Source organism: Parasteatoda tepidariorum, chromosome 3 (assembly GCF_982258835.1).
Source record: "Parasteatoda tepidariorum strain Cologne lab strain chromosome 3, Ptep-v5.0, whole genome shotgun sequence".
Taxonomy (NCBI): domain Eukaryota; kingdom Metazoa; phylum Arthropoda; class Arachnida; order Araneae; family Theridiidae; genus Parasteatoda; species Parasteatoda tepidariorum.
The window spans coordinates 11165495-11300341 of NC_141757.1; the positions used below are offsets into that span (position 1 = coordinate 11165495).

The following is a 134847-nucleotide window of genomic DNA, read 5'->3' on the forward strand; positions in this document are numbered from 1 at the left end:
AATCACCTATAACGGGGAAAATACAGGGAATTAGATTTTTTCTTTACAAACTGGGAAAATGCAGGGAGTTTTGTTTCTTATTTAGGAGGGGTTTAGGGAGTTCAACTGTTTTTCCAACAATTAAGACCAATAAATATAGTTAGCCCAATATAGCTCACACAAGAGCACAGTAATTGTTGTTTCCTCTTAATATATTGTGTATAATATGTACAGGGAATTTTCTTTTCCAGATTTGAGTGGCAACCCTGTTAAAGATGTTTTTAAAAAGTGCTTAATTTTCTCTTTTTGAAAATGAGATTTTTTTTCTTCTTTACCGTGTCTGATTTTTGCTGCATATTATACAAAAAGCGAGTTTTCACATTGTTCTATTCAACGTTTTCTCGATTCATTCAGCCAAAATCCATTTCGGCGTACCGTCGGTCCATAACGTATTATTGCGCCAATCATATTACATGTTTGATGAAATACTTGGGATTGACTACTGTGTTGAGTTCGGTGTTCTTGCTCTCATATGTGCAACTCTGCTGGATTTTGCAAGATACTCTCAATTTCTGGCTTCATTTTCCACCCTCTGATATCGAACCGAAGAATCTCTCTATCTTTTTGTGGTGGCTAATATAATCAAGGAATAAGCTCTTCGTCAGAAACTTAAAATGAAATTTTTTTTCTTTACTATGTCGATTTTCGCTACGTATTGTGCAAAAGCGTGGTTTTCACATTGTTCTATTCAGCGTTTTCACAATCCATTTCGGCATGCGGTCTGTCTATAGTGTATAAAAGTGCCAATCACTTTGCATGTTTGATGAAATGCTTGAGTGTCCGCATGTGCGTGTACTGAACTGGGTTCGGTGAGATTATTGCACTCTCATGTGCAACTCTGCATTTTACAAGATATTCTCAATTTCAGGCTTCATTTTCCACCCTCTGAAATCGAACCAAAAAATCTCTCGATCATTATTTAATAGCTGGTGTAATCAGAAAAAAGAGTTCTTTGTCAGAAACTAGTTATTTTATCATAATCATGTAAAGTCTTTGAAAATTATTTTGCATTTTGTTAATGTGTATAGCGCTGAAAAATATTTTTGACTGCTTAAAAAGTACTTTAAATGTGCTTATTTTTTGTTGAGAGATTTGGTTACGCACCCTGCTTAAAATATCACCAATTTTTGAAAGATTTGAGTTTTAAATTATCTGTTGAAGAAGAAAGAGAATGGTTGTAATAAAATGTATTTTAAGGCGTAAAGGAAAAATATTTTTCTGTGTTTGTTTTAAAAAAAAGTGTCATCACTTTGTAAAGTAAGATGTGTAGAGGAATCGTTTCAGATTGAAAAGGTTCAGAAATGTTATCATTAGAAAACTTCTTTTTCATATCAAAAATAACATTAAATTTAAAAATGTATACACTTTAACCATGAAGTCTATATGAAAGAACCATAATTTATGATGGAATTATTTTTTGAAAATAAAAGTGTGCAATACATATAGTGGCTTTGAGATTCAATAAAATGTATGTTAGGAAAATAGTTGATTACTGTCGAAACAGCTGCTTGGAACTATTATATATAACCCAAAACATTTCCTGGCGCTTTTTGTTTTTATTCAAACAATATTTAAATTCCCTGAAACAAAAATGGTTGTCATTAATTTGCCACTAAAGGGCACATTTCAACTTTTAAGAACTGATACGTGAAAGCAATTTTTTTAAAAAAATAGCACATATGAAAGTAATGATTGAATCGGCAAAAATACTGAAATGCATATATTGTTATCAGATATTAGTAGTTATGTAAATACTTTTCACTACATAACCAATTTGAAATGAGTTGATTTAGTTCAACTTATGTCATTAATTCGAGATGTTGCCATAATTTACGAAACACATTTCTAAAAATTTAAACGAAAACAGCTTAAAAACTGTTTACAACTCAAATGCAATTACTTGGTGCTCAGAGTCTGAATTATTGTGGAGAGAGTCACATCGAAGTAGGGTCACTAATGTGGGAAAAGTAGTTATCAACCATGTTAACCTTCATTCATGAAAAGGTACCCCAACATAAAATCGAGTAAACATGTCATATATACTAGTGAATTGGTATAGTATTTTTGTAGTGGTAGATACACTACAGTACTCCCCCACCAGAATTTTGTCCGTGATAGATTTCAATGATCGGGAATAACACTACATGATTCATTGCTGCTTTATGAGAAACCGGGACAGCTGTATTAAGATCACCGTACTTTTGAGTGTTGATCGTGAAAACTGTATTAAATTCATGGCCATGGTCGCTCTTGTGTTGCCATTAGCAATTGAGAGTATACAGGCCGACACTGTGTGATTGAGACTGAATAGCAACAGAGCAAGGAGGTGGATTATGTAGCAGTCACAAGTAGCGAATCAACTGTTTAATGGGGATCATCCTTCGAAATAGGCGTGTACGAATCGAAATGGGAGTTTCTGTCAAGGTAGGCGGGTTAACATCACGTCCGGGTCACCAATGTGGGAAGAGTCACATCGAAGTAGGATCACCAATGTGAGGAAAGTAGTTATCGACCATGTCAACTTTCGTCTATGAAAAGGTAACATCTCTTATATATACTAGTGAATTGGTATAGTACTTTTGTAGTGGTAGATACACTACAATTATTGCCAATACAACTAAAAGTCTAGGAAAAAGAAAATAAACCTGTCGAACCAAAGGAATATCGATGCCCCCAGCCTACTCTATTCTACGCACATTACCCTAATCCAAAACCTTGGAAAACCACCTTCGGTATAAAAACCTTAAATCGAGGTTGACTTAGGTTTTTCAAGTGTAAAAAATCATTCAACAATGCTAGTCTCAAGGTGAAAATGGTTTCTCTTCGCAAAGTCTTGTATGCTCAGCTAAAAACCACCTTATTATGAAATTTTAATGAACAATGCTATTTGATCTTATCGCTAGTGTGACGTCACACTATCGCTAGTGTGACGTCAAAGAAAATTCCGACACAAGGTTGCCGTAAGGTTACATGCTTTCTGGGTTAGTTTTAAACATTTTTCAGGTGTGGTCGCGATTTATACAATCAAAAGTTTGTTACATTAGAACTGAATGCACATTATGCGGGCAATGTTAAATGTGTTTATTTTTCATAATTCTTCATCGCGAAGTTGATTTATTCTTTGTAGAAATATTTTTCCTTCTTCCATATTTAGAGAGAGACTAATTTTAAGGGCCCCATGGTTCCAAACATTTTGCAGAACACCTTTTCATACATGACGGTTGACATGGTCGATAACTATTCACTCCCCAAATTGGTGACCCGGACGTGATGTGAATATGTCTACCTTGACAGAAACTCCCACTTCGATTGGAACACGCCTGCTTCGATGGATTGTCCGCATTGAACAGTTGACTGCGACATTATCCACCTCCTCGCGCTGTTGCTACTTGGTCTCGATCACACACAACGTCGGCCTGCATACACTCGACTTCTAAAGGCAACACAGGAGTGACCACTATCGTGAACTTAATACAGCTCTCACGATCAGCAAAAAATACGGTAATCTTAATACAGCTCTCCCGGCTTCTCACAAAAGCAGCAATGAATCAACTAGTGGCATCCGTTCGTCGAATTCTATCACAGATAAAAATTCTGGTGGGGTGCACTGTATCTACCACTGTAGTGTATCTACCACTATACAGAAATACTATTCAAATTCACTGGTATATAGGACATGTTCACTCGATTCTATGTTGGGGTACCTTTTCATAGATGACTGTTGACATGGTCGATAACTACCCACTCCCCACACCTGCCATGCTTGCGCAAGTAAGTCTCAACCCCCCCCCCTGGTGTTGATTTCAAATAAATATGTAACATTGCATCTTGGCAGTCAAAGAGCTGGTGGCCAAGCACTGCATCATTCGAAAATCACGTTTTAATTCAAATTTATAAAAGTGAGTAAAAGAAATCTTTTGTGTTCAAAACTTTTCGAAAAAATATTTTTTTTTTCTTCAAATTCAACTATTATTTTAAATTTGAAAGTTTTAGTATAAATTTTTTTGTAATTTTTATTTAGCTTTTTTAGAAAAAAATTTAAATTAGAAGGATTTTAATGTCATACGTAAGTATTCCGCATATCCCTCCCTCCCCTTGTCTGCGCAAAAAAAAAAAAAAAAGAAGGAAAACCGCAAAATCCCTCCTCCCGTAATATTTAAACTGCCCCTTTGTTCCCGGACACCCAAACGCCACTACACACCACTCTACTTTATTTCGAATTAAATAAGAATTATGAACCACTTCACCAAAAACACACATCAGTTTATTCTTCTTTATTTGAAATCCCCTTTTTTCTGCGAAATATTTATTACAAAATTTTAATACGCAAAATTAAATCAGATAGTAAAACTTCACTCAAATAAATATTTTTAATTAATATTTGTCTTGAAATGTCTAAAATTTCTAATTCTTAAAAATGAACAATAAAACTACATTGTTTAGTTAAAAGAAATTTAATTAAAAATTTAAACAACGACACGCAAGAAATTCGCCTATTCCGCCAGCATTCTATTTACGATCTGATCTGAACTTGAAAACCATTTTCCCTATTATGGGGAATTATTTTTACCTTGGCGAAAATTTCTCCTCCTTTCAGTCAACTACAGTTGGCAACCGCATGCTAAGAGTTCATTTTTCGACTCCTTGGCGATGAGTAAACTATCGCCTTTAAGTAAACAATGTTACCCACTAGAGAGCATGGTGCCTGTGTATTAACTGTACTTCGATAGAACTCAAATATTTAAAATAATCGTTGGTTTTGAGCTGTTTAAATCCTGGTTCATATAATTTTTATTAAAATGTGTATATATCTCCTTGCCAAAAATAAATGCTTTTAGTAGGTGATATGTTTAGTTTTATAAACATCTTGAATATTTTGAAATTATGGGCTGTTCAGTTGGCAAACTTGACAGCCGAAAATTCAACGATCCCAATTTAATTGGAGCAAAGGACATGAAGATTCAGACTGTACTTCAACTCAAAGCTATAAAGGACACCAAGTCTATAAAAGACGGCAAAACAATGCCAAAAAGTACTCGAAATCGCAGGCATAGACACGACTCTTGTCCTAGAAAAAAAGTCGACGTTTGTAAAAAATCTCCTAGAATAAGAACTGAGAAAGCTCCGAAACCAACTTATGACTCTAAAATTACTGCAAAATATGACATAAAAGCTGTCATAGGCAAAGGCAGTTTCAGCCGTGTCCTGCGAGTAGAACATAGGCAAACAAAACAGCCTTATGCCTTAAAAATTATTGAAGCTCCCGGTGGTCGAGAAGCATTCGAAGCTGAATTATCCGTCCTCAGGCGTTTGAATCATTCGAATGTCATTAAATTAATTGAAGTGTTCGAATCTGACCACAAGGTGTATATGGTGATGGAGTTAGCGACTGGTGGTAGTCTATTAGACCGCTTAGAAGCCAGAGGTTACCTAGCTGAAGAAGATTCTCGTGAAGTTTTGAGGATGGTTCTTAGTGGGGTTAAGTATTTACATGGTCTAGGGATCACTCATAGAGATCTCAAACCTGATAATTTGTTGTATTATCATCCCGGTAAAGAATCTAAAATCATGATTACGGATTTTAGTTTCGCTAGTACGCGTAGGGCGACTGGAAATCCCTACATGCATACTGTTTGTGGAACTCCTCAGTATATTGCACCAGAAATTGTGGCACGGAAGCCGTACACAAGTGCTGTTGATATCTGGGCTGTGGGAGTCATAACTTATATTGTACTTTGTGGTGTTTTTCCATTTGATGCAGAGCATGATGCGCAAATATTCAAACTGATACTTCGAGGCCAGATTGACATGTCCTCCTCTGTAAGTATGATTTGAATTAATTGTTATTATTTAAGAATATATATATTTTTTAATTTATTTGGGAATTTTTCTGTGTATCGAAATGATTACCAAGTTTTGTCGACTTCCAAGCATTGGAAACTACTAAAAAACATCATAGAAAGGCAGTGGCAGAGTTTTAATGCATGTTCAAAGGGTTTAACAGTTATCTCTTTATACCTATATATATATATATATATATATATATATATATATATATATATATATATATATATATCAGGGGTCTGCCCAGACATTTTGTGAAAGGTCCTGTTTTTGTAAAATTGTGAAAAAACTACTCATAATTTGTGAATATAAATTAAGCGTTAAGTCACATTCTTTCTACCAGGGTCCTCCTTTTGTGAATTTGTGCAAATAGAGTCCTGTTATTGTTAAAACCTTTTCAAGAAGTTTTTAAACTGTAAATAGATACAAGATTATGCTCAAGAATTGTTGCTACTAAATTAAAGATGCAAGATACAATTATTTGGTATTAAGCCTATACTGCTCAACGCAGAATATTCATTTCAGACGAATAACGGAAACAAAATCACTCACATTTTTAATAATTTCAATTGACATATTTTAAGTAACATAACTTAGTTATATATCACTTTTAATGTGTTACGTATTAAATAATGTAATATTTTATTTTAAAAACTGCCAGAAATTTATTTACATTTATATAATATTCTATTAATTTTATAAATAAATATAAATTGTTCAATTATTTATTCACAAAAAATCGAAATTATCATTTAATATCAAGAAGAATGTGCACACGGTGTTTGTTAAAGTAGATATAAATTTTCTTAGAATACTGCATTTCAAATTTAAACTTAGGGAAACTTGAAAAACTTAGTTCATTTCGAAACGTCTTTCTTTTTTTTTTTCCTCCCGGGATGGGTTTATTTGATTAACAAAACAGTAATGAAGATAAACAAATGTGTGAAGGGTTCGGTTAAATGATAAATTATTTTGTGAAGGGTTCGTTTTTATGGATAGATGTTTTGTGAAAGGTCCGTTAACGGACCCAAATTTCTTCTAAACAGATCACTGTGTGTGTATATATATATATATATATATATATATATATATATATATATATATATATATATATATATATATATGTATGTATTTAAATTACAAAAAATTTATAATGAGAACTTTTTAACATCTCTAACCTACTTACCATACAATATTTCCAATATTTCCATGAAGTAATGTTTAATTTTGGAGGAGGTTTTTGCTCCCAAACCCTCCCCAAAACTACGCCACTGCAGAAAGAAGTCAACTCATAAGGTATAACTTGAAGCTCCCCTGATGAGACAAAACAATTTTTTTTCTTTCAAATATTTGCAAGTTGACACCTTGGCAATGGTAATAGGCGCCGACAAATATGACACTACTAAAATATCTGAATTTTCGCCTAAAACAAATGTGAACAGTTTTAAGTTTTTATATAAATCAATTTAGCTAATAATATCTTATATAACTTTATTTAATTTGTCCCAAACAATAAGAACAGTTTAGAAGTTTTTTTTAATAAATTTTACCTGTAACACCTCAAATAATTTCCTTTAAGTTATGCTGGAAATAATAGTAACAATTCTACTTTTTCAAAAGATAAATTCTCACCGAAGTCAAGCATCACTGGCTGCGGTCACTGTGCCGGTGGGTAACCACTTGGATTAGTCTGCTTAGGGACCGAGGATGTGCGGTATGGGTCCTCGTTAAACTGTTCTACCGTAAAGTGCTCGACTTCGCTTGCAGATTGTTGGGCTACCAAAGCGGGGGTGCCATCCCCTTTGCAGAGGATCAAAATTGTGATGGCATGTCTTCGGATCATCCTCAGGGATGCTTCCCAGACCGTCACCCATAGCCCATTGTGCAGCTGTAGTGCGACGTAAATGAACTACAACTACAACAAATGAAAGACAAATTCTAATATGTCTTTGAGCCATGCATGCAAAACTACTTGCATACGCTTGTTGTCTCTCTTATTCGTGTATTTAAATATTAAATAAAATTTAGTGAATATATTATTATGTAATCAATTATAGCGACTGTGTGTTGGTGGTTGCCTTTTTGTCACCTTCACTTTGACAGCTTATGACATTGTAATATGTAATGTCAAAAAATATAGGCATTTAGCAATATATCATGATATTTTTCAGACTCATTTATATTGTTAGTACATTGATTGGAAAGATTTATATATTGTGATCTGTGGCAGAATAATCAAGTCTTGACAACTTCTGGGTAGCAGCCCGCAAAAAACTTTAAAAAAAAAAGCATGACAGAAAAAGAGTCCAACTTGGAAGGTATAACTCTTATCCACCACTGGGCACAAACATCTACGTGTTTTCGTTTTTAAATGTACAATTTTAAAATCTATTTAGCACTTTGCTGATTGTAGTTGGCGCGCCAGATTATGATACAGAAATACCTCCCATCGGTTCATATTTTTGCTACCCAAGTGACTTAAAGCAGCAGTTATTTTGCATTCAATAATTATTGCTTGCCGGGATAGCCTGGTCGGTAGGGCGCTGGGCCCATATTCAAGAGGTCGTGGGTTCGATCCTCGACCGGCCGAAGACTCCCCGTGTAGTAAATGGTGACTGATGCACGTTAAATCTGTCGAGTCTCAAAGTCCTCCATGTTCCCACAACAAATCAATACCTCTGGGGGTACTGATCCAGGAGTTTCCGTGTCTTCTGGATTGGTTCAAAATTACAAGGCTACAGAGTTGAACGTAAGTAGTCGTAAACCCATGAAATTGGGTCGGCTGTTCAACGACGGTTATAAAATAAAAATAAAATAAAATAATTATTGCTTAGTTAACAATATTGATATGCTATAAACAATGATCACCATATTTGTCTATTTGATAATTATAGTTATTGATAATGATCACGATATTGTCATTTTTGATATATTTATTTTGATTTTGATGTCATATTCAAAGATTACATTTTGCTTAATATAAATTTCATTAAAGCTTAGACTGCTCTTAACATGTTATCAGTTATAAAGGCGTCCGCTTTTTCTAGTTCTCAACAAAAACATTGGTCCCTATGACCAATGAGTGCCAGATTTTAATTGTATTATTATTAGATTGCTTAATATTTCCATTATCAATTAGTATTTATCTTATCAATACTCACAATAATGTTGATTTTTTTTTCATAATTGTCATTGAACAGCATATATAATTATACTTAACAATATATTGCTTTATTTTTCTAAATTAATTTGTATTATTGTTAAGATTGGTTAATATTTCCATTATCAAATGATATTTATCAATACTCACCATAATGTTGATTTTTTTTCATAACCGCCGTGGCACAGCATATATAATTATACTTAACAATATATTGCAATATTTTTTTAAATAATTTTTATTGTTCTTAGATTGATTAATATTTCCACTATCAAATAATATTTATAAATATTCACAATGTTGATTTTTTTTTATATGACCATCATTGAACAGCATACATAATTGTACTTAACAATATATTGCTATATTTTTCTAAATTAATTTATATTATTATTAGATTGTTTAATATTTCCATTATCAAATAACACGTATATATGTAATTATAATTGTCATTGAACAGCCGACCCAATTTTTGGGGGTTTACGGCTGCTAATGTTCAACGTTGTAATTTTGATCCCAATCCTGAAGACAAGAGAACTCCTGGATCAAGTATCGGGAGAAATTTGCCTTCGTTGAAGACTTTTTCAATGGAACTAACCCACATTTGCGTTACAATGGAGAGGAAAACCATGAAAACCTCCTACAATTAGCCTGAGGACAAAGGGACTCTAACCCATGATCTGTCTACCACTGAGGATATTGTATGTCAGCACAGTGGTCAGTGAAACCCAGCTGCCGAATTTGTATTGTCCAGGCATGGCTAGAATTTGGACCCGGTTAATCACATTGGAAGGTGAACGCTCTATCCCTTGAGCCATCTTTAATAATTTTTGAGTTTTCTGCTCCTTCTATGCCCTTTTTGTAAAAACAAGCCACCATCCCTTAAAAACACTGCTTTTTTATTCATATCCCATTTTGAAAAGAAATAATTCCTACTTTATATAATAATTGCTCACTGGAAAAATCTGTGTTTATAGGTTTAATTCTAAATACTATTAGTAATATTTACTTTATTCGGATTATTCTCAACTCGTTAAATTTTTATAAGTATCTCTCTTTTTTTTTGGGGGGGGGGAGGAGTATTAGTAAATTTTTAATGATTTTAAAGAGAGAAAATTATTGAGAAGTATACACATAAAATTACGTAAGAGGTTAATTTAAAAAATTTTGAGGATTAAATTCAGTTATAAGATAATATTGCACATTTTGATAAATTTTTTTCAGTGGAAAGTGAGTTACATATTTTCTAGCTTTTAAATTTTCCTTATTTCCTCATCTTTTTTTATATAAGTAAATCAGTTTATTAATTTTTTAATTGAAATTATATTATAAACAACGATTGTAGATACAGTGAAACTTCTCCTAAAGGCCACCTCTACTTAAGGGCCACCTCTATTAAGGGCCAATATTTTGAGGAACGAAAATTTTCCCCATAGACATAATGTTAATTTTCCTCCCATTAGAGGGCCTTATTTTCCTGACTACCTCCAATAAAGGCCATTTTTCCCCCCATCCCATGAGTCCCCCGTGCCATATTTATCAAACCAAGAAACGCTAATAGAAGTAAATAAACTGATATCCCAATCCAAGGCATTAATAAATGATGCGAATTTGACTAATTTGTTTTATAGAGTTAAGGAATCATTAGAAACTAAAATTGTTTGCGAAAAAATTGTAAAAAGTGAACAAACTTCAATTAAAAAATTTTTTAAACAGGTATAAAAACTTAAAATGTTAATAAACAGTTTTTTTCTACATAAATTTTGATTTCCTCATTTTATTTTTTGGTCACCCCATTTAAGGGCCACCCCCCATAAGGGCCAATTTTCAATGGAACGACAGGTGGCCCTTACCGAGAGGTTTCACTGTATTTCTATTCTCAATAAATGTAATCAGGGTTGGCAAGATTTTGCCGCAGGTGGAAAAAACCATGGTAAATACCGGTAAAAACCGTCCTGGCAAAAACAGATTTTTGCCAGGCAAATTGGCAAAAAGTGGCAAAAACCTATATTTTTCAAGATGAGAGGACAAAAACACATTTTTGATACAAAATTATTCCTAAAATTGAAATATATACTATGAATATAAATAATTACAAAAAAATTAACAAAATTATTATTCCATAATTAAATGATAATGTAATAATATATCATTTTGGTAGTTTAAAACATTATAGATTGGAAAATTTGTGATTATTCTCTTTTTTCCAGTGAAATGAACTAATTTTAAATTAATATAACTATAATTTAAAGCATAAAATATCTATCAACATGTGTAGTTAATTATTGTACAAATAATTTTTTATAATAAATAATATTATACAAATAATAATATTTATTTATTTGTAAAAAAACATTTATTTTAGGATTCTGAAATGAAAAGAGATCAAAAACTTTCAATCTTTTAAAAATTATTACCCTTATATTAATTATGAATACGTTAAAAATAATTTTTTCATGTAATGTATCAAAATTATTTTTCCTTATGATTGATTTAAATTTGTTTCAAGTATTTTGTAATAATATTTAATCAGCAATTTAGATAATTTGGTTTTTGCCTCTGTCCTGGCAAAAACCCCTTTTTGCCGGCAAAAACTCCAACCCTCAATGTAATGGCTAACCATTTATTTCAATTCAAGTGTATAACTAATTATTATTTAATGTCACAACATTTGCCCTGTCTTTCATTACACATAGTAATTAACGTGTGATTATAATTTTGGTATGTCATGTCCAGGCCGAATTTACTACCGTTTATCGGTACCTTCACAAATTCAACTTTAGTATAAACGGTAGTTTCACAAATTCACATTTAGGAAAAACTGTAGTTTCACAAAATACTTTTTCTTAAAATTTTATTTTTGTATCCCTTAAGAAACGATAAATCCATATTTTGACCATATTTTTGTGTTGATTTTTTAATATGATTTTTAATTTTTCACAAATTATGTCTAAATTTTCACAAAATAGGTACCTCTCAGAAAAACCTAGACAGACCCTTGGTCATTGATAATGATCTTCATATTATTCTATTCGGTAATTATGGAGATCAATAATCATCGGGATATTTTCTTATTAAAGATGTACTGTTATCCTTAACAGTTACACTATTTCATATCGATATTTGATATCAGTTATGCCATCGATCGAAATCATTGCTGTTCCACTGATCTGAGGCCACTAAATACCCCTTGAACCACTATGAAACAGGGTTGCAAAAAACCTACCTACGCAGTAAAACCCACCGGTTTCTACTGGGTAAAACAAACTCTGAAAAACCCAGTAAAACCCGCCCTAAAGCGGGTTTTACTGAAATTAATTTCTTTTTTATCCTCTGTTATATTAAAGAACTATTCTATTGAAATATATATGTAGTCTAGCCTTTAAAAAATGAACCTATGGTGAAAAAACTGTGTTTGGAGATTGGAGAGTCACCTTGCTGACTAGATTTGACTGTATAGCCATTGATAAGTTAGAGCCTTTAATTCGCTTTCTATGCAAAAAATTTAAAAAAATATCCTCAAATATTTTTTACGATTAAAATGTAAATAAAAAGTAATCCTGTATTAAAATAAGTTTCAAATGGGTGATGTATGTGAGTACATATAACATTTTGTATCGTGAAATCAGAAGAAGCTTTTTTCAGACTTTTGCACCAATTTATTTGTATTAATTAATAATTACACTTTAATTACCTATATATTAAGTCAATTCATAAAATTAAACTTAATTATTAATATTAATAAAAGCTTTTTTAAAATAAGGTACTTTTTTCCCTGCCCTCCCTTCTGAAAAAAAACCCCAATAAAACATAAAAAGCTCAGCAAAACCCGGAAAAACCCACCTGGTTTGGGTTTTTTCGGAAAAACCTGGGTCTTTTGCATCCTCCTGCAAAGGAAATATACGTTCCAATTCCTGTCCGATGAGAAAAGTCTTGGTTTCATATATCACGCAGTGAACAGATTAATAAGGATATATTTAAAGGAGAAAAAAAAATGGTGAAACAGATTAAAAATAGATGTCGTAAAAGGAGAAATATATATACATATACAGTATATGTACTCCCGATTATCCGGGTTAATCACCGGGACAGGTCGCACGGACAATCGAAAAACACGGATAATCCGAAAACTCCTTTTGTGAAAGAAAAATTCTATATCATTACAAAAAATATAAAAATTACTGACATTTGCATGTATAACATCAAACTAGGAATTTTTCTTTTTTAAAAAATGTGTAATGCATCTTCGCCATATATCGATACACATATTTTACGAACCGCAGTAGTGTCACCGTAATCAAATCCTCCCATATAATCTAATAAAGTTTCCACAGAGCAGCAGAATGAGAAATAGTATTTCAATCATTTACTACATCTTCTGCATCAGTTACTATCATCACTATTTGATTTAACAACATAACGATGTCTTCATCAGTCAAATACTGGAAGCCAGGCTCACATGCATCACTTTGAAACCTATCTTCTAAATTTTCTTCATCAAGAATTTCGAAACCTTAGATTTCTTTTGCTTGTTCGAGAATACTGTTATCATATTTTTCTTGAACATCTGAAGAGGATTGTTCATCAAGCGGTATGATCTTTATCCAAGATCGTGATAGATAACGTGGACGGTTTTAACTTTGACCATGCTGCTGATATTACATATACTGCAATCCAATAACGAATATTGCTTCCAAAAATTTGGTAGTGTTATAACTTCATGAATCAAATTTTTTTAATCTTGAAAATGTTTCTCTTTATATTTTCTGTGTGACTCCGGAATGAGCACGGATAAGCCGCAAACCGGATAATCCGCGCACGGATAATCGAGAGTGTACTGTATATAAATGCTTTGAGAGCCATTAAGAGAGTAAATTCATAGTGTGACCGGTGTTTATTGAAAAGGATACAGGAACAATAATAGAATTTTATGAAAGTAAGGGCCGTAGGGCCAAAAGTGAGAACATAAGATGCTGGTGGATAGATAGAGAAGAGATAATTCACATTGGAAAGGCTGTTTCTATATCTTTCTGGACACTATATTTAAATAAATAAGGCTACGGAGTTGAAAATCAGTAATCGTAAACCCAAAATTGGGTCGACTGTTCAACCACGGATATAAAATATATTTAAATAGAGCCATCATGGCGTAGGACAGGGATGGCGAACCAATGGCACGCGTGCCATTTATGGCACCCGACGCAATATTTCGGGCACGCCACCGATCACATTTGTTATTACACAAATGGTATTACACTATGAAGCATATGTAACAATTAAATTAAAATTTATACAAAAAACACACAAAATAATATAAAATTATTAAGAAAAAAATTAACAATTAATGATAAAAAACCAATTAATAACCATAAAAAACAAGTTAAACTATAACTAGCAAAAAAAATTAACAGTCCTGCTTAAACTAATGTCTTACAACCTAATATAAGTTATTTGTCATCTAATCTGCAACAACAGAAATCACACTGATGTTACTTTAAGTTGAATTACGCGTATAACTGAGACATTGCAAACTAATTTTTTTTTTCAATTTAAATAAAGAGTTTTGAGTTGATAGTATTGTTATTTTCCCAATAATCACGAAGTCAAAATTATTTGATGGCACGTCTATGACCTCATCAAACAATTTTTTAGAAAAAAATGGCACGTTGGTGTATAAAGGTTTGCCACCCCTGGCGTAGGGGATAAAGCGTTCGTCTTCCAATGAGGTGAACCGGGGTTCGATCCCGGCGATGGCTGGTCGATACGAATTCTGCATCCGGCTTGCACCGACCACAGTGCTGATGTGAAATATCCTCAGTGGTAGACGGATCATGAGATAGAGTTCTCATTGCTGTCAGGCTAACCGTGGGAGATCCTCGTGGTCTTCCTCTCCATGTGACGCGAATGCGGGTTAGTTCCATCAGAAAGTCCTCCAGGAAGGCAAAATTTCTCCCGATACTTGATCCCGGAGTTCCCTTGTCTTCCGGATTGGGTTCAAAATTACAAGGTTACGGAGTTGAACATGAGTAGGCGTAAACCCAAAAATTGGGTCGGCTGTCCAACGACGGTTATAAAATAAAATAAAATATATTTGAATATTAATAGGTCTTAGTAACGTGGGACTAATCAATTTCCCAAGCTACTAAAGACACAACATCACATTTTCTGAGATAATTAGATCAACATAATTACTTTCTTTGTGGGAGAGGTTTTAAATGATTGTGCCTTTCATGCAAGCTCTATTTATGGTTTATATTTGATATATGTTCTTTTAGCATTGCATCATCCTTATGTAATTTTTCCCATTGCTGACTTAGTTATTGTTGATTGCAGTGACGTTGTATCAAAATTTAAATGTGTTGTAATATAATATGCAAATAAGTCCAAACATTCTATTACGTTTAGAATTCAACAGGTCAGGATTCGGTTTTTGGCATTAAAAACTGGTTTTGATATGACGCGTCAAAAACCTTGGACATGTTTCATTTTTGACATTGGTGACATTTTATAAGATACTAAATCATGCACAATACTTGCATCGTTTACTACTTTAATTATAATTTATATTTTGCCGAAATTATTTAAACTATTAATTGGTTTTTCTATTGCTAATCTTAATACTTTAAGACCCATATTATAACTATCCAGTTATAGGTAATAACTGTGAATTGTTAATTATCAATATAAATATTAATTTCGATTCTTTTATGTTATAATATAGGGAGTTTTTTTTAGATTAAGTAAGATTTAAAGTGTTCGCCAATAATTGTCTGATCTCAACGTATAATTTTTTTTATTGATTCCCAATATTTGTTGTTATTATATTCAGGGGAGTTAAATATGTCTGACTGCTCAAACAAAGTTTGGGAGGAAATTCAGACAGTCATAGGGAAATTTAATAAAATAATAGTCAAAAAGATTTTGAATTGTAAGGTATACAATTTTTTGCATCATTTTAAAGATTGTAATTTTATGTAGCAAAATACAGAAATTGGGCAAAACCTGTCGAATAGTTCCTGAATTTCAAAAAAGTCAGATACTTAAAATTTGATTTCTCAGGGACTATTTGACCGATTTTGCTCAAATCTTGTATTTTGCCATGCCAAATTATGTTCTTTAAAATGATGCAAGAAATTGTATACCTTATTATTCAAAATCTTTTCGTCCATTATTAAATAAATTAATAAAAAATGATAAATATTTCATCATCAATAATGGCTCGACAGCCAAGGGTGGGTCTTGGCCTTCTCAAGAATTTTTTTCCAGGCTAACCTTTTTCCTGCCAGTGTTTTCCAGTTTTTAAGACCAAAAGGACTTTTTCTAGTTCCATCTATTCATCTCAAATTTGATCTGCCTCTTTTTCATGTGCCAACTGGTCAGGCATTGAAAACTCTTTTTGTGGTAAGGTCTTCGTCCATTCTGATAACATGGCCTGCTCAATTTATTCTTTGTCGTTCAATAAAGTTAATAATGTCAGGTTCATTTTATGAGTGATAAAGCTCTAAATTTGATTTTATAAGCCACACACCATTTTTTTTATATTCCTCCAAAAATACTTCTCAAGACCTTTGTGTGCAAAAATTTCGATAATCTTTTTTAATTCACAGCAAATTTTTTTTTTTGTATACTAATGTTTAGGAGTGTAGACGATTGGACGCAAGGTATTCTTTTCAAAATGGTTCTTTTGTCCAGCTAGATATCTTTAAAATTTGTTCCGGTTCTGAATTTTATTCCAACTAAACAAAAGGTTGAGAGCAATGTTCCTGACAATTTTTTGTTTTATTAAATGTCAATTAAACTAGTTGAGTGTAATATTTATAAATAAAATTAAAAAGAATGCTTATCTATAGACACGATCAATTAAAATTATAATTACTTTTTATGAAAGATGTGTTAGCTTTTATTTCCTGAAAATTCGTTATTTATTTCAGACGATTGTAACTTGACTTTTTAAAAAAGAATATTTAAAAGAATTTTTTACTTCTAAAAATATATTGATAAATTTTAATATTTTTTTTAAGAACATATAACTGTAGGACTCTATAATTAATTTAAAAACATTTTAATGATAATACAGTCGGACTTCTATTTAACGAAGTCGCTAAATTCCGATAAAAAGTTCGTTAAATAGAAAATTACCATTTGAAATACTTAAACAGCACAAAATAAGCTTTAAATTCCACGAGACACAATTAAATTAGCAATTGATACACCTTTATCTCGTAAGTTATTATTTACTATCGAATTGTTTTCACATTTTATCACATGAAGGTTTGGTGATTTCTTCATTTCCGTCTTCCTCACAATTTATTGCTGCACTGTTTTTATTTTTCACACTGTCCCAAAATATCCGATTCAGTTAATGCTTCTGTGGTTGCTGCTTCAGAATCAATAAAAAGAAAATCATTAATTTCGTGCTTTCTCTCTTAGCTGTACCCATATTTTTTCAAGTTCTTCTAAAGGAATGTCATCCTCGTGACACACTGCTCACTGACTGAGAATCTAGCTTTAACAAAACTGTTACGAATAGTACGATCTGTAACATCATAGTTCCATGCTTTAGAAATATCTGCTATGATTTCTTGTAAATTGATTTCTGGCACAGATTCCTGTACTGGAATTCTGTGAAATAACAAATTTTTTGATTCTTCGAGATTACAAAAATAAATAAATGTTAAAAAAAAAGCTTTTTTTTATCGGAATGCAGGATAGAAAGAAAGGAATGCTGCTGAGAATGTATGAATTATTATTCATTGAGAGAGGGGGGGGGACTGAGTTCGGAAATATGATTCTCATTAAATTGAAATTTGACATGGCAGTTTACATCCTGCTCGTGATAGCCTGCCGCCGCTTTGTCTGGAAGAGGGCGTTGGTTTATTATTGACAGAATCCAGCTATCCTTCTCTCTAGACTAAACTTTTATCCTGCTTCCGCCAACTGTATATGTGCAACATCAACTATTATTTTGTAAATAAATAGCCGCCCTTATGACAGTCTGCGTATTTAAATACCTTGAATGCTAAATATCATGAGCTGCGGAAATATTTTTCACTATTCTGCAAATTTTAATTGGCCATTCGACATTCATTTTCTCTTATTTTATTTTTAAAGAAAACACACCACAATATAAAGAACTTTTAAAAATTAAATCGCAATTTCATCCATCTCATTAAATATTTAAATTAAAACTAGGATATTATTTTTTTTTCCAGAAGTTTTTACTCGGCCCACTGGAAATTATATCTTCGAGCGAATTAATTTATTTATTTTATATTTACTTATCTATTAGTTCATTTTTTGTTGACTAGAATAGAAGTAAAGGATTCTGATAATGGCCCATTGTGGCCAGGGATAACCTGGTTGGTAAGGCACTGGGCTCATTTCCAAGAGGTCGTGGGTTCGATCCCAGCCTGCAGAAGAGACTACTAATGCACGTAGTAAGAGGTCGCTAATGCACATTAAATCTGTCGAGTCACAAAGTCCTCCATGTTCCTATAACAAATTATACATTTGGGGGTACTGATCCGGGAGTTTCCATCTCTTCTGGATTGGTTCAAAATTACGAGGCTGCGGAGTTGGACATTAGTAGTCGTAAACAAACCCAAAATTGGGTCGGCTGTTCAACGACGATTATAAAATGAAATAAAAAATAGCCCATTGTGTGCCGGGGACATTATAAGGCCTCTCAATAACGTGACTAACGATCTGTTTCTGGCAATGTTGTCGGCGTTGCGCACAGGCCGCCTTTACTTCCGAGATAAGCTGGTACTAATTGATCTGAATCTGTATGTGTATCAAGCCGCCACTGTGGGGTCTAGTCCCAATTCTTCTCAGTAATTCAATGCTTTCCTCATTTACTAGAATAATTATATATAAAATTGTTAAGTCAGAAATATATTGGTGAAAAATTGCATATACTGAATTTTTTTTTTTTATATTGAAGTAAATTACCCCTTAATGATTCGGTCAAATTAGGAATTTTATTCAACAACAGACTGATAATTGTCTCTCTCCCAAAAATATAATTTTGCTGCCCCTCTCTCTGATCGTCGTCTACCTCAAAAATTGGGCTATTGAGACTGTATTTTAATATCGTCTGACCTCAAAAAATGGACTATTGCGACTCTATTTTAATATCGTCTACCTCAAGAATTGGACTATTGAGACTGTATTTTAATATCGTCTGACCTCAAAAATTGAACTATTGAGACTGTATTTTAATATCGCCTCCCTCAAAAATTTTACTATTGAGACTGTATTTTAATATCGCCTCCCTGAAAAATAGGAGCCCAGCCACGCTCATGCGCAAAATTTCGAAGCAATTTTGTAAAGAATTATCGATTTAGAATAAAATGTACCATGACTAAGTACCCGGTTTTATCCAATCGGATTTTTACCTATTTCCAAGAAATAATTTATTTACATTCCAATGCCTAGTTATTTGTTTATCATATTTATGCAGTTTTTATTTTTAGAGCTTCTTTATCTTTAGAAAAATTAAAGAAACTTATGGGGGTTGTTTCGGGGAAAATAAATCTGTTTAAACTCATTGGGGTTCTTCTGGAAAAAGAAAAGGGATTTAGTTTTATCCAACTTTCTTTCAAAGGGATTAGCGAAATTTTCAGAAATTGCCTAACGTTTAAGAGGAGGTGAGAGAGCCTTCTGTCTCCCCCGGAACCATGTCAAAATAGAACATTGACTGGACTACTACAGATGGGAGGGGCTGCAAAGAATGATAAGATTCAGGAACATCCTGTGTCTGGCAGGGAAGAAAAATAAAGGGTGGGTGTGCATCTTGAGGGTGGGCATCTTGAGTGTGACCTTTGGTTCTTTTACTCTACCATGTGGTTTCCCTCCCCCCACCCCTTTTCTGCAGCACTCCATATTGAAAACCCTACCCTTCATTTACGAGAAAATTTCCCGCTGAAAATATTAAATTTAGCATAGAAATACGAATTAATTTTTGATTTATTGATTGGATTTTACACACAGTAATTTGAAAGGTTTGGAACAAAGAGCAAACCTTAAATATGCTGATCAGTGCAGACGATATTTTAAGTTATGATATCGGATACAAAAACGTAGTTTTTCTGAGTATTTTCTTCATGCGGTTTTTGTATTTATAGAATAATTTGTCTCTAGAAAAATATGTCCAAGCCGCTTAATGTTATATTTGTGTTTTGTGTATTTTATTACATTTTTATAATTACGTAAGCCATTTTTGCGCGCTATAACGAAACTTTTTTTTTTTTTCAAAAATATTTCTTCGGAAAGAAATTTTTAATACATTGCTACTTTATTTAATAATATTCGAAATTCTTTTGGAATAACAAATCTTACCGTTATTTTAAACTGCTTAATTTCAAATATTGAGACCACTTACTGAAATATAAATAAAATTTCACGAGACCACAAAGCCTTCTTCCACAACTTATACTTCAGTTCTGCTTATTATTCTCGGCCTAGAAATAAATTATGAAAATAGTAATAAAAATCAATGTTTATAGATATTGTAAAAGTCCAAAATCTGGTAATTTTTATCCTTTCCTTAACTCCCTCATTCGTTCAGTTCGATCGTTTTCACTATTCTTTCTTTGTGTCTTCTGTAAATCACAATAGGCGACAGTACGACTCCGGCTTTAATTCAAGACGTTGGTTGGGATCTCGAACGATAATTGAAATTCTGCAATTTGGACATTTATTCTTCGGTCTTTTTGATCTTCGGGGCCGTATATATAGTACGAAGCACCCAAAAGGGCGGAGGTATTTGTAATTGGTTTATTTTTGCAAGCAAAAAATAAAAGGGGGGGGAGTGAATGTAAGCATTGCTCACGTTGACGCTTTTTTTTCTTCAAATTTTATTTATTTCTGTTATCATAGAGCGTAACGTTTTTAAAAAGTGCTTAGAGGTGCTTATTTTCGCTATTGGTATTTTAAAAGCCCTTAAAGATGCTTTTTTCACTGGGAGTTTTTAAAAAGTGCTTAATTTTAACTTTTTGAAATTGAGAATTTTTTTTTTTGCCACGTCGATTTTCGATGCGTACTATGCAAATGCGTGGTTTTCACATTGTTCTATTCAACTTTTTCACAATTCATTCATCTACAATCCATCTTGGCGTACCGTCGGTCCGTAACGTGTGATAGCTCCAATCATGTTACATGTTCGATGTGAGATTCTTGCACTCTCATGGGCAACTCTGCTCTCACAATTACCCCTGTTGATACAAAACTCAATCGACATAAGTGATTATTATGTAGATAGGGTTTGTTCCATTTTTTTTTTTTTTTCCTTTCAACGCCAAATTAAGTTTGACTGTATAAAGGTTTTAAATTAAATGAATAATTTTAAACCCTTAAAATTAAATAAAGGGAAATTTACTTGCTTACAGTTATAAATTCGACATCAAAACATTAATTGTCAATCACAATTCAAGAGAACCAATTTATCACCAAAAAAAATAAAATAAAATAAAAAAAATAACTGGGCAAATTTACAACTGTTTGAAAATTTAAAGATAGAACAATGAACATTAAACAGCTATGAATATAAACTATTGAAAATTTATTTTGGATTATTTAGAGCAGAGTTGGGGTTTTGGATGTCCTAAACTGGTTTGGGACAGGACACATGGGTTTTAATGTTTTAAAGTGACCGAAATCTTGAAATTTGGTAAAAGGTAAAAATTCTATAGGTGTAACCATTGCACACATGATATTTACATATATTAATTACAATTTGATACTTTTTATAGAATTTTCTTTAACTTATTGAAGGAAAATAATATAATAGGAAAAGATTTATAACTTTTGAAGCTCCACAATTCGTTGAACAACAAAAGTGAATATCTTATCCCTTAAATATGAATAAATATGCTTTTAATATTGATAAATTAAGTTTTTACATAAGGATAAATAATGCAATATTACAAATAATTATAAACGTTTTTAATAAAAGAAGAACTTGTCTTCATTCTGTTTCTAGTTCAAAAATTAACCTTTTTATTTTTACAATATTTTTTTTAAAATTGTGACATAATTTGAATAAAAGAGTTTTGGACAAAGGGGTTTTGGCCAGGACGGTTTAAACCATGAATTAATCCGTTCTGTCCTGAACCTTGCCAACTCTACTTTAAATCGATTTCTTTTTTTAAAAAAATGCTCTTCCCTTCCAGCTATGCCAACATTTTGCAAGAGGCCAGTCTGTTTTTTTTTTTTTTTTAAATTCGATACTGTGGGCACTTTATTCTCTTCTCTTATCGTTGGGCGGTGTTATTTTAAAAGTCAGGCTTCCAAAAGCTGCTTTGTGTACCGAAAAAATAAGATAAGATGTTGCCTTTCAATCCGCGCATTTAGGGATTCCCCCTCCTCCTCACCATAGCTGCTGTTCCGTTTCAGTTTCTTCCCAAGTGGGCTCTTCAACGCTTACTTTACATTTCACGTTTTTTTTTTCTTTCTACTGTAAAAATAATTTTTAGTTGAAGTAGGCAGGTGCATAGAAGTTACTGTCACGTGTGTACAGGAGGCGTGATCTTTATTGGCTGCGTCCAAGGGATCACAGGAAAAAAAATCCTCCCACATCCACAAAGAAAAGCACTGGAAAATATGACATCGAAAAAAAAACAAAAAAAAAACACGCTGTTAACCCCTGTGTCAGAAATTTTTCGAGCTATCTGCGACAAAACACTCTAACACTAATATTATTCTGCAAGATACTTTTAATAATAACAATGTTACTAATTTAAAGTAACAAAAAAGTTGTGTTTACAAAAAAAACTATAAAATATATTTTTTATTGAACGTGTAAAAAATTTTTATTCTGATATTATGGGTGATATTCTTGCATTCTGTTTGGAGGAAACGCATAAATTATTTCCTTCTTTGCATTTTGTAAATAATCTTCACAGTAAAAAAAAAAAATTTAAAAATTTTGAAATTCGTAATTGCCGAAAAAGAGATCAATGAAGAAATCACGAGAATCGGGCTCTTCAAATGCGTGCTTCGTTTCGAGATTAGGTTGTTGTAATAAATAATATCGTATAAAAAATATCGGATTTAAAAACTGTGCAGAAATCAATAGCAATAGCTGCCAAAAATTCGATAGAATTTTTAGTAAAAAAATAAATACTCAAATGCACGATTCGAATTTTTCATATTGTTTGGAATATATCGGAATATTTAAAAAAAAAAAAAAGAAAGAAAAGCGTATAAATCAATATCAATAACTGCTGGAAATAAAGATTTAAATATTACCTGTAAATTTCTGTAGAAAAGAAAAGTAAAAATGTTTGCCTTTTAACGGAAAAATCTTTCTGCAAGAACTTTGTAACGTTCTTCTGCGACAATGTCGTTGCTATTCTACCACGGAGCTGTTAACTATGGTACAAATTTAACGTCTGGACCTTGGAGCCCGAATTTAATAAAATTAAATAATCACTCGAACATAATTAGTTATTTAAAATTAAGAATGTATTATTTTGAAGTTGAGAAAAATTTAATGTAAATTGTGATTTTGAACCGATACTTTTATTTATTTAATACCTTAATTTCATGTTTTCTGACAATTATTTTTATAACTGTCGTTGAACAGTCTGTTAAAAGTACTAGATTTTAATTTATTTGAAAGCTGTAAGTTAGAGTTTGTATCATCGGTTGCCATGGTGATATTATAGGAAGAAAAAAAAATTTGGTAAAATAAAGTGTTGTGTTTCTTGTTTTTTTGTCAAAATAATTTGATTTTAGTAAAGTAGTAGTTTTCAGTAGAGAACGACAGAATATTGCACTTTCTGGTAGTGTCTCTTAACACAGTAGACCGAATTTTCAGTTTACGTCTACCAATGTTCAAATACTTAGCCTTGTAATTTTGAACACAATTCAGAAGACAATGGAACTCCTATATCAAGTATTGGGAGAAATTTGCCTTCATGGTGGACCGTTTGATGAAAGTAACCCGCAATCTCGTTACATAGAGTGGAAAACCACGAAAACCTTTCACAGTTAGTCTGACGGCAAGGGGAGTCTAACCAACACCTACTTAATGGTCTAACCCATGATCCGTCTACCACTGAGGATAATTTACGTCTGCGCTGTGGCCGGTACTAGCCGGATTTGGAGTTAGACTCAACCAGTCAGGATTCAAACCCAAGCTCGCTAGCTTAAATTACGCATAAAATCATTAACAAATCATTTATTATTTTAAAAAGTGAATTTTCTAATAAGGGATAGAAAGTAGTGTAATTCAATACCAAGTCTAAATGATTTATCAGAACTGTCATATATTAATTAAGGTGGGTATTTCCACAAATCTAGGAGAATCTTAATAATTTTCCTTTAAGACACAGTCATCTCGCAATAATTTGATTTCTGCCAGCTCAACTTATCATAAGTTTTTAATATTACTTTTTTTTGTCTATGAATATTATTGTCACTCAGTTAACGGTTACTCTAACAACCATTCATCAGAAAAATAAATAAATTGTAATTTTTTTTCTCCATTTTTTAAAAGTGAAATAGATATAGGAATAAAAGATGAGAATCTCCGTGGATCTTTGCTTCAACATTAGCTTTCAATGTAGTAACTCAATTTTATGAATTTTAGTCTTAAATTCAAATAAAACATGTTACTTAGCATGTCGCAAAATTTACGTTTCTATTTATTTTATGATTTTTAAAACTCTTAGAAAAAAAAATTATAATTTTCTTTTTCCAAATTAAATTTATATTTATAATTAAAACATTTCCCTAGTTCCCTATTTTTTTAATTAAATTTGTTATAATATTTTGTTTAAAAGAATTTAAAATTAAAGTACCGTAATTCACACCCTTTTCTTCTAATATTTAAATAGCCCATGATTGTATTTCTGTCTACTCTGATCAAGCTCCAAGTCATGCATCATAGCAAATTTTTGTATCGTTGTTTCTTGGGGGGAGGAAAAAAAAAACTCTGAAATTATTTTCTGACTAAGAAAAATGTAAAACAAATTTGATCATATAAAATAATATCTTAAATGTTAAAAACTCTCTATAATATTCCATAATATATAGGCTCTTATAATATCTATACTCTATAATATCTTAATGTTTAAAATGCTGTATTATTGATTTTTGAATAAAAAATTCTTATCTTATTAAAAAAAAATTTCTTAAGGTAATTATTTTTCTTAAATAAAATAAAATCTTAAATGTTAAAAACTCTCTATAATATTTTATAATATCTATACTCTATAATATCTCAATGTTAAAAATGCTGTGTTATTAATTTTTGAATAAAAATTTTTTATTCTCTCGCTACAAAATAAAACAATCTTTTTTTCTTTAAAAAATTCTTATCTTATTAAAAAATATTTTTCTTACAATAATTATCTCTCTTAAATAAAAGACGTTAATTTCATTATGTTTAGGCCTATCTTTAGCGTCAAGAAACAAATTATTAATGTGTCTTCTAGTTCGAGTATTGTATGTAATTGCAATAAAGTTTTCAAAAAAAGGAGAGTGTCGATAAGCGCGAAATCCTAGAAAAGAAAAAAAAAAGAAAAGAACCTTAGAAAAGAAGAAGAAAGAAACTTTGTTCTTTACCAATCGCATCCTCCCATCTCTGGAGCAAATAAATCCTTCTCCTCAATCATCGCGTATCGTATTTCCCAGGACACGCCCTACTTCTCTTCATTGTATACTTAAAAAAAAGAGGATTTTTATTTGGCGTATTTATCGCCCAATATCTTGCTGTAGTGGCGCCAATAAGTCCCTGTGTTAGGGAAAAGTTGCAAAAAAAAATTCTTGAGCGGGACTTCCGTACGTATGCAGCGTTGAATAAATTCGCTAAGTTCTTTTCTATAGAGATGAAAATATCCTATTAACAACTTAATATTACGGATAAATTTCAGCTTTTGTTTTTTACAAAATTTGAAGCGAAAGTCTATTATAGCAACAACCTTTAAAGTTTTGCTTCAAAATTAGATTATTTCATGTTTACATTTTTCATATATTTATTGTTATTTATTTACAGACATTAGGGAATTCAAGATTTTCGAATATTCTTTTTATAAATAAAGTTTGAGGAATGAGGCTCGAAGTTTGAGGAATGACAAGATTGATTAGAAGTCCGCTTTTACGTCAATTTTGCAAGTATCCGTCAAATTTTTAGGATTAAAAATTCAAAAATTGAGCGTATATAACAACTTTAAAATTACTAACCTTCCGCTATTACGGCTTATTTTTTATTTATTTATTTATTTTTTTGAAGAGAACAATACTTTTCTGCTGGTTAAGTTGCACTGTTCTGCTGTTTAAACTGCAATGGCACTTGGCTCGAAGCAGAATGTCAAGTATAAATTAATTTAAAACCAATTTTATTTCTAATATAATTACCTAAATAATATTTAATATGATGCTGAAATTCCATAAAAATAATTTAACATACTTCAATCAAAAACCTATACCCATAGCTGCCAACTCTACTAGTTTTTGCTAGTTACTCTTGGTCTAATCGAAATTCTCCTGGTTTTTGTACTTTTTAGAAAATTCCCTAAAATTGAGTAATTTTCCTAAAAAAATTCCTGTTGAAATAGAATATTTGTACAGATTATTTCTTGCTTGCTTGACTATTAAAATAAATATTACTAATATATTATGAAGCGAACCTCATATATACAAATCAGTTCCAAACTTTTTTTGTTCTAAGAATGTTCAATTTACTTTTTATTCAGAACTCTATTTAAATTATTTAAAAATATTCTTTTAACTATCTTTGACGAAATTGAATGCTTTTAATATTCGAAATTATGAGTAAACATAATCCATAACATTTCAAGCATGTTTAATGTCAATCATAACTGGAAAATATTGCAGTTTTCCTATTTTGATGACCATAAAAATTCCTAATATTCCCTATGTGTAAAATATTTAGTATATTATGCAAACAGGGATCTGTCCAGTCCAAATTTACTACCGTTTAGCGGTACCTTCACAAATTCAACTTTAGGTAAAACGGTTGTTTCACAAAGTACTTTTTCTTAAATTTTTATTTTTGTATCCCGTGAGAAATGATAAATCCATATTTTTGGGTTGATTTTTTAATATAATTTTTAATTTTCACAAATTATGTCTAAATTTTCACAAAATAGGTACCTTATTTCGTAAAAACTACTGGATTTTTTCCTATCTATGTTCAGGGTATCTGAAGAAAAAACATCATTTCTAGAAACATCATATCTTTTAACTTCTGTGATTTCAGAATTTTTATTATTATTTTTTTAATTTATCAATTTTAAATTCTAGCTGAAGCAAGCCAGTCATTGGCGAATTTTTTTCAATTCCGAAATGAGAACAGAAAAATCAGGAATATTTCTTTCCTTCCCGAGGAACAAGAAAAGTATCTTTAGAATATAATTCTGCAGAGAAAAAAAAAATTTATTTGCTTTTGTATTTTTTCAGCTATTTTATTGCTTCAACTCTTTTTTTTTACTCTGTTTTTTAAATTTAAAATCTATAAATATGAAGATGCTGAGTATAACAGTTTTGGTTATACCTATCATTTCAATTAATGTTATCAAGGGGGCCGGCAGAATAATATAAATGGGGGTGCAACCCTCTGACAAACTACCCTCCCCTCCCCTCCCCCCGAAAAAAAATTAAAATATTCTGCTATTACATTTTGTTTTCTTATTACATATACTTTCATCTGTTCATTTTTTCAAGATACATTTCTTCATTGTTAGCAAGATATTTAAAAAAAAGTACGAATTTCTTCTACTTGCAAATTTTGCCCAGAGGCGATCGCGCTGGCGGCATAGCTACTGACTTTGAAACACAAATAACTACAAACAGTAGTTTCGTATACTAACGTGTTTGTGCACGCTTAACATTATTTATTGTGTTGATGAAGTTTTACAGTTGCGAGAAGTCAGCTTGTGTTATACACTTTTGTTAAACTGAATAACTAATAGAAAATATAATATTATTTACATTTTATTAAATGAAATTTAAAAATATAGCTTAGATATCTGCCAAGTTTGTGAATGCTCAGTGTGCATAAGAAAAGAATCAAAAATGAGTCAGAATTCATTGAAAAAGTTAAAAACAGATTTGGACAGCAAACAAGACGATTACAATTCTTGTTTGATTAAACAATTGTTATGTATCAATAATTACTTAATTATTTGTTTTTCCATAAAAATATGTTTAATAAAAAAATTTTATAACAAAATTTTTCTGTATCTCTTTAATTGTTTTTTAAAAAAAACCAGGGGGGTGCAAGTGCACCCCGCTGCCGGCGCCCTTGAATGTTATTATAATTTTTTGTTTAATTTTATGGTTGCGTTTGTGTCGGAGAAAATAGTAACTTCGTTGAGTCATGAAAAATTCTTGGAATTCGTCATGGATTTGAAAATCTAAAATGTAGCAGATACCCTGTTGAGTAGGGACTCATTTTACCTCTTCTTTTTTTTTTTTTTTTTTTTTTTTGTATATTTTGGAAAAAAGGAAGAAGAAAAAAAAATATTAGATTGAGTTGTTGCCAATGTAAACGGATTTGTTGACGTCCTTCGCCTTATCTCAGAAGCTTTCTATGTTGCTGAAACATAAAACCAGACTACTTAAGAATTTTTTTTCTTTTTTCCCCGTCGTCTCCAACCGAACCGATAGTAATGGACTGTTATGAAAATTAAAGAGCCTTTTTTTTTCTTTTTTTTTATTTTATTTTTTCCTCGCGATTAATCGCCTCTTCCGAAAGAATGAGTTCTCTTTATTACAATCACTCAAAAAATAAATCTTAAACTACTTAGACGATTATTGTTTCGTTGTAAAGCAGCAAGTAAAATGTACAAATGTTAGCTTTTTTTTTTTTCTTTTAAGAAGGAAAAAAATATTCTGTAACTAATGGCATTTTCCAAATATAGAGTATAGAGTAGAAATTGAAGCATTTTTTTAAAAATCTTCTTTCCCTCATATATTTTTAGTTGCTTTCTTCACCGCAGCAAAAGTTTTCTTCCACGGCTTATTTTAATAAGGGGCCATCCGATAATGTGACATTTTTTTTCAATAGTTTTGATCTTGCTCTTTGCTTTGTTGCAAAATGAACGGTTGAGGGGTTTGTGATTTTTTTTATTTTTGCTGGAAAGGAGAATGGGCAATACTTGCGTAGTGTAAGATGTTAATATCATCTCAACAATTTTCAAAACTTTTTTATAAAAAAAAAAAAAAAAAAAAAAAAAAAAAAATTCTTTTGGAAAATCTTCAAATTTAAAATAAAAGTTTACATTTTGGAAGAAAAAAAAATATGGGAAAAATAATTTCTTCTACGAGTTTCGGAGGTCATGAGTTTTAACCACAGAACGAAAACTCAAAAGATTCCTAAAAAATATTTTCTCAAGAATTTGCAAAATAAATTAAAATGTGATATTTTTTATTTTAAGAATGTACATTGTTACATTTTAATCTTATAATTAGAACAATTAAAAACAATTATAATTATTAAAATAAATTAAAAATCAATGTTTTTTTAAATTACATTGTTTCATTTTTATCCTATAATTAGAACAATTAACAATTATTACAATAAATTATAACGTAATGTTTTTTTTTAAAAAAATTACATTGTTTAATTTTAATCCTGTAATTAGAGCAATTAATAATTATAATTATTAAAATAAATTTAAACGTAATGTTTTTTTTTTTATTAAAAATTACATTGTTTTATTTTATTTATTTAATGTGTTTTATTTGATTAACTATAATTAGAAAATTGTTATAAATGTCTGCAGTATAAGTCCAAGTCAAAGTTAATTTTAGATTGCCTCTTTTGCAACCTGTGTTTAGACCGTTTTGTGCAAAGAGTAATGGCCTCATGCTGTTCTGCGGCAATTCGTCGCGCACTACTCGCCGTGAGCACGATTATTCTCCGTAACATCCATCACAATTCGTAGCGGCGACAGCTCAAGTGCACAACTAAGGTTTATTCCATAGACACATGGTTATGATCAGTGGTCACAAAAACTACATTTTCTTTGTAGTTAATTAAAACTACTTTTTTTTTTTTTTTTTTTTTTTTTTTTTTTTTTTAACGTAGCGACTACAAATTACTTTCGAATTCATGAAATAGTTTTTTTTTTTAAATCTAAAGCACTTTTTACGAATTTGTTCTTTTAACTTTCAAACTCTGTACTTTTCTCGACAGTGATTTAAGAAATGCTAGGAAATTATTAAATATTTGTGATTCAATGCTTTTTTAACCCTCCAAGAAATAAAGTACCTTGATATTTATATAAAAATAGTCGGACTTTTAACGAAGTCGCTAAATCCCGATAATAAGTTCGTTATATGGAAAATTCGTTAAATAGAAAATCACTTTTTGAAATATTTAAAAAATACAAAACAGGTTTTAAATTCATAAACACTAGACATACTTAAGATGGCAATTGATACACCTTTATCTTGTAAACTAGTATCTACTATTTATTTTATAAATCTTGATCATGAAAGAAATCTGCGTGGAAAGCAAGAATAGAGCAATCCAGTGTTACACTATCACGCTACATACATTTTCAACTTAAAAAAAAAAAAAAAAAAAGGCTAAATTTATGTATAAAATTATATCTGCATTGATTATAAAAGTAATTTTAAGCATAATTACCACATGCGTTAAGTTTAATTGCTACTGATAAAATCCGTTCATTTTGTCAGAGTTTTTCGTTAGAAAGGCAAACAAAAAATGAATGGGATTTTACTGCTTTCCCTAAAAGTTAAGTGGCTTCGAAAATCAATTCAAGGTCATTTCCTCCCATGAAATGCATTAATAAGTTCACAAATATTTTGGGAAATAAAGAAAGTGGATCTCAAAGAAAAGTTCGTTAAATAGAAGCTTCGCTATTTGGATGTTATTTTACGAAGAAATTTCCAAGATGTTCTTGGTTCCTCAAAAAAAATTCGCAAAATGGAAGTTCGTTAAATAGAAGTTCGACTGTCAACATGCTTAAATACTTATGCATGCGACCCTTTATTAGCCAACCTGCTGTGAAGTGGCCCTTCACTCATAAAAGGTTGTGCACCCCTTTTTGAAAAATAAATTGAAGTCCATAAAAAAAATAAGGTTTTGCCTTAAATTAAGTTGTTGAAATCAAGGTATCATTCGTAAAATGAGAAATTATTGAAAACTCGCTAGGTTTTCTTCCTGTCTTAAAGAAAAGAAATGGAATTATTGAACCTTAAAGCTGTCATAAAGTGTTCCCATAATGCTGTATATTTACTGACCTGATACCGTTATTGTAAACTGTGAATTGATATAGCAATGAGGTTTGTCAGGATTTGAAATCAGAAGGCGTCAAATTTCAGTGGCATTCGTCCATTGGCGATAATGTAATGCTTTAATGGATTTATCAGCGGCATATATTTTAACAGCTATCTCTACTTCTATGAGTCATCGATTTTTCATACACAAAGACGTGTTTGATACTCAGTTTACCCAAAATACTCTTTTTTTTTTCCCTTCCTTCTATCAGTTCTCACTCTCTCTATATCTTGTTTAAATTTTGCATGTTTTGCTATAAGTGATTCAGTTTCGTACATATTTTAAAGAGAACATCAGTGATAATTTCTATCTCTATTTCAACAACAAAATAGTTTTAGCGCACATTTAAATAATTAATTATTTTATATGAAATAAAAAAATTCAGAAATCGCGAAAGTTTAAAAAAATGTATTTGAACTTGAGTGTATGAATAAAAAGTGTTTTATTAACGACTGTTAATTTGAACAAGATATATAAATATATATATGGAGAGTGTGAAATAATAGTAGTTTTTTCAAGTTCTTCAGCTGTTCCTTAGGGAAATTTTTATTTTTATTTGCTGCTAAGAAAATGGCGTCCGTCATGGCAGATGATTTTGATGGAACTAAATGAAAACGTGATACATTAATGTCTGATATTTACAGGCTCCCGATAGAGGGCGTAGTCGAGCGTTGCGATCGCGAATAGTAGAAATTGGAAGGAAAAAAAAAGGCGCTTGGTATCAGACAACTAAGTATAAATTTGGTGACGTGGACCACACGTTCTACCACGTAATGTTCTTTAATATGTGAAAAATTGAATTGCCTCTGTGAGGCAACTGATGAGTGATGGAGAGACTGTCTATGACTTGCTGATGCGACATGAGATCTTCTGGACTTGGTCTAGGACTGGGATAAGCAACAGCAACAAAAAATTGAATTGCTTATAGTAAAATTTAAAATAATGGTCAGTTTAACCCATCAGATAATTCCATTTCGTTCATCTCTATTTAATGAATGAATTTTTATTTGAAAAAACTGTATTAACATCAAGTGTCATACACTACAAATTTAAAAATAATGTATTTGAACTTGAGTGGGTGATTAAAAAGTATTTTATTAACGACTGACAATTTGAACGAGATTTTGGTGAGAGTGTGAACTAATAGCAGGAATTAAAAAATAAAACAAAGAAAAGAAAGTCAAACGAGTCTATTCATCCTATGCATATTTCAAATATTTAACCATATTTCGACTTTTCGAACATTCTGTATATCGACACTGTTCTATAAATTTTTCTCAGTTTCGGTATCCTGACATTTCCCATCTGTTGCTGTTCGTGAATTTATTTTTGGGATTTTCAAAAAAAGCAGTCGACTTCTTAAAACGATGCCTTTGTAGCTGTCGATGAGGTCAAGGAGCCCCTCCCCTTCCCCTCAACCACTTGTCGAAGAGAGGACAACCCATGTTTTTATTATAAGAGAAATCTAAACAGCATAAGGACGCCCTTTGTTTTCCAGCATTTTTAATACGATCAGATTTTTCGATACATTGCTGTTACCTCCTTACGAATGGAATCACCGTATAAAACGACACTGTTGTGTGAGATGTTTACATTTCCCCCTCTTCCGACTGTTTTTTATTTTATTAAATGTTAATGTTTTGACTTAAACAGTGCGATATTGTATAAAATTCATCCGATTATTGGATTATGCTGAGGGCGTGGCATCGTGATGCTGCGACATCACATGTAAGCCAACTATTCAAAACTGAGCAAATGAGGATATTTTGTTTTGGGTCGTAATTCTAACCTTTTGCATTTTAATACTGAGTTAATTTAATTTTTTGTATTTTAAAAACGATGACATATTAACTCTTTTAATTTGTATTTAATCTTAAGATATCGGTTATCTTTTTCCTAACTGTAACCAGGGACCGATCAAGACAAATTCAGGCCCAAGGCCCACCAAATTTTCTGGGCCCCTCACAAGATATTTTGAAATTAAATTACTGAAGAGTAGTCCTAGCATTGAAAAAGAATCTATTGAACTGCATGATTCAAGAGAAACAATCTGAGAAATTTTGAAAGCAGACAATTGAAGATTATTTTTCTAAGATAAATTTTACGTATCTATAAATTAGAGCAAAATATAAAACAACAAAACAATGTTTATGTCAAAATCAAAATAGTTTGGTGACCACAAACAGTTGAAATCAGTGATTTTTGCTACAAGTCACTGATTTTTATTTAATACTGTTTGTTGTAACACTGTTTTTTATTTAATACTTAAACCAACACAAAGCTAGCCCACCTTTCATTAAACTTTTTGCTAATTTTTGAGGCCCCTCCGAAATTGTGGGCCCTAGGCCCATGCCTATTGGGCCTAGGCGATAATCAGGTCCTGACTGTAACCATTCCTAGGTAACCCCGAATCTTCCTGCGGTTTACTGCTATTTTTCCTATTATTTCAACACCCCTCCTTTTTTTTCTGTTATTTCCAACTTTTTCTTATTTTTATAAAATCTTTTTCTAATTTTTTTCGATTCAAAAAAAATTTTTTTTTCTTTGTAAACACAACGCTTTTATTGCTTTAAATTATTAACATATATATCTGTTATTAAAAGTATCTTGCAGAAAGCCAGAAAAAATTCTGCCGCAGGGTTAAGAATAATTGTAAATAACTGAATTAATTGTAAGTTAATATTAATTGTAAAATTCAATAAAGGATAGAGCATTAAATAAAATCTTTTTTTTTATTTTTTTTAAGGTATTGAAAAATTTCCTTACGGAAGTAATTTCATTTATAATTTTTTTTTTTTAAAGTTCATGTATTTTTAAATTTTATAAAATAATCGTTTTTAATATAAGAATATTTTTTTTTATAAAATGCAAAATTTGTCAAAAAAATTTTTTTGATAAATTTTTTTAGCTCAATTTTACATAAATATATTGTTTATACAAATTGTATGTATTATACATCATAATTTATACTGTTATAGTCTCAATTAAAAGAGTAGAAAGTAAAATATCAGTCTTAGAGAATTTTTGATCTTTTAATTAGTGTTTTTAAGTGTTAATATTGGGATAGGGGAGTAGGTAGTTTTATGATTTAAAGTAATATTCATGAAAACTTATTATATTTGTTTTTCAACACTCCTATTTTATTATTTTTTTTAAAAAATCTTTCTATTTTCCTTGCTGTTTTCTGAAAATTTTGGTTGCTCTACCTGCTAAATATTAATTTTACTTTTAGTGTATTTTGATATCTAAGCGAATCTAAACACTTTTGTTCACAGTTTTAAAATTTATTTATCTAAAGATAATTCTATGCAAAAAAAAATTAATAACTGTTTATTTTAATTAAATTATTTTATAATATTCGGAAGAAAAAAAATTGAATTGAAAGGTATACAATTATACATCAAAAATTATTTTGGTTATTCACTTTTATATTTTGCTGAATAGGAATGGGTTAAAAGCAGATGAATGTTTTAAATAATCAGAAGAGTCTTAATACTTTTCTGCCTCTTGAGGAAGTTAGTTTACTGTATGACTTCTAACTAATTCCTGCATTTTACTCTCAACAACATTGCTTTTGCGTCTCGATGTAATAATCTGAATTTATTTGTTACTTTCTTTTACAGATTTGGTGTGATATCTCTGAAGAATCGAAACTGTTTGTGCATCAATTATTGCAGACAGATCCCTCAAATCGACTGAATGCTGAGGCAGCATTGCAACATGAGTGGTTGATGTCCAGTAAATTGACCTACACCCCTTCACCCAAGAGTAATCATGGGGGACACAAGAGTGACCACCGCAGTCAGAGGTCTAGTAGATCCGTGGGATCTTCCAAATCTGGTGGCTCGGTTCATTCTCTTAGAGTTTCTGGTCACCGGCGAGTACAAGTTCACCTCCTAGAAGCCCTGTCATCTGATCCTGAGGTTGCTGCTATGATGTAACAAGTATGTATATAAAATACATATGGAAATATTGTCATGTTTCAAATGATTTTTTGAGTCGCGAACTTAAGAGAATGCTATACCGTGGGAGAAACCCATCATGGCATATTCTCTTTCCAGGGGTCTGTCTGGTGTTTTTTAAGAGGTACCTATTTTGTGAAAATTTAGACATACTAATTTGTGAAAATTAAAAGTTGCATTAAAAAATCAATACAAAAATCTGGTAAAGTGAGAAAATGTTTTCGAAAATTGTCACTACAAATAAAAATCATTTTTGACTGGTTAATTTCTATATATTTTCTCCCACATATATTCAAAAATAATTTTGCTATTGTAAAATTTTGGGCTAAAAATTGTATCCAAATTTAAAAATCCATAAAAATCATTGTCCATATTTAAATTTACTAAAAACATGCATTTAACAGTATTTTAAGTAATTTTCATTACGAGAACATTTTCAACTAGGTCAAACAAAAAAAAGTTTCACTGAGAATAAAATGTTTCATAAAAATAAAGGTCTGTGTGAATAAATTTACAATAGTGTTTATAATGTTCGAATTTTGACTTCCTGCAAAGTTAATAGAGCGAGAAACTCGTAGTTTCATTTCAAAAAAAAAAAAAAAAACTCACCGAAAAAAAGCTTGCTTTGATATGGCGTAAGCGATCGGTTAGGCTTACCGCATTGCACTATCTGACCAAACTCGTGGTACCTTTTCGTAAAAGACAGCGGGTAGAAAAGCTCCACTTTTTCAGAGAATGAGGTTTGCATGAGAACTTGCCTTTTTAAAGGTATTATATGAAAAGGTGAATATGTGAAGGTACCGCAAAACGGTGGTAAATTTAACCCTGAACACAGGGATGAGATTTTTCCGCTTTTTAGCGGATTTCCGCTTTTTTCACTTTTATCTCTTAAATTTCAGCTTTTTTATCAAAAATTCAGATTTTCTAAAAATTTCATTTTTTTAATAAGTATTCCGCTTTTTCAGAAAATTCACCGATTTTCAAAGAGAAACAGAAAATTCAAACTACATAGCTCCATCCTTTCTCATTTTTACTGATTTTACCTATTTTCTCCCCTTTTACACGCAGCACATAAGATTTTCCGAATTTTTTTACCCACCCTCCAGATAGATCCGATTTTCGTAGTTCAAACGGCGCTGCTTCTGACAAACCTTTTAGAGGTCCCAAACCTGGAATCTGCTAATATCTCGATTCTTATTCAATCGATTTTAATATCACACATAGCTTTTCATATTTGTGTGTTGCGATTCTTATTCATGCGATTTGAATATTGTACGTTGCGATTCTTATTTACGAGATTTAAAAATCCGATATTGTAATTCGTATTTACGTCTTTTTAAAAACCTATGTAGCGATTCGTATTCACGCAAGTTTCAAATTCGATGTGTTGATTTGCTCATGCGGTTTATAATATCAAACATTAATTTTCGTATTTATACTTGATTTTAAAATAAGGCATTGGGATTCGCATTCACGCATTCTAAAAGTTATGCATCATAATTCTTATTTATGCAATCTAAAAATTACGCATCATGATTCGTCTTTACGCAATCTAAAAATTATGGATCGTGATTTGTATTTACACGTTTTAAAAATTCTATATCCCAGTTTGTATTTTCTCATTTTCAAAATCGTATATCTAGTTTCATATTCATGTGATTTCAAAATCCGTAGTTCTTATTCATATTCACGCAATTTTAAGATCAACTATCGCGATTCTTGTAAGAAGTAAATTTTTTTTAAATTAGTTACTATAAAGGTGACTGTTTTTCTAACGACGATTATTAGTATATGTAAGTGTTACAACATCAGAGAAACTGGAAGGGAATATATTCAAAACTTACATTCTGTGCTTGCAAAGAAGAAAAAATAGGATTCGTCACAAGATGTTTGAAGATGGACTAACGACTAAATATAGCAAACATAAAAGATCTAGCAAACAAAAGCAATCACTTTAAAAGGGATTTAATTTTTAAAAAAATTTTGGGGAAAAAGAGTTAATTAACTCATCATCAAAATTTTATTTATAATTGCTGTTATTTATGCTATAAAATGCAAAATTCTTATCAAATAAAAAACAATTATCTAAACAGTTTCTGATTGTCATGTAATTTTTCAAACTAAAATAGCAATTTTTGTATGTTAAGGAGTTACTATATATTTCTACTTCACTCTTATTGATATGTTTCAGAGGGCTGTAGTTAGATTAGACTATAGTATGAACATAATGATTCGGTCCATTGTTAAATTTTTTTTTCCAATATAATTTAAAAAGTAATATTACTGATATATTTGCTATAAATCACATAACAGTATTTATTAAAAGAAATGTAATATTAATGTATATTCTCAGTAGTTTTAATTTGCTAAACCAGGTAGTTTTTCAAGTAATAATTGTCTCTTATGTGAACTGAGGAAAAATATAATTTCCAGCTTTATTTTTTCAATTAGTAATTTTTTCCCCACTAAATGTTAAGTATCAATGTAATCGTTTTTATAATAATAGATTAGTACACAATTGTATGTCAACACATTATTTATTACCTTAAACTGTCTGGAATTTGTTATTAAAGGGTTGCGCTTGCGTAAAATTTACTATCGTCGAAATTCAGCTTTTTTGCGTTTTGGCTAATCTCATCCCTGTGAACAGACCAATGCTTTCACTTATGTAAATCATTTAAAGTTAAGTGAGTTCAGGTAAACCATGAAGTTTAAAAATGCTGAAAAAATGTTATCTAATCAGTGCGTGAAATTTTGATTTACTCTACTGAGTGTGAACTCACTTTTCTTCGAACTTTTACAATGGAGATAACTTGTTATGACGGATTTCAAGATTCTTAATTTTCTAATAATCTCGCAGAAATAAATTTGAACTGATTTAAATGACATTTCGACTTGATTAAAAACTTCATTCGCTTCAAAAAATAACATTAGAAATAACAAGCACTCAAAAACAGACTCCCAATTTTTTCAATAATTGCCAGATATGAACAGGAAAAAGCATAAATGATTTGAAGTATAAAACATTAAGTTGCCAAAGAAAAATGGAAAAATAAACAAGAAAACAAGGCACGAAAAACTACAGTGGCTGAGAAAGGCTAATCGGGGTAAAATGCATTTTCATGAAATTTGGAGAGGTGATAAGGAAATAATGTAAATAAGGGAACATTTAACATTTTTTCGTTAATATTTATATGAACGAAACAAGATTCCAGGGTATCAAGATGAGCTGATGTGAGTGGGTTAGAAATAATTTTGTCTGGTACTGTCGAAATTGAATTTATACCCAAGATTCCAACAATGTGCAGAAATGGATGAACATTTTTCCACCTCTGCTTATCATAACCATTTTGCCCTCTCATGTTAATTCTAATTCTTAAAGGTGCTTATTTTCGATTTTTAAAAGCCTTTAAAGGTTCTTTTTTCATTTTGTGTTTTTAAAAAAGTGCTTAATTTTCCCTTTTTGAAGATGAGATTTTTTTTTTTTATCAGGTCGATTTTCGCCTCAAGTCTTTTAATAACAATAAATGTTTTTATAATTACTGGGGCATTTGACACATTCCTTGTCAGTAGACTGTCATTCCTTGTAGTGGAAACGAACTAGTTGCACTTTAAAATTTAAACTTAAGGTAAATTATAGATATATCGCTATTGAGAATACAAGAAATCGTTAATTGCTGCATATTGTTGGAATCTGGATCATAAATTTAATTTCAACAATGCAAAAATTATAGTCGCATCAGCTCATCTTCATGCCTTGAAATCTTGTTTTATTCATATGAATGCCGATTTCCTTCCGTACCTCTCCGCTACCTCTCCGTAGCGCAAGAAAATACATTTTGTCTTGATTTGTCCATCTCAGCTACTGTGGCTTTTCTAGTAGGTTTCTGTAAGGTTCCTTTCTGATTGCAGTTATTTTGTGTTTTATTCATATTTTAAATAATAAAATAGTCTTTTTTTTATTTCTTTCTAGGAAATGAAGATAGTTCAGAACAAATGTTCCTATTTAAATTAAAAGGCTTGTCTTTTTATATGCTGCATGTATTTATTAACATTTTCCATTTCATGATGTATTATAATATTTGTAAGTAATGATACTGTATAACAGCGATTTGCCATTATTTTATGTAATAAAAAATAAAATAGAACTTTGTTATTTTATACTCACTGCTACTTTATGAATAACACACATGTTCCACCTTTATTATCTAGATTTATATGATGAACAATATCCGTACAAAACTATTGATTTTCATTCCTGCTTACAATAAATTTAAAAAATCTATTTCAAATTTTTTTTTTAATGATCACAGAAAATTTACAATATACACAATAAATTAAATAATCTGATGTAAAAAAACTTAGTCATTTTCTTCATCATTTTCATTTTTCCAAATAAATTTATAGTTTTCTTCTAATTTCTTATTCCTTTCCATCTCTTGTATTGCTTCTTGTTCACCAGTCTAGAATATGAATGTCAAGAACAATTTCAGAACATGTAAATATTGGGGTGTTTCAAATATTATGTAAGCACATAGGGAGGGAGGGGTTTGTTTTAAATAAATTTTGGCAGTGTAACATAAGTCACTAAAATCCTCTTTTTATCATTTCCTTTTTCAATTATAAAAAAGAAATTAAACTAAACTCAGTGGCACGAGAGCCCATGGAGGGCCAAGCCCTGCTGTGCCCATCTCGGTTTTCTTGACCTTTGGGCTCTGAGGTGCAAGAGCAGATGTTTTGGTTGGGTGGTCAGCTCAACGCAGAATCCCCTGTGCTTAACTCCCAAACATGCTTGGTACTCATTTTATCGACTCACTGAAGGCTGAGTCAACCTTGCTCGGCCCAAGGATGGAACCAGGGACCTGTCACGACAGCACAAAAAGAAATTTCACTTCAAAAAGTTTAATAATAAAGTTAAAAATATTTTAAATTAGAATTAAAGGTACAAAATGAAATAAATAGGAAAAACTCATCTCCAGCATGCAAAGATTAAATTGCATCTTCTAAAAGTAGGAAATAAGTATACGACTCTTCAAATTGTAAAATTAAATTATATGAAAATTTAATAAATTTTCTTCTAGGGTCCTAACAATTCTAAAGCAAAATTTGGTAGAAAAAAAGATACTTCAATTCTCAATTGCTTTTTTGTAGATGTTCCCTCAGTTAAAAAGATAGTATCAGATTTTGCAATTTTAGAGTGGTTCCAACTAAGCATTTCAATGACAATTCAGTATGAAATTTTTTAAAAAAAAAACTATCCTGCAGATAGGTCTTAGAGGCAGGTATGATTGTGCTCTGGAAAAAAGCAAAATTTCCAGATTTTTCGCAAACCACAATTTTACTCAAAATAATTTCAGGATTTTTGAGTTTGGCTCACAACCACGCCTGCAGAGGTCAAGTGTTTTGAGCACAGCAAAAAACACAAAAGATTATTTTATAAAAGGAATTTAAACATAAATTTGGTTTAGCACATAATTTGGATTTAAAATATATTTACCAACCAAATTTATGTTTATTTGAATTTAATCTTAAAACTAGATAACTATGGTTAAAACCTAAACAAAAATCAAGGAGAGGAATGGTATCTCTAAAGTAAGCATAGAAGGAATATTTGCAACTTGCTTATTTTAACTTGGAAAAAAAACTATTTAAAATGCAATATTTATAAAAGCATTCTTGCATAATATTTGAACATCCCTATTTTGAATTTCTTCCCTCTTCTCAGCAAATATAAGCCAATCACAAACACCTCACAAGTCACAACAATAGCCCACCCTTTGGTTTCTTCTTTTGAACTTTGCTTCTGCAAACTAATTTTATGATTAAATTCAAATAAAAGATTTAACTTTGCATGAAACAAAATTTAAGGTTTAATTCAATTTTTTAAAATTTTGATTAAAATATTGGTTATGAATCTTTTGTGTTAAAAACTGCTGAACTCTGAAATTTTTCTTCTTGTAACTTTATTATAGTTATTTTTTTTTTAAGAACAATTTGAAATTAAGAGGATTTAAATGCCTTACAGCAACGCCCGGTGGCAGAGTGGTAGCGCTTCGGGCTACCGTGCCACAGGTCCTGGATTCAATCCTCGAGCCAGGCATGGTTGCTTCTGCCTTTCATCCCTTCAGTGGGTTGATAAATGAGTACCAAATGCTTGGAAACTAAACACTGGGGGTTCCGCGTTCGGTTGACCACCTGACCGGAACATCTGCTCCTGCACCCCAGAGCCCAAGGTCAAGAAAACTGAGGCGGGCACAGTAGGCCTTGGCCCTCTATGGGCTGTCGTGTCAATGAGTTTAGTTTCTAAATGCCTTACAACATAAGCATTGCTCATATCACTTTTCTCATTCCCTGTCAGCAAACGTTTACGAATTCTAATATTTGCTTGCTAATTAAACTAGTAAGGATTTCCAGTGATAATTAATTTCTCATAAATCATCAGAAGAATGTTTTTCTTTTCAGTAAAAGTTAAGTCTGTATATAGTTTGTCTTCGGTAAAAACTCCCCCTCTCACAAAGTTTTAGGCCGTCTGTTGTGATGGAAACAAGAATAGTGCATTAAGGGGAGGGTAGCTCCTCTTCACTCTAGGAAAAACACAGCAGACCGAAGAAAAATATTCCTTTTATCTCGCTGACCACAGCCAAAACCTGTCTTAAAATGTGACCCTACAACCCTACTTGAAATAGTTATACCTTGTTACCACAGTCACCACCATGGCTAGGGGAGTTCTTACTTTAGACAAACTATGCTGTCATATCGCAGTCTGTTAACTACACATTGATTGGATGTTAAATCCAGTTATTTTCGCATCACTCGGAATTTAAGAAAAAAGTTAAGATTCATCATCATCAATGGCTCGACAGCCCAGTGTGGGCCTTGACTTTCTCAAGTAAGTTTTTTCCAGGGTAACAGAAAAGTTAAGATTCTCCTAAATAAATATGTTGCTTATTTGTAACAATAGCTACTTTCAAAAGTTAAAAAAAATAGGTCATTTTACCAGTAATGCGGTGATCATATTTTCAAATTGACTAGCTTCTGTGTCCGTCAAGTGGCTTCCATAATACCCAGCTTTAATTATTTTGACTTCGATTCTACGACCTATTAGGAAAAACATTACACATTGAGTTAAAATGAAATATTAGAAAGCTGCATAAAAAAATTAAAAGTTTCTCTAAAATGATATGTTTAGAAAATAATGAATGAATTAGTAAAGCATAATCAAGATATTGAACAGAAAAGAATAAAATGAAATTTATAAAGGAGGGATAATAATGTTTTCATGAGACATTAATTGCATTAGACACTATTACAGGGTGCGTAGCCAGATTTTTCAACAAAAAAATAAGCACCTTTACAGTTTTTTTTAAGCAATCAAAAATATTTTTAATCACTTTCTACCTAAAAAAAAAAATCATGATTAGGATCTGTGCAGTAATATAAATTATTGTTTTCAATCGTTTAAATGTCTTAATTTATAAACATAAAATCAATAAAATTCAGAAACTTTACATAATCATGATAAAATAACTAGTTTCTGATAAATATTGCAATCATGCATTTTTTTTTTGCAATTTAGAACAACAATTGATAAGGCAAGGAAAAATGATCTTTTTAAAAGATAGGAAATTAAGCACTTTTTTCAAACTCCGAATAAAAAAAAGTACCTTTAAGGGCTTTTAAAAAACGTAAATCAAAAATAAGCACCTTCTTGCACTTTTTAAAAAAACTACTCACCCTGTATTAGAATGCAGTTACCAGTGAAAGGCAAAATGATTTTTTTTTTAAATTTTCAAAATTGTTTTAAATAACATTTTTTCTCTCACATTGATTTTATTCAAATTTTCATTTCAAAAGAGAAAAAAAAAGACAGTACTTCTATAGCTGAAAAAGCAGTATAAAAAAAAACTCCCATGGCTGCCCCCACGAAATATTTCATCAATTAAAAGAGAACAAAAAAGAAGAGTTATATGTACTATGTTTTTATTATAAAATTTTTTACTTCTCAAAAGAAAAGTCTTTCTGCAAGAACTCCATAAATATCTGCGACAATGTCACTGCAATTCTGCCAACGGGTTTTAACTAAACTGAACTAACAAATTTTTACTAAATACAACCTAGTTTAAAATATGTACTAATATAAAAAAAAAATTTTGCTTACCTCCTGTATTTACACCATATTTTTCAAGTTTTTCTTTTATAGCCTGCTCTAATTTTTTTTGTTGTACTCTGTCTATTTCATAAAGTTTTCCATTAGAATTTGCTCGATCAAGCCTTCTAATTCGAACTTGAAATTCATCATTCTCCACATTAGCCTTATCGAGTAAAGAGCCTATTTTAACATCACTTTCCTCTTCACCTAAATATAAATTTACAAAAGAATATAAATAAGTTACAAAAATCCCAGAAAGCATGTAACCTTACGGCAACCTTGTATCAGTATTTTCTTTTTATTGTCACGAAAATGTTTGTACTAAAAACCTTTTTTCAGTAAAGCAAAAATATTGCAGTTTCAAACCTTTCATCCTAAAAGGATTAAAAATTATTTTTTTAAACTTTTTTAAAAAGTATTGTCACTTAGGTAAAATGGTCACTTGGATCCATAATGACTGACGTCATACTAGCGATGGGATCAAATTGCATTGTCCATTAATATTTCATGACAAGGTGGATTTTAGCTGAGCGTACAAGACTTTGCGAAAAGAAACCTTATAATTACCTAGATTTAAAATTATTTTCACCTTGAGACTAGCTTTATTAAAGGATTTTTTTCATGATTGAAAACCCCTAGTCAACCTCGTTTTAAGGTTTTTATATCGAAGGTTGTTTTCCAAGGTTTTGGATAAGGGTAATGAGTAAGGCTCGGATTTTGATGACATTTGCATTTTTGGACATTTTTTGTCTTTTAGAGCATTTTTTTTAGATTTATAGGGAATTTTTCTTTAAATTTTGGGGCGTATTTTGCATTTTAATGCATTTTTTAAAGTTTTTTTGTTAATTTTTTCCAATTTTTATTATTTTTTATCAATTTTCATTATTACACTGGCTTCCAAACAAAGAAGAAAATCTATATGATATTAACAGGTGAAGCAAAATCTTTTCAAATTGACGAAGAATTGTTAGTAAGTGAGACCGTCTTTCTCAAGTACGCACCTATAACATCAGTAGATGTTGAAAGAAGCTTCTGCAGGAATGAAAATTTACTTTCAGACAAGAGACGCTCGTTTACATTTCAAATTATCAAAAAACATTTAATAATCCAATGTAATTCTGATATTTAGTAATATTATGAGATGGAAGTTGTTATATCCGTTAAAGTTTCTATACAAAATAAAAATATTTTGGTGTCAATATATTTTCCTTTTTTTGTTATTTTAGGATATAAAACATATTTTTCAAAATTTAATGAATGTAGAACAAGTATTGCATTGCTTTATATTTTTTAAATGACTCATAATAATTTTAAAGAACAAAAAAAATTTTAATTCAATATTTTTACTTTATTTAAGGCATTTTTTGCATTTTTAAGGGCATTTTTTGCACTTTTTAAGGGCATTAGTTGAGATTTTTTAGGTCATCAAAATCTGGGCTCTAGTAATGAGCGTAGAATAAAGCAGATTGTCGCAGATCTCGTTTTGAGGTTGGAAGGTTTACACGTAAACCTTTCAAGGTTTATATTAAAAGGATTTTGCTGGGTGAAAATAAACCTTATTTTGCTATCTGGGAATAATTGTGATGCCACAATAGGCATTACATATTTCTTAGCTTTTAAAATTTTTATAATTTCTTATAACTTATTTTTTTTTAATCTTTCTTAATCAAATTATAATTAAATTAAATCAATTAGTAAATTTTTATTTAAAGCAAACATAAAATACTTTATTCTTATCTTATGGATGAATGTAACGGCTAACTTTTTATTTTAATACTAATGTAGACTTGTTAATTCACTGTCATGCCTAATTGAAAACAAAAATCTATTTATAAATCTTTATTATTAATTTCTTACTACAAATATGTTTTAGTTACATGATTATACTAATTCTCACAGTCTTGTTGGTGATTCGCGATTGCCAAAGTATTTTCAAATCTAATATGGATTATGGGGGGCTGGCTTTATATTTGGCTATGCTATCTTACGCTAATTCGCCAACCATGGATCTCTTCCCCATGCTCCTAACTGTCTGTAGGGAACAAATTCATTCACTTTTAATTACCAATTTTTGGTGACTGGGGCACATAGTGAAAAATTTTGACATCGTGAAGGACTTTTTGATGGAACTAACTGCATTTGAATCACATGGAGAAGAAAACCATGAAAAACTCCCACAGTAAGCCTGACAGCAAGGGGACTCTAACCCATGATCCATCTATAATAGAGAATATTTTCTGTCAGCACTGCCGTTTGTGCGAGCCAGGGCAGAATTTGTATCGATCAGCCATAGCTGGGATCTGAACCCAGTTTCCCTCATTGAAATGCAAACGCTCTATCTCCTGTGCCACTACAGCTGGCAGTAAAGGATTATGATGGAAACTACATAGATCCTTTCTAATAATTATATGAAAAAGGAAAAAAAGCATGCTAGGAAGGAGACAGAAATGTATGGTTTGCTGTGTTGTATAAAGAAACCAGTTCATGATTTATTTTATCATCAAACTTTGCTATGTTGATGCAAAAAATATTTTTAAAAAAAACATTGTTTCATACTCTTTCTCAGTTTAAAGTGTTTGTGGACATACTTAGTAACTCAATTTGAAATTAAGCGAGATTATACAGGGATTCCAAGAATCGTGATCAAAATAAAAAGGCAAAAGAAAAGCAGGCATACGAAAAGGACAAAAAAATATGGAGTAGCATGGGGTCATCGCTATAAGGGTTTCCAAACTATACAAACACAATAAACAAAAACCATTATGCTATGAAAATAAAAACAATGAAAAATATGACAACCAAAGCTGATGTTGTCAGAGGGTACCAGCCCCGGAAGTCATAAATGCAAAACCTTTTCTATCGAGAGAGCACGACAAATGTCTAAAAATTGCTCTCTCTGTTCCTCAAAGGTTTCACTGAAGTCCAGGTTGAGAGAAAATTTCAGTACAAATTACAAAATGCAAATACAAAAGTATAATACCTATACAAATACAAAAGAATACAATGTTCAAAAACTTACTTCAAAATAAATCCCAAAACCCAAGTACACAACTTACTACCAAGCATCAACTAAATTGAAATTAACGAAAAAACAACGCCCTCTAATTTAATGAGCAGAAAAAAGAAAAGAAATGGAGCAAGAAAGCAGTTGCCATCATTAGTAGAAATGCTTAACCGGGGCAACTCGGCTAAGACTTGATCATGCTCCATTAAAAGCTAATTGATCATGCTCCATCCATCCTAATAATTTTTATCATTTTTTTAATTCAATATTACAGAAATTAAAAGAAAAACCATTATTTTCCAAATTTTTAAAAAAATTACTTGCTGAAAGCTCTCAACATTATTGCACATTTTATTAATTCCAGACAATAGAGAAAAAACTAAATTTTTGGAAATTTTACTGCACAAACTAGTATCAAAATTAAAAAAAAAAATAATGTTAAACTTAAAAGCCTTCCTTTTATCATAAACACCTATTTTAATTTGATTATTAGCAACATTAATTTTAAAATCTAAATGTTCAACATTTAAGCAATTATCATTAGTATTCTTCAAAACCAAATTTTTAGGATAAATATTAAAAATAAAATCATAATTATCACAATTAAATCATCAATATATCTAAAAGCTTTCAAATCAGTAAATTCAAGATATTTAGCTCAAAAAGGCAAAATCAGGCATGCAAAAAGAACAGCACGGAGGAGCACGGAATTGCAGCTATAAGGGATTCCAAACTATACAATCCTTATTATCTCTTTTGAAAATAATGTATTGTAAAATTTTAAAATTAATGAAATAAAATAATTGGAATATTTACATTATGTTTATATTACACTTCTGCTTGTTTCTTTTGTTTAATTACCTTTGACAAAGGATTTTCATTTATAAATGGATGAATTTCTGCAATGCAATGATATCAATTACAGTCGGACTTCTTTTTAACGAACTTCTATTTTGCGAATTTTTTCGAGGAACCAAGAATATTTTGGAAATTTCTTAATAAAATAACTTCCATATAGCGTAGTGAATTTTCTATTTAACGAACTTTCCACTTTCCCTATTTCCCAAAATATTTCAAACTTGTTTATGCATTTTTGTGGGGGAAACGACCTTGAATTGATTTTGGAAGCCACTTAAGAAAGCATAAGGTAATGTATGTTTCAAATTACCTTGTTATAATTTTATAAGGCAAATAAATGCAGCTATAATTTAATACATAAATTTAACTTTTTTTTTAGTTGAAAATGTATGTAGCGGGATAGTGTAACACTGGATAATGTTTTGCTCTATTCTTGCTTGTGTACAGATTTCTGTTATGGCTAATATTTATAAAATACATATTAGATACTAGTTTATAAGATAAAGGTGCATCAATTGATATTTTAATTATGTCTAGTGTTTATAAATTTAAAACCTGCTTTGTGTTGTTTAAGTATTTCGAAAGATGGTTTTCTATTTAACGAATTTCCCATACAACGAACTTATTTTCAGGACTTAGCAACTTCGTTAAATATAGGTCCGACTGTATTTTAAATTTAAATATGTTCTGTCTCAAGTGCTTTCAATAATCAAGTTTCTAAATTAAATTAAAGTGCTTACCTTCATTGTCAGAGTTTTTCTTCTCTACATTTTCTGATTCTTCTTCTATGTGAGTTGAAGAAGAAGAAAAAACAATTAATTAAATATGAATATTTTAAGAATAGTAATTTTCAAAAAATGAAATGATGTAATTACAAAAATATATAAATAAAATAAAATAATTGAAATTAAAAAAAAGCTTGTAAGGAGATAAAAATTGCTAAAAAGAGAATCATAATTATGAATTATAATCAATTTTAAAATTAATTAAATGAATAATTTCAATTTGTTGAAGAGTATAATGATTATTTTTATCAATTAAATGAAATTGCTTGCCTTCATTGTCAGAGTTTTTCTTCTTAACACTTTCTGCTTCTTTATCTATGTGAGTTGATGAAAAAAAAAACTAATTAAATATGAATATTTCAAGAACTGTAGTTTTCGAAAAATGAAATGTTGTAATTACAAAAATATATCAATGAAATAAAATAGTGAAATGAAAAAAAAAAGTTTGAAAAAAAGAGATAAAGATTTCTAAAGAGAGAATCATAATTAAATTAAAATATTAGAACTGTACAACTTGAATTAGGAAAAATATGTTTCATAATTATTAATTATAATGAATGTTAAAATTAATTAAGTGGATAATTTTAATTTGTTGAAGAGTATAATGACTATTTTTACCATCTGTTGCAGACTCAGAAATTGAAGTTATTTCTTTATTAAGATTTTTTGTAGCTTCCACAACATCTTTTTCTGCTTTGTCCAATTTTTTTAAAAGTGTATTTAGTGTTGTAGTAAGCTTCACATACGCATCATTTTTATCTTCTTCAGTAAGTTCTGAATTTTCATCTTCTACGGCCTAAAGAAAGAAAGAAAATTTCTTAATTCCAAGTTATTAATTTAAAAAAAGTATCCAGCAAACATAATTATTAGTGATTTCACTTCATCATTATAGTAAGCTGGGATAGCCGGGTTGATGGGGCATTAGGCCCATGTCCAATTGTTTGTGGGTTCGATCCCCGCATGCCGAAAACTCCTCGTATAATAAATGGTAAATGATGCATGTTAAATCTGTCGAGTCGCAAAGTCCTCCATGTTTTCATAACAAATCAATACCTCTGGGGGAAATGATCCAGGAGTTTTCTTGTCTTCGGGATTGGTTCAAAATTAAAAGGCTATGGAGTTGAACATTAGTAGTCATAAACCCAAAAATTGGTATAGCAGTTCCACAACAGATATAAAATCAAATTAAATAATTATAGTGAGAGCCGCGATGGCTCGTGGGATAAAACGTTCGCCTTCCAATGTGGTGAACCGGTGTTCGATCCTGGCGATGGCTGGTCGATACAAATTCTACATCCGGCTTGCACTGACCACAGTGCTGATGTGACATATCCTCAGTGGTATACGGATCATGGGTTTGAGTCCCCTTGCCATTGTGCTAACCGTGGAAGGTTTTCGTGGTCTTCCTCTTCATGTAAAGCAAAGGCGGATTAGTTCCATAAAAAAGTCCTCCGCGAAGGCAAATTTCTCCCTAAACGTGATCCAGGAGTTCCCTTGTCTTCTGGGTTGGGCTTAAAATAACAAGGCTACGGAGTTGCACATTAGTAGTCGTAAACCCATAAAATTGGGTCGGCTGTTCAACGACAGTTACAAAATTTTAAAAAAATCATTAGAGTGAGGCTGAGATAGCCTAGTTGGTAGGGCACTGGTCCTATGTCCAAGAGTTCGTGGGTTTGATCCCTGCCAGCCGAAGACTCCCCGTGTAGTAAATGGTGACTGATGCACGTTAAATCTGTCGAGTCGCAAAGTCCTTCATGACCCCATAACAAATCTAAACCTCTGGGGGTACTGATCAAGGCGTTTCCTTGTCTTCCAGATTGGTTCAAAATTACAAGACTACGGAGTTGAACATTGGTAGTCGTAAACTCAAAATTGGGTAAACTGTTCAACAACGGATATAAAAAAAATTTAAAAATTCATTATAGTGTTTCAAATATGCCAAAAATCGTAAAGGGGATAAGTTATAATACCCTTTGTTACACATAAATCTTCAGCACGAAAATAATAGCAAGATTGTACATTTATGCACAAAAAAAAAAATATTACAACCGAATTTTAAACATACAAATTTTAACATACATATAAAAAAAAAATTCTAACATATGAATTTTAAACATACATACATAACAAATTTTAAACAGACATACAAAAAAAATTTCTTTGTCTTTGTTAGACATAGCTGAAGAAGAAAATCAAAATAATTCTGAGTATCAAATTACATTGTTGCTTTTCCTTGAAGCAGGTATTTGATCAGCCTAATTAAAAGCTTTGATAGGTGGGAAAAAAATTTCTTTTTTTGAAATTCTTTGTTTTGTCTGTTAAAAGATATAATTATAACTGTGCATATTAATAGATGAATAAAAATTCCTATTTTAAATGGCAGGGGAAAAATTGAAATAAATGAAAAAAGGGATCCAAAAATTTGGTAGCCCTGGGTCAATAGGACCCGTAGTTTCTAAAATCTAATGGAATCACAGTTTGTTATTATACTCTATATTTGCTATTACTTTCTTACTTTTTCTCTCTCTCTGTCTGTATATATATATATTGCAGAGTAATTCTTATAACACATAATTCTTATTAATGCTCTACCAGAGGGGCATTTTATTTTGTTCATTGACGAATCTGCAAAGATTTTCAATCATATTTGAGAAATAAGTAGCATTTGAATCTTATTTCTTTACTAAATTAACGTTAAAAATAGTTATCAGCCATCACTACAAACCTTTTTTTTTTTTTTTTTTTTTTTGTATAACCAGGGTTCCCACTCTATGATGAGATTGAAATTCAAGGACTTTCCAGGACTTTTCAAGGACCTCAACAAAATTTTCAAGGACCTTAATCTAAGACCAATTTTAAAAATTATTCTCCTCTATTTTACTAGAAGCAACAGTGCTTGCTGTGGCAATAATTAATTTCAAATATAATACCTAAATGCTTTGCCTATATAGAGAGAAGAGAGTATATGTATTATGGACTACCATTTATATTTTTTTAAAAACAACCCCACTGGTTTTACATACAGGGTGCGTTCTGAAAGTAATGCGCATGATTTTATTGTGACGCGACAATTGATAGCAGCGCACTCAGATTGGTCAAAAAATGTGGTGGGGGATTTGTCCTTCCAAACAAGCCTGGTCTCAGGTCGCTCCGAGCAGTAGGGGCGGCAGGACGTGTCTTCGCGCAAAGTCTTTTTTTCGATCGAGTCACGACGTGATGGAGTGTTCGTTCGCTGGAACAGCGGTATGCGATAAAGTTTTGTATGCGACTTGGGAAGAATGTGACAGAAACTCATCCCATGCTTCAAGACGACTTTAAGAAGGAATACATTTCGAGATCTCAGTGTGGAAGGTGGCACAAGGCCTCCAAGGAGGGTCGGGAGAAGGTCACCGACGAGCCTTGTTCTGAAAGCCCAACAACAGTCCGACCCGATGAAAACGTCCAGCATGTGAGTGAAGTTTTGGAGTCAGACAGTCGGTTAAGCATTCAGGTAATCACTAACACCCTAAACTTGTCAAAATGTGTGGAACATGGGATTGTGACGGAGGATTTGCAAGTGCAAAAGGTCTGTGCCAAAGGTGTTGACAGAGGAGCAAAAAGAAGCTCGAGTTTTGCGCAGTGAAGAATTGCTGGAATTGATGAGTTGGTGCCCCAGCCTCCCTATAGCCCTGACTTGGTGCCGTGTGACTTTTTTTTTGCTCCCCCGACGGAAAAAAGAACTGAAAGGAAAGCACTGGGAGTCGGTGGAGAACATCCAAGCTCATGTTACAAGGTTCCTGAGAGGCATTCCTATCGAGGAGTTCCAGGCGTGGCAGAATCGTATCCGCAAGTGTAGTGATGCACAAGGGAACTATTTTGAAGAATTTTAACCGTTTGTACTCATAGGATCAATAAATCTATTTTTCCCAGAAAATGCGCATTACTTTCAGAACGCACGCTGTATTAATTCACAAAATCATTTTCAGCACAATCTATAGCTAATGGTAATGAGGTGTCAATGGTGAAGAGGGGATTTCTTTAATCCTGGGTATTTCCATGTGATGGCTGCATGAAAGACAGAGCTAAATTTTAGGTATTCCATATTCCATGACTATTCCATAACCCCCTCCTCTCCTCTATTAAACTTCATTTCTGAAATTATAAAATTAATTCATTTATAATTTACACAACCTTCTCTAAATGTTATGCAGCAACAATTCTTTCTGAAAATAAAAATTAGAAGGAACATATCCCATTTTCACCATGTTTAAAAGCATTATTCGTTATGTGTAATCCACAACTGCCAATGAATATGACCTGGTGGGAATATTTCTCTTTTAATTCACACTGAAGCTTCTCATAGAATTTCCAATTGACATAGGGTCCATCCATGGATAATTGAAGTATTTTAGAGAGCTTTTAACCATCATCCATGCATTTGTAAAAAGAGGGCAAAATATTTTCTGCAGTTCCAGGACCCATAAATTGGGAGGTAAGATACTTAGTGCAAACTTTATTATCAATTCCTTGCCATAATGTCCATCTGCTTAGATTGTAGAGACTGATTTAATATCTCATCAAAGAGTACAATGTAGCAATCAACATTCTTCAGTTCATTTATAAGAATCCCTTTGAAGTATAGTGCCAATCCAAAGGAGCCCAAATAGGCTCACTTTGTGGCACTACAAGAAAATTGTCTCGCTATACAGCTATCAGCAAACATTTTGGAGAACAATTTACTAATCCCTTCACAGGAGCTATATGATTAATTACTAGTGATGCACTTCAGACTCCAGAGAATTTCAGCATCAAGCACATTCCTTTTGACCAGATAAGAAGACAATGTTACCTCGGACACTTAAGTTTTTGTTTCACTTGGGGCACACAATGTTGAAGGAGTATTTACACCAGATGAATTAGATGTTGATGTCTTTGGAAAAAGGGAACTCAGGGCATGAGACTGCTTTTTTGTTTTACCTTTCTTTCATGTGTGATATCAGAGCAGATTCTTCCATTTTTGCGATATCAATCTCCTTCATGCATAATCGGCACTTGGCTCTGAACTTCTTTTCGGGCATCGATAAAATCCATTCTTTATAAGCTGGATTATCCATCAATTGGGGATTAAAATAGCACTTCCCAGGCATAAGTAGTCTAAACTACATAACACAAATACGAAGCCATGCCTTTGCGAATACGCTTTACAATAAAGTTTTGAAATGACACAAACGTAAGGACAAGTGTGGATGGTAAAACGGCAAATTTATTGAAAACTACAAGGTACATATTGTTACGAAATTCGAGAGTATTCCAGTTTCAATTAGAAAAAAGAAGATCTAAGCATATGCGACAGAAGATGAAGTGAAGTCGCGCCCTGGACGCATTGATTGTCTGCTGTGCTCCACGCGCTTGGCAGACACCGAGACGCTAGGCCCAGTTAGAAACGGTGGCGTTAAAAACCACCTGAGAGAGCTCGGGAACAAAACAGAAATATCCGCGGATGTTTTATAAAAAGGGCAGCCGGCAGTATTGGACAAATTCAAGGACCTATCAAGTTCTTCAAGGACCTAAGACGTTTTTCAAGCACTTTCAAGGACCTAAATTTAGCAACAAAAAAATTCAAGGACTTTCAAGGACCGTGGGAACCCTGATAACACTACTCGCGACACTGTTTTTCTTTTTTTAAAAAGTAGTATACAAAATACAAATAAAAGTAGCAAACTACTAGTGCACTACTTCCGATCACTTGGTATAAGCCAATGAAACCCTTATGCTCGCTTAACCTATTGAACAAATGAGATCTTCTAACTACAGCAAAAGGTTCTACTGCATTGAATTGATTAAAAAAAAAGAATAAATTATAACTTACCTCATTTATAACATTATCAAAAAATTCTTGAATGTTGTGCTTTACTGCAGCAAACTTTTCAGGTGTTATAAATGACTTTAATTTTTCAAGTTCTGCAAAAACAGGAAAAAAAAGAACCAGGAATTACAAAATGAAAACCTAATTCTTTTTATTTTTAAAATAATAGTCCCAAGAAATATAAATAGTTTGAAAAGACAAAATCAGGTCATAAAAATTTCAAGATGTTTACATGCCCTGTCAACAGTAAACATAACAGAATATAATTTTTACAGGCCCAAACACATATTTTTTTTAATATACAATATACTTTCATAAGTCGAAGGGACGCTAAAAAATTTAGAGATGGCAAGTTTTCGAGATAACAAGTTCAGAACTAAATAAATATGTTCTAAAAATTAGAACAAAAATATTTCTCTATAAAAAGTAGAATCATGAACATAAGAACAACTACTAATACATATGTATGCAATGATAGCTGCTCATAAGTCTAAGTACAACAATTATAATTTTATTTTTCGAAGTAAGACTAAAATAATTTTGCTTTAAATAGAAAAGAATTAGTTTACAATTAACTTACATTGTGATTTTTCCAGTAAAATTCATTTTCGATTTCGATTTTTTTTACATAACAAGGTTTTGAGAAGAAATTCTTCGACAAAGGCATTATAATCAGCATTAGGTGGATATATAATACCGAGGAGAAAAATATTTTTGGGAAATAACAAGGTTTTCGAGATATCGAAGATTGAGATATCAAGAGTATATTGTATATATTAGACACAGTATACTCTGTATATATGACATAGGCATTAAAATGAGCATTAGGTGAATATACAATACCTAGGAGAAAAATATTTTTTCAACTTAACAAGGTTTTCGAGTTATCGAGAGTATACTGTATATATTAGATACAGTATACTCTGTATAAATGACAAAGGCATTAAAATTAACATTACGTGGATATATAATATCTAGGAGAAAAATATTTTTTCAACTTAACAAGGTTTTCGAGATTATACTACATATATTAGATACAGTATAAGCTGTATATATTGACATAGGCATTAAAATTAGCATTAGGTGGATATATAATACCTAGGAGAAAAATATTTTCTCAACTTATAAAGTTTTCGAGATATCGAGAGTATACTGTATATATTAATGACAACATTAATGCACTAATTATTCATGCACCAAAAAATAAAAAAAGGAGATGGCATTTACATTAAATCTACATCAACTCTTTTATTTAATGTATAAATCAGGTAGGCATACTTAACAATGGTTATACTTAACAAAGGTATACTTAACAAAGGTACACTTAATAAAGGTATAGGCATACTTAGGTTACTTAACAAGGTATACTTAACAAAGAACTATTAGTAAGAATTATTAGTAAAGAATTATTAAGCACAGCTAAGCTTTGATAGAGCAAATGCAAAGTATAATTATCAACAAAGAAGTATCATTAACAGAAGTATAGGCAAGTGCATGCACAGATTTTACTATTCATTATATAATTTTTTACCCCTATTTATATTTTCTTTATGCGATTCTATGGGGTTTTGCTTTTGTACTATACATACACATGCATATTATTATTATTTTTTTTACTAATCCAATAAAAAAAAATTTAATAATTGAAAACATAAAGAGCTCAAAAAAATTTAAACTTAATATGAAAAAAATTTATTAAGCAGTTAAAAATACAATGAGAATGTACCTTTATCATATTCTTGGAATAATAATAACTCAACTTGCTCCTCTGTTTTATCTTCATTTCCTTGAGATTGCTCTAATTTGACAAATATCAGCAATTTTAATAGAAGAAACAAATGATTTAACAAAGAATGAATTGACTGTTAAACAGGACTGGGGCAAAACAATTAAAGATAAATTTTGCGCTCATTGCATATATATATTTTTTTCAGTTCGAAATATTTATGACTCTAAGAAGTTAATATTTTTTGTGAGCAATCGATCGTGTTTTGCAAGATTCACTATGTAATAAAGTAATTTATTAATAGCTTTTTAACATTTTCAATCAGACAAAGACCCAGAGATATAGCCTAGGCGGCAAGATTACAAAATAACAAGGTTGTAGCAACAAAAACTTTCAATTTCAAGCTACTTTTTCTATAGAGAAAGAATTGTTGCCTTTCTTTTGAAGGTTTGAAAAATCATTGTATTCACATCACTGGAAGGAAAAGTGCCAAAGAAAAAGTGCCATTAAGGAAAAGTGCCAATGCTCATTTTTCTTACACTATAAGGCAAACTAAATATAACAAATAACTATTAGAAAATTGCCTGCCAATCACCACTTTTCTTATCAAAAATGCGCCTATGTCTATTTTATTGTTATTGTTTTTTTAAAATAAATATGGATCTATAATGAATGTTTTATAACACTCAGAAAATCATTTATTTCCTGACATCACTTAAAAATTTTTCTTTATTTCAAAAATGGGCATCATTTACCATATTTTGAGAAATTCCACAGAAGAAATACTTTACATTAAAAATATTTAAAAAAATTTAAATTGTTTAAAGGTTTTTTGAAAAAGTGGCCAATAAAATGTTAGAACATTGGTCATAAACAGAATTGTCAAATTTTGCTCATGCCTTACACTGATATTTTTTAAAAATTTATTTTTTTAAAATTTATTTTTTAAATTTAATAGCCATTGCTTCATATGTTCTAGACTAAAGTGTTGATATGTTCTCAGGGGTCTGTCCAGGGAAAATTTACTATCGTTTAACGTTACTTTCACAAGTTCAACTTAGGGAAAAACGTTACTTTCACAAATAATAAAGCAAGTTCTCAAGCAGACGCTGTTCTCATTCCAATCTACGGAAAAGAGGAGCTTTTCTGCAAGCTGTTTTTTACGAAAAGGTAGCTGTTCAGTCAGATAGTGTAATGTGGTAAGAATAACCGGTCGCTTACACCATATTAAAGTGAGCCTTTTTTTGCTGAGTTTTTTTAAATGAAACGGTGAGACTCTCGCTCTATGAACTTCTCAGGAAGTCAAAATTGGACCATTATCTTAAACACCATTGTTAATTTATTCTAACAGACCTTTATTTTCATAAAAACCATATTTTTTTCTGTGAACCTTTATTCTGTATGACCCACTCAAAAATTTTCTCATAATTAAAATAACTTTCAGTACTAGTACTGTTGAAATGCATGTTTTTATAAAATTCAAATTGAATTTTAACTATGGACAATGATTTCTATGGATTTTGTAATTTAGATACAATTTTTAGCCCAAAATTTACATTAGCAAAATTGTTTTTTGAATATAAGGGGGGAAATATATAGAAATTTACCAGTCATAAATGATTTTGATTTGTAGTGACAATTTTTGAAAATATTTTCTTACTTTACCAAATTTTTGTGTTGATTTTTAGATACAATTTTTAATTTTCAAAAATTATGTCTAAATTTTCACACAATAGGTACCTCTTAAAAAAAACCTAGACAGACTCCTGGTTCTTGTCTAATGCTCTTGTCCTGTAGGAAGAAAGTTTAAAATTGAAGGATTAGAATTGCACACTAAATTGTTTTCTAAGCTTGTGAGCACACCAGATTAAAGCATAAAGGCCCCGGCTATATTAACGTAGGCAAAATTGACCAATAAGAATGAACTTTTTAAGGAAACTCAACTACAGTTAAGCTTATACAAAAATTTTAGAAAAAAAATTAAATTTTTATAAAAATAATTGAGATGAGCATTTAAATACATTTGTACGGGAGTATACTAGATCGAAGGTAATACCGAACTTGCAACCTGTCATTAAGCACATCCTGATTTTCTTTCTGCTTTTGAAAATTGGCTGTAACCGACTGCAAGATACAGATGTCATTTTTGTTATCGTGCACTTCTCCCAGCATATATAAACTCTATGAAATCACAAAGTATTTACTACTACTCAGTGTGCTATACACTTTTGTATTTTAATTTATTTTAAGTTAATCACGCAGTTTTGTGACTGTACTTTTTTCTGGAAAATAAATCTTTTATTTTTATGCTCTGATTTTAGTCATGTTGTCTTTGGTTCCCTCAAAATGTGAGAAAGTTATACTAGTTCTTACACATTAATTAAGTTTTCCTAGCAGAAAAAAAAAAATTATATCTAAGAGAAACAATAAGTCATCATTTAAATTTCTTTAGTTTACAAAATTCATTATTGATAAATTTTTGAATATGAATGGTAAAAAAAATTCAAATTGCTTTTTTTTTTTAATTTTATATTTTAAAACAAATATAATTCCGAGATTTTGATAGATTTTTTTGATAAAAATCAGAAAGATAAAAAAATTATGCTCTCCTTTCGTATTAAACACGCTGTATTTAATTCAAGACCACAAAAAAAAAGTTTTTGTTAAGAGTTACAGAAAATTAGTTAAGACTAAAAATACCCGTAGCTTGAAGCAGTAGAAAATTAAATTAGAAAGTTTGATGAGGACAGTTGTGAATTCTTTCCCAACTGCATTTTGTTTTTAAAGCATAACCATTTGGCGAAATTTACTTAAGAAATACAAATCAATTTACATTTTTAAGAAAATTGTTAAACATGATGTATTTTATTTTATAATTTTACATTTTATGACACTCAAGTTCCAACCCTCATAAAACAGTTGCATTCCTTTGATGACAGTTGCATAAAAAAGGCAATTGACATAGAAGGAAGCACCATTAAAAACATCTAAATAGATACCTTCGCTTTTTTCAAGCTTATTAACTGAAATATCATCTATGAATGAACCAGATGAGTCTTCAATAAAATTTTTGTAAAGGTCTTCATATTTCTGGCTACTATCTTTCTCACTTTGCTGAGAATTTTCATTTTTCATTTCCTGCAGGCGTTCCTGCTGGTTATTAAGAAATTGACTTCTTTTCTGGTCAGCTAACACCTTTTCGTCTGCAAAAAAAAGAATAGATATCTGCTTAAATACATACACCCGGTGAAACTTCACACTTTTACAAAACACACACTTTACTTTGTAGACATTTCATTTCAAATCTTTGGCAGAGTTTAAAGAGAATCAAACGCAGATTTTTTTCATTATACACCATTTTAAGATAGCTTATCCCAAAAACATAGATATATATAAAAGCTTACTCTTTTTTTTTTTTAAATAGGTTTCATTTTTTAAGAAAAAGGTAATTAAATTAGTAATGATTTTAATTGACATTAAAATAACATGTTTCATATGTTTTATATGAAGAAGTTAAATTGATAAGCTAGGGTACTTTGTAGTCATTTTGTTCGAAATCTTTCTTTCTTTTTTTAAAAAAATAGGTTTCATTTCTTAAAAAAAGGTAATTAAATTAGTAATTTTATTAGACATTACAACAACACGTTTCATATGTTTTAGCAAGCGCTCCCGTTGGTTACTAAGAAATTTACTTCTATTTTAGTCAGCTAACATCTTTTCATGTGCAAAAAGAGAATAGATAACTGCGTAAATAAAGACATCCAGTGAAACCTCATCTTATTAAAACATTTACAAAACACACACTTTACTTTGTAGACATTTTGTTTGAAATCTTTGACAGATTTTAAAGAGATAACAAGGCAGATTTTGTTCATTATACACCATTTTAGGATAGCTTATCCCAAAAACATACATACAAACTTTGTAGCAGAATTTTTTAGAGCTATCTGGGACAAAACTGTGTAGCACTAATATCTTTCTGTAAGATACTTTTAATAACAAACATATATGTTACTAATTTAATTAATAATAACTACTAACTATTTATAATTACTAGTTTAATTTTATAAATAATTGATAGTACTTATTATTTATTAAATTAAGCTAGTTAAATTAAACTAATTAGCTGTGTTTACAAAATAAAACTATAATTTTTTTAAATTTAACATGAAATAATCTTTATTCTAATATTACGGATGACATTCTCACATTCTGTTGAGGAAGGGAGGGGGGTAACGTACAAATTAGTTCCTTCTTCACATTTTATAAATAATCATCACAATAAAAAAAGTAATTAAAAATCATGAAATCTGTGGTCAAAAAAAGAGATCGACGACAAAATCACGCAAATTGGACTCTTCAAAAAGGTGTTACACAAACGCACAATAAATAATTGTAATATCGCATAAAAAATATCGAGTTTAAAAACTATGGAGAAATCAATAGCAATAACTGCAAAAAATTCAATAGAATCATTGCCTTACAAAGCAAATACTCAAATGCATGATTCGAATTTTCATTTTTGTTTGGAATATATTGAGAAATTTTAAACCAAGTAGAAGTCAATATCAATAACTGCCGAAAATACAATCGAAACGTTACATAGATTTACGATACTATCAACGTAAATTGAACGCGTCAAAAAGTTATTATCTAAATGCATGATTCAAACAGTACATGCAAATTTCTGTAGAAAAGAATTTTTTTTTTTTTTTTTACTTTCCGAAAGAAAAATCTTTCTGCAAGAACTGTGTAACTTTCTGCGACAATGTCGCCGTGTCACTGCGATTCTGCCACGGGGATATAAATAAAAGCTTACTCCTTCTTTCTTTTTTTTTTTTAAAAAAAAAAGTTATTAAATTGGTAATTATTTTAATAGAGATTAAAATAACACATTTCATATGTTTTATATGAAGAAGTTAAAGTGCTAAACAAGGGTAGAAATGAACAGTCAGAATAAACATTTAAAAATGTTGTATTTTTAAAGTCAGCATTTCAACAGTAACTTTTATTCTAACAGCCGACTTCTCACACTATGCCATACTCATTATACCAATCTTTTACTGCATTTTGTTTAAGTTTAAGTACCTGTTTTTAGAAATAGGTTAGAGTGTAGTTAATCTACCACTACAAAAATACAATTCCGATTCCCTAGTATATAAGACATGTTAACTCGATTCTACTATGGGGTACTTTTTCACAAATGAAGATTGACATGGTCGCTGTCAACTCTCTCCACATATAGTTTTGAAAATAAAAATTCTTAAAATCTGGTCATTAATTTGCTCTAATCTTGAAATGCAAATTTTTAAAGTGTCATTTAAGTTGTTACATACCATTTAACTTTTCTAAGTAACTAGCATATTGTTCTTCACTCAATAAAGGATAACACGGAATAGTATGAGCTTTTTTAGATGGCAAAGGCTTCAACTGTGGATGAGAGCAGACACGTGAAGTATGAACAGTTATAACATAGTTACAAGTTCCAGGTTCATCGACACGATGAATGTAGTCTCCTGAATCTTCTTCGCAAAATATCTAAAAAGTAATATCAAGCAAAATAAGAATAAAAAATTAATTTTTAAAATTTAATTATTAGGTAAGATCCATATAAAAATAATAAGTATTTAATAAGCAAATAATAACTTCTTTTTATAATATTCAAGCTTTTAATGAAAAATGCATGATTAATTCATTTCCAAATTTTATGCAAATATATTAAAAGTACAATTTAGCTAAATTTATTCTTTTTCACAAAAAAATATATACTTTTTTTTTCTATTCAAAAACCATTTTTTCTAGAATTCTGAGAAATGTTTAAGTAATTATATTTAGGAAAAAAAAGAGCAAAATACATGATTTTGCGTCAACAATGAGACAGAATATAAAGATGTACTGTTAAGCTAGAAATTCCATTTTTAAACTGTCTACTTCCCAGAAAGCATGTAACATTAGGGTAACTGCATCGGAATTTTCGTTTCATTGTCACTAAAATTTTAGCGCTAAAAACCTTTTTTAAATAGAACAAAAATATTGCAGTTTCAAACCTTTTATCCTAAAAGGATTAAAAATTATTTTTTAAAGCTTTTTTTTTTAAGCTTTTTTAAAAAGTATTGTTACTTAGGTCTATAATGACGTTTTCGCTGACGTCACACTAGCGATAGGATCAAATTGCATTGACCTTTAAAATTTCATGACAAGGTGGATTTCAGCTGAGCATACAAGACTTTGCGAAAAGAAACCTTATAACTACCCAGATTTAAGATTATTTTCACCTTGAGAGCTTTATTAAAGAATTTCTTCACGCTTGAAAACCCGAAGTCAACCTTGATTTAAGGTTTTTACATAGAATGTTGTTTTCCAAGGTTCATAGATCTGGTTTTAAAGTTAGAATATTTACACATAAACCGTATTACAAACCTTTTTAGGTTTACATTAAAAGGTTTTTGTTGAGTGAAAATAAACCTTATTTTGCTATCTGGGCTTACTGAGATGTAGGAATTAAAGAATGTTTTTAAAATTAATATTAATACAAAAAAACAATGTTTTGAAAATTCTTAAATTGCAAAAACTAAAGGTTCCTCTCAAGCCAAACTAATGTAAATACCTTTTGTGGATTAAACTTTACTTTTTCATTTAATCTAACTTAATTAATAACGTATTTAATAAATGAGCCTCTATATTAAATACAATAAAATACAAAATAAAACAATTTATTACTCTGATTTCAGCAGTACGAGGTTGACCAGTTAAATCACACTTTGTTCCATTAACATAGTATTGTGAATGATATCGCTGCTTTGTATGTTTGAATTTTTCCTAAAAAAAATAATAATAGCAGGTACAAAGGTGGAAATTCTTTGAAATCAATAAAACAACTAAGATCATCACAAATATCAATACCTCATCAGTTTCATTGTTCCAGTCATAATCAGATTCATATAATCCTAAAGTTAGAACTTGACCAATAATTTGACCATCTAACAAAAAACAAAAATATTTCAAAAAAATTTCATACGAATGTTATAAAAATAAACTGTATTATAAAAAATATTCAAAAGTACTCGTTCAGTGCGCACCTGACCACCTTGAATAACTTTTGATCTAATGATCAGATTTTTACGTTCCGCAATTCAATCGTTATGGCTCGAGAGGGTGACTTAAAATATGCTAATTAATAAGTGCAGCCGATATTTTAAGTTTCAAAATCGGACACGAGAAAAACATACTGTCTGTGAATAAACATACCTTTAATTCAACGAGCTCGGATTTTTGACTCCCAAAATATAGGGGGTAGCTGCAATCTGGGAATTGTGGTCCCAATAGTTTGGTCAGGGGAGCACTCCAAAGTTTAGATCCCTTAATGTTAATTTTAATTAAGATCGTATCCTAGAACGTGAAAATCCGACCATTAGATCAAAAGTTATTCAGGGTGGTCGGGGTTTTTTTTTATTGTGTGCACTATACATTAAAAAGGAACAATACTTGCCTACTTTTTAGCACTTTTATTATTATGTGTTCATTGAAACTAGGCTTGAACTTTAGAGTGGTCCATTAGTCCAAAACTATCGGTGATCCTCCGGGCCAACAAGCAATGTAAATGAAGGATATGCTGTTTTAATTTTTTTTTCTTTTTGGTTCCATATTATGCTTTGTGTGCTTGCCACAAAATAGCCTATTTCATAACACTTGTGAACATTACAGATTCTTTGTATTGTAATTTTTCATTTAAAATATCTGTATTAATTCTTTTCGAAACAAATTTAACAGAAGCATGTAAATGGACCAGTGACTAAATGGTCGAATGGAAATTTTATACTTTAGGGTTATTTTTATTAGAATATCATTCATTAATTTAATTAGAATATTATTTGTTTTATAAGAATATTTAGTTTTGGGCAGTTCTCTTAAAAAGGAATGTCATCTTTGAAGACTTTAAAAGCATATAATTCAGATTTTAAAAAAATCAAGCAGTTCTAATAGTTTTTTTTTAAAAGTCATGGTGTTACTTACTCTCATTCTAATTTTTAATAACTATCATTAGTTTAAAATCTTTTTTAAAAATTAAAAATGTTATATTTGCAACAGCAAGTTTTATTTTTTTTTAAAAATATTTTAATTTCAAAACTATGAAAATAGTTGCCTAAATAAGAACAAAAAATCGTCAAAAATATAACTAAATTTTATTAAATGACTTAATTGTCATATACCATGATCCATTTAGTCAAGTTGGGGGCAAATAAGATAATTTTTATACAAACATTAATGTTCTAACACTAACTTTTCATCTAAAAAATTAGAATACATTGCAGAAAATTACATTCTTTTAATAACTAGAATTTATTAAAAAAATACATTTCAGAAAATTTTTTCCCTTTTATCAATAATTTACATAGTATATATACATATATTGAGAAAAGTGATTACTCTAATTCGAAATTCATGCATCGTAATGTCCTATTAAAAATTGTTTTTTTTTAAAATCATGCAGAATTTTGGAGCAATGGAAAAGGCGATCAAGAAATGAAATCATACAATGGAATCAGTGCAAATTGAGCAAAATAAAAAGGGATGACTCAAATTTGCAATTCAAAATCTTCCACATTTTTTTTTTTTTAATAAAAAAAATAATTCAGTGTGTTCAGCAGCTCCCGCAGGTCACAGGTTTTCAACTCAATTTATGCTAAAAAAACATCACTAGTACAGAAAAGTCTCCCAACGGTTTTCTTTTCCTGAAAATAGTTGATTTTTTTTCGCCTTTTCAGGCAAAAAAATGTTGCCTATTGCCGAAAACCAGGGTTCGTGATTTTTTTTATTTAAATCTCATTTTTTTTTTATTTAAATCAGATTTTTTTTTATTCAAATACACTGTAAGAAATTTAATTTATGATTAAAAATACTTTATAAATGTTTAGTCAAAATTAAATTAACATTAAAACTATATTATAACAATATTTTAGGAGCTCTAACTTACTAAAATAATTTTTCGTTATAATACATAGCTTTAAATGCATGGCAACCATTTTGAAACAAATGCATGATTGAAATTTAAAGACTAGAAGAAATAGAGAATTTAAAGAGTACTTCAAGGGTCTGTTTAGGTTTTTCTGAGAGGCACCTATTTTGTGAAAATTTTGCCACAATTTGTAAAAATAAAAAATTATATTAAAGAATCAACACAAAAAAAAAATTTTAAGAAAAAATATTTTGTGAAATTATTCTACAGTTTTTCCTAAAGTTGAATTTGTGAAGATATCGCTAAACGGTAGTAAATTTGGCTTGGACAGACCCCTGTACTTTAACTATTAAAGCAAAGTTTCAATCAGCAAACCATAATTTTAATTTAAAATTGTGATTTCTTTTCCTTCCTCTTGCTTTTTAAAATAACAAAATAAATGTAACAGATTGTGTTTATAAATGCAGTCATTCATCAAAAAATAAATAAATATTTAAGCTATAAATTTTTATATTAAAATATTTATTTTCAATCCTACATCAATAAAATATAATGTAGATTTCAATTTTCTGCTTTTTCAATCAAAAGGTACAATTTTAATTAACATTATTTGCATTTTTTTTGTTGAAAAAAAATCATGTTTATTAATTACTTTCTACAGCTATGCAAGTCTATATTAAGACAGCATTAAATGTTTACTTTAATCTCTACTTTCAATCACAAGAATTAATAGATTTTTAAAAATGTAATTTCAAATGTGTTGGAATTTAACACACATCAAGAAAGTAATTTCGTTAACTAAAATGAATTAATGTAGCAATTTATTTAAAATAAATTTTAAAACTAAGAAAAGAAAATAATAAAAATATCAATAATTGAAACACTGTTTTTTAACTTTTAAAATCAATATATATATTAAAAAAATCAGTTGATTTAAATCAATGATTTTTTAAAAAAAATCATTTGATTTAAATCATGATTTAAATCAAGCTGATTTAAATCAACAAACCCTGCCGAAAACAGTTGCATTTTAGTAGCCTGTGGCAATCGTGTCATTAAACCAGTTACTAGCTTTTAAAGTTCACAAATATAATTCCTAAACGGTGGGTACTCGAGTGTAATTCCTATACATTTAATTACAAAATCTTACAATATGGTATCTTCCCTAAATGAATAAAAAAATCATGAATTAACAATGTATTTGTTATTTTAAATATGTTAATTAACAATTATATTTTTTGCTGAAATTCCATTGTTAGCTTTAAATAAAAAATTATAAATGCTTCAATCTCATTTGACTGTAGATATAGCTTAACATTGTTAAATAAATCAATACTTGTAGTTACTCATCACTGAACTTAATGTGCCAAACAATATAAAAGGAAAATACAAATGTAAAAATACGGCAGACACCTTCAATATGAAACTGCTTTATATGCTGCCCAAAACATAGCTCATAAGTCCACCAATCTTTAGCCTGAAAATAAAATAACATAGATTAATCCTTAGCTGCAACAATAGTTGAAAACTAAATTTTTTTAATTATTATTATCACTACGGAGTTATTATTATTTAAAGCGAGCTATATAGTGAGGCATTGAATAATCAATTCTTAAATTTAAGTTAGTTTTGTTTCGCAGTAATGTTATGTCATACACAATTAAAAATTTCTTGTAACACCTAATTCTTTTGAATCACTTTATTTAATTGAATATTGATCCAAATCACATGATTCCGATCAGTGATCTGCATCATCAATTCGAATGAAGCCATTCGAATGGAGCTATTCAAATCAAGTACATCAGATTGTTGTTACAAATCATATGATTCGAATCATTGATCAAAAGGCATGATTCAAATCACTGATCTGAATCACTTGACTCGAAAAGTGATTGGAATCACATGATTCAAATCAGTGATTTGTATCATTTGATTCAAATCACTGATCTGAACTGCTTGAATTTAATAGTGCTCCCAAACGTATGATATGAATACCTTCATGAGAATCAATGATCCAAAAATTCATGATTCAAATCTTTTTATGATAATCCGAATGACTTTAGTCGAATCATTGATCCGAATCACTTGATACGAATAGAGATCTGAATCACATGATTTGAATCATTGATTTAATTCATTCCATAACAATCAATTATTATAATCACGTGATTTGAATTATTTGATTCAAATCAATGGCATGATTTGAATTTGATTTGTACACTTGATTTGGATCCCTAATCAGAATCACTTGATTTGAATAGCGCTCTAAAAAGCATAATTTGAATCCCTTCATGAGAATCAATGATCCAAACATGCATGATTCAAATCCCTTTATGAGAATCAATGATCTGAATCACTTGATTCGAATCAGTGATCCGAAACACATTATTTAAATCATTGGTCTAAATCACTTGAATTAAAGTGATACGAGTCGCAGATTCGAATCAGTGACCTGGATCACTTCAAAAGAATCAGTTATTCGAATCACATGATTTGAATCAATAATTGAATCACTTGATTCGAATCATTGATCCAAATGGCATGATTCGAATAGTGATATGAATCACTTAAATCGAAAAGTGATCCGACTCACAAGATTCGAATCAGGGATTTGCATCCCTTGCTTCATATCCCCAATCTAAATAGTGATCGCAATCGCAAGATTCGAATCCCTTTATTCAAATCATTTAGTGATTTGAATCAGTAACTAATTTGAATCTGTAAGTGATTTGAATTTATTCCATTGATTCAAAAAACTTTGATGATTCGTTTTGCCCAACCCTTTCACACTATCTTAAAAATGCTGTAAATGGAAATTAAACATAAAAATTATATTTAAAAATAAATAGTTAATGAAGTTTTTATAAAATTGTTTAATAACTTACTTTTAATAAACAGTTGCCTGCATGCATTGGCTTTAAAAGTTCTTTAATGTCAGTACTTTTTTCACTGTAAATTACTTTTTCAGATAATTCTTCTTCTTCAATATGTGGAAGCATACATTGATATTCTTGACCAAAGATGGAAGTTAATTGTAATGCAGGAAAAGTAGAATCCTGAGCAAACAAATCACTCTTAAAACAAATTAAACAAACAACTTCTTTTACACATAGTATTACAATTTATATTACAAAACAATGCCATATTTCCTAATAAGCTTAGCAAATAGAGCAATAGTGCAGCTCACACATTCTAAATTTCTATACCTAATTATGCACTACTTGTTAGTGAAACACTGGTTAGGCTGCAAACCATTCCAGAAGTTTCAAATCAACATTTTATTTTTTATTCTTCTTTAACATCAATGTTCGCCTTGGCAACAATTTGGAAAAATAATCCCCAACACATGATTTCTACAGCAAATATCTTAACTCATAGCGTTACTACAATGTACTCAGTATCACAAGGGATGATTTTTCCTATGTGGGACAAAATCAGTCACCGTTTAGTTGTTTGCCTGCAGCTAAAGGGGACATGAACATTGAACACGTTGAAAACTTATACTTATAACATATTGCTAAAAAACACTTAACTTTTCTCTTTCTTTTGGAATGTAGAAGCCAAAGTAATTTATACTTCAATAAATACAAATTAATTAAACTGGATTCATATTTAAAAATAACCCTGCATTTAAAGCAATTGCTACAAACATTTGTTTTGTAGTAAAAACAATTTTAAATTTTAAACTATTAATTTTGGTTACCGTCTACCTGAATGTTTCAAAATACATTTATAAAAGAAAATAAATGTAGTTAACTTTTTCTAATTTGATTTCATTAAATTAATGACAAAATAATAATATAATTACTGATCTAAATCTTTAGGTATTGTTCATATATGGCAACGTTACTTTTAAAAAGTAACGAGTAAAAGTACAAGTATTTTTAAAAAGAGTAACGAGTAAAAAGTAAAAAGTTCATATTTTAAAAAGTAACGAGTAAAAAGTACAAGTAAAAGTACAAGTACTAAGCAAAAAAAGTAACAATTTAAAAGTACATTTCTAGGAAATCGAAAATTCAAAGTAACCTAAAATTTTATTGAATAATATTCTTATGCTCCTTAAAGTTTTTGCCAAATTGTTGTCATTTATTTAATTATTTTTAATTTTGAAAGTTATGGATTTAAATTTATTTTTAAATTCGAAAGAATATTATAATATAATTTTATAATATAATCGTATAATATAATTTTAAAATCAAATATAGTTTTAATTTCAAACTTTTTATGGATTTGCACGAAAAAGAAATTTTATCTATTGATTTTAATTTTTAGTTTATTATTTTTATTTATTTAAATTACCATTGATTTAAGATTGTTTTACTCTTTAGAGACGCGTTTCAAAAGCACAAACGTAAGCAAAGCAAACACAGGGTTTCAGATAGCTTTGTGATCTTTGAGCTAGTAAAAAATAATTGAATGTGCAGTATAAGTTGAAACAGAAGGTATTTAAACACGAAGTTAGCTGTGAATGCATGTATATTGCACATTAATTTTATTAATTAAAAAAAAACATAAGCATTTTTTTTCAATTTAATATTTTTTTTTTTTTAGAAAGCTTACCGAGTTTTAGAAAAAAAGTAACGATTTCGTTCGATATTTCCGTTACAAATACTTGTACTTTTTCCCTAAAAAAGTAACGAAAGTACAAGTAAAAGTACTAAATTTAAAAAGTAACGAAGTACAAGTAAAAGTACGTACTTTTTACTTGTTCCGGCGGTACAAGTAACGAAAGTAAAAGTACTGCCATATATGGTATTGTTACAATAAGAGATCTGCCTAGTTTATTTTATTGTGCAATGGATAAAATAATGGGGTCACCAAAAGTTTTGTTTTACACATAATTTTATTCTACCATTTTATCACACATTATTTAATATTTTATTTAATATAATTGTTTGTACATTGTTTAAATTTTTTTATTTAATTATTATTATTATTTGATTTAATATAAGTTCTATTTCACACATATTTATAATTGGCTAGATATTGCTTACATTTTATAAAATTGTTATTTTAATTTAATATAATTTACATTTCTTAAAAAGTTATTCTTAAAAGAATATAAATGTCATCACTTATAGGTAAAGGTAGGTAATTAAAAGGTAGGTAGGTAATAAAAGGTAGGTAGGTAATTTATTTACGTCGCACTAGAGATGCAGAATGGGCTACTCTTATAAAAATATAAATGTTATCACTTATAGATTTATAAAAGGTAGGGAGGTAATTTATTTATGTCGCACTAGAGATGCAGAATGGGCTATTCTTATAAAAATATAAATGTCATCACTTATAGATTTATAAAAGGTAGGTAGGCAATTTATTTATGTCGCACTAGAGATGCAGAATGGGCTATTCTTATAAAAATATAAATGTCATCACTTATAGATTTATAAAAGGTAGGTAGGTAATTTATTTACGCCGCACTAGAGATGCAGAATGGGCTATTGGCGACAATCTAGGAAACATCTCTGAGAAAGATCCAAAGACATGCCATAGCAATTTTTGATCCTCTGCAGAAGGGATGGCTCCCCTCCTTTTGTTGTTTGACGACATATGTGTGAAATTAATGACTTTACATTAGAACAGTTCAACGAGGACCAATATCAGACACCCTTGGTCCCTACGCAGGCAGATCAAAGTGGTCACCCACCAGCTTTCAGACAGTAGCTTGACTTCGGTGTTCTACTGGAAACCATGCCGTTACGATCAGTCTACTGCGGGACAATTTTTAAAAGGATTACACAGTTAAATAAGGTCGATTGTATATGAGGACTTTTTAAAAAATTTTTATCTTTTATATCCTATTAACATTTTTGAAGCTTTTTGGCTTCCAACTCTACATTTCATTTAATTGTGAATCCTAAAAGCTTAATTTTCTGAATCAATTTGCCCTGTTAACTTTACAAATTCCAATGTTACTGCAAGATTGCAAACAATCAGTCAAAACTATTTATTATAGTAAAAATTCTACCTGAATTTTTTTTTCTTTCAAAATTTTCCTACATGAGGTAAAAAAATTCAACTTCATTAATTTAAATTTAATATTACACAATTGTAGTTCAAAAAATAGAATAAAACCATTAACTGTGAAAATCTTTTAAGATTCTCCTTTTCTTTTTTTTTAAGCATTTGGCAAACCTGACTAGTGTAATGCATTCAAAAATCCACTAACTTCTTTTTCATTCTATAAAAACTGGACTGTCTATCAAATCTAATTCAAATATAATAAAATAAATAATTCAAATGTAACAAAATATGAAGCTTAGCATTAGAAAATATATATTGTTACATTTGTATTGAAATAAAATATAATTTCTAATGCATTGAGTTTAAAAAGGAAACATTTATATTTATAATAAATTCAGAAAACGAAAAAGATAAAAGTAAAATGCTTTGAAAGCCATTGATAAAATACATTCATGCTTACTTCTCCTTTTTTTAAAGGGGTTTGTAAAATATCAACCTCATAATTAATTGCTTTCAGTTCATCGATTGTAAAAGCTATGCATTTTGATGAGAACAGGAAAAATAACAAAAAACTATAATTCACAAAAAATGTCCAAATTGTAGTCCAAAACATATTGAAAATTGAAAGTAGAAAAAATTTAAAAAAAAAACAAGTACACTTGGCAGTCGCTCAGAGAGCTTTGAAGCTCTTTACGTACAGATTATAAGTTTATAGCTTCCATGGAAGAATAAATTTTCAGACCTTAAGAATCATTTATACTGCATGTGAGAAACTCACGTTTGCGAATCCGGAGATGCCATGAGAACCTGATTGGTGTAATACCTACGAAAAACTCGCTAATCAGATTCGCGTTCGCATCTCCGAAAAGGGAATCGCTGGTCTCGATTTTCCCTAATTTCGACTCCCGGGCACCTCCACTCGCCGCAGTTTTATTTGTTTCCAAATTTGTCGCCAAATTCGTAAACAAATCTTTGCGCTCATGGATATTTTTAAAAGTTGCTTGTTTATAAATAACTTGTTGAATTAAGTGAAGATTTTATCCTCGTTTAAGACTAGAAAAATTCAAATAACGAAAAAAAAATACTTCGTCCTTCTATAAAGAAAGAGGAAGAAAAATGTACATACACACAATTATTTCAGTTAATTACATAAATATTTCGGTTAAAATAAATTGTCAAATAGAAACTATTCCTGTAAATTAAATAAAAATTTGGAATAATAAAATATTTATATCTTCAGAATAATCAATTTCTTTTGAATACCTTAATTAATAAACTAAGTTTAAAAAAAATAATCCCCTATATAAATCATCACATTATTAAGTGTTCATATTTTTAAAGAAAAAAGCATCACAATTTTCTTTACGCAGTTTGAGAAATAACTCTTTTCATTTCCGTCATTTTTACCAGGTTTTTCAATTATTTCTATTTTAGAAAAAATATGTATTCTTCAAAATGCTTACAATATCTTGAAAAAAAAATTGCATATATTTTATACTGAACAACTTTTGATTTATAAAATTTTCTTCATAAGAGAATCTTTAAAAAAATTTGAAAATATTTTCATTAAATTTGTTCAAATATTTTCTGTAAAATGCGTGCTGTTATGAAAACAAGGCGTAAAAATATTTTTAGTAAAGCCATGACATAAAGAAACTTATCTATGACATATTCACTACTATTTCCGTATAGTTAATTTATTTTTTATAACATTAAATCATATTTATTAAAACTTAAAACTGTGGCTGCTTCTTGTGGATGTTTCTTAAATTTGTCAGGAAAAATTCCGATATTTTCCATTATTCTTGCTTCTATCACTATTATTTATGTATATCTGAAATTACTCACCTGCTTTTTAATTGTATGTCTGATGACAATTCAAGTTACATTTCCTAAAGATTGTAAAACAAAATTTATCTCCGTTTTATTGACAATCAAAATTTTAACGATTTTCAAGCATTAACAGGTAACATTTAAAACAAGAAAAAATAAAATATTAATTTTAGGAAAAATGTTTTCAGGTGTCCACCTGAAAAAAGGAAAAAAAATATTTTTGTCACACCTAAAACATAATAATATTGGTGCATCACTAAAAAAATATAGGTGTATTACTTTCTAGCGATGGAGAGAAAGAGGAATTAAAATTCGTGACAATCCTATCACCAGCTCCCCCCCCTCTCCGTCTTTAGAAAATGATGCGTCCATCGTTTTTTGTTTTAGAAGTGGCAAAATCGAATTATTCCTTTTTACATTATATTGCAAAATAAATATTTATTGCAATCAATTATTAATTACACTCAATTCAATTATTACAATCACAATCAAAAATATTCTAAAACTAAATTCAGTGGCGCGACAGCCCTTAGAGGGCCAAGGCCTACTGTTGCTGAATTGAGTTGAGTTGCTTGCCTCCTGCTGCTAAGTTGAGTTGTTTGCCTCCTGTTGCTGAGTTGAGTTGTTTTCATTCTGCTGCCAAGTTGAGTTGAGTTGTTTGCCTCCTGTTGCTGAGTTGAGTTGTTTCTCTCCTGCTGCCAAGTTGAGATGAGTTGTTTGTCTCCTGTTGTTGAGTTGAGTTGTTTCTCTCCTGCTGCCAAGTTCAGTGGAGTTATTTGCCACCTGTTGCTGAGTAGAGATGAAATGTTTGTCTCCTGCTGCTGTGTTGAGTTGTCCTCATCCTGTGGCCAAGTTCAGTTGAGTTGTTAGCCTCCTGCTGCTGAGTTGAGTTGTTTACCTCCTGTTACTGAGTTGAGTTGTTTTCATCCGGCTGCCAAGTTGAGTTGAGTTGTTGAAAAAATTGAACTCAGCAATGGTAGTTAATCATGACAACCCAGCAGCAGGAGGGAAACAACTCAGCTCAACAGCAGAATGGAAACAACTCAATTCAGCTCAGCAGCAGGAGGAAAACATCTCCTGCGACTGAAATAGACATCAATAGCATTTTAGTTTAAACCATGATCTTGTGATAGAGCTTATAACTGAAGAAAATTTTTAGAAATATTTCTAGATATATATTTTTCTTCATTGACTTCTTGTGGTGTCCCCCTAAGCTCTGGTGCCCTAAGCACATGCTTAGTGGTTAATCCGGCCATGGAGATGGAAGATAATATTCTGAATACCCTTCTGAAAGTTTGACATTCGCTACAATAAAGTAAAATAGAATTGGTAATTTCAGAGAAAGAAACAACTTTTTTTCCAATTTGCTAGCTATTTTCCAAATTAAAATAGAAAACTCCCCACCCCCCCAGATAAAAACACTTCTGTTTTGTTTAAATTTTTTTCTACGCATGACAACTTTTAATTTATTAAGAAAAATTTAAAGCTAAAATACGAAAAGAGAAGAAAAGCACAGCATTAAAAAAATAAAACAAGTGTTTATAAAACTAAAATAATTGCCGCTCTTTTACCAAACCCTGGATAGAGCAATAAAATGCATTCTACCTCACACAGAGTTCAAGACATCAAAAGGGCAGTCGAACCTGGAACTTTCAATACGGTTCTAGACAACTCTCGCGTAACTCTGTAAATATTATTCCGATCGCTTCGACTGTTTTGTCGCCAAGTATGGCCTCGTTTTCCAATTTTGTAACGCTAACGATCTTCGTTTTTTTAGCCATTTCCACGTATTTATTTTTTTCGCCATTTACACATGCTTTCTAAAATTTTCATGTTTTTAATATGACGGTATTATGACTCAAAAACTTCGAATTTGAGTAATCACTTCCTGATGCGCTTGATTCGCGATGATTTCATCAATTTAATTTCTGATCGTTTTTTAGCTTAAATGCAATGTTTTTAGCCACCGTTTTTTCAGGGCTAAAGAGAATACAAGGGCTAGTTCACTCCGCTCTTAGAGCTGAAGCTACGATTTCCCTCCTCATGACGTCACTGTGTCTACAGATCTCGGAGATCGCAAGCAAAGATATGATAACTTTGCATCTTTCTCCTGTAAAAATAAGTTAGACTTTTTCTGGTTATTAGCCTTCAAACTTTACGTAATTAACACATTATTTCCGTTCATAAACATAGTTAAAAAAAAACTTTCTTGGTTATTATATTAAAAAAGTACCATTTTAAACTTATAAAAATGTTTTGCTAGTTGGTGAAAATGACACGATAAATACTTTATTTTAAAAAGTTCAGTTTTAACTTTAACTATCAAGAAAAATGAAGGCATATATCGACACTTTTTTTATCTACATATTCTTTTATAAGGATAAGTTAAGTTAAATTTAGAATCCCTGATTTTAAAATATGTCGTTAATAGCAATTTGTTCATACTTAATCATTAGGAAACATCAACCTTAACCCCTTGCATCCGAAGCGTCATGAAAAGACATTTACAAGCAAACTACGGCAAGTGTCGTTTCGTGACGGTCTTGTTTTTTTGGGGTAGGGAGAGTAGAAAAAGAGATTCTTGGTGGGGAAAGAAATGGGGGTCAGTTAAGGGGAGGACGAACAAAGAGAAGGGTTGGCAGTTTACCTCAATTACTCAAACTATTATCCTTCCCCTAAGTTTCTTCTGAATGGGTTGCTTTTTGCTTTGAAATTTGGCCTTCAAGAAAAACGCCAATACTATCATTTTACTTACATTGAAAACTATTTTGAAAAGCACAACTAAGAAGCTTTTTCTTAAGCAATGTTTTTTTTTTTCTTAAATAACATTATTAAAAATATGTAATCTAAGATTATGATTATTCGATAATAATCTACTTCAAATAATGTTTTATTTTTTTTATCCGCATTTTGTTATCCTTAAAAATAAATAAATAAATAAAGTAAAAAAAATTGATAATAATATTAAAAAAAAAAAAAAATTCAGTGCTTTTATATTGTTTTAGTTACCTAAATTTTTACAGATTTCAATTGTTATAAAACTTTTTATAGTTTTTCGGCAAAGAATATAATAAAGATTCTTTGAATAATACATTTTTTCTTCATTTTTCTTCCATTTTATCAGATAAGTGATTCTTTAAATTTTTATTAATCGAGGATTTATTCATCAAAATATTAAACAAAAAATCTGATTATAAGAACTTTACACAATTTTATAATTTTCAAGATTTTTTCGTTTAATAGAAATACAAAAATAATGATTAATAGATATGGCGCGAAATATTAAGAAAAGTTTCATTTTATTTTACTTCATATTTATATTATATTTATTTTCTTTCAATGCATGTAATAAATTTATTAGTATTATATTTACGGATTTACTAAAAGCAAAAAATTTAAACGGAACAAGGGATGTTATTTTTTAAATTATTTTACCTGCCTTTTTTCAAACGAACCTTCAGCGAAGAATTAATAAGAGTTATTTAAAATCAGAATCAAATAAAAGTTGTTTAAAACCAGAATAGTTAAAATCCAAGAATATTTGATACGAAAAAGCTTCTCGACTAATCTTTCTAATCACTATAGAAGGGAGAAAAAAAACTTGTTCTTTAACTATAAGTTAGATGTTTTTGACATAAAATTTTAAAATTCGAGACTTGCTAAATCACGGTAAGCATCTCAGGGTACCAGAAAAAGTATAAATAACTTGATATAATCATATAATTACAGACTTAGTCATACAATTTAATATGATTTATTATTTATTATATAATATATTCATATTATTACACAATTAAAAGTTAGCCTTTCGTAAATTTGGTCTTTTTATAGATAATTTAATGTGATTTAAAAATTAATCTGGTCTGGATCAGCTTGAATTCCTGATTAGTCCAATTTTAAAAGCTCAGTGGAAATTATTTAGTTCTTGAAAAATATGCTTCAATAGTAACAATACCGAATGAACAGGAAGCATAATTGAATTCAGATTGACCATCATACTATCGCGATTACAAATAATTTGAAGTACTGAGTGTATACTAAGAACATGGTTGAGATCTAGAAATATTTTGTTACGAGAACAATAACAGTACTATTATTCATGCTACAACAGTACTATTTTTGCACTAAAAGAGAAAACGAAGTAATTTCCATGCTATTCTTTGATTATTATTACTATTTTTGGTAAAAAATTAAATCAAATGCGGATTCATTTGCATCAGTACTATTTAAAAAAATATGTTTAAAATTTATTATAAGTGTAACATAAATTGAGCAGATTGATTTTATTGATTGATTTTATAATCCTTAAATTTAGTTTTTAAAAGAAATCAGGACATGGATTGCACAAATTTGTAGTAAATTATTATTTTTTAGTTATTTACTTAATTATTATTTTTCATTATTTGGGAAAAAAACATCCTAATGTAAAAACAGCTTAATTTAATTGTGAAAACAACAGTTAAAACTCCAATACATATATTAAAAAGGATTTTTTTAAGGGAAAAAGAACTTTTAACAACAAATTACATTAACCACCGAAACTGACTTTAAAGTTAGCAATCAGTGATGTTACAAATGGGTAAATATAGAGCATTTTTGTCGTTATCAAATCATAATATTTATAACGATTACGGATTAAATCAAAATGAAAACATAAAACTATGAAAAAAATTGCTTCTGCTTAATTATTTATTCACACAATTCATATTATTAGGTGTAAGTACAATATTTAAAAAGAAAAAACCTGTTTTTTTGTGTGTGTGTTTTTTTTTTTTTTTTTGCTTTTGTTTTTTAGAATGAATGGACTTTTATATCGTAGGATCAAGATATAAGGAATAAAAATCAACATGAAAATAAATTCATTAATTTTAGAATTTTCCTAAATATTTTGAAAACAAAACTCGTTAGTTATTTGTTGCATCTTACTTCCCCTGTTTCCGTAAATATTAAATATTTTTTGCAATTACATTGAATGTGAAAATACATTGATAAATAGAATTAAAAATAAACCATCTATTGTTCTTGAGTTTTTGTAGTAAGCACTTCAAGAGAATATTACTAGAAAGAAAAAGCATGGCGAATGGAAGAAAGTAACTAATTCCTTGCAATACGAAAGCATTTCCTGTATCATATTATAGAATTCACCGGAATCATTATTTTTAAACAGGCTGTCAACAAGTAAATAAGTATTGTAAAAACTACACAATACACGTTCTTGAAAGGATAACAATATACAACAAAATATAGCTCTTGACACTTATAACCGAGTTATACCATCCACCACTCCCCTTTGTGTGCTATCGGCATCACAGAAAGGGAAATACTTCTGCATTTACAGTGAAATCGTGTGCTAACTCATTAAGTATTAGCGAGCATATTACTTTGATTATTACATATTTCATAGGGAAAAAAAACGGAATTTTGTTATGTTGAAAGAAAGATTGAAGTTTTTCCCAATTGAAATTTCGGGTAAAACTTACACGACCTTATTATAACATATGGTCTGGTTTGAAATAATTAAGTAAATTAATGTTTTAGTAACTTACTTTTTATAATTATCAAAATAAAATAATTATCAACAGTGAAATCTTAAACATTTGGAATGTATCCACATATAAAAAATAACCACACAAAAAAAGTATTACACCATATTCATCTTAATCATAAAATGATTCTTAAAATATAAGTTGTAAGTTCAGGTAATTTTCATTCGCTTTAAGAAAACTCTTAGGACAAAAGGATTTCTATTTTACCCGGACTGTAGAATCTGTAATTAATGAAAAAAATAATTAATCAATATAGACAGGGACGAATCAAGACAAATACGAAAGCACTAAATTTTCTCCGCATCTCAGTAAGTATTTTAAATTTTCTGTAGCAATAAATGACATTTCTAATACCGGGGAACTTCATGTAATAAATTTAACCAGCTTTATGTAATAAACTTTTGGTATAATAAAAACGAAATGCGCTATTATCTGAAAATTGACAATTTTCAGCAAATAAAGCATTTTAATTTTTTTAGATTTGAAATGAAAAATAAAATGCAATATTTTTAATGATAGTAATATTATTGATCCGAGCTGGTGACTGGAAACCCACCCAGTTTTGGAGGGATGAGTACCAAGTAGCAGCTTGTCTAGGAAGTAAAGGTGGTTTGTGCGCAATAGTGACCATATTGCCGCGATCATGCCATCGCTGACAAAACACAGCTCGTGAGCTTCATTAACTATGTATTTGATTCTAAAATACGTACATTTTTTAAAACTTTATCTGCCTCGATGCCCCATTTTAAACATAATATTTATAAACATAATGCCAAATTTATGAACATAATATTTTATTTTTAATATTAACATCGCAAATCTCGGAAAAAATGTTTCCCTGTGACTTGGACTTTTAGGTTATTTTACTTTCAAAATTTGTTTTCAGTTTTTTTTTTAAATTTAAAGTCTAATTATTTTTAAACTATTTTTATTTTCTATGATCATATATATAAAGAGAAGTTACGCCTTATACATGTTTCAATTGTCAAATTTCCACCAGATGTTCAAAACATTTTATATTTTTGGAAAGATGTTAGAAGCTTTCCTTTTCAAAAAATATATAAGTGTGAATAATAAATAAAATAAAATTAAATGAACATGTCTTTTTATGTTTTATATAGAGTAGCCTGTGCCCCCCTTTTGGTCAGACCCTCCACTCCAAACAAATGTTTTCCTAATGGCACTTCTTTTTCTCCTGATGGCATTATAATATAGGGAATTGAATATTAGATTTAATAAACTTATTTCGTATTGTAACAATTCTCAATAAAGCGTCAAAATTTATTGAAGATATTTAGCACCTAAACGATTTTTTTTAAAATTCGTTTCCATCTTTCCTGTTCGAGAAAAATTGCTAAAATTCCGATTCTTCTTTTATTCTCCCAATCATCTTTCTATTTTTATTTATTTATATTTAGATTATTTTAATTTTTTTATCTATCATATTATCTCTGTTTCGGTAAGAAACTGATAATTCTAAAACTGAGTTGCTCTTAGACTATATGACAGGAGAGAGAGAGACAGATGGAAGGAAGAGCCCATTCAACTTTTCTGAGAACAGAAGCAGGGAATATTTAGCGGTTCTCTTTTACCTAAGCTAAACGGTGAATTCCAGCCGTGTTCCTGAAAAGGCAGCACTATAACATAACACCTTTTGTCACACTCTATTGTAGAAAAACACGTTGCACATTTCCTTCTTTTCTACATACTTGGAGATTTATTAGAAAATCAACCAGTAACTAAAGACAGCTTTTTTTGTTAATCAAAATTGAATCTTAGATTATAAATCAACCGCTAATGTAACTTAGCTTTAAATGTAACGACTAAGGCTAAATATTCTGTTTAAGTATTACGTAAGCGAAGTAATTACGAAAGTATTAAGTATTACGAAAGGAAGAAGAAGGAAGTTTGAGATCTCATTTTTCTAACAAAAGGGGTGAGGTCAATGAGCAATGTTTACAAAAAATATTATAGTCACATTATTTTCAATTTTTTTAAAATAAAAAATACATTTTAACGAAAAATTAGGAAAAATTAAATGTCCTGAAAGAAAATACTAGAATTTCCTGAAACAATATTCAAATTTTTTTTGTTCCTAAAAAGTTTCTTAAAAACCCAAAAATATGATCTATTATAACATTTCTATATAAGTTAAGTTAATTATTATTATTATGTTAATATATATATATATTCTGTTGTTCGATGCCAACTTATAATGATAGTTAAAATAAAATTTAACACAATCAACAAAGCATACTTACTTATTCCTTTCAAGAGACGAAAAAACTATTTCAACTATATCTAGATTAGCGGTGTATCAATTGCATAATATTAGTTGGGCATATTACTAAATAAAATTAATCGTAATTGGTTCATACTAAAATTAAGTCACCAAAATTATTTAAGCGTCATACGGTTCCCCAAAATAGAAGAACCTTTTCTCCATCCATTGTACTTTTTAATACATAGTTTATTCTTTTTTATTTCAATAAGTATCTATTAATAAAGTTGACTAATTATAACTGGTATCAATAATATTAAGGCGATTTTTTACGTTTCTCCTAAACATACTACGTAGTTCTCTTCATTTATTGTGACTTTCAGAACATAATCTTTTTTTTTGTTCCACTTATATTGATTTTAAATTATTTTGTATTATAGAAAAATATTTTAAAAGTATAACTTTGAACAAAATAAACATGCGATTTCGGAAAACTTACTAATTTCGAGACGCAGTCAACCATAGTTTTGTTCATCATTGGGTTTATCTGACATTAAAAGATAACACTTGAAAATATCGTGCAATAAACTCTTTTTATAATTAAATAGAGCTATGAGCTAGCAAACATTACTGATGATTTATCTTTAAAATATATATATTATAAAAATACTTATATTTAAAATTGCTGAATTATTGTTTAATTTATAGCAAAGGTATCTGTAAAACCAATGAGTAAATTCTATTTTTCAAACTCTTGAACGATGTAATTAAATTTTTTAGAGAATTTTTAAGATGAGTGGTAGATTAGTTTCTTTCATCTTCTGTCCAAATTTTAAAATGCACTAACAGTCCTAATTAATACGAAACACAAACTCATAAATTGATAGTTATAGGTGTATATAAATATAGATCCATATAAATATAGATCCATATAAATATAGATGCAGAGAAAAATAAAATAAAAAACGCACAAAATAAATATGCTTAAAATGTTTTATATTTCAGTATAAATTACTGTCGAAATTATAAAAAAAACTTTTTTAACTTCAGTAAGTAGATTTTACTCCTTATAATTATGACAATCTATAAAAATAGTTTATTCTAAAGAAATACTTTTAATTATATCAATCCCGCTACATATGAATGACTGATTTACGAACATACAAGAATAATAATTACTTATAATTTTTATATTTTTATTCAACTGTATTCTTCAGTAACGTTATTACAAAGTAATTATGATTGCAAATCCTGTCAATTTGAACACTGTTGATTTGAATTAAGAAGCAAGTCGTAAACAATTATATTGCATGCATCTTAATTTTTTTTTCGGTCAGGACACTTAATAAAATGAAAGATATGTTTCAGAAGCCGTTTCTTATTATTGATTTATTTTAAAAGCTAATACTCTTAAATTTACTAAAATATAACTCGGAACCGTTTAGTATTAATTTCTTTATTTAAGAAATAAATTTAAAGATAACACAATCATAATATTAGATTTCATAAACCATGTTGCATTAAATAAAATTAATAAATCGCTGTACTTATACAAAAATTAAACGGATGAGATAATTTGAATATTCGGCACTTATCAAAAGAGTCTTCCTCTCTTATTTAAAATGTCGAAAGAATAGAAAAAAAGGAAGAAAGAACGAAATAAATAAAAGAAAGAAAAAAATTAAAGTATAATTTATTACTCCTCTACTTGAAAATCGCCAATAAGGTGCTAAACTTTTATTTTCGGAAAACTTATATTTCATGTAAATGTTCTAATTTGTCAACAATTCCCCTCCTTTGCCGCATGAGTGATTTTGAATACTCAACTGCGAGAAAACGATGACCCCTCCTCAACCCCTCACAGGAAGATAGTTTTGGACGAGTTCAATCATAGAAACTGCTTTCAGAAAACTCCCGTAATGAAGGGACACAAATTCTAGGACTCGATCGGAATCAGAGGGTTAAACGCTAATTACTGAAACAAAATAATAATTTAGGTTCATAATGACATCAGAAATTTTACATTTGTTTATAGACATTTAAATTTACGATGATATAATATATAGATATTTAAATTGAAGAGAATATAATTTTTTAAAAAAATCATAAATATTTAGAATAACTACATTAAAAAATATGTTATGAAATTAGGAGAATTTCAACTATATACTATATATTTTATTTATACTTTTTACTTACATTTTAATTTTCTTTGACTTTATCTATTTTTTAATTCTTTTCACCTGCCTTTCTTTATGAAGTAGCGAGGCGGTTTCTATTTAGATAATGAATTTTTATAAAAGTTCTTTACGACAGAATAAACGTATTGCGGTTTTATATTAACTGTGTCATTTCGGAATCCATTCTTTACATAGTTGTTCATTTACTGTAGGGAATACGCGAAAAATTATACTTTTTCCTTTTGTTTTTATATAAGAATTTTTGCAAGTTGCAATCGCGCAAACTGACATTTCGATAATAGTTTTAAATTCTTGTAAATTCACTGCAAAAGCTGAGGAAAGTCATTATAGAAAATAGCAAATGTCTTAGAATATGTCGCAAAAAGAAATGATCCAATATTAGTTAGAGCTAGTAAGGCCAAACGCTCCGTTCTTGAAGTAAAAGTGCGAGCTTTGCGCCAAAGTGACGTCACTAGAGTGACGTCGGAGGATCGGCGCGGCAAGAGATACTTCAAAGGAGTGAACCAGCCCTTCTATTCTCTTTAGCCCTGACGTTTTTTAGGCTAAAAAGCATGTATTAGAAAGAAGAAAAAGACATATTCTAAAGAGCATGTTTTTTTCGCCCTTTTTTCCCCCTCTCCGTCTTTAGAAAGTGATGCGTCCAACGGTTTTTGTTTTAGAAGTGGCAAAATCGAATTATTCCTTTTTTCGCTAACTTAAAAAATAAAGCTTTTATTACATTATAATGCAAAATAGATATTTATTACAATCAATTATTAATTACACTTAATTCAATTATTACAATCACAATAAAAATATTCTAAAACTAAGCTCAGTGGCGCGACAGCTCATAGAGGGCCAAGGCCTACTGTGCCCATTTAAGTTTTCTTGAAATTGGGCACTGGGGAGCAGGAGCATATGTTCCGGTCAGGTCTCTTTTTTTGAGTCGAACGTGGAACCCCCAGTGTTCAAGCATGCTTGGTACTCATGAAAGGGATGAAAGGCTGAGACAACCTTGCCCGGCTCGAGAATCGAACGCAGGACCTGTGGCACGGGAGCGCGAAGAGCTACCACTCAGCCGCAAGGCGTTTCAAAACATTCTACACCTTTAAATGTATTCAACATATACAGTTAAAGTTCTCTATTAATATTCTTCAATTACAAAGTAAACTTTGTAATTGAATCTTTATATGTTACTTCATTTTGATTTCTCTTTTTTTGAAAATTGGTGCATTATAGAAAAAGAGTTTTGTATTTAAAACAGACTGATAGAGAGATTGCTTTATAACACACACATTGTATTGAACACTAATTTTATTGTAAATTTTCAAATAGTCAGAGAAGGAAGAAAATAAAACTATCAGTTTCATTTATTTTTATTTTGTTTTTTACGGCAGTCGTAAAGACTTAGAAGAATCTCTAGGGGTCTTTGCTTCTTTTTCTAGCCTCTTTGCAATATTAAAATTTAATAAGGATGAATACTTTTAAAATCAAAACAACTCCCTGAATATGAAATTAAAAAAAAAGAAAAATTAACACATACTGATAACAGATAGAGTCGCATTGCTGTTTAAGTTTTAAATATTCAATTTTCTGGTGTAGCTGATGTTGTAGCTTAAGTTTTAAATATTCAATTCAATATTTTAAATATTCTGGTGTAGCTTAAGTTTTAAATATTCAATTAGTAGCTGATGCTGCTACTAATTTTCCGCGTAGAAAAAATTATTACGTTAAAAGTGATTACGTAAAAAGTGGTTACGCAAAGTGATTACGTAAAAAGTGATTACGTAAAAAGTGGTTACGCAAAGTGATTACGTACAAAGTGATTACGCAAAAAGTAATTACGTAAAGAGTGATTACGCAAAAAGTGATTACGTGAGAAGTGATTACATTTAAATGATTACGTAAAAAGTATTACGTAAAAATTGATTACGTAAAAAGCGATAACGGGAAAAGTGATTGCTCAAAAAATGATTACTTTAAAAATATGCAGCATGCTAACTGCTCAACTTAGCTTGCAGGAGACAAACAACTAAACTCAACTTGGCAGCAGGATGAAAACAACTCAACTCAATTCAGCAACAGGAGGCAAACAACTCAACTCAATTTGGCAGCAGGAGGCAAACAACTCAACTCAACTCACCAACAGGAGACAAACAACTCATCTCAGCAGCAGGAGTGAAACAACTCTACTCAACTCAGCAACAGGAGGAAAACAACTCAATTCAGCAGCAGGAAAGAAACAACTCATCTCAGCAACAGGAGGCAAACAGCTCAACTCAACTTAGCAGCAGAAGAGAAACAACTCAACTCAACTTAGCAGGAGGCAAACAACGCAACTCAACTTGGCAGCAGGAAGAAAACAACTCAACTCAGCAACAGGAGGCGAACAACTCAACTCAACTTTGCAGCAGGAATAAAACAACGCAGCTCAGCAACAGGAGGCAAACAGCTCAACTCAGCAACAGCTCAACTCAACTTGGCAGCAGGATGAAAACAACTCAACTCAGCAGCAAGAGAGAAACAACTCAACTCAGCAACAGAGGGCAAACAACTCAACTCAACTCGGCAGCAGGATGAAAACAACTCAACTCAGCAACAGGAGGCGAACAACTCAACTAAGCAACAGCTCAACTCAACGTGGCAGCAGGATGAAAACAACTCAACTCAGCAACAGGAGGCAAACAACTCAACTCAACTTGGCAGCAGGATAAAACAACTCAACTCAGCAGCGGGATAGAAACAACTCAACTCAACAACAGGAGAGAAACAACTCAACTCAGCTTGGCAGCAGGATGAAAACAACTCAACTCAGCAACAGGATGCAAACAACTCAACTCAACAGCAGGAGAGAAACAACTCAACTCAGCAGGCGGCAAACAACTCAACTGAACTCGGCAGCAGGATGAAAACAACTTAACTCAGCAACAGGAGGCGAACAACTCAACTAAGCAACAGCTCAACTCAACCTGGCAGCAGGATGAAAACAACTCAACTCAGCAACAGGAGGCAAACAACTCAACTCAACTTGGCAGCAGGATAAAACAACTCAACTCAGCAACAGGAAGCAGACAACTCAACTAAACTTGGCAGCAGGAGAGAAACAATTCAACTCGACTTGGCAGCAGGAGAGAAACAACTCAATTCTACATAGCAGAAGGCATACAACTCAACTCAACTTGGCAGCAGGATAAAACAACTCAACTCTGCAACAGGAAGCATACAACTCAACTCAACTTGGCAGCAGAATAAAAACAACTCTCAGCAACAGGAAGCAAACAATTCAACAAAGCAGCAGGAGAGAAACAACTCAACTCAGCTCAGCAACAGGGGAGCAAACAACTCAACTCAGCAGCAGGATGAGAACAACTCAGCTCAGCAACAGAAGACAAACAACTCAACTCAACTCGGCAGCAGGATGGAAACAACTCAACTCAACAACAGGTGGAAAGCAACTCAACTCAACAACAGGAGGAAAACAACTCATTTCAGCAGCAGGAGAGAAACAACTCAACTCAACTCAGCAACAGGAGGCAAATAACTCAACTCGGCAGCAAGATGAAAACAATTCAATTCAGCAACAGGAGGCAAACAACTCAACTCAACTTTACAGGAGGCAAGCAACGCAACTCAACTTGACAGCAGGATGAAAACAACTCAACTCAGCAACAGGAGGCAAACAACTCAACTCAACTTGGCAGCAGGAGAGAAACAACTCAACTCAACTTAGCAGGAGGCAAACAACGTGTAACGGTGAGGAAAATTTGAAAAAGGTTAACTTGAGTTAAAATTAGAAGAGTGTCAAAGGAAATGGGGATTAGAAACTAAATTAACGTTAAAGTGGTATTTGAGGGAAGGTACAGGGTTAGACGGTGAAGTACAGTGGCATAAGAATAGTGTGAAACCGCAAAAACCGTAATGGGCTCTTGAGGTCAAAGTTTACAGGATGAAAAGTCTAAAATGGAGAAGGTAGTAATGGAGAGGGTAGTAATAAGAATGACGGAAACACAAGAATTAACATGAGCGAAGATGAGTCTGAGGCCAGGGGGGGAGGAGAGAATATAAGATAAAACAATCCTAACACATATCAAACACATTTAAAAAAACAAAAAGCTTGGGTTCAGATCTAGTACAAAAGAAACAAAATAATTAAAAGTTACTCACCCTTCGTGAATCGCTGAGAATGTTGGAGAGATTGGATCATCAGAAAAAAGAACACGGCGAAAGAAAAGAAAACAACTAAAAAGAAGAATCTGACCACATATTTGATGAGATTAAGCAATTTAAAAAAATTTATTTAATAAAAAAATACAAATTTGCAGCGAACATAATTTTTCCCGAAACAACGAAAGTGTAAGAAAGATTTCAATCACAAAAAAGGGTCGCCAACTCATTTGGCGCAAAATGAATCAAATGTCTTAAGTTATACTTCAAATCAAAAGAAATTTTATGTCAACTAAAAGGAATATAAATTTTAAAGAAAACTAATGTTATTCAATTAAAAAAAAAGAGGGGAATACAACCATATTAAATGGCGGGTGAAACAGCGCTATGCTAATGGCGGACGAACCCTAGCCAAAAAAAAGAGCAGACTTAAAAAAAATTTTAAAGGAAAGGAGTGGACACATAGGACCAGCCCGAAGGCCGACCTAGAGGTGAACTGACTAAGACGCTGTCGAGAATTCCAAAGTTTTGTAAGGAAAGGGGGGAATTGACCAATAAGGGTCCAGCAAAGCCCATAACCACAAGAGAGGAAAATCCCGTTTAAAACAAACGGGAAGGAGGAAGATGAAAACTGTTGGAAAAAAACAAGATGGCTAAGCAGCCAAAAAGTAAAACAAGGGGGAAGTTAATTAAAAAATTGAATGGCGCTTAAAACAACAAATCAAGGTAGAAAGACGGCTCAAATTAAATGTAAAAAAATCGTTAAACTAAGGTAAAATGCAAGGAAAAAAATTAAAGAAAAATTAAATTAAATTAAAGAAACAAATAAATAACAGAGTACGTTGTTAAAAAAACGATGTCGCTGAACACTGTGACACAACTTAACTCAACTTGGCAGGATGAAAACAACTCAACTCAATTTGGCAGCAGGAGGGAACCAACTCAACTCAGCAACAGGAGACAAACAACTCAACTCAACTTAGCAGGAGGCAAACAACGCAACTCAACTTGGCAGCAGGATGAAAACAACTGAACTCAACTCGGTAGCAGGGGAGAAACAACTCAACTCTACTTAGCAGAAGGCATACAACTCAACTTAACAGCAGGGTAAAAACAACTCAACTCAGCAACAGGAGGCAAACAACTCAACTCAACTCGACAGCAGGATGAAAACAACTCAGCTCAGCAACAGGAGGAAAGCAACTCAACTCAATTTGGCAGCAGGAGGGAAACAACTCAACTCAACTCAGCAACAGGAGGAAAACAATTCAACTCAACTTGGCAGCAGGAAAGAAACAACTCAGCTCAACTGAGCAACTGGGGGAAAACAACTCAACTCAACTTGGCAGCAGGATGAAAACAACTCAACTCGGACACAGGAGGCAAACAACTCTACTTAACTCGGCAGCAGGATGAAAACAACTCAACTCAGCAACGGGAGGAAAACCACTCAACTCAGCAACGGGAGGAAAACCACTCAACTCAATTTGGCAGCAGGAGAAAAACAACTCAACTCAACTCAGCAACAGGAGAGAAACAGCTCAACTCAACTTAGCAGATGGCAAACATCTCAACTGAACTCGGCAGCAGGATGAAAACAACTCAACACAGCAACAGGAGGTGAACAACTAACTCAACTTGGCAGCAGGATGAAAACAACACAACTAAACTCAACTTGGTAGCAGGAGAGAAACAACTCAACTCTACTTAGCAGAAGGCATACAACTCAACTCCACTCAACTTAACAGCAGGATAAAAACAACTCAACTCAGCAACAGGAGGCAAACAACTCAACTCAACTCGGCAGCACGATGAAAACAACTCAGCTCAGCAACAGGAGGAAAACAACTCAACTCAATTTGGCAGCAGGAGGGAAACAACTCAACTCAACTCAGCAACACGAGGAAAACAACTCAACTTGGCAACAGGAGAGAAACAACTCAACTCAGCAACAGGAGGCAAACAACTCAACTCAAATTGGCAACAGAATGAGAACAACTCAACTCAGCAACAGGAGGCAAACAACTCAACTGAGCAAAAGGAGGCAAACAGCTCAACTCAACTCAGCAACAGTAGGCCTTGGCCCTCTAAGCGAGAAAAAAAAGGAATAATTCGTTTTCGCCGCTTCTAAAACAAGAAACGATGGACGCATCATTTTCTAAAGACGGAGAGGGGGGCTAGCTGGTGATAGGGTTATCACGAACTTTAATTCCTCTTTCTCTCCATCGCTAGAAAGTGATGCGCCTACATTTTTCGTTTCAGGTGTGACAAAAATATTTTTTTTCTTTTTTGTCCACCTTAAAGCATAGTTTTTAAAATTTATATTATATTTTTTCTTGTTTTAAATGTTACCTGTTAATGTTTGAAAATCGTTAAAATTTTGATTGTCAATAAAACGGAGATAAATTTTGTTTTACTATCTTTAGGAAATGTAACTTGAATTGTCATCAGACACAGAGTTTAGGTTTTAGACACAATTGAAATTTGTTGATTCTAATTTCTCAACTCAAGCGAAGAAATTCGAAGTTTCTTTTCACGAAGAAAATTCTTTTTAGTGATAAAATGACGATAAACTTAACTTCCGGAAGCAATCGTAACTGGTTTTGTCAATAGAATGCTAGTGGAATTCGGAGCACTTTAGCTACTTAAGTGATTAAAATATCTATTTGTTGTACGTCCTATTTGCCGAAATAGTGTTAATAAACTCTATTTGTTGTGGTCAGGAAACGACTTGAATTCTCAATAAGCACGGATATTCTCAAGTACAGATTTGAATACTGCGGCTAATCGGAAAGTAGTAGATATTTCAATTGCATGTTACCATCGTTATAAATACGAAAATGAGTTAATTCAGTTAATAATAATAAATGCTGTAGGTAATAGGAACAATTCTATAAACTCACAGAGAATTATCCCAGGTGTCTCAACGCTTTCAGAGATAAAAAAAAATTGTTTGTTAATTTTATTGATTATTAATTCGATTTTGATACAGTATTGTAAGTGCAATCTTGTAAGTGCATTTTTTAAAAATCGTGTAGGTGCTGAGGGCCTCTAAAGCTCTTAATCCGGCCCTGATACCTAGGCAAACATCATCGGATCTTCATGATGCATTACCGCACTAGAGTTAAAACAAATATTAAGCTCTATACTTGGTTTTATTGAGAAGCATCATGTTTTTGAAGAGACACAGTGTTTGATGTATTTTATTGAATGGCAAAAAAAGAGAATTGCCACATGATTTGGCTTATTGAAAAAATCACACTATGACAAATTGGTCAGCTCATATCAGCAGAAATACCTGATGTCGCCATTGATCCAGACTTTTTCAGATCATCATCCAAAATATGTTTCATGGTCCGCAGGGCCTAAGCACTTACCTCAGAGGCCCTAAGCACTTACATTTTTCAGTGCTCCTTAAATGTAATTAAGAAGATCAATATAAACTTTAAAAAATATTTTTCTTAAATAAAACTGAAGTAAGTTTACAAAAATAAATAAGTTTATGTAACTAACAAATTTAACCCTTTTCGTAGAAAATCTGGTGGAAATCAAAATTTTTCAATAAACTCTTTGAAAGTTTCTTAAGGCTAATCACGTGTTCTTCGATTTTAGAGCAAAATTAAAATAATTTCAACATTCCTGGTATTTCATTTTTAAAAAAATTTCTTGACTTACAAGCTATTTTCTTTCTTCATTTTAGTTCTATAAAGTAAAACCTAATTTTTTATTTAAACTTTCTGGGTGTTATGTAATATTTTCAAACATGCTTTTTAAATTTTTGCTAAAAATATTTTCACTGTGGGTGTCAAGTTAATATTCGCGTAAAAAAAATTATCGAACTTAACCAATTTTTATGGAGAATACAAAAACATACAGAAGCTTAATTTAATATATAAACGAAATTGATAATAAATAAAAATAACAAGCAACTCTTTTTTTTTATCTCTTTGAATATTAAGAAAGCTGCGACAGTTCTCCATGAATTTATGAAAGATTTCTCATTATTTACGGCATTTATTATTATTATTAACGAACTTATTTCGCTTTTTGTGATAAAATCGGTTTATTTCCACTCCTTTGAAAAACGTAGTGCTTAAAATTTTATTTTACAATATTGTTTTATTTGTAACAATCAATCAAAAATATTCTGCACATTAATTATGTTTAATGTAAAACAATTTCTGAATTACTAATAAATTTAATTTATAATTAAACCGTTATATGTTACTTCACTTTAATTTCATGTTTGTGAAAAAGTGAGTTTTGTATATAAGTGATATTGCATGATATGCTTTCGCATTGAACATGATTTTACTGTAAATTTACAGATAGTCTACGAAGCAGCTTAACGAGAAAAATCTATCAGTTTTTATTTATTTTTATTGTCGGTCTCGTCACAGCGCGGTGAAGGTTTAAACGCAAATATTTTAAAATGATTATAATAAGTGACAGACCATATGCAAATGACAGGAAATTTAGTTGTTTTTAATTAGAAAAGCTGCTTTTTCGCACACTAATGGAAGATTTTAAATCAGTTAAATTTAAAGAACTGTAACCAACCAATTGCACTGATATAGACCAAACAACTTAATTAACTAGTATTTTTAATACTCTTCAATATCTTTGTCATGCATAAATAGTCTAATATTATTTTGAGAAGTTATATTTTTTTCAATTATGATTTTAAAAAGGATTAGAAATGTTTTAATACATAAGCTAATGCACTAATATAATATGGTTGATTTATATATTTAACTGAAACTGATTATTAATTTCAATTTAACAGTGAACTCCACTATTCAGTATTACAACTATTTTTTAATCTGTTTCCTATGCTTTTTATTTGAACGAAGCATAGGACTTCAGGAAGCATTACTATTAAAGTAATTTAAAAAGTTATTAACATATAAAGTTATTAATATATGGACAAATTATCAGCTTATTAAAGTAGCTGATTTTTAGCAACCGTTTTTCAGTTTATATTAACTGGTTTGAATTATACTCAAAATATTGTTTCGATGCCTATTTTAACTTTAAAAATAATGTAGAATTTGAACTCTTTTTTTAAAGAAATTTTAATTAAAAGCTGAATCATGAAAATGAAGAAAAAATACAAGAAATAAATTCAATATTTTTTTTAAAAATAAAAACTTTTAAAATCATGCCCTATTAGATGAAGGAAAAAAAAAAGATTTTTTAAATTTATACAATATTTTCTGAAAAAGGGTGTGCGCAAAATAAAAAAGTTAACCTCCTCCCGAGCAAATTTTCATTAAATAATCGGATTTTCACACACTAGGACTCCCTCTTAAAGGGTTCAAAAGTCTGATCTTAAATGGGCCAATTAATTAATACAAGCGATGTTTTCAAGATATAATAAATTACAAAAACCGACACAAAAACGTACTTTCTTTAAAAAAATATATCTCATTTCCACAGATTTGGAATTCTGATACTCAAAATATGGATATCAGCTGGCTAAAATCTAGAAAATATGGTCGCAATAGTTTATGCAGGAGGCAGTCGAAAGTTCGGAACTTTTAATGTTAATTTCACTTTTTGCGCAATTTGCGATATCACGAGAAATTTTTAAGCGAATCAAAAGAGTTTTGTACACAATTATAAAATTTATTAATCCAAAGATAATTTCATTAGAATTTTTTTTTTCATAATTATTAATTATTTTATCTAAAAGTTGTCGAAACATTTTTTTGTTGTAACGTATACAAATTTTTACACCATAGTATAGTATGTAATTTGAAATCATGAAACTTAAACGAAATAGATCGAAGTTTCTGAGTTAGCAAATTTCAAAACGCCGTATATTTGAATTTTGATTTCTCTAGAATTATTCCACCAATTTAATTTAATTTTTTGTATTTTGTTGTTTAAAATTACATACTTAACAATACCTTACTATTCAATTTCCCTTCAGTAGATAAAATATATTATAATGTAGGAAGCGTATTCCATACGTCACGCACACGTACATATATCATTGCGCACCTTCCCACGCATATCATGGCGCACACCCTTCCCTACTACACACACATTGTATGTGATGGTAGCCGACGAGGCAGACGGCCTCTTCTAATAAGTTAAGTGTCTTGTATTTTGTGTATTGTCCAGTGTTATGTCCTATATGTGAATAAATGTTACTTAACGTAGTTCTGATGCAACTTTTAATTGCTTATTCGCCAGAGAAAAAGAAAACTGCAAATATTGAACTTGATATCGTACTAACTGACGACGAGCCAATTTTTCATAAACCCCGACGTTTGCCATTTGTTGAGCGTGGCATTGTAGACGAACAAATTGACGAATGGGTTAAAAATGGAATTATTGAAACCATGGCCTGACGATAATGAAAAAACTTAATTTTCTATTTGAAAATAGTCACTTTTTTTTTCATGAAAGACTGATTGACTTTATCAAGAAACTAAACTTTTTTTTCCTTCCTTTAATATCATTGACTCTAAATTTTATATTTAATGATTTATTTTTATCTTGTTATAGAGAATATTTACAGTTGCAGATTAATGTTTTATTGAGATGTGAAAAAGCTGTTACTGATATTTGTTTAACTATCGGTAATGTATGAAATTTTCTTATATTCTAGTATTTCAGAAGATTGTAATGTAAACAAAAAATTGTTTTGCTAAAATTTTTCAGATTAATTTTCTAATTATTTGATTGTATTGTTAAATATTAGTCAGCTTAATTTTCAGATTTTTTTTTAATTGTATTGGTAGATAGTTTTCAGATTTAATTTTATTGCTTGTAACACCAGGCGAGGTCGCCTTCCTGGTCATGATGGCCGATGTAGGAAGCGTATTCCATACGTCACGCACACGTACATATATCATTGCGCACCTTCCCACGCATATCATGGCGCACACCCTTCCCTACTACACACACATTGTATGTGATGGTAGCCGACGAGGCAGACGGCCTCTTCTAATAAGTTAAGTGTCTTGTATTTTGTGTATTGTCCAGTGTTATGTCCTATATGTGAATAAATGTTACTTAACGTAGTTCTGATGCTCCTTGCCTTCCCCCATAATAATAATTATTATTTTACATACAATTATACTCGGATAAAGGAATTTAAAAAATTGTGTGCAAAAACTTTTTGATTTACTTAGCAATTTCCAGAGATATGGCGAAATACGAAAAAAGTAAAATTAACATGGATAGGTCCAAACTTTTAATCGCTCTCCTGTATAAATTATTGGGATCATATTTTCCAGATTTCGGACACCCTCACCCTTATTTCAAGGGTGAGAATGCCAAAACTGTTTGATTATTATTTTTTTTTTTTTCAATATATGTTTTTCTGAGAGGGTACTTTTTTGAGTCTGATATCATAACTTAAAACATCGTCAGCATTAATTTGAACGACTTATATTTAAGGTTAAGTCTTTGAACTACAAAGCTTGAGTATGCGAAAATCCGATCATTAGATTAGATTAAAAGTTATTCTGAACGTTCACTATTTATTTTGCGTACAGCATATCAAATTTGGCCATTACATTCATTTGGTCTAAAGTAAATTAAACTCATTTTACATTATAAAATATGCCTACTTTTTCCACATTAATTTTGAATCTAATAAAAAATTTTCATTGAATAGTATACGTAATTTTCATTTTAAACATTCTATTTGAAATCAGTTTATTAAAGTGATTTATCTCAGGATAAATAAAAATCCCATTACGTTGTTACAACGTTTTCAATAATCTATAAATGAAAAGGGGAAACACAAGTTAAAACTAAATTAATAAAAATAAATTGTTACTTTTTACGTCAGTCGTGAAGTCTTCAAAGAATCTCTGGAGGATCCTTGCTTCTTTTTATAACCTCGTTGAATTATTAAATCTTAAAAAAAGACATACTTTTAAAATTAAGCTAAATCTCCTCCAACATGAAATATAAAAAAACACACAGTTAGTCAAGATCGAGTCGCACTCTAAAATCTGTTTAAGTTTGAAATGTTCAATTAACAAGTGTACGCGTAAAATGGGAAAATTGATGTAGCTCCTAATCACGTAATTGGTTTTAAAAAATATGCCATTCAAGGAATCTCTCTTTTATTCGCCCTCCTACTTTTCTGTAACAGAAGTTACCGCAAAGAAGGACAATTTATTAAAAGTTTCAATCTTATCTTATCTTCCGTATATAGAGATGTAGCATTTTTCACTGAAAAAAAAGCAAAAGTTTAGGAGGGATATAGCGGTCCCTCAGATGTTTCAGAGACGAAAAGAATGCTTTGACTTTGACCTGTCAGTGTTGGAAATCAATTTGTTACGCTTGTATACACAAAGCTTCTTCCCAGCTCTAGTTTCAGGTCTCTGTTATTCATCGACTATATAGGTGGTCTGTTAGGAAAAAGCACTGATCATTTTGTGAATACACAACTTTCTTTTTTTGCGACCTCGTGATTGAAATAATTACAACACAATATCAATTTAGTTAAAGTCAATTAGTTAAAACCATGTAATAAAAATGGAATTAAAATGTGTAAAAATTATTAGTAGAAATTTTTTATACAAATACATATATGTTACCACGAGTTTTCCAATACTCCAGGTCCGTACGAACCTTGTACATGTTTCGATAAATTTTACGCTTGAAATTGAAACTATCTATTTTGGGGAAAATAACTTATAACACAGCTGCAAAAAACTTGTAGAATGTTTATTGTCCCTTAAAAATGTTTTAAAAGTATTTACATAGTCAAAATACACAGATATTGTGATAATTTTTAACTTTTCATAGTGATGCCAAAAGGAAATATTTAACTTAAATCAATAGAGAGGACATGTGATTGTTAAAAAAAAGAAGAAAAGAAATGTGCGTTCAATTCAATAATGTGAAACAAATTTAAGATTATTTGGTGCACTACAAATTTACACAATATCTTATATCTTTTTAAAGATATTTTAAGAGCTTCAATTTATACAAAATTAAATTTTTATAAATAATTATAATTGAAATATTATTTGAAATAAATCATAATACATTCCAGACTGCATTACTGTACAAAGAATTATTCTATAGAAACACATACTAACTAAAAAATGATTTAATTTATTGAAAATGGAATAGAAATGTTTTATGAATTATTGAAAAACAGGATAAAAAAATAAAAAAATCACAAAATTAATTTTATGGACCTTTAAAATTCAGTAACTGCATTTAAATGCTCACCTTGTTCTAATAAGATTCTTAAAATGTAATTTAAACATTGCAATATTTAGACAGTAAGTACTATTGTAGATTTGCTAATTGAAATTTTTTTAACACAGCGAGATTTTAAAACTATGTAAATCAATAAAATTGCTTTTTAGACCCAATGGAACAAGAAAACGGGGAAGGCCCTGGTCGAGATGGGCTAGTTCGGTGGAGTCTGATTTTTAGGCCGCGAGTATGCAGCTTTGATTCCAGCAATGAAACTTAACCCCACCACAAAATTTGTAAGCTACAAATCGTTTGTGGTTGCCTCCTTCTACATGGTGGACGTTACAGGGTGGGGGCTTTGATGTCCAGAGGATCACATCAGGGTGCGTAGCCAAATCTTTGAATCAAAAATAAGCACTTTTTAAAAACTTTTCAAGCTTTTTACAAAAATTTTCAAGCACTCAAAAAATTCATATTCAATCAGTGATATCATTGAAAAACAAAAACTTTTTATGAACAGTTTTAGCTTTAAAAACACCCACAAAGAAACAGACGTAAATCGAAACAATCATTACTTTCCCACATCATCGAGTAAATTCAAGTTGACCCTGAACTCAGAACAAAAGTACCCGTACCCCCTACGTCAAAAAAGTGTTAGAAGTAAAATAAAATAAACAATAATAAAATTAAAATAAATTAAAAAGAAAAACATTTCATAAAAACCTGATATTCTCCATCCGAATTGGAGCACTCGGGTTTCGGTTTCAAGTGAGCGTGCATGCGCAAGTCATAACGTGGGTACGACATGAAGTCCGCGTGAATGATTACGTAGCAAACACTCCATTTTTCGTGAAATGCAGTGGGATCCACTAGATATCACTGAAGGGAGAAAAAAAATATTCGGAAAAAACTTTTTAAAAATGCACCTTTAAAAACGAAATCCCCAAAAAAGCACCTTTAAGTACTTTTTACAAACGCTACGCACCCTGTCACATGTAGGGTCAGTGAGGGAGGAGATAAGGACTAATAGATTAATGAAAATTTAGAATACAGAAAGCCTTTTCTTACAAATTTGTTCCTGAGGAATATAACATTTCATTCAATTTGTTTTGGGATATCTATAAGTCATAATGGAGAAATCTTCAGAAGGCATTGGCCCACATTGGGCTGTCTTGTCTGGACAATTATGATGATGAAAATCAATAAAAAATTGAATAATTTCATATGAAGATGAGTTGCAAATTTTCAAACCTATGATTTCTTTCAAAAAATTCCATTGATTAAAATCTAGATGTAGGTTAGGAACGTAACAAGACAGACAAACTGCATGTGAAGTTGAGGGTACAGTTAAAAGAGAATATCTCAATTGGTATTGAGAGCACAGTTAAAAGAGAAGCATGCCATTGTGTAATAATCATTATTTGTGCCTCCATCATTTCTCCATATTATACTTCGTGGCACAGCTGCACTAACTAAATGTTCTTTCGTTTCTTGCCGGTTGTGCAGCTATAATTATTTCTGAATCAAACACCAATCTATGCATTTTAAGCACTGCAGAAATCCTTTCATTATAATGACTAAGGTTCTATGCCTGCAATTATTATTCCATAGATGTTATATTACTTCATTGGCCTATTGGAAAAACCTTTTTTTTAAACCCCTCTCCGCCAAAAAAAACAATTAAACAAAATGCTTAAATTGTAAACATAGCACTTGGCAGAAAAAGTTTCAGATAAATTATTCGAAGACGACTTTACAGACAATTTACTACACATGAAAAATTTTGAATTTCCTTTGAATAAAGAAAGAGACAAAGCACCTCTCTTGATTTTGTTTGTTCTATGTGTAAAAAAAAGAAGTAAATGATGGACTACTCTTAAAATTTATGAAGAAAAAAAAAAGGGATTTCACCCTCCTATAAAAATTGCAACGATCTACCAACTGCATTTTAAATCGTTAAGAATTTCTTTGCAGAATAAATTTGAGAAATGTTAATTCTTTAGGGGGGTTTATTTTTCAGTGAAAACATGTAATTTTCGCATGCTACTTACTCATATTTAAACTTTTTAATTTTATCTTGTAGGGGAAATGTTTACTCTGAACAAACTACAGTTCCAGTTTACCTTTAATTTAGTATTTTAAATTATACTTGTCCTTGCAAGTCCAAGTTTGTCTGTGACCTCAATGCAGTAGTCAGAGACTATTCCAGTAAAAATTTAGCTCATCTAACGTACATGGTGGCAATATGCAAATACAGGGGCCTGTCTAGGTTTATTTAGACATAATTTGTTAAGATTAAAAATTATATTAACAAATCAACACAAAAATATGGTAACGTAAGAAAATATTTTCAAAAATTGTCACTACAAATAAGAATCATTTATGACTCAAAAATTTCTATATATTTCCCCCATATATTGAAAAATAATTTTACTATTGTAAAATTTTGAGCAAAGTTGTATCCAAAATCCATAAAAATCATGTCCATAGTTAAAGTTCAACTTGAATTTAATAAAAAACATGCATTTTTTAAGTACTAGTACTAAAAATTATTTAAATTATGAGAGCATTTTAAACTAAACATACAAAAGAAAATGGTTCATAAAAAAATAAAGGTCTATTAGAATAAATGCACAATAGTATAAGATAAAGTTTGAATTTCGACTTCCTGTAAAGTTTATAGAGGAAGAGCCTTATCGTTTCTTTTTAAAAAAATCAGTGAAAACAAAAAGCTCACTTTGCTATGGTGTGACTGGTTAAGCATACCACATTGCACTATCTGACCAAACACGTGCTAACTTTTTGTAGAAGACAGCTAACAGAAAAGCTTTGCTTTACCATTGAAAAAGAACAGGGTTTGCATGAGAACATGCTTTTCTATTTGCGAAACTACTGTTTTTCCTAAAGTTGAATTTGTGAAGGTACTGCTAAACGGTAGTAAATTTACCCTGGACAGACCCCTGAAATGCAAGGACTTTGAAAATTACACAAATAAACTTTTTGTTGTTTTAAAATTTATGTTAAATTTAATACGATGATATTAAAGAAATGGAATAAATCTCTAAACAGTTAAATCTGTCATTAAGTAACAAGAAAAAAATATATATTTACTCTTTTTTTTTTGTTTTACAACTCTATCCTCTATAGAAAAAAAAATTAAATCTTAAATTTATAAAATTTATCAAAAATTAGGAAGTAAGGGGTTGGTTACAAATTGAAATAGAATTTTTAAAAAAAATCAAGAAAATTGATTTTTTTTTAAAAATAGATCTTCAAGACTGATTATTTAGTAGTAGTTGGCATTCCAGTTAACAACACTTAAAAACTTTTCCTGATTATTTAACAGAGCAAAAAAAAAAAAAAAGTCATTAAATACAGAATGAATCTAAAATAAATAAAAAACACCATCTCGCTATTTCAATAAAATATATATTTTACATTGATTATATACAAATTTAAATTTTCTCTTGAATCTCTCACCCTCACTTAACTCGAATCTCTGACATCTTCATAATCGTCATTTTTAGATTCTTCATGAAGTAACACATATTCCCGGGAGCTGTAACCAAACTTTATGACGTCTTTTTCCATCAATTCAACATAACAACGTGGATCTACACGATTGTTGTTGACAAAAGTGCCATTGGCAGATTCCAAGTCAATAATGTACGGCCTTACTCTCCTTCCTTTTGTGCCATCCTCTCTTGTGTAAGGCACCAATCTGAATTGAAGAACGGCATGCTGCTTAGAGCATGAGGGATGGTCAATCGGTATGTCAGCAATAGCTCTAGTTCTGCCTAAAAGGTAAGCGCTTTGCCGATGAATGGGTATAAAAGGCAAGTCGGATTCCCCTTTGAAAGGATAGAGCCGCCACCTTCTCTTCGGCTTCCGGGCTTCACTGGGTTCGTTGTATTTGATCACAACCCCATTGAATATATTTGTGTCCTCGGCCAATTTCCCAGAGACGGCAAAATCTGGTTTTTCTTTATCTTTCGCAGTTTTTTGCCCTGACTCATTATTTCTAGATATCCTTGAAGACTCGGATCTATTCCTGTCAGAAGGCAGTCGGTCATTCTCGTCACTCGATGGCTCGTCCTTTACGCTTACGTTCTGGTGCCTGGATGTAAACCTCTCTGATTTGTGCCTGAAAAGAAATTATATTATTGCATACTTTTATTCAAAATATTTAAGATTTTACAAAAGTAGATATTTAGCACTTATATAAATTGTGTCATATAGATAAAACTATACACAGCGTAGGGTGTATAGCCAGATTTTTCAGCAAAAAATAAGCACCTTTTAAGCTCTCAAAAATTATTTCTAACCCCTTTCCAAAAAAAAATTATAATTAATATCTGTAGAGTAAAAAATTTTTTTCCTACTGCTTTAAGTTCTTAATAAATAAACATAAAATCAATAAAATTCAAAAACTTTACATAACCATGATAAAATAACTAGTATCTGATAAATATTGCAGAGAAAATTGTGAAAAATCATGCATTCTTTTGTATTTTAGACAATCGATACGGCAAAGAATAAATCTCTTTTTAAAAGATAGAAAATTAAGGACCTTTCGCAACCCCCCCCCCCCAAAAAAAAAACAACAACTTTAAAGACTTTTGAAAAATATAAATCAAAAATAAGCACCTCAAAGCACTTTTTAAAAACACTATGCACATTGTCAAGGATGAAGATGCGTTTTTCTTCATTCGAAATTGTAAGTGTACTTTATTAAAAAAATTATGTTCCGGAATTGATTTGAGCTTCAACTTCGTTTTTTTAATTTATTCCACAACTTAACAGCTGGGTAGAAATGAGCGGTCTTTGTTGATGTATTTCTTTTTTCATCGATTATGTTTTATATTATTATTCATTGAAAAATGAGTCATGCTGTTATGCTCTTTATGTATAATAAAAGAAGTGTGATCGAAGAACAGAAGATAGCATTTCTGACAGTTATGAAAGACGTAACATTGAAAGAATGCGTAGGACGCGTGACATCATACATGATTGAACTGTTGATGAAGAAAATGACATCAGTTTCATCAGCCAAATATGTAGCTATTGTGCAGCTCATTTCTAAGCAAGAATTCTTTTGGGAAGTATACTAAAAGTTGCCTCTATGGGAAAATCAAATTGGGTTCAAAATTACAAGGCTACGAGTTGAACATTAGTAGTCATAAACCCAAAAAATTGGGTTGGCTGCTCAATGACGGTTATAAAATAAAATACGAAAAAATGCGTCCTGTTCTAGATACGTGCAAAACAATTTTTCCAATGTAGCATTGCACTAATCCAACAGTTTATTCTCCACCTTTTCCTCAAGGAGAGAGTGGTTGGCATGTTGAAATGGAGCATGTAGAAGAGCAACACAATTGTAACAGAATTACTCAGTTACAATACTATGCTTACAGACTTGATATTTGATACAATTTTAGCCTTTTCAGCAGTTTGTTGTTGATGCATACATAAAAACCGAAGGACTATGACTGAACTACAGTACACTCTCAATTATCCGTGCGCGGATTATCCGGTTAGCGGATTATCCGTGCTCATTCCAGGGTCACACGAAAAATATAAAGAGAAACATTTTCAGGATTAAAAAAATTTGATTCATGAAGTTCCAAATTTTTGGAAGCAATATTCGTTATTGGATTGCAGTATATGGAATATCAGCAGCATGGTCAAAGGTAAAATCGTCTACATTATCACGATCTTGGAGAAAGAACATATCGCTTGATGAACAATCTTCTTCAGATGTTCAAGAAAAATATGATAACAGTATTCTCGAACAAGCAAAAAAATCTAAGGTTTCGAAATTCTTGATGAAGAAAATTTCGAAGATTGGTTTCAAAGTGATACATGTGAGCCTGACTTCCAGCATTTGACAAATGAAGACATCGTTATGTTGCTAAATTAAATAGTGATGATAGTAACTGATGCAGAAGATATAGTAAATGAGGGAAATACAATTTCTCATTCTGCTGCTCTGTAAAAACTTTATTAGATTATGTGGGAGGATTTGATTACGGTGACATTACTGCGGTTCGTAAAATATGTGTATCGATATATGGCAAAGACGCATTACACATTTTTTTAAAAGGAAAATTCCTAGTTTGATGTTATACAGCATGCAAATGTCAGTAATTTTTATATTTTTTGTACTGATATTGATTTTTTCTTTAATAAAAGGATTTTTCGGATTATCCGTGTTTTTCGATTGTCCGTGTGACCTGTCCCGGTGATTAACCCGGATAATCGGGAGTGCACTGTATTTGCAATTAAATCAAACAAATTTAAGAACAGATTTGCATCAAGGTGTGCCGGAGGCTACAATGAGGCATAGTCAAATAACTTGCAATTTTCCCCTCAACCTTTCAAGGATTTCCACAATCTATGCAATAAAATTACCAGAATGCCATGGCAATAGTAAGAAAATTTGACCTGACATGACCTGAAATTTTGATTGTGTTATAAGTATGTCAGCATCCTGAACATGCAGCCCCCAAAAATTATTTCTTTTTGTTGCCAACATTTTCATACAGCAGACATTCAAATCAGACTACATAATTCTTACTTAAAAATTAGTACTAGATCAAAGTTTATTTTTTTAGGAATCATACATATTATTACAGAAGAATAAAATAAAAAGAAAAAATATTATTTATCAGCTTTTGCTTACATGTTATAAATATGTCAAAACAGGAGACAGGTTGCATTAATTCTGTATAGCTTTAATTTAAGAATTTTACCTTTCATAATTAGATAATAATGAGAAAAAGGCTTTTTTCTAAAATGTAATAACATAATGGCTTTTTAATAATAGATAAAATTAAATAATATTAATATAGCCTGAACTAGGACTGGGCAATGTCAAGATTTCAGCATCGTGATGCATCGCCACTCAAACATCGCGATGTCACATCTGTTTCAGTTAGACTAAAACTGAAATTTTAAATATATGTATTAGATTTTTAGAATTTAAACTTAGTGTGTTTGGGGAAAAAAGAGAGTAAGATTTCAAGAGAGGGATATTCAGATAAAATTTATAGAAAGTGAAAATCCGCCAAAATGTATCAAACTAACATTATACGAATTATATTCATTTTATTGGCATATATAAACAACTAAGTGATTTATAATTGAATGTTGTACTTAATTTCAATAAAGTTATATAAAAAATATAATCAATAGGGAAAAAAGTAAAGATAGGAGTAAATTAAATGTATGACTTTATAGCCTGGTACATCAATGTTCAGTAAAAAATATTTATTGCAATGTTTTCTTTTATTTATTATTTTTATTTTGAATATTGTCTTCTTTCGGATCAAAATAATTCAGTAGACTGTCTTTTTCAGTTTAAACAAAACACATCTTTTCAACCTTCAGATTTTGCTGGAAAAAAAAAACGGAAGATTTTATATTAAAGAAAGAGGGTATTGAATAAATAGTTAACTAGTGATACGAATAATTCATTAAAATTTTACATGCAGCTTTGAAAAATATGAGTAAATTATCTTTAAGGATGAATTAAGAAGGGTAAAAAAGAATAGTATTTCAACCTTGGCGAACAAAAATTATGGTTAATTTTCTACATTCTTAAAGATGGTTAGGTATCTTAGACAAAAACACATTAAAAAATTATTACATTAAGAAATAACTTTTCTAGAAAATAAAATTAGAAGAAATTGGCACATATTTTTTTTCAGCTTTTATATTGTAATAAATTTATCTTAACATGAATATTTTAGCAATTAATATTTGATATTAGTGGATAGAGTGTAGTGCATGAAAAAAAAACTACTTTTGACTTAGTAATCAGATTTCAAAAAGTCTGATTTTTTGAAATTTATTTTTCAGAAACTATTCAACTAATTTCTTTTAACTTTTTTATTTTAAAATAAAAAATTATATTCTTTAAAAAAAATTGTATACCTTACAATTCAAACTTTTTTCGACTATTACTAATAAAAAAATGAATTAAAATCACTTTTGCATAAAATGATCTTTTGATAAACGAATTTTATAATTTTGTGATAAAATTTTTCAATTCGAGTAAAAAGTTCTCGAGATAAGATGACGAAATACGCAAAAATTAGCATCAACATCAAGAGACCCTAACTTTCGATCGCTCTCCTGACCAAATTATTAGGACTATATTTCTCAGATTACGGGTACGCCTTATATTTTGAGGGTCAGGAATCATAATCTGTCAAAAAATTTATTCAAGTACGTTTTTGTGCCTCACTTCGTAATTTAAAATATTGTCTGCTTAAACTAACTAGCATATTTGTTTGCTAATTAGTTTAAATGCTAAAGAAATAAAAACGAAACGATTGTCTCAAAAAGAAAATTTGGGTTTGATAAGTTGTGGGTTTAAAAAATCGTTTGCCAAAATTTTTTCAAAAATATTAAATTTTTTTAATATTTTCTAACAATAATAATAATCATTTTTTAATAATTAAAAACGTGGTCAATATGCAATATTGGAGCTTTATACAAAATTATTAATGAAAACATTTTACACATATTGAAGAAATGCAATTCTTCAGATTTAACAAAGAAAAATAAATCGGTAAAAGAATAAATAAACAAAAAGTCGTATCGGAACAGATCAAGATCTATCTTTTCTTCAACAAGACAAAAGTGATCTCAAAGTATTATCAAATAGCAAAACATGAATAGACCTCAGAGAATCACTTTCTTTTCTTGGATTTCCAGGAATTGAAGGATTGCTTTTCGCGGCATCGGGAAACAGCATATTCATTGCGCATACACACTGGAATTTCTGATGCTCCGTAAAAGACGCCAACCTAAACATCGGATCGGCGATGATTACACAACATTGATGTTTGCCGATGAATCGCCCAGTCCGAGCCTGAACTTCTCCTTGATTTATGGATTTTTTTTCCACTTATTAAATTTTACAAATAAAATTATGGTTTAATAATTGCAGGAAAATTTTTTTTTTGCTCAAGTGATTACCTAGTTTCTCATATAACATAACAAAAATATATACAGCATAACAAACAAAATTTATAACATAACAAAAAAGGGGTAATTTTTCTGCCACTGCTTTAGTAGTACACAATACTTAAAATAAATTAGTCGAAGAATCAGTTTATAGAACTACTTATTACTTTTTTTGTTATCTTTATATACTACTGTATACCAAATGCAATTTTTTTTTGATTACTTGCAACCTTGCATGTTGGTTAAGAGGACAAAGTAAAGTAAGAGAGCGGTTCAGACCTATTTCTCTCCCTATCTTCATCACTCAGTGGCTCTTCTTTGACTTTAACATTTTGGCATTTCCTTCTCTCTGGTCTCTGCCTAAGAAATAAATATTTAAAATTTTCTATAAATTTTACACATTAAAGTAAGAGACATTTAGCAGAATATATATATATATTTGCATTTAAGAAACAATCCAGTTTTTTTTCTTTTTACCCTAAACGCTCAAGTTCAGGAGAATACCACATTTAACAAAATATGTTACACACAGCTTAAGCATATAAATTTTATAAAATGTATAACAGAGAAATCTGCAAAATTGACCACCCTTGTAAGTTGACTTGAATTATCAAGAATGGAATTTTTACTATGTAATATAAAGAAGCAAAACCTTCGTAGCTTGACCACCTGTCTATCTTGTATGTCGACCACGGAAATAAGTCAATTTTGTCTAGGAGTATTATGAAATTTTATTCTAAAACCCTCATAAGTTGACCAGAAAATTTTCTGTCATTTTGCAATGTATATGGTGTAAAAAGCTAATCTAAACCCTTCTGTGAGTTGACCATCTGGGGAAACTGTAGGGGGTCAGCTTTTGATCATTTCTTTCATTCATTCATTGAAAACAGGTGTGTTAGTTGAAAAGTTGCTATTCCAATTGCAATAGTGAACATTGGAATAAATGAATGCTCTGAAATATGTTTTGATCTTTTATTTATGGTCTTTGATCTTTAAGAGCAGTAAATAAATTTTAAAGTGTTCGAATAATTTTGTTTTGTTAAAGTTTTCAAATTACATGTTTTCCTGTTCTGATATTTTAAGAAATTATTTTTGTTAAACACTTCATATGCATAACTAATGAAATAATTTATTTTTAAAAGTTAGTTATATATTAGAATTATATGTAACAAATTGAAGTTCATTCAGGTTTAAACACATTTCTTAAGATATTCATTTGGCTATTTGCTAAATAAAATTTTTAAGTTAAGTAAAATTTTTTTTTTAATATATAGCAACATGATATAGGAAACGAAAAAGTAAACAATGACCCACCCCCTCTATATGTTGCCCACTAAAACAATGCACCACAAGTGGTCAACTTACACAAGTTTTACAGTATTTTCATTGAAATATGCTTACATTATATTCGTTAAGACACACAAAAAATTTTGCATTCAAAAAATTATATTTTATTTAAGAAATAAAACTGGGCATATAGGCACCATTCACCAAATCAATGAACAAACCATTTGGTTGAATACTTGTTTTTTTTATGAAATTAGTTTTATTATTTTTATTTACTGACTTGCAACTTTAATCCAACATAAAAAAAATAATGATAAATCTCAAAAGGAATAATTATATATTTTCAAAAAATTTCATTTGCCAATAACCATTTCAAATTAAAAAACTTTAATGGTTTAAAAATTTCTCAACAGTTTAACCATTAATTTTTGGGTGTCTTAAGAACCCTTGATCTCGTTAGCGCACCTTTGGCCGAAAATGGTTTAAAAACTTTTAATGCATACAGTAATGTTTCCCCTCCAAAAGTTTTTGATCAGTGCTATGTGCAAAAAAAAATAAAATAAGAAATAAATCATAATTTTGAAAAAAGAAACTGTATTAAAAGAAAAAGTGTCAATAAAGCGATAAGTTTTTCAAGGTCATATTTCAAAGCTTTAATAAGCGTTAAACATTTAAATTTTTTTTTTGGTATATGACTAATTGAAAATTTTTTTTGTGTGTGATATATATAAACTTTGTAAAAACTTATGTAGAGAAAAGAATAAAAAGAGTCCAATCCATGACCTCTTGGACATAGCTCCAACCAGGCTATCCTGGCCCTTGCTCTTTACATTAAATAAGTTCAAAATAATTATTAGTTTTTCTTTGATTAATATGTTCAGAATTCAGAATAAACTTTATTCATAAAGTAGGTGTTCAGCCAAAAGAAAGTTGGCCATTAAAGGTTTCACAGCAAAAAAAACAAACTTAAACAGTTCGTTTTAAATATATGGCTGTAAGGAAATGTAAAAAAATTTTAAGGCAAGGAAAAAAGCATTTCAGAAGATTTTACAGACCTATTGCTTTCAGAAGCCAGACGCCTATTCTCGTCACTTGATGGTTCATTCTTGTCACTAACATTTCTATGTTTAGATGTCCTTCCATCTAAATTTTGCCTATAAAAAAAATAATAATAAGATTAATTCAAATTATTAAATAACAACATATTAGAATTTAAAAATTATGTAACAACATATTTATTTAAAGAAAAGTATTCTTAGAATTGACCAATTTTCTGTGTGACAAAACACTGCATCGATAGCTTTTTTTATATTTAATATTTCAAAATCCTGTTGTTTCCAATATATACATGTCTGTCATCATTGGAGAAATAAAACAACTAAGATTTAACTAGCAATTTTTTTTAGACTATGAGTAATGTTTTGATACATCATGTAAGTCAAAAAGAGAAATTCAAATTTGGAAATAATATAAGCACTTAAATTAAGCAAAGTAAAAAATTTATATATAAATCTTAATCTAAGAATTTTTAAGTCATTGTTCATAATTACTTAAACTATTAACATTCAACATACTGCAGCACCATCTGTTCAGGAAAAAGAGAAGTATTTTTGCCACCAGCAACTATTTTATCCAAAGTTATTATTTTTTTCTTTCAAATTTCTTCAACAAATACGGAGAAATTTGAAAATAAACTAGTAAACAGGAGATAGTCTTAAAATACAGGAGTCTTTGTTAAAAAACAGGAGACTTGGCAAGTATGATTGTACCATGCAAAAATCATGGAAAGCATTTCTTTAAGTGAAAAATATTTTGATTCATAAAATAAAAAGACGCTGTAGCATACATGACAAAAAAAAAAAAAAGAAGAAAAAAAAGAAAGAACATGAAAAGGAAATATCTTTTTCAAAAAATATTTACAAGCCTGAGAGACAGATAAGGAACATAACACATGTGAAATTTTAAACTGTATCCGGTTTTCATTTTACTCTAAATCAGTCATGTCAAAGATACGGCCCGCGGGCCACATCCGGCCCCCGGTTCGTATCAATACGGCCCGCGATCGCGATGTGTCACAGAAAGAAGAATCGTGTTTTTTAGAGCTTTTATAGACTTCACTCGATTTCTCTACGGAAGTTTTAAAGTGTGCACACTACATTTATAAGTAATTTCAAAGGCAGCGCGTGCCTAGACAAGCGAGAGAGATTGACAGTAACGTCATTTCTTAGCAACAAGCGGAATCTTCGAATGGAATATACTTAGCAGCACAACTACGGATGGCGCTCCTGCCATGGCTGGCAAACATTCGGCCGTTGTAACTAAATTAAAACTGAAAGCATCAGGGAATTTTGTGGGATTTCCCTGTATAATTCATCAGGAATCATTGGCATCCAAACGTTTAAAAATGGACCATGTCATGAAACTTATAATTAAAATAGTAAATTTTGTAAGGAGCAGAGGACTAAATCACCGGCAGTTCAGGCAGTTTTTACAAGATTTGGACGAAAAATTTTTTGATGTCCCTTATTTCACCGAAGTTCGTTGGCTCAGTCGAGGAGTAGTTTTAGAAAGATTTTTTCCATTACGTGACCCCATTCAAGCTATCATGTTAGAAAATGGCAACCCAATTGATTATGACAATGATTGGTGGATCGATTGTGCCTTTTTGGTAGATATGAATTAACACTTGACTGAGCTGAATGTAAAGTTACAGGGTAAAAATCTGATTGTCACTCAAATGTATTCAAGCCTTTGAAACAAAGTTGAGGCTGTGGGAAAATCAGGTAAGGAATCAAACTTTGGATCATTTCCCTCATTTAAAATCATTTGGCACAGTGAACCAAAAAAAAAATTTGATCATTATTCTCAACTTCTGCAAAATCTGATCACGGAATTCAACAATCGTTTTGAAGACTTCCACAAAATGAATGAAACGGAATTCCCAATTTTCAACAATCCATTCAATTTTGAAGCTTCACAGGCACCAGTTCATTTGCAAATGGAGTTGATAAATCTTCAATCGGACAGTATTTTGAAAGAAAAATTTAAGAAGGTTAACGCTCTTACATTTTATACACAATATTTCAAGAGTTTGGATAACTACCCGGAATTAAAAAAGCATGCAGCACGCATTCTGTGCATGTTTGGTGGCACCTAATTATGCGAGCAGATGTTTTCCGCCCTGAAAATAAGTAAGAACAAACATCACGCAAGACTTACGAATGAACATCTCCAATCAATTCTTAAAATAATTATAACAAATATGAAACCGGACAACAATGAGCTTGTCAAAAACAAGAGAAGTCAGGTATCTGGATCCTCGAGCTCAAAATAATTACCATCTTTTATAACTTTGATATGATTTTTAACAACCGTATATTATAAACTATATAATTAGATAAATCAAATTTTATAATAATTCAGTAAATTTTTTTTATTTGCATCTGGCCCGCCTACATATACTAAATTTAATATATGGCCCTCTGCAAAATTGAGTTTGACACCTCTGCTCTAAATGCTAATTTTAGATTTTCAAATTCATGACTTTTCATGATTTTCCACGACTAATTCCAAGAATTTTTCATGATTTAACTAAGTTATTATTTTCTCCAACAAAAACGCAACAAAAAATTTAAAAAAGCATTATAATTACATTAATTGAAATGATAGGTATAACCAAAACTGTTATACTCTGCATCTTCATATTTATAGATTTTAAATTTAAAAAACAGAGTAAAGAAAAAGTTGAAACAATAAAATAGCTGAAAAAAATACAAAAGCAAATAATTTTTTTCTGCAGAATTATATTTTAAAGATACTTTTCTTGTTAATCAGAAAGAAAGAAATACTCCTGATTTTTCAGTTCTCATTTCGGAATTAAAAAAATTTGCCAATGACTGGTTTGCTTCAACTAGAATTTTAAATTGATAAAATTAAAAAAATAAATAATAAAAATTCGTAAATCACAGAAGAGAGAGTTTAAAAAATAATTCACTCTAGAAATGATGTTTTTTCTTTCATTTTCTGAAAGAACATGATAATTTTTAAAGAACATGATATAATCATTCTATATTCTAATAAAATATGACTGAGTGGTGATTTTGTTAGGAATTCAGATATTTGGAACAGGATGAAATTGGAGGGGGGGGGATTCCATTTTAAAAATTAGATATTTCGGATACTTAAATCCATGACTTTCCATGATTTTTTTTAAAAAATAGTAAAAATCATGACATTTTATGACAAATTTTGTTTAGTACTGAAATTTATGACTTTCCATGATTTTCATTGACTTTCAAGGTGCGCGGTTACCCCGTAAATGAAAATACTGTATAATTATTATTATGCAAAAATGATTGTAATAATACATTTGAAAATGAGATATTAAAAGCTTATAAGATTCTTGCGAATTTAGTAATGTCGGGACTAGAGGCGTTGACTATTTCTTTATTTCATACCAGATATCTATATATTACCTACAAATAAATTCATCAAAATGTGTAATGATATGTAATGACTGAATTTCAACCTCAACAAAAATTAAATTACCCTTTTATACTATTTTCATGCCTTCAGTGGGTCGATAAATGAGTACCAAGCATGCTTGGGAACTAAACAAGGGGGGTTCCACGTTCGACTGACCGGAATATCTGCTCCAGCACCCCAGAGCCCAAGGTCAAGAAAACTGAGATGGGCACAGTAGGCCTTGGCCCTCTATGAGCTGTTGCATCACGGAGTTCAGTTGCGTTTTTTAAAATACCAATTTATGTGTGTATTTCAAAAAATAATTCTTACTCATTATCGAAATAAGAGAAAAATTTGTAGTTTGTTAAAACAAACACTGTGCTCAATTTTTTTTTTTTTGAAAAATTCATAACTATACCCTCTTTTGACTACATTGGCTTGGCTTCATTACAGATTTGTCATTTATGTTATACAGGCATGAAAGTGGACAAAAATAAAAAAAAGCTGAACTTTTACAACACAGTCACTGGGAGAAGTGCTCTGTCATATCGATGAGATATATAAAAACAACTTTTAACTCTGCCGGGAGATTTTTATTTAATTTTTAAAGTGGCAGCAGCATTTAGACTTTAAAATTAAAATTTTTCTTAAATTTTAAAATTTTGATTAAAACAGTTAATCAATCATTTTAAATTAAAATAGTTGCCAACTTTCACCTCAATATCTTCTGACAGACGCCCGGTGGCTGAGCGGTAACGCTTCGCGTTATCGTGCCACAGGTCCCTGGTTCGATCCTCGGGACGGGCAAGATTGACTCAACCTTTCATCCCTTCAGTGGGTCGATAAATGAGTACCAAGCATGCTTGGGAACTAAACACTGGGGGTTCGGCTGACCACCTGACCGGAACATCTGCTCCTGCACCCCAGAGCTCAAGGTCAAGAAAACTGAGATGGGCACAGTAGGCCTTGGCTCTCTATGAGCTGTCGTGCCGCTGAGTTTAGTTATCTTCTGATAGATTGTTACTAGCAATTTTAGTCACTTTGATTGTTTAAATTAACCACCAATCAAACTTGAATATATCTTTTTCAGTAGCATCAATCATACGCACTTTGTGTTCGCCTTTCAAATTGATTACCATTGTTAAAATACATTAATCTTACTCACGACTGCCAACTTGTTAAAAACAAAATTGGAAACACAAAGCCTGATAAGCTAATCATGGGGTAATTGTGACACAAAAACATAAAAAATTTCCATATATTTATAAACCATACACATTTCCAACTAAACATAATTTTTTTTGCACTAACAGTTTTAATTAAATTACTTACTAATGAACAATATCACATCTTTATAGTAACTAATTCAAGAAAAAACTTTCTTCTTTCAAGAATTGCGATGTTGGATTTTAAAATGAATATGAATCGTGATTTTGGATTCTAAAGTCGCGATGTTGGATTTTAAAAACTCGGAAATACAAATTGTAATATCAAATTTTTAAATCGGGTGAATATGTTTTAGATCAAGTGATTACAAAAAATCAATGTTTAATATTACAACCGTGTAAAAACAAATCACCAAATTCTAAGGTCTCACAGAAGCCAATGAGAACACTTTTTCATACTATATTTACTTACCTTCAGTACGAAATTGAAAGCAGATACTGATTTAAAATTTACTGAAAACAGCTTGAATCAACAGTATTATAATTACCATTCTATCGCCAAAAATTTGTATTTGAGAGGAAGAGATGAGATAGAATTGTTTGGTTCAGTTATTAAGTATAAAAAAATGCAAAATTTATAATGCATAAAAATAAAATAATCTGCTACTTTTTTTCTCTCTGTGTTTCTGCTTTGTAAGGTTAACACTTGAAGTCAAATGACTTTTAAACCCAAGATTAGGATTTTCTTTTTAAAGTTAAGTTTTAGTTATTTACAAGGTTCAGTTTTTCTCTTCACTTTTTGCTTTACAGGTTAGTGATAAAAAGGTTTTAATGATTAATTTCCTTCGTTAGACATTGAAGGCCAAGTGGCAAGACTGTAAAACTTGGCCTTTATCTGACATCTTGGGCTAGGATTGATCTTCTTTGGGTCCAGATCTCCAAAACAGTAGGGATACAAGAAAAAGAGAAAAATTTAGTAGAGTAGCTAGATTTCAATAACTGACTTTTGATTTACAGTATACAAAAAAAGTACCTAAAATTAGGTCAAGGTAATTGGGTTTTTTTGTGTGAAGTTGCACAAACGAAAAATTCTAAATTTCTTTATCTAGCCATGAATATGCGCATTTATAATGTTCCATCTATTAGGCGACAATACATAAAGACATTAAAAATTGAGTTATATTTAGAAAAACAAGGCTTTTAATTACCCCTGCATCAAGCGAGAGTATCATGTAATTCGATACTTGCAAAATAGCTTTTTCCCTCCGCTAGAAAGGGGTAAAAATAAAAATTTAGAGCCAAAATAAATATACAGTGTCCGCTGCACACCTACATATAATTTATTTACAAAGCTATATCTTATCTACCAATTTTTAATTTCGAAATTGGATAAATGATATTTTTTATTCGAATACATAATATTTTTTAATTCTAATATTATAGGCGAAATTCTTGCATTTCATAGGGGGATAAACACTCGAATTATTTCTTTTCTCATAATTTGCAAATCATCATCAGATTTTAAAAAATAATAAGAAAGCGTTAAATTCGTAGCAGTAACTAACGAAAAACAGATAGACAGCGAAATCATGCGTATTGGACTCTACAAAAAGGGTTCTGGATCTGGAAATGAAAACACACTACATGTGTGTTTTCATTTCCAGATCCAGCTGTAGTAATAAACAATGTCGTATTAAAAATATAGGACTTAAAAAAACTATGTGAAAATTAGAAGTAATTTGTGATGTGTAAAAATTAGTAATATGTGAAAATTAGAAAAATTTAACATAAATTTCTGCAAAAAAGAAAATAGAATTTTCAGGCAAATCAATATTGTTCTGTGATAATGTCGCTGTGTCGCCACGATTCTGCCAAGGGGGTATATGGGGACGTTTCTTTGTAAGTGCAAAAATAACAAAGGATTCAAACCTGTTTCTTTCAAAGGTCAACCGCCTGTTTTCACTTGATGGTTTATCCTTAGCATTAACAGTATGATGTTTGGATGTTCTTCTTTCACTTTTATAACTAAAAGAGAAAAAAAAGACTATATAATACATTATAGATTTTAAAAATAAATTTTCTTGAAGGTAGATATTTGATTATAAAATTCAAATATTAATTTTTAAAAAAAGTGCACGCAATAGTTACACGTAAAAACAAAGCCTTTTCTTTAGTCAATTATTATTACTTTTTTTTAATTTCATATTTCCTTTCCATTAAACATTTTCCATCAATTTGACATAGTTTTTGTTTACGTTATGTTTTGATTGAAATGCACATAGGACGCACAATTTTTGAATTTATTACTTTCATCTTTAGTTATTCATAGCAAAAACAAAGCCTTTTTTCTGGTCAATTATTATTTTTAATTTCATATTTCCTTTCCATTAAACATTTTACGATCAATTCAGCATAGTTTTTGTTTACGTTATGTTATGATTGAAATGCACACATGACACACAATTTTTGAATACATTACTTTCATAATAACTCCATAAATGAGGATCATAAACCACCCTTCTTGTTAGATATTAGACCTTGCTTTTGTTTTGCGAAACCCATGATTCGCAATAATATAGTGCCAAAAATATCAAACACTAACTACATGGAAATGTGTAGCAATAACTGCCAAAAACAAATGATCGGCTATGAAGATTGTGCAAATAAAGTGCTTCATAGTTTTCAAGAAGGTAAACAATTTTTAAAAAATGGCGATTTCAGAAATTATGTAAAAATGGGTTGCAATAACTATGAAAAAGTCACCAGATTTACAATCAAATCGGCACACATGAAGAGTGCCAAAAGTGATAACTAAAATTCAAAATTTGTGTATCATAATAATGTCATATAAAAAATAACTATGCATGAATTCGTAGCGTTAACCATTGAAAAAAAGCTGCCCAAAAACTACATTGATCGAGATTGGGTGCAAACTTCATTGCAAAATTTAAAATTTCAATAATTTTTTTTTAATTTAAAGAAAAAATTCTCCATATTTTGTTTAGGTTGCTGCCACGGGCCATACATCAAGAGTTGGTCGGCTGCAAGTTGTGATTTGTTAAATTAGTAGCATTAATAAGTTTTTAATATGTTATTTTAACAGTACTTTAACGAAATAAAGTATATTACTATATAAATATATGCAATTCATCAAAAATTTATTTTTGTTAGAATTGGTGCTTTTTTGTTTGCGCTTAATTAAAAATTATGTATTAAAGTCTTTAACATATTATTAAACCTAGATTGCAACTGCAAACAGTTAAAATTACATTGCATATTTTTTGCTCGAAAAAAAAAAGTTTCTTTAATTTAGGTCAGAAGAAACTTACTTCTTCTCGGGGCGGTTATTTCCACAATGAAGAAGCTTGCCATTTCAGATTAGAATTAAGGGTTTTTGACATCCATGAAAACCCTGTTTAGGATGTCCAACAGCCCAACCATGGCAAAAATTATTTTTTACACAAAAAAATGTATGTAAATACTACAGTGAGGGATGTTTAAGAAATTCATAAAGTTAAAGCATGCATTTTAGAAACAAATTCAAACCTGTTTCTTCCAGAATTAGAACGCTCATCACTTGTAGATTTTTCTCCATCACTAACAATTTGATGTTTAGATGTCTTGTCTATTTTTTGCCTGGAAAAAAAAAAGAAAAGAAAATTACTAAATTATCTTTAAAATTTCATAGTGTCATAAACATGAAATAATTTTTCAAATGCTGCACAGGTTGACAACAATGACAGTATTTACAGTGAAAGGTACAGATGTTGAATTGACAGGGTGCATAGCCAAATCTTTCAACAAAAAATAAGCACCTTTTAAGCACTGAAAGAAAATTTTTAAGCACTACATACATTAACAAAATGCAAAATAGTTCTCAAAGACTTCACACGATCATGATAAAATAACTAGTTTCTTCTAATAAAGAACTCTTTTCTCGATTATATTAGCCACCACAAAAAGATCGAGAGATTTTTTGGTTCGATTTCAGAGGGTGGAAAATGAAGCCTGAAATTGAGAATATCTAGCAAAATGCTGCAGAGTTGAACATGAGAGTGCAAGAAACTCACCGAACCCAGCTCAGTATACGTATATGCGGACTTGCAAGTATTTAATCAAACATGCAAAATTAATGGCTCTTTCGTGCATTTAGAAACATGCATGCATTTTAATGCATTTTAGAAACAAATTCAAACCTATTTCTTCCAGAATTAGAACGCTCATCACTTGTAGATTTTTCTCCATCACTAACAATTTGATGTTTAGATGTCTTGTCTATTTTTTGCCTGGAAAAAAAAAGAAAAGAAAATTACTAAATTATCTTTAAAATTTCATAGTGTCATAAATATGAAACAATTTTTCAAATGCTGCACAGGTTGACAACAATGACAGTATTTACAGTGAAAGGTACAGATGTTGAATTGACAGGGTGCATAGCCAAATCTTTCAACAAAAAATAAGCACCTTTTAAGCACTGAAAGAAAATTTTTAAGCATACATTAACAAAATGCAAAACATACATACATTAACAAAATGCAAAATAGTTCTCAAAGACTTCACAAGATTATGATAAAATAACTAGTTTCTTCTAATAAAGAACTCTTTTCTTTATTATATTAACCACCACAAAAAGATCGAGAGATTTTTTGGTTCGATTTCAGAGGGTGGAAAATGAAGCCTGAAATTGAGAATATCTAGCAAAATGCTGCAGAGTTGAACATGAGAGTGCAAGAAACTCACCGAACCCAGCTCAGTATACGTATATGCGGACTTGCAAGTATTTAATCTAACATGCAAAATTAATGGCTCTTTCGTACACTACGGACCGACGGTATGCCAAAATGCATTGTCTTTGAAGGAATTGTGAAAACATTGAATAGAGCAATGTGCAAACCATGCTCTTGCATAATAATACGTGGGGCGAACATAGACATGACAAAGATAAAAAATCTCATTTTCGAATAGGGAAAATTAAGCACTTTTTAAAAACACCCAATAAAAAAAGCACCTTTAAAAAACGAAAATAAGAACTTTTAAGCACTTTTTAAAAACGGTGCACACTATAATTGAGTATCATGATACAGTGGAAACTGGGCAGAGATGCCAACTGCTCCGGACACGCCAAAATAATTAAAGAAACGGCAGATAACTACAAAGTAAATTTTCCAAATATTTGACTTTATTTGCTTGCTTTTTAAAAGGTATAGCATGACTAAAGTACTAAAAAGTGGTGAATCTTATAAGCCTACAAATTATTCAGAAATAATGGTGGATAAAAATCTACTAAATTGAATTTATTAAACTAAGATTCACAATTGATAAACTACCACTTTAAAATATATATTTGCAGTCCGGAGCATGTTGGCACCTCTGACTGGGGTTAGGTGGTTCACTTTTTATTTCTTATCTCATTAAAAACTTATTTGTATCGTTTTATTTTTTCAACAAGGCGAATAGCTTAAATCCTCCCTTTTATGTATACTAAAAAAACATTAATGACTGCTGGAAATTGTTTTTATTTCGAAAAATCATGAACAGTTGACCAATACACACTGGGCGCTATGGTCCATGTAACAGAAATATATTTTGACACAACATTGAAAGATTCATTTCATCCAATACAGCACTTATCTTTTGTTAAGCATTTAAAAAAATTGCATTTTTAAAGATTAATATACTCATGGGGCAGGTTGGACCAGGTAACAGAAATATATTTCAAACAACATTAACCCCTTAACTGCCGCGGGCGCATATATACGTCTCGGCCAGACGATGCGTTAACTGCCGCAGGCGTATATATACGCTTTCCTGAAGTACGATGCTTTGCATTGCGCTGCTATAAATAGAACTACACCCCCTACTTCAGAATGCAGTAAAATGGCCTTGAAAGTGTTTGCTTTGCGAATGCATTACTAATTTCGGAATGGGAAAAGGATGTTATGGTAAAGTGATATCATATTAATCGCTTGTGTGTATTTATTTGAGTAAGGTCGGGTTTATTCTTTTTTCGCTTTTGTTTTCCGTATGTATTTGGTGCTTTTTATTCTTTCCATCAACGTCTTCAAAGAAAAATGCATCGCGAAAATGTGCTGTTTGTTCAAGAAAAAAAATTCATCGTGAATCCCGCTATCAGTGCGATGAATGTGGTGTTGGTTTATGTGTCCAACCATGTTTCAGGATTTATCATACAACAGCTAAGTTTTAGCATCCTTTTTATTGTATTTTTATTATTTAATTTAAATTTTGTATTTTCTTTCTTTCCTTTTTCTTGTCTTGTAAAAGTAAACTGTTTTTAAATTGCAAAGCGTGCATCATCTTACCCCACCAAAACACCGCGTAAGAAGGTGCACTTGAACGAAAAACGGTGGCACTGGGGAGTGAATCACGTAGATTTTACTCGGCAGTTAAGGGGTTAAAGGTTTAACGTTATCGTTATCCAATACAGCAATTACAGTTTTTGTTTAGCATCTATTTTATTAAAAACAAACTTCGTGCTCTAATAATAAGTGATTTTGCATAATGAAATAGGACAACAGAAAATAATTTATAGCATAGAAAAGATAATCAAAAGTAATGAGCTTGGTAATCAAAAATAATGAGCAAAGAGTGTAATGAGCTTGAGATTTCCTCAAAGTGCTTCAGAAAAAATTAGAATTTATTTATGCACCATTATTTACCAACAATTACATAAAAAAATACCTACATTATCATACATATTTAATATATTATAGAACATTAAAAAAATAATACACTATGTCAAAATTTCATTTCTATACAAATTTTCATCTCAATTTTTTAAAACAAATTTAAATATACAGCAAGTTTTCTTGTGTAAATTTAGAAGTGTGGGTACAAGATATTCTCGATAAAATGTCCTTTTTTGCCCAGTTATATTTAGAATTATATTCTAAGTTTGTTAACAAAAGGTGAAAACCAATATTTTTGACAAATTTTATTAAGGTAACCTTCTAAAATAAATGCTGTTTAATGCTGTATTTTATAGAAATGTATTCTAGATGCTTCAGTAGTAAGTTGAAAAAATTACTTAGCACTGCTAAAATCAGAGTGACCACTTAAATCAGGTTTCAAATTTCCCTGATTTTTTCAGGTAAAAATCTTAAAATTTCCAGGTCAGTGTTTGTTTTCTTTTTTTTCATTAAGTGTAGGATGGGTGCTTAACTTCCAAGAAAACTATCAATAGTCTAAAGCATTTTATTTAAAATGCAAAATTTTTTAACAATCTAATGTATAGTTTTCCATATATACAGAAAATATAGTTTTCAATATTTTTATGTGTTACTTTAAATTTTTGCTTACACCTGGTAAAAATAAGTGGTTTTCATCACGTGCTGCAAGCAAAAGATTAAGTAGTTTTTGCAAAAAGTTCAAAAGTAAACACAGAGTTACTTAAAAATATTGGACATGTATTGTTAAATATTTTTTAATTCATTGCTGCTTTGAAATTTAACAATTTATTTACATTCAAATATAGAGCTATTTCACAGTATTTTGCCCAAACTGTGCCATTTACAGAATTCACTAATAACATCTGATTTAAACCAATTTCTTAAGTCAAATGTTTCCAGTTGATTTTGAATTGGCATTTTTATTTTCAACTTCCCAAAGGTAAAATCTTTTTGCAAGAACTCTATAACATTGAGTGACAATTTCGCCGTAATTCTGCCATGGGGCAAAGGTTTTTGCAGAGTTCTCAAGGTTTAGGACAGAATGGATTAATCTACAGTTTAAACCATCCTGTCCAAAACCCCTTTGTCTAAAACAATCTTAAACTGTTTAAAACCCGCTTATTCAAATTATGTCACAATTCAATAAAAATATTGCGAAAAATAAAAGGTTAATTTTTAAACAACAAATAAACAAGTTTTTGTTTAATCAAAAAAGCTTATTATTATTTTTAATATTGCATTTATTTATCCTTACGCAAAAACATAGTTTACCAGTACTAAAAGCATATTTATTCATATTTAAAGGATATGGGAAAAAGTATTATTTTCCTTTAATAAGTTAAAGCAAATTGTATAAAATATTTATTAATATATGTACAATGGCGGCACATAGAGTTTTTACATTATTCAAGGTTTTGGACACTTTAAGACGGTTTTAGTCAGTAAAACCCATGTACCCTGTCCAAAACTAGTTTAGGACGTCCATGACACCAACCCTTTTTTCGATTGAAGTACGTTCAATTATTTTATGGAATTTCAGCAATATATTAAGTATTATTCAAGTAATTATAATAGAAATAAAATTGGTTTTAAATTAATTTATACTTGACATTCTGCTTTGAGACAAATGTTTGAACTAAACTGTTCTTACTTTTTGGCAGCTGCTTCTTCTAAATCTAACGCCTGAAGCTCTTTTTCAATTTTTCGTTTCTTACGAGAAAGTTCTTCATATGATTCATCGTAGTTGATTTCATTCCTGTAATTTTTCTTTTTGCTGCTTTCTTTTACACTTCTGTATTCATCATCAGCATACTTGTTAGAATGATTCTTTTTTGAAGACCTGTGTTCTGACTTATCTCTGTTAGAAGCCATATGGAGATGATCATTGGAAGGTCTTTGGACATGACGTGAGGATTTCTCAGATCTACTGTGAGGTTTTAATACTTCTGACTTTTCTTTCATTCTTAACTAGAAATAAATTATAATGAATATAATTATCATAATTACTAGAAATGGTTACATCATTAAGTACAAATAATCATTCAAAAATAAATTTTAAAAAAAAAACCCTAATTTTTACCACTGTGGCAGAATTTTTTATAGCTATCTCAGACGTAACTATGTAGCACTAATATCTTTCTGCAAGATACTTTCAATAATAACAAACATATATGTTACTAATTTAATTAATAACTATTAATAATTACTAATTTAATTTACATAATAAATAATTAACAAAAAAGCTGTGTTTACAAAAAAAAACAAAATTTTTTTAAAAATTAAACATGTGATCATTTTTTATTCTAATACTATTTTTGCATTTTGCTGAGGGGGGCGTAACGCACAAATTATTTTCTTCTTCACATTTAGTAAATAATCATCATGAAATTTGTTGTCGAAAAAAAGCCATCGACAACATAATCACGCGAATTGGGCTCCTCAAAAAGGTGTTACTCAAATGCATAATAATAAATAATTGTAATATCAAATTTAAAAACTATTGAGAAATCAATAACAATAACAGCCAAAAATTCAATAGAATTATTGCTTTAAAAACTAAATACTCAAATGCACGATTTGAATGCTCAATATTGTTTGAAATATATCTAGAAACTTAAAAAACACGTGAAAAGCAATATTAATAATTTTACAATCAAAACATTACATCTATTTACGATACTATCGGCATAAATTAAGTGTGTCAAAATATGATCATCTAAATGCATGATACAAATATTGTGCAGAAATTAGTAAAAAATTTTTTTTAAACTTTTCAAAAGAAAAATATTTCTACAAGAACTATGTAACGGTCTGCTACAATGTCGCCACGTCACTGCAATTCTGCCACAGAATGAATGAATAAAAAATTAAATCAATACTTATTTTGATGATTAATATAAATTAAAATTAAATATTTTAATTGAAGAAAATTTATAGGGTTTAAAAACAAACAAATATTAAATAAAACCATTAGAGTACAAAAAAAAGATTCAATATTTATTTGGTATTATACTTCAAATATTTTTTCTATCTTTTGAATTATTAGAGGCTTCATGAATTTTTAATAGGAAGCAGTTTCTTTTTCGGTTTTTTAAGCCTGAAAAAAATCACCTAAGTTACAAAATTTTCTTTTAAAAAATTACTAACAGTGTGAACAGCTTAAAATTTCAAGTTTTCTGACACTTTTTGAATTCTTCGTTAATTCGAATCATTCGTTCTAAAATTTTTCAGAAATTCTCTGATATTACCAAAACCAATAAATTCCCCGATAATTCCAGGTTATTACTATCTTTCCTGTTCAGGGTTGCCACTCAAATCTGGAAAAAAAAGTACCTGTGTTCTCCCTGTACATATAATCAGGGTTGGCAGGTTTTTGACATGTGACAGTTTAAACCGTCACGTCAAAAACCTATATTCATATGTGAAATTTAATTAATACATAAAATTTATATATTTTTTATAAAGAATAGTGTTTCTAATATGTTCTAGAAAAAATAAATTTAAAATTTTGAAGAAACACTTATATTTTGAATAGTAACCAAAATCTTGTAGTTTTGAAAGCCATACCCTCCAACTGCTACGGAATTTCCGTAGTTTCAGAAATCTTTTCAGACGGTAGCAAAATTAATGTCTTAATATTTAAAAAAAATTAATTTTAGCGTAACTTGTCCACTATTACTTATAAAAGTGCAGGCCATATGGCTAGATTCTTAAGTTCTGATAAAAGTTTTATGAGAGATCCATTTGCTTTAAGAATTTCTACTTTGGTTCGCTACCACTAGAAATAATTATTTTCAAAATCCTCATAAGTTGGAGGGTATGGAAAGCTCACATCTTTTGTAATATTATGTATTCATTTTCATGTGTTATTGAAAATCTGCAGTGATATTATTAAGAAATTTATTTATAACCAAATTTAGTGTATAGTATAGATTATACTAAAAATTAGACATTTTTAAAGATAAACATTAGCAGTTTTGTACATTAGACATCTTTTAAAGAAAAATCTTTTTAATATTCTTTTAAATCTTCTTAATAATCTTTTTAACATAAGACAATACAAATTTAAGTGCTTTCTGTTAAATACACAGAGTAGTTAGTGTCGATTTACAGTATATTCAGCCTATTCATTTACTATGCTGAAAATTTAGCTTATCCAAATACTTATGAATTTCATTTTGCTGAATACTATATAGTTTTGTTGAATATCTAAATATTCAGTTGTTGAATAATTACTTCTTGCTTTCAAGATATGCATTATTTGTATTCTTAATACAAGTGGAGAAAAAAAATTAAGAGGTAAAAATTGTTTTAAAATGATAAGTGTAATAATTATAAATAAATATAATAAACAATATGAATTGTATTTATCATTATTCACAAATATAACTACTTTTAAATTCAAATTAACATACTGGATAATAAAGATATTCGGTATAACATTAAAAAAATTTTTTATACACTTGTATCAAGTTTGTATTTATACAACATAACTTGTAAGTTCCTTATAAATATTAGTTATATGTTCCTTATATGTCAAAAATGCATAGTAATAAACTTTTAATTTTCTTAAGTATCAAAAAAAAAAATTTTTTTTTTCAAAATATAAATACAGTAGGGAACCGATTATCCGGAACGATTGAGACCATCGCTATTCCGGATAACTGATTTTTCCGGTTTTCTGAATCACTACAAAAAGCCGTTTTTCTTATTGTTAAACCCAACTAAAAAAAAATATTAGGAAATAATCTTAAAAAGAAGAAAAAACGATGAAATAATAGAGTAATGATTATTTCTAAAATGATGGTATGGTAAACATCTTTCAAAAAAGAAAAAAAAAATTGTAAAATCTTATGAGGAAAAAATTTTTTTTTTAAAAAATGGTGGGAAAATTCATCGAATTTTGTTCCGGTGTTTTGGTATTCCGGTTTTCTGATTTCCGGATAACGGGTTCCGTACTGTATTTAAAAAATTTTTGTGCAAAATTTTTCTGCACATGCATTTGAATATAAATTTCTGAGATTTTAAATCTGTTATTTTACCTTAATTTTAATTAAAAAATATTTTAAAACCTGCTGATTACCTATAGTATAATTAAATTTCAATATAATGCATGGCAATTGTTGGTAGTTTTGAAATTTATATATTTTCTTGGCAAACTTCAGTTTTTGATGGGGTTTTGACAGTTTAAACCAGTATTATACCCTTGTCATGTCAAAAACCACTTTTTGACGTCAAAAACCCAACCCTGCATATAATACACAATATATTAAGAGGAAACAACAATTTCTGTGCTCTTGTGTGAGCTACATTCAGCTAATTATATTTAATAGTTTTAATTATTGGAATAACAGCTGAACATACTTAAATAATGCTAGAGTAAATGAAAGATTACCCACAGATTATCCTTTGAGTGGTCACCATTTTTTAAAAGACAAAAAATAAGAAACAGAATTCCCTGCATTTTCCCAGTTTTTAAATTCAAATCAAATTGATTTTTAAATTCCCTTTATTTTCCTGTAGAGTGGTAACTCTGCTGTTGCTAGACACCCTGTAACGAATTTTAAACAAGTATATTAATAGTTCATCACTAAATAAAATAGTTCTGTCTTTACTTTTTGAAGGATATTTTCTCACAGAAAATTGTGATACGTTTAAATTTTAAAAATAAAATGCTAAAATGTTTCACAAAAATGGGTATGAAGTAAAAAATCTGGACCTTGAGTAGCCAACCATGGGCAAGTATAGAAATGTTTTTTTTTAATGTAATTGGTGCTTAGGTGATTGTAGCTGTTAGAACAGAAATCAAGGACCCCGGAATCAAGGAGAGTCAATACCCAGATCGAAAGTGGATGATTACAGCTTCAAGGCCCAATACCATATTGTCTGCAGTCCCCTAGTACACTTTGGTCATTGTGTTGGGAACCACTTATTTAGATAATGGAGACAAAGTAAGGGTAAAGGATATATTTTCATATTGTGATCAGCTGAAACAACTACAATCGCCAAGATACCAAATCAGGGTTGGGTTTTTGCCGTCGAAAACTGGTTTTTGACATGACAGTGGTAAAAACCGTGTTTTTACCGGTAAAAACCGTCAAAAACCTACTGTTTTCTTTAATTTATGGCATAAAGCAGGCAATATATTATTTTCACATAATTGCCTTGTTAAATGAATGTTGTAAATGATTGCTATTGATTTTGCAACTATAAACATGTATTCTTATAGAAGGATATACATTCATATAGAAATATTGTAATATACTTATTGAAAATAGTGATGCTTACTTTTATCATTATAGCTTGATTTGCAAAGGATTTAAAATTTTGCACTTCTTAATTGTTAGAAATAAACAATTATCATTATAGCTTGATTTGCAAAGGATTCAAAATTTTGCACTTCTTAATTGTTAGAAATAAACAAACAAACAAAAAAGCTTGGAACTACGAATAAATTCAAGAACTAAAAAGAAGAATTTAAAATTTGGCATTTCTTAAATATTAGAAATAAGCTAAACAAAACTTTCAAAGCTTGTAATTACTAACAAACTCTAAGCCAAGAATGACTTGACATTCTTCAGTAATGTAATATGCCAAACAAAATGATGCTTGGAAATGTTGAAAATTTTGCTTAGTATCCTAATATTTTACTTCAAATAGTATGTTTTTGATATAATCATGTTGGAAAAATGCAAGAATCTGTTCTTAAATATCTTTTAACAACTTTATCTAATATCTTTTAACTTTTTATTGCCCAGAAATGAATTAATTTTAAATTATAAGCAGTTAAACTCAAAAATACAGTTTTACCAAAACTATGGGTTTTTGACAGTTTTCGACAGTGGGTTTTTTGACATGACGGTAAAAACCATGGTATAAACCGGTAAAAACCGTCACGTGTCGAAAACTTGCCAACCCTGTACCAAATAGATTTTAAACTTTCAAAAACCATTTTAAGAAAACAAATATGTAACTGTCTGCCCAGGATAGCTATGAGGGAGATATTTCCTTGTTGTGCTCTGTGGCGCCAACTACAATCGCCAAGGTGCCAAATAGATTTTAAATTTGCAAATTAAAAAAAACAAAACAAAAAACACATAGATATTGCCCGGATGTGGCTATGAGTTATACCTTTCAAGTTGATCCCTTACTGCAATTTTTATTTTATTTTTTAGGTTTAGTTTCTCGTGAAGCACTGCCGGAAGTTGCGAAGACTTGGCGAATGTTCTGCCACAGATCACGATACAGAAATCCCTCTACAATAAATAAAACAGAAATGATGTAGTCTTTAATAACAAGGCATGCAACTAAAAAAAATGGGAGAGATTTCCATATTGTGACCTGTGGCAGAATAATCGCCAAGTCTTGGAAACTTCCACACAGTGGGCCGCCAGAAACTAAAAAAAGACATACAGAAAGGGACTACTCAAAAGGTATAACATGTAGCTACGTCCGGTCAAACATCTACATGTTTTTTAAATTGCAAGTTTAAAATCTATCTGGCACCTTGGCAATTATAGTTGGCATGACAGATCAAGATACTGTAATATCCCAGTGGGCAAGACTTGGCAAATGTAGTGCCACAGATTTACTCCAAGGAGATAGGGAAATCTTCCTAGAGTAAATATTAAAAGAATTTCAGTCCTTAAAAATAAGGCATTCAACTAAAAAATGAATGATGCATTATCTGAAAATCGCAATAACATACATTAATGAAGGCTTAGTTGAATGGTATAATTACAGTAAAACACAGATTTTTTTCGAGTTTTAAATGAGAAAGTCATGCAGCACTAATACCTTTTTAATTAGTGTTATTTATAACAGAACAATTCTACTTCAAAATCGGAAATAAAAATAAGCTAAATAAACTGTACTGGTGATACCTTAAGATATCGCCAGGTTTGCATACATTTGCATAGCATACCAGGTTTGCATACATGAGAGTCGGAAAAATTAAGATCACTATACTTACTCTAAATTTGTCATCAGAATAGTGTCCCATTGATCTTAATCAAGCTGCTCGTAAATGTTTAGTATTTTATTAAGAAATGTAAAGTTATGTTGGAGAAAGATAGAATAGGGCTATTTTAGCAGTTCTCGAAAAACAAGAGTAAATGTTTTTAGAAAGACAATAATAGAATAAGAAAGAAAGTACAGATTAGTAAATTTTTTTTTATCACAAAATACTCACCGTAAGGTCGAAGATAAACAAAAAATATATGCTCCCTATTCTTTCATAACACAACCATTCTTTCAAGTTTATGTTTTATTTTTAAAGAGAGAGAAATAACGGTTACAATGAACGGTTAGAAATGTGTCACTAAAGAGCGATTCTCTCTGAACTTCTTGTTTGACATATAGAGCGAAACCTTTTTAAAGTAACTGAGAGAGCACTCATCTTTTTCACGTTTTCGGTTGTGAATTTTGAACAATTAAGATTTTTGATGTATTTAATGATTTTGTTCAATTTTCAGAAACTTTTCTTCAAATTGATATTTACTCTTTTACCGTTGATATGGGCCGAGATAGCGTGGTCGGTAGATTGCTGAGGGGCCCATGTCAGAGAGTTCGTTGGTTCAAACCCCTCAGGCGGAAGACTCAACGCAGTTTCGTAGAGCTGTATTCGCATGCCGGCTGTGATCAATTTTTTTGTTTAATTTATTTTATACTATTTTCTTAACTTCTTTTTCAATATTTTAGCGAGAATATGGTGTTCTGTATGCAAAAAGAAGTATCTTTCTTTGTTTTAAGAGAGAATAATGGCCAAAAAAGATATAAAATTGGCCCGGAGGGCACGTACACGTCAAAACCATTACCTTTACTATTAACCTATAATTTTTAAACTCGACCCGACAATAGGGTTCCATGTGCTGAACAATCGCAAGAAAGGAAATTTTTATAGACCAATAAGGGGGCCCACAATGGGCGAAAAACCTTTTTATTTGACTAACCGGAAGAGTGTTCCTTAAGCTAAATATTGGCAGCGAATCTGTGTATGGCGTGGCCTAGATTCGTAGATTTGGATGATCTGGGTTCGAACTTCGGCGGTGGTTAATTTTTAAATTTTTTTTTCTGTTTATTTTATTTTATATTATTTTTTAATGTGTTTTTCGGTATTTTAAAGTGTTCTATATTTAAAAAAATATTTCTCTTCTTCGGGAAATGGCAAATAATAGGTAAAAAACGGATAAAATCGGGATAATTTATCTATTCATTTTATTCAATATTAATTTTTAATGTCTTTTTCAATGTTTTAACGTGAATAAGGTAATCTATAAATAGAAACAAACACCATTCCTTGTTAAAGAGCGAATAATGGCAGAAAAAGAAATAAAAATGACCAGGGTCGGCACACACAAGTCGAAACCACGTAACTCCCTTTAATATTAACCTATAAGTTTCAAACTCGGCCCAGAAATAGGATTCCATGTGCCGAACAATCGTCCCAAAGGAAATTTTTATAGACAAATTAGACGACTCACAATGGACCAAAAATCCTTCTATTTGACTAACCAGACGAGTGTTGCTAAAGCTTCTCATGAAAAAACAGCGTGCAGAGGCGTATCTAGAGAAAATGGAGCCTATGGCTATCTTCTATCGGCGCCCTTCTTAAAATATTTTTATTCTCTATTGTTTTACATATATCTACACTCACCAGCATATTTCATGTATATATATATATATTCATTCTATTGTGCTTGTATCAATAAAATGCTAACAATTCATTTATATAAGCAAAAATATATTTTAAAGTGTTACAAATATAATTTGGTAACCACTCTCACATATATGTTCATGTTAAACAGAAACGTAACAACTGGATGCTGAAAATAAAAACTGAAAGAAGTTGATTTTCTAGAAGTAACTATGTTTTATTAACATCAAAACAATAAAATTATCGCGATATTTTAAATTAAAGATTACAGAGAAAATAATTACGTTTTGTTATGGCAATTATAAGTAAAATAATTATTATGAAATTATTCGTTTTGGCTCATTGCAAGTCATTAGAAGATATACGCTTTCAATGTAATATAAGTTTTACAACCATATCATACTAAGTGAAACCTAGCTCCCTTTAATATCAAGGTATAATTTTCAAACTCGAACCCTAAGTAGGGGTCCATGGTCCAAACAAGGCTGCTTAAGATAATTTTTAAAGGCCATTTAGGGGGGTCACAGTGGGCCCCTAAAGGTATATTGCGAAGATAAGAGGAGAGAGCTTTTGAAGCGAAACTGTGGTAGACATCACGTATCACCGTGGACAGGAAGGTAGGCCACTGGACAAGCAAGTTCACAGCAGAAGGGAAAAGTCCTGGGTTCGAATCCCAAGGACGGTCAAATTTTCAAAAAATATATATTTTTTCTTTTGTTTATTTTAAATTATATTATTTTTTTATGTGTTTTTCGATATTCTGGAGGTTCCTGCATGTAAGAAAAAAAATTTTTTATTGGAAAAATGGGAAAAAACTGGAAAAATCACGGAAAATCAGTTTACTTGCTCTTTTTCGACTTCTATTGTAACATTTTGGATATTCTAGCATGCATGGGGTGATTTCGGTGTGTGAAGTCCAGCAAAAAAAGCGTAATGGAATAGTTAAAAAAAAAGAATAAAAAAATAAAATGACTCGAGAAAGGTTCAAATTTCAAGACCCCCTAGCTCCCTTTAATATCAAGGTATAATTTTCAAACTCGGACCCTAAGTAGGGGTCTATAGTCCAAACAAGGCTGTTGAAGATAATTTTTATAGGCCAATTAGGGGGGTCACAGTGGGCCCCTAAAGGTATATTGCGAAGATGAGAGGAGAGAGCTTTTGAAGCGAAACTGTGGTAGGCTTCACGTATCACCGTGGACTGGAAGGTAGGACACCAGACAAGCAAGTTCGATGCAGGAGGGAGGGGTCCTGGGTTCGAATCCCTGGGACGGGCAAATCTTCAAAAAATCTTCTTTATTTTTTTTGTTTATTTTAAATAATATTATTTTTTTTATGTATTTTTCGATAATCTGGAGGTTCCTGCATGTAAGAAGAAAAAATATTTTTATTGGGAAAATGGGAAAAACTGGAAAAATCCAGAAAATCAGTTTAATTGCTCTTCTTCGTCTTCTATTGTAACATTTTGGATATTCTGGCATGCATGGGGTGTTTTCTGCGTGTGAAGTCCAGCAAAGAAAGCGTAATGGAATAATAATAATAAAAAAATAGAATAAAAAAACTGAATGGCTCGAGAAAAATTCAAATTTCAAGACCACCTAGCTCCCTTTAATATCAAGGTATAATTTTCAAACTCAGACCCTAAGTAGGGGTCCATGGTCCAAACAAGGCTGCTTAAGATAATTTTTAAAGGCCATTTAGGGGGGTCACAGTGGGCCCCTAAAGGTATATTGCGAAGATAAGAGGAGAGAGCTTTTGAAGCGAAACTGTGGTAGACATCACGGATCACCGTGGACTGGAAGGTAGGCCACTGAACAAGCAAGTTCACAGCAGAAGGGAAAAGTCCTGGGATCGAATCCCAAGGACGGTCAAATTTTCAAAAAATATATTTTTTTTCTTTTGTTTATTTTAAATTATATTATTTTTTTATGTGTTTTTCGATATTCTGGAGGTTCCTGCATGTAGGAAAAAAAATTTTTATTGGGAAAATGGGAAAAAACTGGAAAAATCACGGAAAATCAGTTTATTTGCTCTTTTTCGACTTCTATTGTAACATTTTGGATATTCTAGCATGCATGGGGTGAATTCGGTGTGTGAAGTCCAGCAAAAAAAGCGTAATGGAATAGTTAAAAAAAAAGAATAAAAAAATAAAATGACTCGAGAAAGGTTCAAATTTCAAGACCCCCTAGCTCCCTTTAATATCAAGGTATAATTTTCAAACTCGGACCCTAAGTTGGGGTCTATAGTCCAAACAAGGCTGCCGAAGATAATTTTTATAGGCCAATTAGGGGGGTCACAGTGGGCCCCTAAAGGTATATTGCGAAGATGAGAGGAGAGAGCTTTTGAAGCGAAACTGTGGTAGGCTTCACGTATCACCGTTGACTGGAAGGTAGGACACCAGACAAGCAAGTTCGATGCAGGAGGGAGGGGTCCTGGGTTCGAATCCCTGGGACGGGCAAATCTTCAAAAAATCTTCTTTATTTTTTTTGTTTATTTTAAATAATATTATTTTTTTATGTATTTTTCGATAATGTGGAGGTTCCTGCATGTAAGAAGAAAAAATATTTTTATTGGGAAAATGGGAAAAACTGGAAAAATCCAGAAAATCATTTTAATTGCTCTTCTTCGTCTTCTATTGTAACATTTTGGATATTCTGGCATGCATGGGGTGTTTTCTGCGTGTGAAGTCCAGCAAAGAAAGCGTAATGGAATAATAATTAAAAAAAAATAGAATAAAAAAACTGAATGGCTCGAGAAAAATTCAAATTTCAAGACCACCTAGCTCCCTTTAATATCAAGGTATAATTTTCAAACTCAGATCCTAAGTAGAGGTCTATGGTCCAAACAAGTTTGCTGAAGATAATTTTTATAGGCCAAATAGGGGGGTCACAGTGGGCCCCTAAAGGTATACTGCGAAGATGAGAGGAGAGAGCTTTTGAAGCGCAACTGTGGTAAGCTTCACGTATCACCGTGGACTGGAAGGTAGGCCACCAGACAAGCAAGTTTGCTGCATGAGGGAGGGATCCTGGGTTTGAATCCCAGGGACGGTGAACTTTTCGAACAATTTTCCTTTTTTTGTTGTTTATTTTAAATTATATTATTTTTTTATGTGTTTTTCGATATTCTGGAGGTTCCTGCATGTAGGAAAAAAACTTTTTTTAATAGGGAAAATTAAAAGAACTGAGAATGTCGAGGAAAATAAGTTTATTTGCTCTTTTTCGACTTCTATTGTAACATTTTGGATATTCTAGCATGCATGGGGTGTTTTCTGTGTGTGAAATCCAGCAAAGATAGCGTAATGGAATAATAAAAAAAATGGAATAAAAAATAAAATGTCTCGAGAAAGATTCAAATTTCAAGACAACATAGCTCCCTTTAATATCAAAGTGTAATTTTCAAACTCGGTCCCTATGGTCCAATTAAGGCTGCTGAAGATAATATATATAGGCCTATTAAGGGGGTCACAGTGGGCCCCTAAAGGTATATTGCGAAGGTGAGAGGAGAGAGCTTTTGAAGCGAAACTGTGGTAGGCTTCACGTATCACTGTGGACTGGAAGGTAAGCCAACAGACAAGCAAATTCGCTGCAGGAGGGAGGGGTCCTGGGTTCGAATCCCAGGAACGGTCAAATTTTCAAAAAAATTTCTTGTTTTTTTTGTTTATTCTAAATTATATTATTTTTTTATGTGTTTTTAGATATTCTGGAGGTTCCTGCAAGTAGGAAAAACAAATATTATTGACAAAAATGGGGAAAAACAGGAAAAATCCAGGAAAATCAGTCTATTTGCTCTTTTTAGACTTCTATTGTAACATTTTGGAAATTCTAGCAAGCTTGGGGTGTTTTCTGCTTGTGAAGTCCAGCAAAGAAAGCGTAATGGAGTAATAAAAAAAAAGAATAAAAAAATAAAATTGCTCGAGAAAGGTTCAATTTTCAAGACCCCCTAGCTCCCTTTAATATCAAGGTATAATTTTCAAACTCAGACCCTAACTAGGGGTCTATGGTTAAAACAAGGCTGCTGAAGATAATTTTTATAGGCCATTTAGGGGGGTCATGGTGGGCCCCTAAAGGTATATTGCGAAGAGGAAAGGAGAGAGCTTTTGAAGCGAAACTGTGGTAGGCTTCACGTATCAGTGTGGACTGGAAGGTAATCCAACAGACAAGCAAGTTCGCTGCAAGAGGGAGGGGTCCTGGGTTCGAATCCCAGGGACGGTCAAGTTTTCAAAAAAGTTTCTTTTTTTTGTTTATTTTAATTTATATTATTTTTTTATGTGTTTTTAGATATTCTGGGGTTCCTGCATGTAGGAAAAAAAATATTATTGACAAAAAAGGGAAAAAACAGGAAAAATCTAGGAAAATCAGTTTATTCGCTCTTTTTCGACTTCTCTTGTAACATTTTAGATATTCTAGCATGCATGGGGTGTTTTCTGTGTGTGAAGTCCAGCAAAGAAAGCGTAAAGGAATAATAAAAAAAAAGAATAAAAAATAAAATGGCTCGAAAAGGTTCAAATTTCAAGATCCCCTAGCTCCCTTTAATATCAAGGTATAATTTTCAAACTTCTACCCTAACTAGGGGTCTATGGTCCAAACAAGGCTGCTGAAGATAATTTTGATAGGCCAATTAAGGGGGTCTCAGTGGGCCTCGATATATGTAAAAAATAATTTTTTTTATTCGGGAAATTTCAAATAATGCTTAAAAACTGGAAAAATCCAGGAAAATTAGTTTATTTTTATTATATTATTTTTTTAAACTCTTTTTACAATACTTTCACGATAGTTTAGCATTCGAAATGTGTACCATGCTTAAAATCAAGTGTCTTTCTTGGTGAAAGAACGCATAACGGAATAAAAAATAAAATAAAATGGCGGGAAAAAGGTTTAATTTTCAAGTCTATCTAACTCCCTCTAATATTAAGTTACAATTTTCAAACTCGGACGGAAAGTTGACCTCTATCAGCCGAAACACCCTACAAAGAAAACTTTTTATAGACCTATTAGGGGGGCTGCAAACGCCCCATAAGTCTTTTGTTTAGCTAACCAGGAGAAGGTACTTTAATCTGTATTGTAGCCCGATCACCGTATAAACGTGGTTCAACGGCTAAGACCACGTGCAAGTGACTTACGCCTTAAGCGAGGGGGTGCAGGTTCGATCCCCGGCGGAGGTCAATTTTTAAAAATTTTTATATTTTTTTCTTTTATCTTTTTTTACATTATATTATTTATTTAATGTGTTTTTGATATATTAAAGAGTCCTATATGTAAAAAATAATTTTTTTTATTCGGGAAATTTCAAATAATGCTTAAAAACAGGAAAAATCCAGGAAAATTAGTTTATTTTTATTATATTATTTTTTAAACTCTTTTTACAATATTTTCACGATAGTTCTAGCATTCGAAATGTGTTCCATGCTTAAAATCAAGTGTCTTTCTTGGTGAAAGAACGCATAATGGAATAAAAAATAAATTAAAATGGCGGGAAAAAGGTTCAATTTTCAAGTCTATCTAACTCCCTCTAATATTAAGTTATAATTTTCAAACTCGGACGGAAAGTTGGATTCTATGAGCCGAACTACCGTACAAAGAAAATTTTTTATAGACCTATTAGGGGGGCTGCAAAAGCCCCTTAAGTCTCTTGTTTAGCTAACCATGAGAAGGTACTTTAATCTATGTAGTAGCCCGATCACCGTATAAGCGTGGATCAACGGCTAAGACCACGTGCAAGTGACTTACGCCTTAAGTGAGGGGATGCAGGTTCGATCCCCGGCGGAGGTCAATTTTTAAAATTTTTCATATTTTTTTCTTTTTGTTTTTTTAAACATTATATTATTTATTTAATGTGTTTTTGATATTTTAATGGATCCTATATGTAAAAAATAATTTTTTTTATTCGTTGTCTTTCTTGGTGAAAGAACGCATAATGGAATAAAAAATAAAATAAAATGGCGGGAAAAAGATTCATTTTTCAAGTCTATCTAACTCCTTCTAATATTAAGTTATAATTTTCAAACTCGGACGGAAAGTTGGCCTCTATGAGCCGAACCACCCTACAAAGAAAATTTTTTATAGACCTATTAGGGGGGCTGCAAACGCCCCTTAAGTCTTTTGTTTAGCTAACCGGGAGAAGGTACTTTAATCTATGTAGTAGCCCGATCTCCGTATTAACGTGGTTCAACGGCTAAGACCACGTGCAAGTGACTTATGCCTTAAGCGAGGGGGTGCAGGTTCGAACAACGGCGGAGGACGATTTTTAAAATTCTTTATATTTTTTTCTTTTCTTTTTTTTTTACATTATATTATTTATTTAATGTGTTTTTGATATAATAAAGGATCCTATATGCTAAAAGAAATTTTTTTATTCGGGAAATTTCAAATAATGCTTAAAAACTGGAAAAATCCAGGAAATTAGTTTATTTTTATTACATTATTTTTTTAAACTCTTTTTACAATATTTTCAAGATAGTTTAGCATTCGAAATGTGTTCCATGCTTAAAATCAAGTGTCTTTCTTGGTGAAAGAACGCATAATGGAATAAAAAATAAAATAAAATGGCGGGAAAAAAGTTCAATTTTCAAGTCTAACTCCCTCTAATATTAAGTTATTGTTTATTGAGACCTCGTCCCGCCCTATTCAGGGCACACGAGAGTAGAACAAACATTCTACAGACAAAACATACATAAAACACAAAAAATTGCATTTGCAGCAAGTATAAATGACATATAAAGAAAAAATTAAAGTATGAAAATATTTACAACATTAAATGCAAAGGCATAGTGAAATGCCTCAAACAAATGCATATTTTAGAATTTTGAAAGAATAAATGCAGAGCATTGCGACATCGAGATACGCATAAGAATTTTGATAAACTTGTTAAGTAGAAGAAAGTAAATGTAGATTAGTAACTGGAAAACATAAGTAGATTATTTTG

The 134847-nt window shown here is 30.6% G+C and overlaps 3 protein-coding genes across 8 annotated transcripts; 1 reads left to right on the forward strand and 2 right to left on the reverse strand.

Moving 5' to 3' along the window:
• Positions 1 to 4638: 4638 nt before the first annotated feature.
• LOC107442479 (serine/threonine-protein kinase H1 homolog) lies at positions 4639 to 39432 on the forward strand. Its single transcript, XM_016056054.5, has 3 exons — positions 4639 to 5859; positions 34946 to 35266; positions 39258 to 39432. The coding sequence occupies exons 1-2, from the start codon at positions 4924 to 4926 to the stop codon at positions 35261 to 35263; spliced, it is 1254 nt and encodes a 417-aa protein (XP_015911540.2). The 5' UTR covers positions 4639 to 4923; the 3' UTR covers positions 35264 to 35266; positions 39258 to 39432.
• Positions 39433 to 39565: 133 nt separating this feature from the next.
• Positions 39566 to 71280, reverse strand: LOC107442478 (uncharacterized). Of its 2 annotated transcripts, XM_043053830.3 has the most exons (15): positions 71035 to 71275; positions 67493 to 67663; positions 66021 to 66084; positions 62555 to 62631; positions 62372 to 62470; positions 60988 to 61189; positions 58651 to 58854; positions 55652 to 55723; positions 53929 to 54020; positions 48699 to 48876; positions 48351 to 48395; positions 48036 to 48080; positions 43443 to 43640; positions 42282 to 42382; positions 39566 to 39747 (listed from the first exon to the last, which is right to left on the reverse strand). In XM_043053830.3, the coding sequence occupies exons 1-15, from the start codon at positions 71185 to 71187 to the stop codon at positions 39646 to 39648; spliced, it is 1803 nt and encodes a 600-aa protein (XP_042909764.2). In that variant the 5' UTR covers positions 71188 to 71275; the 3' UTR covers positions 39566 to 39645. The 2 variants fall into 2 exon arrangements, with proteins under 2 accessions (XP_042909764.2, XP_042909767.2); XM_043053833.3 differs by lacking the exon at positions 55652 to 55723 and having other exon boundaries at positions 71035 to 71280.
• A 27827-nt stretch (positions 71281 to 99107) lies between these two features.
• On the reverse strand, positions 99108 to 126604 carry LOC107451985 (uncharacterized). 5 transcript variants are annotated; one of them, XM_087158779.1, is made up of 9 exons: positions 126466 to 126566; positions 125406 to 125530; positions 119926 to 120242; positions 115785 to 115874; positions 115135 to 115224; positions 113518 to 113613; positions 107014 to 107112; positions 104951 to 105031; positions 99108 to 99842 (listed from the first exon to the last, which is right to left on the reverse strand). In XM_087158779.1, exons 3-9 carry the CDS (start codon positions 120234 to 120236, stop codon positions 99185 to 99187), a joined length of 1425 nt encoding a protein of 474 aa, XP_087014905.1. In that variant the 5' UTR covers positions 120237 to 120242; positions 125406 to 125530; positions 126466 to 126566; the 3' UTR covers positions 99108 to 99184. The 5 variants fall into 5 exon arrangements, with proteins under 5 accessions (XP_087014905.1, XP_087014903.1, XP_087014906.1 ...); XM_087158777.1 differs by lacking the exon at positions 125406 to 125530 and having other exon boundaries at positions 126466 to 126604; XM_087158780.1 differs by lacking the exons at positions 115135 to 115224; positions 125406 to 125530 and having other exon boundaries at positions 126466 to 126604.
• Positions 126605 to 134847: the final 8243 nt, after the last annotated feature.

Excerpts from the sequence above, each read along its gene's own strand:
- LOC107451985 (XM_087158777.1), bottom strand. The coding sequence starts at position 120,236 with ATGAAAGAAAAGTCAGAAGTATTAAAACCTCACAGTAGATCTGAGAAA. Across the intron at positions 115,875-119,925 it reads GAAGAAGCAGCTGCCAAAAA|GCAAAAAATAGACAAGACAT; the intron begins GTAAGAACAGTT and ends TTTTTTTTCCAG. Across the intron at positions 99,843-104,950 it reads GAAGATAGGGAGAGAAATAG|GCACAAATCAGAGAGGTTTA; the intron begins GTCTGAACCGCT and ends ATTTCTTTTCAG.
- LOC107442478 (XM_043053830.3), bottom strand. The coding sequence starts at position 71,187 with ATGTTTTGGACTACAATTTGGACATTTTTTGTGAATTATAGTTTTTTG. Across the intron at positions 66,085-67,492 it reads CAGGCAACTGTTTATTAAAA|GCTAAAGATTGGTGGACTTA; the intron begins GTAAGTTATTAA and ends TTTTATTTTCAG. Across the intron at positions 43,641-48,035 it reads GAAAAACTCTGACAATGAAG|GTGAAGAGGAAAGTGATGTT; the intron begins GTAAGCACTTTA and ends ATTTATATTTAG.
- LOC107442479 (XM_016056054.5), top strand. The coding sequence starts at position 4,924 with ATGGGCTGTTCAGTTGGCAAACTTGACAGCCGAAAATTCAACGATCCC. Across the intron at positions 5,860-34,945 it reads AGATTGACATGTCCTCCTCT|ATTTGGTGTGATATCTCTGA; the intron begins GTAAGTATGATT and ends TTTCTTTTACAG.